Below are 135,790 nucleotides of genomic sequence, written 5' to 3' on the forward strand. Positions count from 1 at the left end.
CTCTCTCTTTCGCCCTCTCTCTATTTCGCCCTCTCTCTCTTTCGCCCTCTCTCTTTCTCTTTTTCGCCCTCTCTCTTTCGCCCTCTCTTTCTTTCGCCCTCTCTCTCTCTTTCGCCCTCTCTCTCTCTTTCGCCCTCTCTCTCTCTTTCGCCCTCTCTCTCTCTTTCGCCCTCTCTCTCTTTCGCCCTCTCTCTCTTTCGCCCTCTCTCTCTTTCGCCCTCTCTCTCTTTCGCCCTCTCTCTCTTTCGTCCTCTCTCTCTTTCGCCCTCTCTCTCTTTCGCCCTCTCTCTTTCTCTTTTTCGCCCTCTCTCTTTCGCCCTCTCTCTCTTTCGCCCTCTCTCTCTCTTTCGCCCTCTTTCTCTCTCTCTTTCGCCCTCTCTCTCTCTCTTTCGCCCTCTCTCTCTTTCGCTTTCTCTCTCTCTTTCGCCCTCTCTCTCTCTTTCACCCTCTCTCTCTCTTTCGCCCTCTCTTTCTCTCTTTCGCCCTCTCTCTCTCTCTTTCGCCCTCTCTCTCTTTCCCCCTCTCTCTCTCTCTTTCGCCCTCTCTCTCTTTCGCCCTCTCTTTCTCTCTTTCGCCCTCTCTCTCTCTTTCGCCCTCTCTCTCTCTTTCGCCCTCTCTCTCTTTCGCCCTCTCTCTCTTTCGCCCTCTCTCTCTTTCGCCCTCTCTCTTTCTCTTTTTCGCCCTCTCTCTTTCGCCCTCTCTCTCTTTCGCCCTCTCTCTCTCTTTCCCCCTCTCTCTCTCTCTTTCGCCCTCTCTCTCTTTCGCCCTCTCTCTCTTTCACCCTCTCTCTCTCTTTCGCCCTCTCTTTCTCTCTTTCGCCCTCTCTCTCTCTTTCGCCCTCTCTCTCTCTTTCGCCCTCTCTCTCTCTTTCGCCCTCTCTCTCTTTCGCCCTCTCTCTCTTTCGCCCTCTCTCTCTTTCGCCCTCTCTCTCTTTCGCCCTCTCTCTCTTTCGCCCTCTCTCTCTCTTTCACCCTCTCTCTCTCTTTCGCCCTCTCTTTCTCTCTTTCGCCCTCTCTCTCTCTTTCGCCCTCTCTCTCTCTTTCGCCCTCTCTCTCTCTTTCGCCCTCTCTCTCTTTCGCCCTCTCTCTCTTTCGCCCTCTCTCTCTTTCGCCCTCTCTCTCTTTCGCCCTCTCTCTCTTTCGCCCTCTCTCTCTTTCGCCCTCTCTCTTTCTCTTTTTCGCCCTCTCTCTTTCGCCCTCTCTCTCTTTCGCCCTCTCTCTCTCTCTTTCGCCCTCTCTCTCTCTTTCGCCCTCTCTCTCTTTCGCTTTCTCTCTCTCTCTTTCGCCCTCTCTCTCTCTTTCACCCTCTTTCTCTCTTTCGCCCTCTCTTTCTCTCTTTCGCCCTCTCTCTCTCTTTCGCCCTCTCTCTCTTTCCCCCTCTCTCTCTCTCTTTCGCCCTCTCTCTCTTTCGCCCTCTCTCTCTCTTTCGCCCTCTCTCTCTCTTTCACCCTCTCTCTCTCTTTCGCCCTCTCTCTCTTTCGCCCTCTCTCTCTTTCGCCCTCTCTCTCTCTCTTTCGCCCTCTCTCTCTTTCGCCCTCTCTCGCTCTCTCTTTCGCCCTCTCCCCATCTTCCTCATGAGCGCTGTGTAGTTTGACACCACCCTTAACATGAGTAGATATCTCAGTCTAAATTTTACAGGTTACTATTTAACTTTTTCTTCTAACATTCGTCTATTCCTATCCCGAGTCACAACGTTTGCTTAACAGACTTAGTAACACCTTAGCACCCAGCTTCTTAAGTTGTTACTTCATCAAAAAACTATCGCCTCGTTTCTACCTAAGCTTTTTTATTAACTTCTGTATAGTACTAAACCTTTGAAATACTTAAAGCCTTTGTTTTGTAGGTGAGACCAGATCCAAACTAGAGGAAGATGGTGTGATATGGCTGACTGAAGAATGCTTCAAATATAGCTCTACTGGTCCTAGTGAATTCATTTTGAACACACCGAAATACTTCCGTAGGTTGCACCTTCTTTAATACTCCAATTCTGGTTTGAAATTGTAGAGTTGTATAAAGTTAGTGTATCTGAGCCTACTTTCTTCCTCATTTCATAGCCGTATTAGTCATGAAACTACCACGTGTTTATAAAAATAGCAAACTGTGTTTAATTCAAACTACGACAAGCGGTTCGGTTTATGTAAACTATGTTCGTTTTTACTTTCATATCTCCTGTTTTTCCATTCACAAACTTGTTTGTCTTACGTCTGTTAATGAAAAAGCAGAGATCACTTGATAGATGACACCTCAGTTTTAAACCTGCTCATGAAAGCACCTAAGGCTATTTATTGATCAACTAGGCTAATGGACCTTCAAGCGGTGACTTCTGAAGTACTTGAGAGCCCAAACACGCATCATCACTTTATCGCTGGAGTAGGTGACGCCAACTGTATCGACCTTATGGTGCTTCGGCAGCGATTTACGGCAGCGTCATTAAGGAGTAGAATGCAATGAACTCATTCATAATGAAGAATATAGAATGATTAGAAATTACTTTATGGAATGAAGGAATTTTGAGATTATTCAAGAAGTTAATCAATATTTATATAATATTTTATAGTCAATAGTCTCACCTCATTACGTGGATAAAACTAGTTAGCTACCTAAGCGACAAGGTAGCATAACTCTAATATTACCAAAGATTTTATGTAGCTGTGTACCGCTGATTGAGAGCACTCTATAAATGGCTTGCGCTAGTACAGAGGTTAGAAACTTACGGCTTAGTGTATAACATAACTTATCATTCAACTATAAGCTGGTTAGTTCTCAAGATTAGTAATGATTTGTAAACTGGTACTTCTTAAAACATATTTCTACAGGGCACTCTATAACTCGGATGTCGCAAACCTGCTTGTTTGTGTCAGCAATATGTCTTATAACGACACTCATCACAGGTGCCATCAGCTTGGCGTTTGGTCAGCTCTTACTCTGCATCGCGATATCAACGCTCTCTATAGCAGCAGGTATGCTTTTTTCAACTATTCCTTTGCCATTAAACCTGTATAGTGCTTAATATAGGCTTACTATAAAATAAATAAAAATTATGAAAGAAAAAGATTAAACAGAAAAACTTTTATGCTATCTTTTTGAGAAAAAAAAACTGAAGTTTTATTATATATATATATTATCAATCTATATAACTTTTGAAATAGTGTTTGGCAGTCATATACGTAGGCAGGTAGTGGTTGAGCTTATATTATAGACCTTAATAACTTTTATTCCTTCTTAGATGTTGCAACCTATTTTACAGGCATAAAAAAGTTTTAAAATTCATAACTGCAGAACCATAAGTATAAAATACCAAGAAAGGTTGGAAAACTATTATATAATTACATAAAAGTCTGAAAAACTCTTACCTCTCCTAAACCTCCTCCAAACGTAATCTGCATCAGCCACAGTTTTTGCTGAGACTTTTGCAAGGAATTTATGGGAAAGCATCATAGCTTGGCATATCTTTGCTAGCTTCTATCGCTGACATAAGATTTTAGTCACATGTTACAGCCTGGTTGCTGCTGACATAAAAGGTCAGGTACATGTTACAGCCTGGCTGCTGACATGAGAATTCAGGCACATGTTACAGCCTGGTTGCTGCTGACATAAGAATTCAGGCACAGGTTACACCCTGATTGCTGCTGACATAAGAATTCAGGCACATGTTACAGCCTGGTTGCTGACATGAGAATTCAGGCACATGTTACAGCCTGGTTGCTGCTGACATAAGAATTCAGGCACAGGTTACACCCTGATTGCTGCTGACATAAGAATTCAGGCACATGTTACAGCCTGGTTGCTGACATGAGAATTCAGGCACATGTTACAGCCTGGTTGCTGCTGATATAAGGCACATGTTACAGAGTGGTTGCTTTCCAGCTCTTGAAAAAGGTTCATTAGAAAAAACCATACACCCCTTTTTTTACTCTAATCATTGTTGACAAATGACAGTAGATTTGTCTTCATAAATGTCATGTACAAGCCATTTATAGTGAACTGTAGAAATTAAAAAACCTTTGTTCAGTAATTTAATGAAGCAGCACCATCTACTTGGTCATTGTGGCTTTTTAAAACCTTTGTATAAAAAATACCAGTGGCATAAGTGTGCTGCAGGTAACTATTTATTAACGGAAATGAAAGCTAAACCTAATAATACAGCCCTGTATAATAGTGAGTGTAGGCAGAGATATACAGCTTAATAAATTTGTTTCTTTATATCCATTTTATATTCCTCTGCCAAAGGTCATGTTGTGAGACATACCTGCAGTTTTGTTTACAGACTATTCTCTTGTATGTGTTTGTAAATTTTTCTCTATTTGCAGCAATATACCAGATGTTTATTGGGGTCACGGTGCTTGTACGAATGGATAATGATTTGGATCCACTAACCCACAGCATCACAGCCACTGAAATGCTGCAAGTTGCTACAACTGCTAAAGCTGGCTTTTCTCTCTGGTTTATATGGATAGCCTGTGCCCTTTCTATACTCACCGGGCTGCTGTGGGTAGCCGTTTACAAGAGACTCAGCAAGCATGCTAATCTCCTTGAAGCTAGCAATAACAATGGCTCTTATGCTAGATATAACTATTGCTGCTCACTTTGAGCCAAGGTCACCTAGTTGAATTGACACTCGACACCCTGTGCTATGTGCTTCTGTTAAGAGTTAACTATGACTGCAAAGCTGGTTTCTCTGTCACATTAGCAACCTATTTTGATTTTCTACCGCACTTTAGAGAACTGTAGTGCTGTAATCTGTAGTATCCCCAGAATATCCAAATGTCATACCCTGGTATAATACCTATGGTAGAAAGAACACAAGTATGGATGTAAAAATAAAAGCAAATGTGCAAGTGAATCTACGTATCATAATACGACTAGTGTGGCAGGTGTATATATGTATCATAATACAATAGGTACGGCAGGTGCAGCAGGTGTATCTATGTATTATAATATGATAGGTACGCCAGGTGCAGCAGATGTATCTATGTATTATAATATGATAGGTACGGCAGGTGCAGCAGGTGTATCTATGTGTTATAATATGATAGGTATGGCAGTAGTATCTATGTATTATAATATAGCAGGTGTGTTTATGTACTATAATACTACTAGTATGGCAAGTGTATGTAATTTCCATGTACATGTATTTTGACATCAAACCATGCTGTTACCCTTGTGTAACAATATAAATTTTTTCCCTTTAGAAGAAGGAATCAGGATTGGCATTATCTCTCATGTGCCCTCGTTAGTATCATGTATAATTTGTAAAAGTTGAATACTTTACATATTGAACAAATGAGAGGAGCTCAGCAATTGTACTTGTTCTATTTTAAATTTACAAACTTCAGTAAATATTCAGATGAGCACTCAAATTAATTTGTTGGTTTCTCAGCTTAAATTGCTTCAAAATTAAAACATGAAAATCAAAAATCTCATTTGATTTTATTGGTAAAGCTTCGTACTACAGTTATTCAAGTTATACAATTCAACTATCTTTGCTCATTTAATGTACAATTCATAAAAAGCAAAATTTGTAGGTTGCACAATTCATAGAATGTACAGCTCATAGAATGTACAATTCATGAAAAGTAGTTTTAACAATGCACCATTCATAAAATGTACAGCTCATAGAATGTACAATGCATAAAATGCATACGTAGTTCAGTACTCCTTAGTTAGTACATGTAATCAGTTAACTCAAAAGTGACAGTAGTAGCATGTATTATAAAAGAGGATAGTTTAGAAAGTACAGGTAGAAGAGCTTAGCTCTTAGTTTTTTTTGTGTGCACTGAGAGAATCAATAAACAATACACTTCCTTCTAACAACTACAATCCAACAGCAACGCTAGTTCGTATTTCCATTATTATTTAAGAAGTTATCTTTTCTTGTGAAACACAACTCCAAATGTGTTCAAATACTCATGAGCAACATGCCTTGTAGATCAGTAATAACTAAACAGCATTGGTGGTTTATTTTGTGAGCTTAACACATGTAAGAGTTCCTTGGTAAAACCAATCATCCAATTTTTTACTTTTCTGTTTTACAAATAAAATGCCATGAACTGTTTAACTGCATAACAAGCTGTCACTTCACAACAAACAGCAATGACTGCATGAATAATAGCTTGACAAGACAATAAGTAAAACATAAAATAAGAAAAACTTTATAATTTATAAAAGATAGAAAAAACCTAAGGATGAAGGTAGAGTAGAATAAGATGAAGAGAATAGTACTGACCGCGACGCCTACTACAAACGTGGCAAATAAAATACTATTAGAACAAACTGTTTAGGCCAATTATTGAAAAGCTCAAGAGAAGGAGCGCTATAAAATATTACCATAGGAATAGGACCAAGATACTGTTCATCATTCTTAACGTGTTCAAGTTTGACAACTGCCTGATACTATGTGTAATCTTTGTCTTGAATGGAGCTTGACATGGTTACATGTTTTATTTAGGAGAGTTTCACAGGATGCCATATCAGATTTTTCATATCGGATTCCCCGAATATCAATCATAAACCAAAAAAAATATTGCTACTTAAATTTAAAACCAAATGAAAAAAGTTCAAACATATTTTCTGAATAAATTTAAAAGACTTACCCTACATGTACATCAAGATTAAAACAGATTTTAAATTAAATCAAGATTAGTCTCATGGCCGTTGCTGTTCTAAGCTATTAAAAGAAGCTAACCTTGTAGCTCAAAAAATGAAATCATATACCTTATTTGTAAACAATTACACACAAGTTTTTAAAAATAGTAGAGTAATCTTCTATTAGAGTGGCACCTACTAGAGTGGTTTCGTGTTCACCGCATCCTGAATCTATTATACACAGAATCCACATGATACTAGAAATAACAGTTGGAACTATATGAGGGCATCTATCAGTGATGTGGAGGTACAGTACTTGCTAGAGGTGTGGTGGAAATACTTGCTAGAAAAGTTGAAATATCTATGGAGGTATTGCGGTACTTACCAGAGGTATGGAGGTACCTACCAGAAGTGTGGAAGCACCTACCAGAAGTGTGAAGGTACCTATCAGAGGTGTAGAAATACTTGCTAGAGGTGTGGTGGAAGTACTTGCTAGGTGTTGAAGTACATACGGAGATGTGGAGGTACCTACCAGAGGTGTTGAGGTACTCTACCACAGGTGTGGAAGTACCTACCAGAGGTGTGGAGGTATCGATCAGAGGTGTAGAGATACTTTCTAGAATGCGGTGAGAGTACTTGCAAAGTGTTGAGGTGCATACGGAGGTTTTGAGGTACATACGGAGGTATTGAGGTACCTACCAGAGGTGTTGAGGTACCTACCAGAGGTGTGGAAGTACCTACCAAAGGTGAGGAGGTACCTACCAGAGGTGTGAAAGTACCTATCAGAAGGGTGGAAGTGCTTTCCAGAGGCGTGGAAGTAGTTGAGGGTGGTTATACTTAGTTTGTTTAATTATATCGTGTAATTTTCAGAGACAATAGCAATTTCTTATACGAGGATCTCCAGGTATGAAATGCCGCTGCACCAGCACCTGTCATGACCTACTGCTTTTTATACACATTCTAAAAATCTTCTCGTGTAACTGTTGGCGAAATTCTTGCTCAACACTTCAATCTCACTTGACTTAGCTGTGTAATCTTTTATTATCTTAATAAATGATACTAGGGGCCAACCATTGACTTTTGTGATAAACCAAACAAAATAAGCTAACCTAACTTGTACAAGCACTGACTTGCTATACACGTTGTACTTGATCAACTGCTATGCTGATTCTGATAACCCAGAACTAGATGAACTGTGACTGCCCATTCTTTTACTTGAGCTGGTGAGAAACTCAGCTAACCGCAGTAGACCGAGCACTAGATATATCGAGTAGATATCCTTGTATGAAACTGTCTACACTTCTTCTATTGAAATCTTTTGTAGCCTGTAAGAGAAGCTGAAAAGATTAGACTATAAGTAGTTCTACTGTTATAATGAAAACTTATTGATTTTCCATAGTTGATGGCATAATGACTGTTCAAATGTTCAAGCACTGAAGCATAGCTAGTGTACAGAGAGACACAAGGCATCAACGGTGTGCCTTACAAAATAAGCACAACACGGCTGCTCTTCAGTGAAGGAGCTGCCTGGCAGTGATTTAGTATTAACGCCCGCCTTAAGCGATTGGTGATCCGCTATAACTAGCCTTGAGAATGGCGATCTTAACCAGCAACCAGACCGGAATACTTTCCTTCTCTTCTACTATGTTGATCTCAGTTCTGCTCATCATATGTTATACACTTGACAGATGGGAGATAGTGCAGTATAACACGTATGTACAGCACCGCTTGCTTGCTGACTAACAGAACATGAACAACTGTGTATAAGCTAGCAAATTCTTTTCAAATCTGAGATCGCTTTGTATCTAAATGAGTGTTAAGCCAGATATGTGAATACGTGTCACTCGTTGTCTGCAATGTTATTGCTGTAACCTTTTTACTTCAGAGGGAGCATGATAGACTAACAAATATGCTTGGTATTTGTTGATGAGAGTTTTGTGATATATTCAGTGAAAGCCTTCAGAGTATTGTCGAGAAAAACGGCCTTGATATCTCTGTCAACACAGATTACTATATCATAACCTTGAACTCAACGATAGTAATCAGCAATGAAACTGTAGCACGGCAGCTTGTGCTAGCAAAGACCATTGAAGCTGGCATGTGGAAAAGTTGCGCTATAACTAATGGTAAGTGTGTTTCTGTTCCACTTGCCACCGTATTTCAGTTGTTGAGTATGAGTGGTGAATATCATGTGCCAAGTGTCATGGTACCAAGTGTCATGGGGCCAAGTGTCATGGTGCCAAGTGTCATGCGTCAAGTGTCATATCCTAAATGTCAGTGGCCAGCTATCATATCTCGAATGTCAAATGCCAGGTATCACCAATTGGAAAAGCTTATTTAGAATGTCCATAAGCCAAATGTTGCTTGGCAAACCAAGTGTCACATGCCAATCATCGAATGCCAAACACTGCGTGTGAAGTGTGACACCTTATACGCAGGGTCCTTTTGGAACCCTACACTGGGGCTACAGTAAGGTACACGATGGATGTGGTGCTCTGATTCCGATTGGATAGCCCTTCTAATAGTAGAAGAGTTACAGTAGTTCATGGAACACATGATTTGGGGTACTGATTGGGATACATGGTCGTACAGGTGACTGAGTTGAGCCTGTCGATAGTGAAAAAGTGCTTGCATGTCAAGGCCTTCTTGAAAGACCATCTTTATAAATAGCTAACGTTTGTAGGCAGAAATAACTGACCGATTATGCTTGCTTTACAGCAAATGCGCTGGTCTATCTAAACATTAGTTTCATTTGCAGGTCATCAATATTATAGAGTAATTATCGCATTGGTTGAACATCGGTGAATACGTAGCCTGTCTTGACAAGCTGTTGTTTTTGCGTAGTTGTCCCCCTCCCCCCCCCCCCCCCCCCCCCGTCGAGCGGCGAGCAACAACAGCTTGTCACAAGACGTACTGCACCTGATGCATCAGCTGCACTTATAAGGAGTTATTCTCTTCCGTCTATGCGGCTTGGTTGCAATGTTATGTCGGTCGCTCCATTGGTAATCATAACGAATTTTGCGCAAAAATTTATGTAGAAAAAATAAGATTATAACGTTTAACCAGCGACCAGTCTCTGCGGTAAACTTTAGTAGAACTTGAGAACTTAGGCAACAACAGCGACTAAACATGTCGTTATTTGTGCGCTTAGTCAGTTTTATTTCTATTTTTGTATCAGTCAGTTTTATTTGTTCTAATGGATTTTATTTTAAGTTTATTTTATTCTTAAGTTCTACTAAAGTTTATCACAAAAACTGGTCTTTAGTTAAACGTTGTAATCTTGTTTTTTTCTACATAAATTTTTGCGTGAAATCCGTTATGATTACCAATGGAGCGACCGACATAACATCGCAACCAAGCCGCGTAGACGGAAGAGAACAACTCCCTATAAGTGCAGCTGATGCATCAGGTGCAGTACGTCTTGTGACAAGCTGTTGTTGCTCGCCGCTCGACGGGGGGACAACTACGCAAAAACAACAGCTTTTCAAGACAGGCTAGTGAATACGGTGCATAAAAGATAACTCCAAGTTTATTGATATGATAAGAATAAATGTATGATTATCATATACCTCTTTCAAGGATAGTCTCTTGATATTTTGTCATGCATAAGCCATTGTGCATTTTAAAGCACCCTCAGCACGGGTTATATAATGATCATTGAATCAAAAATTTGGTATGCTATTCTCGGTCACAGTGATGTTTTTAGTTCTGTAGTCAGTAGAAAAGTGTGTATAAAGAGCACAAGTTAAATTTCAGTAGATTTTATCAGTAAGTATAGATATTTTTTCATCATTTGATTTTTTTGTTCAAGGTGATCCGGCAGCGAGGATGTTTCAGCAATAAAATCGACAAAACTTGATCGCAGTTAAATGCTCGGGAGAAAATGACTTTTCCAAAAATGACATCAGTAGTGGCCTCGTGTGTATAATAGCGACATCAATCATGGCTGCCAGATCACCTAAAACAACAAGCAAAATCTCAAATGATAAAAAACTATCTATACTTTCTGATAAAATCTTAAAATATGACATCAGTAATCCATTAAACTACATTTGTTTATAAGAGTGGTTACGCTGGTGTGACTTATATTTTTATCAAATACTTTTATCAATTCCAGATGGTATGGATAATCTAGTGAACAACACTCCTTCTATTGACTACGCAACAGACAATTGCACTTACTACAGGCCTATGGGTGCCTCGCCGTATCTCTTTGGCAGTGGAAGATACATCCGTAAGTTATGGCTAGTTACATATATACATATATATAGCAGGGTGTTTGATGAATTACTTGAGTTGCTAATTACAGTTGCTAATTGTAGCTTAAATTCCATAGTTCTGCTTTGTAGAATTTCTTTAGGTTACCGTTTGGTACAATAGCTGTGGTAGTGTTTGCAGTGAAACCTTTCAGTTTAATAGTATCTTTTTTAATTTAGCACCTGTTATGGGAGTATTAAATCATATACGTATTTAGAAGTTTTATTTCACATTGGTATATTCTGTCCATTACAAGGCATCTGTTACTGCATGTCAGTAGTCACCCTTCTGCATATACGACTACATGTACTAGATAATGCAATCCACAAAATGTTACCGAAAGCTCCACAGCTGTTCGTACTTCACATCTGATATATGGCTCAAACATGAGAAAAATTATGCAATAAGGTGCATTTGCAAAATATCTGCTCTCTAGCATCCTGACATGTAAGAGAGTGTACGAGACCTTCAGTCAAAACCAGGTGATACGCAATCACTCTACAATGAGTAAGCTCTAGTAATCTACCTATATCAAACCTTTCAATGCTGTTGTTTGGCTAAAGCTGGATAGGAAATTTTGTTTAGAAGATTCATAGCAGACTTTATGAACTGCAACCATTAAGTGAAATACAGCTTATACTGACTGCACGCTCAGGTGTTATGTACTAGTGCTGGGCACGAGTACTTTTGGGCCAATGAGTTTAGACCGCCCTCTTCCGTTCGAGTTTTTCGAGTATCGAGTAGCTAGTAGTGCTGGGCATGAGTACTTCTTGGCCAACGGGTTTTTCGAGTATCGAGTTTGTTTATAAAGGTTTCTTGTCTAAAATTTCCAAACATCGGACATATCTTAAAATTTACAATGCAATTATAATTTTATTCAATTTATTTATTATTTTTTACTATTTTTCATTGATCGGTATTCGTGCTTGCAGTGTTAACAGCGTTAACAGGCGGGTCATTAAACAGTGTCATTTGCGCGGGGCGCAATAGACCGAGTTTTTGTTCACTCTACTCGATGGATTTGTGTACCAAAACCCGAACTCGCAAGTCAAAGCCCAAACCCGCAGAATCGAAATATTCAAAACTTCTTTTACCCGAGCCTTGAAAAAAGATAAACCCGCGAGTTCAACGAGTTTTATTACACGTGCCCAGCACTAGTATATAGTAGTATTATGTACGCATGTGTCTTTCATCAACCCTATACTACTCACAGCTAAATCTGTAACTAGATTTGGCTGTTGCCAAAGCTACATTAATTTTTACTATAATACGAGCCGTGTCCAATTGCCCGTCTCTCCGAAGCCACAGTTGGATGTTGAAAAAAAGATCGCATCGTATGGGATTTGAACTCACAGTCTTCAACTTGCTAACCAACACTCTAACACCTGCGGAATAATTGCTCAGGTAGTTATTAGACATGACGATCTCTCACCGGACTGCTTGGGTTTCTTGTGGTAATAACGAGAAGTTATAAATTTCGCTGTAATAGGAGCGTATTTATCTCTGTCAAGGGTTCAAGGTTGGGATCAAGGATTGCATGATGCGTCACCCAACACATGCACTAACCAGTTACCTTGCGCGGGTTTTAGAATTATTGTCTACATAATTATTACCTGCACTTAATCGGCCTACCTGACGATCTCTCACAGCGCACTAGACTGCCAGGGTACTAGTACATACGATAATTGTGTATTCCATTAATTCATAACCCCTTATAAGTTATACCCTTGATTTCCTGTGTTCGATGAACAAGGAATATTACAGTTGCCTGTAAAAAGTAAGTTTGTAATGGTTGCAGGTCACATGATGACGAGGACAGCGCAGTCCTGTATGATAGTCTCAAGCATATGTGTGCTCGCCACTCTTATTCTCGGCACTGCCAGTTTAGCCATAAAGCACGCCATTCTCAGCATGATAGCATCTACAGTCTGTGCTGCAGCAGGTAGGCGTGACAGGGCCCTGGGTATACCGCGTGCTACTTGTTTACAAAGTAAAGGGCATCATGCAAGGCATGTTAAGTGTGGAGCAAGCAGCCGACATGTAGACATGTACTTGCAGTTATATGGAAACGTGCCAGATGACCTCAGCAGTGATAAAGCTGTCAGTTAATAAAGGAGCTTTATTAAGCGCTAGACACTTACGGACCTGGTGAAAGTGTGTTTTTTGTTTTTCTTCTTACCAACACCTGAAGCACTTTGTAAAATGGTGGGGCTGCTAACATATTTGTTGATATGTAACTTATAAAATCTTGACACATCCAATAGATCCTTTCGAAAATGATGGTTGGAATATTCCCACTTAAAAATCCAGCATTAGAAACAGAAATTTAAGCTTTTAAAATTCTTTTACAAATTTTGTGCAATCTTTAGTTTTGCATATTCACAGTAACAGCCTGTTATGAAGGGAGTTGAGTAATGTATTTGCCTTTTAACCGCGATCACACTTTGTCGATTTTAATCTTGAAATATCTTGGCAGTCAGAACATCAAACATAAAAAACAATGGCCAATGATAAAAAATACAGATACTTACTGATAAAACCTATTAAAATTGTGTGCAAGTTTATCTTTAGGAGATTATTAAATGTGTCAAAAAACCTTAGTTTAATTCCCAAAATATGCAAACCTTCCTTTTTATTTGTGTGTTTGCAAATGATTACTTCATTTCGCAAAACAGATTTATTTTACTTGATAGGACTTTGATCAGCTATTCTGAGTATAAAGCATGTTTATTTCTTTGCAGTCACTTACCAGATGCTCTCCATGGCTTTAATGCTCAGGAGGCAAGGGGAAGCAGCACACCACCTAAAAGTGACTGACATACCCTTTTCTCTAGAAGAATCCGTAGAGGTGAAATTTGGCACATCGACTTATCTGTCCATCATCTGTCAAGTTCTTGGCATCTGCTCAGTGGCCTTATGGGTAGCACACACAAAGATTCTTCGAGGAGCTATAAAAAAATACATTGCCGAGACAAAGTATAATTTATTTTGTCGCACATAAGCACTTTACAAGAGACAAATTACAGTCCAATAAAATTTAGAGTTTATATTTTTTCTACGAATAACATATTTCTTCTACTTTATTATTAAACCCTCTGTATTTACTCAGATTAAATAGCGACTGGTTGGTAACCAACAGCAGATTGTTTAAAACATTTTCAAGTATAATGATTTTAAGCTGAAATATTATTAAAAGTGCTTGCTATGCCATGACCATCCAGTTTACATAAAATGCACATTTCATCCTATTTAAAAAGTATTTTAAAACAACCGTCCAAAAATTATAACTAGGCTTTCTTTTATAATCACTATAAATTGCTTGGCTATGTAAAATTTTAGTACCAGTGTTATTTTCATCAGCATTTTGTTTCTCTTTTGGTGTAGCTCTTTGCAATACGCATAGCCGGTGGTTTAATCAATATAGTCTCACGTGTCAGATATATTGACACTGACCTTTGAACTGTCAACTATGCATTGTAGTTATTATAGTTACATGTGTTGTCACTTCATACTATTAGATTAATAAAAACTGTGATATTTATACATATGTGTAGCTTATTACCGGTAGGAACTATCAAGAAGCACTGTCTACAGACACTAACAACAACCTTCACCAATTCCCCTTATTTCTGACATGTTTATGTGAATTGTTTACATTCATGCGCGTGATAAGCTTACCTGCTCACAGCTTGTCGTTTACTGATAATCTCTCGTACAGTTCAGACTTATGAAATCCAAAGGCTTTTTATTTTGTGCAAAGCGAGCTCACATGGATGATGGACAGCTCTCAATTGCCATCTGCTTTGCTCATTGGCTTGAAATATTTCAGCAATTGCTTCTGTTGAACTCTTGATCTTTGAGCCACCCAAAGAATATACAATATATTACTTCTGTAATTCAATGATCAAGTATTATTAAAATAAGAAAGCCAGGATCAGAGGGTTTTCAGATTTTTATTTAGTTTACTCTCAAGGGATTGGTGATATGAATTAATAGTAATCCGACACTGACCATATATAGACGGCATGGAAGCCTAAGGTTTGGCCATATGGGAACATAAGAGAATGTAAAATAAAAAGGATGCCTGTAGTCTACAGTCACAAATGCTGTCAGACAATTGTAGTCTAGCACAATGGCTATTTAGCTATTTGGCTATATTAGACAAGGTTTTCATAGAAACTAGAGCCACTGATAGTACAAAGTTCTGATATCGTTTCAAATGATGATGAATACTTTCTTATTATCATACTGTATAAACACTGAACACTTATTAGCATACTGTATAAATACTGAACACTTATTATCATACTGTATAAATACTGAACACTTACTATCATACTGTATAAATACTGAACACTTATTAGCATACTGTTTAAATACTGAACACTTATTAGCATACTGTATAAATACTAAACACTTATTATCATACTGTATAAATACTGAACACTTATTAGCATACTGTATAAATACTGAACACTTATTATCATACTGTATAAATACTGAACACTTATTAGCATACTGTATAAATACTGAACACTTATTAGCATACTGTATAAATACTGAACACTTATTATCATACTGTATAAATACTGAACACTTATTAGCATACTGTATAAATACTGAACACTTATTAGCATACTGTATAAATACTGAACACTTATTATCATACTGTATAAATACTGAACACTTATTAGCATACTGTATAAATACTGAACACTTATTACCATACTGTATAAATACTGAACACTTATTAGCATACTGTATAAATACTGAACACTTACTATCATACTGTATAAATACTGAACACTTATTATCATACTGTATAAATACTGAACACTTATTAGCATACTGTATAAATACTGAACACTTATTAGCATACTGTATAAATACTGAACACTTATTAGCATACTGTATAAATACTGAACACTTACTATCATACTGTATAAATACTGAACACTTATTAGCATACTGTATAAATACTGAGCACTTATTACCATACTGTATAAATACTGAACACTTATTAGCATACTGTATAAATACTGAACACTTATTATCATACTGTATAAATACTGAACACTTATTATCATACTGTATAAATACTGAACACTTATTAGCATACTGTTTAAATACTGAACACTTATTAGCATACTGTATAAATACTGAACACTTATTAGCATACTGTTTAAATACTGAACACTTATTAGCATACTGTTTAAATACTGAACACTTATTAGCATACTGTATAAATACTGAACACTTATTAGCATACTGTTTAAATACTGAACACTTATTAGCATACTGTATAAATACTGAACACTTATTATCATACTGTATAAATACTGAACACTTATTAGCATACTGTTTAAATACTGAACACTTATTAGCATACTGTATAAATACTGAACACTTATTAGCATACTGTTTAAATACTGAACACTTATTAGCATACTGTATAAATACTGAACACTTATTATCATACTGTATAAATACTGAACACTTACTATCATACTGTATAAATACTGAACACTTATTATCATACTGTATAAACACTGAACACTTATTAGCATACTGTATAAATACTGAACACTTATTATCATACTGTATAAATACTGAACACTTACTATCATACTGTATAAATACTGAACACTTATTAGCATACTGTTTAAATACTGAACACTTATTAGCATACTGTATAAATACTGAACACTTATTAGCATACTGTTTAAATACTGAACACTTATTAGCATACTGTATAAATACTGAACACTTATTATCATACTGTATAAATACTGAACACTTACTATCATACTGTATAAATACTGAACACTTATTATCATACTGTATAAATACTGAACACTTATTACCATACTGTATAAATACTGAACACTTATTACCATACTGTATAAATACTGAACACTTATTATCATACTGTATAAATACTGAACACTTATTATCATACTGTATAAATACTGAACACTTATTAGCATACTGTATAAATACTGAACACTTATTAGCATACTGTATAAATACTGAACACTTATTAGCATACTGTATAAATACTGAACACTTATTAGCATACTGTATAAATACTGAACACTTACTATCATACTGTATAAATACTGAACACTTATTACCATACTGTATAAATACTGAACACTTATTAGCATACTGTATAAATACTGAACACTTATTATCATACTGTATAAATACTGAACACTTATTATCATACTGTATAAATACTGAACACTTGTGTGTGTGTGTGTGTGTTTTATTTCACCTTTAAAGATTACACAATTGAATTAATACTCGAGACAAAATATAATTAACCAATGCGTGAAAAAATAACAATAAGTAAGAAATGATGATGGGGCCCATTGCGAAATGGCAAAGCCAGTGGTACGCGAGCCCGAGTCAGCAGCACAAAAACCAGACCGTAACACTCACTCTCCAGACTGGAGATGGTGCCTCAATTCCACCTTATATTTACCGAGACATTTTATTGATCTTATTGAATTAGGTAGTCGATTCCACAGCGCAGGTGTTGCAAAGTTTGAGGATCGTTGACCGGCTAAAGTTAGATGATTAGGTACGGGAAGAGAAAGTAATTGATGACGAGTATTATAAAATGGTAGTGCTGGATCACATTTTGAGTAAAATAATTTATGGGCTTGAATAAGCAACTTATATTTATGCAATTTATCAATAGTTAAAATATCAGAGGTTTTAAATAAATCGTTTGTTGGAAACCCAAATGGCTTACGGTTAATGATTCTGACAATTTTCTTTTGAAACTGTATTATTTTGCTAAGATGAATTTTGGATGCATTGCCATAAGTTTCTATTAATTTAAACTTTTAAATTTAATTTCTATTATTTAATTGCCATAGTTTCAGTAATTTAAACTTATTAGCATACTGTTTAAATACTGAACACTTATTATCATACTGTATAAATACTGAACACTTATTATCATACTGTATAAATACTGAACACTTATTAGCATACTGTATAAATACTGAACACTTATTAGCATACTGTTTAAATACTGAACACTTATTAGCATACTGTATAAATACTGAACACTTATTAGCATACTGTATAAATACTGAACACTTAGCATACTGTATAAATACTAAACACTTATTATCATACTGTATAAATACTGAACACTTATTATCATACTGTATAAATACTGAACACTTATTAGCATACTGTTTAAATACTGAACACTTATTAGCATACTGTATAAATACTGAACACTTATTATCATACTGTATAAATACTGAACACTTATTATCATACTGTATAAACACCTAACACCAATGACATGATTATATTGTTGAGTTGTCTATTTGAAACAAATGTCACTAGTTGTGTAATTGTCTCAGGATTTTTTGATACCATTAGTATGCACATACATATAGCGCTAAGCGGATAACACAACTCACAACAGATGCACACGACAGTAGTATAGTGAGAGCAGATCTACACATAATAGGCGGAGCTTAGGGAGCAGGAAGTGACATCACATCAGGATCTGTTTGATTGACAGTTGGGGGGCGGAGCTAGGCGGTGTTGAGTCATGGTGTGAGTCATGGCGATCTGTGTGATTCGTGGTGCGAGTAATGGTGTGAGTTGGTTGGTGACGTCGCGGTAGTGGTGTCGGTGGCCGAGTGGTGAGTCGGGCCGCGAGACGATTCGCGGTTGTATTTGGGATTATCGGATTTCGTTGGCGTCCGGTAGAGGTCGCTCTTCCGTGCCGTTTCGGGGATTGACGGAGAGCTCGGTGGCGACGGGTTGACGGACGGTGGCGGATGGATTTCGAGATCGTCGGAGCTTGTATGTATTTTCTTTTTTCCGATCCCGAATGAGAATGATGTGTCTGCGAACGAATATTCATTTTGATTGTAAACTTCATAAATTCTGAAATTATCTATCGCCTCTAAGTCTTCATCAGGATTAAAACTTTTCAGAATTGACGGAGCATGCAATCTGAAGGAATTCAGAGAGAAATTAAAACAAAGATTATAAACTCTGTATATCAAGACAGTAATGAGTTAAGGAAATGATATTATGATTAAATTTTATATAGTTTATTTGATGATATATCATAGGGATTTAAACTTACTATCAATGGATATGTTATTGAATAAAAGTTTTGTATATAAAAATGCTAAAACATAATATAAAAAAGACTATTGAATTTCATTCAATCCCAATTTTCTTCTTCTTCTTTCATTGTCGAATGAGAATGAACTGTCTACAATCAAAACATACATTATTTTTAGTGAGATATAGTAAAAGTAAGACATACAATCAGATTAGATCATTCATTCAAACTAAAAATCAAATATAATGTAATACTTACTGAAGAAGAAGAAGATCCATCCTTTTTCTGAATGGAATCTTCCTGTTGAGATACGGGAGCCTGCAATTGCAATGATTACAGTCAGGATGGTTTACTATATCCTTGCTGAGATAGTAGACTCTACATTCACAATGGACTCCAACTTAAATTGTAAATTTCAATTGCATTAGTCATCGAATCATAGAATGATATGCAAGATGTAATGCAGACAGAATAGGATATGCAATCAGCTAGAGTAGGACATACAGACAATAAGAAAAACAAATATGTTACATCACATAGTCAGACTAGGACACACAGACAGAGGAGGATATTCAGTTAAAATAATCTGTTTTAATCTGAGTAGGGATATAACATACACTTTGCTAAGATATTGGAGTTTGCAATTGCAATGAATACAATCAGCCTAGAACACATAGTTACTACTCAGAAGAGAAGATTCATTGTATCATTCCTACATAACATCTAGATTGAATTTGTAGTACTTACTGTAAACCGTAATCTTTCGTTGAGATCTTGATAGAACTTTTCACGTAAGAGAAATCGACAAGCTTTTCGCTTCCGAACGCTTATTTCCATTCCATGAGAGCAGTAACCCCATCGCTTCACACATTTATCTACACAATGTAATCGTTCTTGAAATTTCCTTTTTCTGTTGTCTCTGGTACTCATTGTGAAGTTATGAACTGAATTGAAAAGGCATATTCGCTCGAAGGATTTATAACAAGTAGAAGTGTTGTCGTGGTTCAATAATTTTGTGATCTAATGATATATATAAACAGTTTTCGCGAAATTCACTTTCGCGAAATTCAATTTCGCGAAAGTTGACTATATAATATATATGTGTAATTTCGCGAAATCCAATTTCGCGAAAGTTGACTATATAATATATATGTGTAATTTCGCGAAATCCAATTTCGCGAAATCCATATTCGCGAAATTCACTTTCGCGAAAGTTGACTATATAATATATATAATGTGTAATTTCGCGAAATTCAATTTCGCGAAAATCTGTTTACTATTCTCGCTTCATTAATTCCTTTGGACACACCCATCATTCTTCAATTCACTATATAAGCGTTGCATAATCTGATGGAATATTCTGCCTCATTAACCATCTCTTGATACCTACTTATATTTGAGAATTTGGGTCGATCGAGTGTTGATACCATAAGGCTTGTATGCTTCAGCTAGAATTCTGTTAGCCGGCTACTCGCGATTAAGTTCGTTGAGTGTCGCTGTTTTCAGGGGCTGTTGTGTGGACAAGCGCCTTGGCATTCGACTTGATTGTTTTCCTAGGTTTACCTATGGAATTCTCCTGTTTGGTTTGGCTTAACCATTCCATAACAGCCTCTCGACCAGTAAATAGATGAAGATGATGAACTAGTAAAGAAGCAGACATGGATTAATATGTGGATTATTTTGAGGATAACTCCAACTCAGCGTGAGTATATCAATATATAAAACTTATATCAAAAATGTTACGTTATTGAATCATTGGCTTTGCCGTTTCCGGTTAGTGCATGCGCACGCAGTTCTGTTTTTATCCTCGAGGATGCGTTACACGTTTTTCTAATGCTCTTGTATTGTATTCCTTATTCACATGTACTATTGTTCGTTATTCATAATATACGTTCTACAGCATTAACTACACACATATTCAACAAAAAAGGTAAATAACATTCGGTTGTATTTTTTACCAAGTTTATTTCGATATAAAGTATATATGTATATTCAATTGTAAAATATAGAAAAAAATTTTATGTCAGTTCTTCTAGTAATTTAACAATTTGGGAAGTTCCTTGAATATGTACATTGTCAATACCTTCATTTTCTTCGTTATTAAGACTTTTACTAATTTTTCCATTCCAATCATATCTATCTAGTATAGTTTTTCGAACTACATGATCTCGTGTATCTTTTTCAGAAATTTTTAGCATAACTGTTAGAAAATCTTCTATTGAACATCCTCTGCTCCAAAATATTGCAAAGAGAAGACAGTAATCTCCACATGTTGTTGAAAGAAAACCTTGGAGTAGAACATCATTCCATTTAATTAACTTTATTCCAGAAAGTTTTAAGATTTGAGCGACATCTGGATATGTTGAAGGATCTCGTCCTGTTGAATCGAAATAATTAATTTCGGATTTTGTTCGAATAACTCCTATCCAGTGTTCTCCTGGTTGATAAGAATAGTGTGTGTTAAAAATATATATTCCTTCATTCGATAAAAATTGTTCTATAGACTAGTACAATCCTAGCTTTGATTGTATCTTCAGTAGCTTTTATCTTACTCACATTTTATTATTATATATACATTTATAATCATTGCTCACTTGTATATCAGCATGGCCTAGCACAATCCTAGTTTTGCTTATTGTATCTTTAGTAGATTTTATCTTACTCACATTTTATTATTATATATACATTTATAATCACTGCTCACTTGTATATTAACATGGCCTAGCACAATCCTAACTTTGTTTATTGTATCTTCAGTAGCTTTTATCTTACTCACATTTTATTATATATACATTTATAATCATTGCTCACTTGTACATCAACAGGGTCTAGCACAATCCTAGCTTTGTTTATTGTATCTTCAGTATCTTTTATCTTACTCACGTTTTATTATTATATATTCATTTATATTCGCTGCTCACTTGTATATTAACATAGACTAGCACAATCCTAGCTCTGTTTATTGTATCTTCAGTAACTTTTATCTTACTCACATTTTATTATTATATATACATTTATAATCACTGCTCACTTGTATATTAACACGGACTAGCACAATCCTAGCTTTGTTTATTCTATCTTGAGTAGCTTTTATCTTACTCACATTTTATTATTATATATACATTTATAATCACTGCTCACTTGTACATTAACATGGACTAGCACAACCCTAGCTTTTATCTTACTCACATTTTATTATTATATATACATTTATAATCATTGCTCACTTGTATATCAACATGGCCTAGCACAATCCTAGTTTTGCTTATTGTATCTTTAGTAGTTTTTATCTTACTCACATTTTAATATTATATATACATTTATAATCACTGCTCACTTGTATATCAACATGGACTAGCACAATCCTAGCTTTGTTTATTGTATCTTCAGTAGCTTTTATCTCACTCACATTTTATTATTATATATACATTTATAATCATTGCTCACTTGTACATCAACATGGTCTAGCACAATCCTAGCTTTGTTTATTGTATCTTCAGTAGCTTTTATCTTACTCACGTTTTATTATTATATATTCATTTATATTCGCTGCTCACTTGTATATTAACATAGACTAGCTCAATCCTAGCTCTGTTTATTGTGTCTTCAGTAACTTTTATCTTACTCACATTTTATTATTATATATACATTTATAATCATTGCTCACTTGTATATCAGCATGGCCTAGCACAATCCTAGTTTTGCTTATTGTATCTTTAGTAGATTTTATCTTACTCACATTTTATTATTATATATACATTTATAATCACTGCTCACTTGTATATTAACATGGCCTAGCACAATCCTAACTTTGTTTATTGTATCTTCAGTAGCTTTTATCTTACTCACATTTTATTATATATACATTTATAATCATTGCTCACTTGTACATCAACAGGGTCTAGCACAATCCTAGCTTTGTTTATTGTATCTTCAGTATCTTTTATCTTACTCACGTTTTATTATTATATATTCATTTATATTCGCTGCTCACTTGTATATTAACATAGACTAGCACAATCCTAGCTCTGTTTATTGTATCTTCAGTAACTTTTATCTTACTCACATTTTATTATTATATATACATTTATAATCACTGCTCACTTGTATATTAACACGGACTAGCACAATCCTAGCTTTGTTTATTCTATCTTGAGTAGCTTTTATCTTACTCACATTTTATTATTATATATACATTTATAATCACTGTTCACTTGTACATTAACATGGACTAGCACAACCCTAGCTTTTATCTTACTCACATTTTATTAATATATATACATTTATAATCATTGCTCACTTGTATATCAACATGGCCTAGCACAATCCTAGTTTTGCAATTATTATAAATTGCTGTAAGAGATCATCAAGAGTGTTAATAAAGTACTGAGAATAAGTATATGTACAATTATTATAAAGTGCTGTAAGAGATCATCAGGTGTGGTAAAAAAGTACAGATAATAAGTATGTGTACAATTATTATAAAGTGTAGTAAAAGACCATCAAGAGTGTTAATAAAATACAGAGAATAAGTATGTGTACAATTATTATAAAGTGTAGTAAGAGATCATCAAGAGTGTTAATAAAGTACAGAGAATAAGTATGTGTACAATTATTCTAAAGTGCTGTAAAAGATCATCAGGAGTGTTAATAAAGTACTGAGAATAAGTATGTGTACAATTATTATAAAGTGCTGTAGGAGAACATCAGGAGTATTAATAAAGTACAGAGAATAAGTATATGTACAATTATTATAAAGTGCTGTAAGAGATCATCAAGAGTGTTAATAAAGTACAGAGAATAAGTATATGTACAATTATTATAAAGTGTAGTAAGAGATCATCAGGAGTGTTATTAAAGTACAGATAATAAGTATATGTACAATTATTATAAAGTTCTGTAAGAGTTCATCAAGAGTGTTAATAAAGTACAGAGAATAAGTATATGTACAATTATTATAAAGTGCTGTAAGAGATCATCAGGTGTGGTAAAAAAGTACAGATAATAAGTATGTGTACAATTATTATAAAGTGTAGTAAAAGACCATCAAGAGTGTTAATAAAATACAGAGAATAAGTATATGTACAATTATTATAAAGTGTAGTAAGAGATCATCAAGAGTGTTAATAAAGTACAGAGAATAAGTATGTGTACAATTATTCTAAAGTGCTGTAAAAGATCATCAGGAGTGTTAATAAAGTACTGAGAATAAGTATGTGTACAATTATTATAAAGTGTTGTAAGAGAACATCAGGAGTATTAATAAAGTACAGAGAATAAGTATATGTACAATTATTATAAAGTGCTGTAAGAGATCATCAAGAGTGTTAATAAAGTACAGAGAATAAGTATATGTACAATTATTATAAAGTGCTGTCAGAGATCATCAGGATTGTTAATAAAGTACAGAGAATAAGTATATGTACAATTATTATAAAGTTCTGTAAGAGTTCATCAAGAGTGTTAATAAAGTACAGATATTAAGTATATGTACAATTATTATAAAGTGTATTAAGAGATCATCAGGAGTGTTATTAAAGTACAGATAATAAGTATATGTACAATTATTATAAAGTTCTGTAAGAGTTCATCAAGAGTGTTAATAAAGTACAGATATTAAGTATATGTACAATTATTATAAAGTGTATTAAGAGATCATCAAGAGTGTTAATAAAGTACAGAGAATAAGTATATGTACAATTATTATAAAGTTCTGTAAGAGTTCATCAAGAGTGTTAATAAAGTACAGATATTAAGTATATGTACAATTATTATAAAGTGTATTAAGAGATCATCAAGAGTGTTAATAAAGTACAGAGAATAAGTATATGTACAATTATTATAAAGTGCTGTAAGAGATCATCAGGAGTGTTAATAAAGTACAGAGAATAAGTATATGTACAATTATTATAAAGTACTGTAAGAGATCATCAAGAGTGTTAATAAAGTACTGAGAATAAGTATATGTACAATTATTATAAAGTGCTGTAAGAGATCATCAGGAGTGTTAATAAAGTACTGAGAATAAGTATATGTACAATTATTATAAAGTGTAGTAAGAGAGCATCAAGAGTGTTAATAAAGTACAGAGAATAAGTATATGTACAATTATTATAAAGTGTATTAAGAGATCATCAGGAGTGTTAATAAAGTACTGAGAATAAGTATGTGTACAATTATTATAAAGTGCTGTAAGAGATCATCAAGAGTGTTAATAAAGTACAGAGAATAAGTATATGTACAATTATTATAAAGTACTGTAAGAGATCATTAGGAGTGTTAATAAAGTACTGAGAATAAGTATGTGTACAATTATTATAAAGTGCTGTAAGAGATCATCAAGAGTGTTAATAAAGTACTGAGAATAAGTATATGTACAATTATTATAAAGTGCTGTAAGAGATCATCAGGTGTGGTAAAAAAGTACAGAGAATAAGTATGTGTACAATTATTATAAAGTGTAGTAAAAGTCCATCAAGAGTGTTAATAAAATACAGAGAATAAGTATGTGTACAATTATTATAAAGTGTAGTAAGAGATCATCAAGAGTGTTAATAAAGTACAGAGAATAAGTATGTGTACAATTATTCTAAAGTGCTGTAAGAGATCATCAGGTGTGGTAAAAAAGTACAGAGAATAAGTATGTGTACAATTATTATAAAGTGTAGTAAAAGACCATCAAGAGTGTTAATAAAATACAGAGAATAAGTATGTGTACAATTATTATAAAGTGCTGTAAAAGATCATCAAGAGTGTTAATAAAGTACTGAGAATAAGTATGTGTACAATTATTATAAAGTGGTGTAAGAGATCATCAAGAGTGTTAATAAAGTACTGAGAATAAGTATGTGTACAATTATTATAAAGTGCTGTAAGAGATCATCAAGAGTGTTAATAAAGTACAGAGAATAAGTATATGTACAATTATTATAAAGTACTGTAAGAGATCATCAGGAGTGTTAATAAAGTACTGAGAATAAGTATGTGTACAATTATTATAAAGTGCTGTAAGAGATCATCAAGAGTGTTAATAAAGTACTGAGAATAAGTATATGTACAATTATTATAAAGTGCTGTAAGAGATCATCAGGTGTGGTAAAAAAGTACAGAGAATAAGTATGTGTACAATTATTATAAAGTGTAGTAAAAGTCCATCAAGAGTGTTAATAAAATACAGAGAATAAGTATGTGTACAATTATTATAAAGTGTAGTAAGAGATCATCAAGAGTGTTAATAAAGTACAGAGAATAAGTATGTGTACAATTATTCTAAAGTGCTGTAAAAGATCATCAGGAGTGTTAATAAAGTACTGAGAATAAGTATGTGTACAATTATTATAAAGTGCTGTAAGAGATCATCAGGAGTATTAATAAAGTACAGAGAATAAGTATATGTACAATTATTATAAAGTGCTGTAAAAGATCATCAAGAGTGTTAATAAAGTACAGAGAATAAGTATATGTAAAATTATTATAAAGTGCTGTCAGAGATCATCAGGAGTGTTAATAAAGTACAGAGAATAAGTATATGTACAATTATTATAAAGTGTAGTAAGAGATCATCAGGAGTGTTATTAAAGTACAGATAATAAGTATATGTACATCTAATCTGATTGTATGTCTTACTTTTACTATATCTCACTAAAAATAATGTATGTTTTGATTGTAGACAGTTCATTCTCATTCGACAATGAAAGAAGAAGAAAATTGGGATTGAATGAAATTCAATAGTCTTTTTTATATTATGTTTTAGCATTTTTATATACAAAACTTTTATTCAATAACATATCCATTGATAGTAAGTTTAAATCCCTATGATATATCATCAAATAAACTATATAAAATTTAATCATAATATCATTTCCTTAACTCATTACTGTCTTGATATACAGAGTTTATAATCTTTGTTTAATTTCTCTCTGAATTCCTTCAGATTGCATGCTCCGTCAATTCTGAAAAGTTTTAATCCTGATGAAGACTTAGAGTTCATGTAAATCTCACTTCGATCCAATATCATGAGAGCTGGTGTCAACCATTGAAATGATGAGGGAATGTTATACTTTTGAGGTTCGATGATCGAACATAATACCACACGCTCTCCCTTACGTTCAACGAAGAATTGCAACGCAATCTCACAATTGTCATTTTCTTCAGACTTATTTGCTTGTATTACTTCTAACGAAGCTGGAATATCCAAAACTTTTAGATCAATCCATTTCCATGGCTCTTGCATTTCCTCGGTTTTAAAAACTGTTGCAATAGGTGACGTAATTTTCTCATCTCCTTCCATATAATTTTCCTTGGATTCGAATAACCGCTTTACTACCGAACTTTTTCTTGATGATCTTCGTAATGACGTAGTTCTGTTCAATCTAGACTTGGTTGGTCTTCTATACTCTCTTTGTTTCATATTCAATTGGGAAGTTCTTTCAGAAATAATGTCGATATTCATACTATTGGAAGTTGACTCCTCAGAAGCTCCAGTAACAATCAACACTAACTAATAATACTTCATCAATTTATACATTATCTTTAAAAAAGTAGTGGAACCATAACAGCGATGGATAATTTCAGAATTTATGAAGTTTACAATCAAAATGAATATTCGTTCGCAGACACATCATTCTCATTCGGGATCGGAAAAAAGAAAATACATACAAGCTCCGACGATCTCGAAATCCATCCGCCACCGTCCGTCAACCCGTCGCCACCGAGCTCTCCGTCAATCCCCGAAACGGCACGGAAGAGCGACCTCTACCGGACGCCAACGAAATCCGATAATCCCAAATACAACCGCGAATCGTCTCGCGGCCCGACTCACCACTCGGCCACCGACACCACCACCGCGACGTCACCAACCAACTCACACCATTACTCGCACCACGAATCACACAGATCGCCATGACTCACACCATGACTCAACACCGCCTAGCTCCGCCCCCCAACTGTCAATCAAACAGATCCTGATGTGATGTCACTTCCTGCTCCCTAAGCTCCGCCTATTATGTGTAGATCTGCTCTCACTATACTACTCACGACAGATTCACACAAGTGATTAACATTCTTTGTGATAAAAATTCTTTTGGTCACTTCATTTTATCTTGACTATGCAGAGACTGTGTGATTTTAATTGATTACTTATATAGATCGAATGAACTTACTTGAGGGCGCTAGCAGTTGCATGTGCTAATTAATCAATAATGGTTTAAGCATGACTTGAAATTGCTAACTTATAATTAAAAATTTAAAACTAACATTTAGAGATGAAAAATATTTTTGGCATGAGACCTTACATGGACAAACAAAGTTCTAAACTAATAATAATATAGCTCAAAGGTAAAAATAGTCCATTTTAAAATTGCACTCTAACAAATACGGCTATTCATGTTCTCAAGCCAAGTACTCTTAAACATCTGTGAGTTTCAAATGATCAGAAGAGAAAGGGCACCTGAAATCTGTTATTTCTTACAAGTGGTTATGGTAGTCTGGGAAGTGATCAGGTTGTTTTTGTCTGTTGCAGCATGAAATCATGTGAAAGAATACATTCTGTAAATCTGCGTGTTGGGTCCAGAATATGTGTAGATTGTATAGCCTGTTCAGTTACACCTGGATAGTACGGGGGACCTTACTTGATGGAAGCACAACGTGTGAATGTGATTCAACTTCTAATTTTGGTCTGAGGCTCTAAAATCGCGAATATTGGCGGACAAAGTGCTCGTGTTAAAATGTGTTTTTGTGGCATCTGTCTAAGCTTTTTGACTGCTTTCGTTGTTGATATTTAAATAAGCTTATGTGTGAAACAGAAGTCTTCTTGTTTTTAAAAAAAATTATGGCTTGGAAAATAGAACAAGCCCAATAATTGATCGTTTAAAACAGAAATGAAATTACTTTTTATGTACCTTCTATGTATAAATTGCCTAAACAAACAATTTATCTCTGAATACCTCTGAGACGATAGAACGCTCTAAATCACTAAGTACATGTAGAGTGCCTCAGGGTGAAACAGCATGCTACAGCACTATTACATTGTTACAGCGCGGTAGCTGTCTAGTGGTTATGCAGTTTCTGGTAGTACTCTCATATCAAGTATAGTTCTGGGTAAAAGGCTGTTGTGAAGTATAATATTGGGGGTTGCATATATTAGAGTGAGTTCCCCACGGCTAGCTGAGCCCGTGACTACCATTGTTTCAGATCTGTTTTTGATTATTTCATCATAACTGAATGAGAGAATACTGTGTCGATCCTCATCTTGGAGGTTTTTAGTGAGCAAAATTACCCTATGGTTTGCCTTAAGTTTCTAACATACGCTGAAGGATCTTGAAAAAAAAAAGATCTTATGCCTGAAGTTGTTTCCAACATTCGAAACATTTCTAATGTTCAAACTTTAACAAAAAAATATGTTACAGGTGTATAAATAATAACGAATTCACCAGTGTAACTGAAGATGCTGCGGCCTTTACTACTACCTCTGTCTACGCACTGCTCATCTTCTGCACCCCCAATGGTACATATCCATTTCATTGCTTTCTCTGGTAAAATAATAGCAATACCGCTTTAAACAATTATTTTTCTTAATAAATACATGTATATGTTACATATCTGTAAGATAACACTATTGTGTTATTATTATTATATATAACTATCCGTGTTAGTTGACAAAAATTAATGTATCGTCGTAGGTTTAAGGAAGTACAAAAATTACATCTCGATCGATCTCTAACTAGAGAAAGAAGACTACAGGACCTCAGGACATAGACACTCTGAGTTTATCAATAAGCCTTCGTCTATTACACAATCGTTCCTATCCTTGCATAGTCTCATTTAAAAGAGCTTCATATAACTTTCTCATTTCCTCATTAACAGCACCATAGCTCTCCCTGACCATATGTCTATACCAATGTCTAAAGCTCACCAGAGCAAATTTAGGAAAGAAGAGAAGAGAGAGAGTGGCCCCAGCCAACTACAAGTAAAGGATATCTAATTCTCAACAAACAAATGCTACAAACGACAAAGTGAAGGCCCTAACCCAAAATGAGACATGTGCAACCTGTGAAGACACAAAGTGCTATGTCGTTGTAGGAGCAGGTAAAAAGCTACAAAGCTTAGAAACTGGTTTTAATTGGATTGAGAGTGATGTATGTCAGTTATGGTATCACAGTACATGGCAAGCTCTCAAAACTACTGATGTAAACACTATTACTAAACTAGCGATGAAATGTGTCAAATGGTTTTGTAGTGAGTGTACTGAACTGTGATCCCCCAAATGTCTAAGCTGGGTGACATTGAAAAGATGATCATATCAATCGACACGAAATTTGATAACTATTGTAAGTGATTTGTTAACAACTTGCCAAAAACATGAAACTTGCCCTACAAAAATCAACAGCAACAAATGCAATGCTTTCAGCCGAGTTAGAAAAAGCAAACAAAAAAAAGAAAATCAAATGCATTACTGTATGATCTCTCTGAACAACAAACCGCTATGGAAGATGCGGAGGAGATGATGAAAAAAATATCTCTTCAAAAACTTTGACAAGCCAATCTCTGCTTTCAGACTGGGTCAGAAGGAAAGTATGAAAAATTGACCTATTAAACACAAGTTTAGAGATGAAACAAAGAAATGGAATTTCCTGAAAAGAGGTAACACCCTTCACACAAAACAAATATTCTGTAAATTAGATGTAAACAAAGGAACAAGCGACAAAGACTGCAAGCTCAGAGAAAAAATTCGAGTTCTCAATGCTGGCAACAGCTTTACACAGTATCATATAAGAGATTTCAAATACAACAAAAAAACAAATCGGGAAACTGGGAAGCAGGGATGTAATCCCTGCCGGCAAGTTGGGGCGGCTGCAAATGTTAGGCGACTAGTTATGAACACATGGGGGTTTGGGGGTGGTGTAAGCCCCCGAAGCTCTAGACCTTTTAAGCATCAACAACCCTCAAAGTATGCATAAATGTAATCAATTGTAAGCATCAAAATCTAAATAAATATATTGTTTATTGTTCATGGTTGGCAAAACCTTTTCTTTATTCAACGAACGATATAAAACTCATGACACTACTGATTTCTGTAGGAACCTTGACAGAACAAGAGCTATTACTTTTTTATTGCAATAGCTTTTGTTCTGTCAATGTGTCTATGGCAGAATCATTCACAACTGATTCTGTATCTATTTCAATATCTTTATATATGTGTAATGTTAGAAGATTATTTAGACGAGCCTGCCCATAGTGCTCCTCATCAATGTTTTGATTCGGTTATGGTAAGATAAGGAAAATGCAGGTTTGGGGGTCTTCTTCACACCTCCACTATAAGCAATAAAGTTCAGTTTCCAAGTCTTAACAAAGTCTCACAAGATCACTCATTTGGCGAAATCACCATGGTCCACGGAGACGATATAGAACGCTAGTAAATTAGTTATTGAAAATTCTAAGTGAAGGAGCTTAGACTAAAATTCTTAGTACTTAGCCGCTGAAAATCACTAAAAATTTGGGGCGGCTGAGCCGCCCCAGGAAATACTGGCCTGCTGGGAAGACGTGAAAACTGTAACAACATAAACAATAAGCCAGAGAAATCACTAAGCCTCTTTCTTATCAACTGTAGATCTGCTAATGGAAAAGCAACCAAAACCACTGCCTTAACAAATGATTATGACATTACACTCTTGACTGAAACTCATATTGACTCATGTATAGGTAGCAAACATGTAATAGAATCACCTGGTTATGATTTAAATAGAAATGCACATGGCGAAGGAGTACTGATAGCTACAAAAAACTTGGTGCTACAAAACTCAACTTGAACACATGATTTAGAGATGGTTGTAATAATGCTGCCTCCAAATGCTGTATTATGTTGTTTATATCGTACCCACAGGTCGTTTTGAAATGTTGATGATATAAACTGTGTTCTCTCAGAAATCTACAAGAAATTCCCTAATCACAATACTGGAATTATCGGTAGCCTGAACCTCCCTGGCATAAATTACGAGAAAAGCTGTGCGTTAGCACACACTGCTCACAAATTGCTACACGAATAGTTTTTGAACCTGAATAGCAGAACTAAAAACATTCTTATCCACAAATATGCAGATCAAGGTGACATTCTAAAAAATGAATCATGTTCAACAAATGTGGAATAAGTTCTTAACAACTTTTAGTAAAGCTATTGATCTTGCTGTCTCAAAAAAACAATAAAATTAAGTACTGAACATCAACCACTCTGGTTCACTAGACGATAAGCTGCATATAAAGCATAGAAAACTCTACAAAACGTACAAATCAACTAGAAAGGTACTTCTTTCATAAGTGTAAAAAGCAGAGGCATACTAAAAAAAGGTATACAGAACTATGAAAAATAATTTCGTAGTGAACAAGCTGTGCAAACGACTTGAGATGGGTAATAGTGAGCCCTTCTATAAGTACATTAGAAGAAAACAAAAAGATCGACACCCTATACCCAGCTTAAAGCTTAGTGATGGAAGTCTCACCAGTGATAATCTGCAGTGTGCCGAAGGGCTAAATGAATATTTCCCCAGTCAGCTCTGAAATACTGAGAGTATAAGCGATCTGCCACTCCTACCGACCGACAACAACTCTTTAGAGATCAATCCGGACGGTATTATCAAACTCATAAATGACATCCAAAATAATAAATTTCCCGGATCTGACCGTATATGAAGGTATGAACTCCTAAGAGACCCTGCATGAACAGCTGAATGGTTAGCATATATATCCTAAGAATCTATAGACAGAGGAGTGTTACCTCATCAGTGGAAATCTGCCATAGTTACCCCTATACACAAAAAGGAAATAGAAAAGATTCGTGTAACTATAGACCGATCTCGTTAATGAGTATTCCACGCAAAATTCTAGAACATGTTGTTCTCTATTATCTCAACCAAACTGTAGATGCTGTGCCATATAACAGGCAATGCAGCGGTCTTAGTTGTAAAACCTAACTGTGTGCTACTTACCATAGTTTAGCAAAGGGATAAATGACCGCCCAAATGGTGTGTCGTGTAAAGTCAGTCTGCGGATAATACATTTCTTTAATCTGAGGTCAACAATGACAGAAAATCGCAATGCTTTTGAAGTTACATTGATCAACTCTGTGAACAGTCCATCAGAAGGAAAATGCCTTTCAATGTTGATGAATGTGAAGCTATGGTTTTCTGCATGGGACCAATGGATCAGCCAACCTATCCTTTGGGCGAGTTGGCACACCGTGTAGTAACAGAAGCCTGATATCGTGGTATTCGGATGCAATCAAACCTAAGATTTGACAAACACATGAAAAAAAAGATCGGTTTCACCTCCAAGGTTCAAGGCTCTAGCAAATACTCCCTTCACAAATCACCTGAAAAGTACAAACTGTTAGCATACACCAGTCTATGTAGACCTGTTCTCGAGTATGGAGACACTATGGAATCTTGCATACAAAACAACTGTCGATATGCTAGAAACAGTGTAAAACAAAGCTGTTCGCTTTATCCAAAACATTAAAGGCCGTCACGCCAGCTTTGATAGCGATGACTACTCTAGCCTAAATCTTGTACGTTATTCTATAGAACCGTATTTCATTACCCAACTGGGCCAAAAATCATAAAATATGTTTAAGGTGAAAGCACTTGGGCTACCGCTGAAGGGATCCAGTGATTGCGCCTACAAGACGTTACGCCTACAAAAGCTTACATCTACAAGTGATTTTGCCTCCAGGAGATTATGCTTATAAGCTGCGAGATTATGCCTACGATAGGGTATTACGCCTGCTTAACTCTGTGTTATAAAATAAGGAATGACATGATGAATGTATATTTTGCATGTGCGTGTGTGTAGATGTATGGCATAGGTAAAAAATATCTTTTGAGATAAGAATCCTTTCAATGCGAAAAATACATCAAAAAGTAAAGTACAATACAGCTAAAAATTATAGGTATATATAAGTATGTATACTGTATATATATACATGTACATATATAGTATACAACGTATATAGTATATACCGCATATGTATATACAGGCATGCGCACACACACTTTTAAGTAAGAAATAAAACACACAAATAAAAATGCCAAAAAGTATTAAATTGCATTGCTTGCTTATGTAATGATGAGGATGCAGAGCGATGTTCTCATTTTTATGGTCATCAAACAAAATATATAAATCTACCTTGAGTAGATTATTGGGATCATGGTAATTTTAACAGCTGTTCATTTACAACAGAGTAAAAACTGATTTTCATAGTTAAAACCATATTTTTAATGAGTCATAAAGCAAAAATAGGTGAATGGATTTTTGAAGTCGCTAGTCTTATACATACAGACACATGTTGACAGCTGAGAATTTCTATTTACTATAAGCGGCCTATCGCAAAAAAGTGATACTCAATTGTCAGTCAATATATCATGGCAAAACTTTGGAGATGTTTGTCAATCTTCTATTGCCTATCATTATGTCCCACGCTTGCAAAAAGCCTCCTTCACAGCTGGTTGAGATCATCATTCATAAATTTATCACAGCGTTATTACAATATAACTTATCATAACTGAATTGTCTAGCATTTGTTGTCCGTGTTGAGGAGTTGCCAAATAATTATTAAAACAACTCTTGTGGTCAAGTTAATTTAGGCCTATGGCTAGTATGTACGTATATTGTAAGCGGGTGGCAGCAGATAGGAAGCCAAAGGTAGAGAGACCTTTACTCTTTACCAAGTCTCTGCCGGAGTAAGCCCTGGTTCTCAGGCTATGAGTTATGCTGTTTGACAATTAAATTGTTTCTAAAAAGGATGGTTTGCTCAATTATATGCTAGTGTATCTATATATACATTTTTAATATAGAGCCAAATAAATTTAATCGCAATAAATTGTTTGCCCTCTACACTCACATGTAATATAAAAAGGAATTTTGGCAGTCAAATTTTGTAGAATTGTTTCATCAATAGCCAAGACCTGGTAAATTAAATATATAAAAAGCTTTTAACTACAGCTTATACTTCAAATATATCAATTTTATTGCGGTATACTCACTTATGTATATAATATAATATGCTAATTAATATAATAGACAGTTATTTAACAGGATGCTGACAAAAATATTGATAGATTGGAATCCACAAGAAGAGAAAGCGTCATAGCAAAGAAATCTTAATATGGAGATCTCGTAAGCCAACTGTTTTAACATAGACTTTCAATGTACAATTTAGAGGAATTACGCTAATTTTACACTCGCTACAGTTCATATGCTAAATACACATTCTTGTAGTATTTTCACTCACTGAAGTTTTCTCCTCTCATCAATCGAATCAACAAAAATATTAGGAGTTTAAGATTTATTCCGCAAAAAAATACAAACATCCAGTATTGATTTGAATTGTTCAACTTTTTCATTCATCGCATATTAGCACCATCATGTCAGTGGTATATCTTGAAATGGCAGCATTTGCATGTTCAATCACACATCATCATATATCTTTTTACTGACTGTTATTATCCTCACCCAATCGATAGATGTTCTGCAAAGTAGAAGGACATGACAAAGCAATATGTTCTAGAGAATATTGAAAAGTAACATTATGTAATTTACTTTGTCTAGCTTGATATACCAGAGAACATGCATATTGCTATTACTATGATATTGCTATTCTTGTAATATGTATATATTGCAGGAAGGTGACTTCAAAAAGCAAGTGCCGTTGAAAAAACAGCATATTATTGCAAAATTTCAATAAACCGCAGGCTACATGAGAATATATTTAACCTTTCGGTTTTAATAAACAAGGTTGATCTTTTTGCAACATGACAACAAAAACTAATTCATTACTTGTTCAAGTTTATGGAAAGCCACCAAAGCCATATATAATGAACCAACGCATGGATTCCATTTTTTCTGGACCCAAGCTGTATACAGAGCGGTACAGACATTAAGATTTGCTATTCTATTCAAAGCTGACAGTAACATTACAAAGATCGTCAAATTTCTAGCCTTGCCTATTGCTTATTTTCTAGCCTTGCCTTAACACATAGAAGAATGTTGGACCAGGTTGGCGAACAAAGATGACAGACTTGAAGATTTTGCTTAATATATCAGGTCCAAGTGGATCACATCTGATAATTTATTACAACGAATTGGTATGTCATAGCAATTGTATATACAATAGGTATAACGCTGTAGGCCTATACTATCTGGCCACCCACCTCATGGTCTCAGTTCACGTATCCTACAAGAACCCACAACGAGGTGGAAGAGTGGCACCGGCAGTTCAACCACAGAGCATTTAGCCATAAGGCCCAAATCCCTACAAATTAATTACAGAACCATCCAGAAGAGTTAAATTGACAGTAATCAATGCGAAACTCATATCAGCTAAGAAAATCACAAAAAGGACTGAGAAATCATCTAAGACAGTTTAGGGATGGCTGATGAAGCTATGGAGTGAGTATGATGAAGATGATACAACGACTGCCAGCCTAATTAAGACATGTAGGCATCTTGTTTATTATAATTATTTCAATTAATTTAAGTGATGAACTCTGAAAGCCGCTACCTAAGATTTGCAATTTAAATACTAGGCTACATTACATAGGTATTTATGTAAAATAGTAGTGTACAGCTTGCTACAAGGCATTGCTCTTCATACTTTACAGTTTTTAGCTAATTTTCACTGCTCAAAAGATAAATCTTTATTGCAATGTTACTAATGTTTAACACTATTAGACATACCCAACAAAACACAGTTTGAACTCAAGGCTCAATGTTTTGATCAATCAACCACCACAAAATAATAGTAACCATTAATAATATGTATATATCAAAAATATATATTTTTGTTATACTATTTCTACTACTATGTATAAATTCACAAAAAATGAGACAATAAAACACCACAAGTGGCCAGAAGAATGAAATAATTTAGCAATAAAACAAATATTTATTTGTTTATTAATTGCAAATAATTAGATTGTTTTGATTTTTTCATTCACCCACACTCGTTATACTTTTAACTTACTACAGGCAAACAGACCAATCCCAAACATATCGACATCAATACTAATTCACCACGAGTTGCAAATTATTAATAAATTACAAACTATTTATCAATAATAATTCGTAGTACAAAAATGGTAATCTTGCGCTAAGGTCGTGATAATCTTATCAGATGGAGAGCATTTACCAGAGCCTTGGTAATCTGAGCATACATCCAAGCCTTTTTATTCGTTCCGAGGAGCCACCAGTGGTAATATTAGCAGTGGTAGTAAAACAATGAGATAATAAGTTGATGTTTTTTATATTTACACGATTTTCGTTTCGATTGATGTATTACATCTATCAGTAGTATATTTTTCAGCCAATGTACAGTGAAAACACTACTATTGCATTATTTCTTACTATTTTTATTCCATTATCTCTTTATTGATCAATCGGTAGGCAAATCTCCTTGACTGTAGACGTAATCTCTGGGCATTATAGACGTAACCTCCCACAATTCATAGACAAAACCTCTAGTTGCCGAACTTTTTTTATAGGCAAAACCTTTTGTAGCCGAATCGTCTTGTAGGCAAAATCTCTGTAAACCCTTCTGAAGTTCAAGGAAGCTAATATCAGTAATTTTGCTGCCGTTCTAGCTTCAGCGGAGACCACACTTATTTTTTGATATTCTTTAATTTGGTAAATCTTTAGCTATCAAATAGTTTAAGAGAAACAAATGGTACAATTTGTAGTTTACATTTGCTATGTTTCTTATAGCACTATTTAAATTACCGGCATGTTACAAAACAGTTTAGGCCTTATTCGTATTACTGCTTGCATGGAATATCAAGTCTAAATAAAATTTTAATCATTTGTTATGACAGACATATTTCTTTTATTATAAATTGTATAACTGTCTAGAAGTCTTTTCTCTTAGTCATCAGCTTAAACTTCTTAAACATTGTCCTAGTTCATCAGGCTTGAATTTGATTGGTATGCTTACATTAGATATGCCAATGTAGAAATCTTCAATAGTTACTAACTTGCATTTAGTGGCCTTACGGTATGTTTAGGCTTATTATTAGTTATGCTTCTATTTTAATATACCAAAATCATAAAATGTTAGACTGCACTTGAGAATAACATAATTTTGCTTAGCTTAGATATTAAAACAGTTGTTGTGCGTGTGAAGTATGTGCGTTTCCTAGTTGATACGATATTGCAATCCTTCAGCTCTAATTATCATTTTCTGCTCTAGCTCATATACTAAAATATTTTAATCATTACTCGCTAGGAGCACTACCAGAAATTGGTCTGAAGATTTCAGTCATGCTATATAACTGGCACCTTATTTGATATGTCCTTTTAGTTGTTTTTTTGCTGTCAAAGTTTAGTTGTCATTTGGCAATGTACTATTACATAATTAGTTACCCTTTTGAGTATAGTTGCAGTTTTGTCATTGAATGTAATGCTCTGATCTACTCATAGTTCTTAGTGCCATAATATGTTTACAAAAATATTTTTAAATCCTACTCATCAACACTGATAGTTCCAAGATTATTGCAGCATATTGGTCAACTACCAGAAATATCCAGTGCTACTGGGAATTGCATTGATAAATAATGTGTTCTTAGTATAAAAAACTATTAGAAAGACGCAAATTTTTTTGTTGAACACAATTCTTTTTTGTGCACAATATTTTGTTCTGTCTCGAGTAAAAAAAAACAACCTTTTGTAAGTACCAACTCAAGGGTGCATTTATACCTCAATATTAAAATAGCACCTGAGATGTGAGGCTAAAATTATCTTGAGCCTATTTTTCGGGAGCTTTTTTATTTGGCTGGTTAAAAAACATTTTAGTGGCTCAAACAAAAAAAACATAATTTTGAAAACCTTCATGGCTGTTATGAAGAAATGCTGCTGTGTCTTGTTGTCCTCACTAAATGTCCCTCTTTATGGTTTGCTAGTCTCATTTGTGGTATTGTCACCGTCTCATTCCTGATACATTCATATTCTTATGCAACCTTTTGTTCTAAAGGTTCATTGGTTATTTATTGCCTCAAGAAAATTGTAGCGTCGAGAACTTGTCAATCACGCTAGTTTCTTGCCACGACGAGCTCTGGTGTGTGCCTGTGAATTTTTTGCCAATTTGAAAAATTTGACAAGGTATAATCACACCTTTAAACAACCACTGTAAACGTGTACAAGTAAAAATGTTTACTAAAAAACAAAGTTACTCCATGTAGATTCTCTCATTTTCAATGTTTTATCGTTCACATAGGCAAAACTTCAGTTAATTGGAATTGCATTCCCTTGAATTCTCTATGACTTATGGAGATTCTTAGTTATGGAAAACATCTTCCCCTGTGTCTCATCTACCGATTATACATGCAGTTGTTTCTATGAGATGTGACAAGAGCTTTCTTGTCACTAATCTTGTTCTAATGCAAAGCTTTAGTGCGTGTAGGTTTTTAAGTACCAAGATGGGAGCGCTTATGTTTAGTGCCAGTTAGTGTGGAAACTCCTATGGTAGCTTCAAAAAGGTTTAGCAACTCTACTACGTAGTGTACCACATTGTTTTGATCTTGAGCTGTGTACAAATTTAAGCCTGATTCTCATATCGTCTGTGAGATCCCAGCGGCGATCTCGCACAACAAAACACTTGCGGTGCTAAGCTCGGCGGCTTATGTTTGCGTAAAACTACATCACTGATTATTGCGGAAAAATGACCGCTCACCATGCTGTATCGATAGTGCTGACCTTCACTTATACAGTGCATTTTGGAAATATTTTGCTTGCGGCTCTTTGCGAGAGTTGAGCAATGCTGAACTCTTGTGCTGACTCGGCGCATAGCTGCCCATTTCACTGCCGATAGCCCGGCAATCCTTCCACCGGCGTTTGCGGCTTACATAGGAGCCATGCTTTATAAATACTATAGTTCCAGTGCCGGGCAATAGCTGAAGTTGCTCTCATTTGTGCATAGAGACATTGCCTACCATCGTAAGAAGATGTTCCCAAATAAACATTCCCTATGACATTCCTATGCCAATATGTACATGTATTGGTTATATATGTATATGGTGGCTGATTTTTGCAAAATCAAACTAATGTGGAATTTAATAGTTTGTACAACTGAGACAACAACCATCGGCAAAACTCGGCTCATAATTCTTGGCTTGAAATGCTGATTCATTATCAATTAGACTACACAGGTACTATTGCTCAGGTGTATAAATAATTACAACCAGTAGGAGGAGCTAACAAGCATGAAGGTTTAGACAAATAAGTTCATGTAGTATGTAGCTGCACATTAAATCTTTTCTTTTTTCATTTTCATTATCTTGCAAGTCTAATAGGAATTAACGGTTAGATATCCCCTTATGATTTTTGTGTGACGATTCATAAATGCTTACATTATTTCATCATCTCTAAAGGTGTTTGTTTATCCTAGAGCAGATGCTTTTTAAGGTGTTCTGGTTTATTTGGTTTAGGCTAGGAAAATTGTGTTTCAAAGTGGTTTTGTGTGCAACATACAAACTTATCAGCCAGTCATTGTTGTATGTCTAGATGGCTTCAGAGAAGGTTGTTTTTTCAACTTCAAGAGATGACTACGAGTTGGGAGATGTAATTGGCTCTGGGGCAACTTCCGTGGTACTTCAAGCTTTGTACATTCCAAGGAATGAACAGGTTGCCATCAAAAGGATCAACTTGGAGAAATGCAACACTTCTGTGGAGGAACTGCTCAAAGAGATCCAAGCCATGAGCCAATGTCAGCACGAGAATGTCGTTCAGTACTACACGTCTTTTGTTGTCAAGGAGGAATTATGGGTGATCATGCAACTCTGCGATCATGGTTCACTGTTGGACATTATCAAGCATCGCATGAGAACGAGTAACACCAAAGGTGGAGTGCTGGATGAAGGCTCTATAGCTACGGTACTGAAGGAAGTGTTGAAGGGTCTTGAATACTTTCACAGCAATGGACAAATTCACCGGGACATAAAAGCTGGTAATATATTGCTGGCCAAAGATGGTACAGTAAGGATTGCAGACTTTGGAGTGAGTGCTTGGCTCGCTGTCGGCAAAGACATGGCGAGAGACTCAGTAAGACACACTTTCGTTGGTGAGTATTTGTCACTGACATTTCATCATTGTTGTTTTGTTAATCAGTGAGTATTTGTCACAAACATTTCGTTGGTGTTCTTGGTAATCCGTGAGTATTTGTCACGAACATTTCATTGGTGTGTTTTGGTAATTCGTGAGTATTTGTCACTAACATTTCATTGGTGTGTTTTGGGAATCGGTGAGAATTTTTCACTAACATTTCCTTAGTGTGTTTGGTAATCCGTGGGTATTTGTCGCTAACATTTTATTGGTGTTTTTTTGGGATTCAGTGAGTATTTGTCACTAGTATTTCATTAGTGTTTTTGGGAATCAGCGTCGACTTGAGAATAGTCCTCAAGAACAATAACAACTTAACAAGCTTTAGTTTTACAAATAGTGCAAGTCTGAGTACTTGATGTTTTGAGCAATCATATCTCCTTTATCTGCAGCTAGTCTGTTATCTCCATTTCAAAGTTTGATCTTCGGCCTACTTGTGGTAAAATTTCTCGCCGCTCTCAATAATTTATATAGAATGTGATGATTCAGTGTCATCTAAAATTAGTAACATTTTTTGACCTTGTTTACATATATGCATAAATTGCCCGCCAGGCACTCCTTGTTGGATGGCCCCTGAAGTGATGGAACAGGAGACAGGATATGACTACAAGGCAGATATATGGTCATTTGGTATCACCACCATTGAGCTTGCCACAGGTGTGTAAATGAGACAGCAGGTTTAGAAGAGATTAATCACTTATAGCTGTAGGGCTTCTGTCAGATATGGGTATGCAACAAACACCCTGTACCCATTTAGCATTCACCTTTTTCTTTTAGATGTATGAGAGACAAGTTATAGTTTTGTAGATGTATGAGAGACAATTTATAGTTGTGTAAATGCATGAGAGACAAGTTATAGTTTTGTAGATGCATGAGAGACAAGCTATAGTTGTGTAGATGCATGAGAGACAAGTTATAGTTGTGTAGATGCATGAGAGACAAGTTATAGTTGTGTAGATGCATGAGAGACAAGTTATAGTTGTGTAGATGCATGAGAGACAAGTTATAGTTGTGTAGATGCATGAGAGACAAGTTATAGTTGTGTAGATGCATGAGAGACAAGTTATAGTTGTGTAGATGCATGAGAGACAAGTTATAGTTGTGTAGATGCATGAGAGACAAGTTATTATAGATTCTCTAGAAGTTTCAAATAAATAAAAGTAACGACACTCTCATGAAAATGATTTGAAAAGCACATAAAAATATTGATTTGAAAGGTTGTTTGATCAATGCAATACATATACTACATCCTTCCGCAAATAACTAATTGGTTTACTAGGTGTCTTACACATATGAATAGCCATAATTTCAATTAGTTCCAAAGAAGCTTTACAATTTGTTATACTCGCATGACTAGCATGGACTAGTGGGAGGCTTGCCGGCTATTGCCGTAACATTTTGTATTTGACACAAACAAAGCTTGCCAAGCGAACAAAAGATACGATTAGATGACTAAATAGCAGTTTCTAGTTTTGACAGCAGAAAATTTGAAAACTTTTCCAGCTTTTAATTTTCAAAAATCTTTGTAAATAATGTAGAAGTTATGCCATTTGTAATTAAAAAAGTCTCGACAGTTTTTGGTTGCTACAATTTTAAACTTATGATTTGGAGACAAAATACAAACAAATTCCAAGTATTTATAGTTTGAATAGACTATTTGACCAATACTATGCTATGACAATGAATGACTGGCAGTTTGAATAGACTATTTGACCAATACTATGCTATGACAATGAAGGGATGGCAGTTTGGATACACTATTTGACCAATACTATGCTATGACGATGAAGGAATGGCAGTTTGAATACACTATTTGACCAATACTATGCTATGACAATGAAGGGATGGCAGTTTGGATACACTATTTGACCAATACTATGCTATGACAATGAAGGAATGGCAGTTTGGATAGACTATTTGACCAATACTATGCTATGACAATGAAGGGATGGCAGTTTGGATACACTATTTGACCAATACTATGCTATGACAATGAATGACTGGCAGTTTGGATAGACTATTTGACCAATACTATGCTATGACAATGAAGGGATGGCAGTTTGAATACACTATTTGACCAATACTATGCTATGACAATGAATGACTGGCAGTTTGGATAGACTATTTGACCAATACTATGCTATGACAATGAAGGGATGGCAGTTTGAATACACTATTTGACCAATACTATGCTATGACAATGAAGGAATGGCAGTTTGGATAGACTATTTGACCAATACTATGCTATGACAATGAAGGGATGGCAGTTTGGATACACTATTTGACCAATACTATGCTATGACAATGAATGACTGGCAGTTTGGATAGACTATTTGACCAATACTATGCTATGACAATGAAGGGATGGCAGTTTGAATACACTATTTGACCAATACTATGCTATGACAATGAAGGAATGGCAGGTGTAGTCATAATGAAAAGGCTGTATGCCGAGGATAGTGAAGATGACCTGGCCTTCCAATTATATTAAGTTTCATACTAAGAAACATCATTCATGCTGGTTCGTGATGCATTGTGCTCGTTGTAAAACGTATATAGAAATATCAATAAACGAAATCACATACTAAAACTTAAAAATTTTGCTTCCAAAACCAACTTTTCCTACATCGTCTGCAATTTATTAGTTATTATTTTTAACTGTTCTTCGAGCCAACTAGTTTGATCAGCATTATGATACGAGTATATATATGCGGTTAGCTTACTCACGAGAACACTTTGACATCTTCGACCAGCTGAACTTAACGTGGAGGGTAGCTACCAAAGTTGTACAGACTTTAACCCCCACACTAAGTTCAGCTGGTCGCAGATCTCAAGATGTTATGAACCGGAAATGAACCAATGTCATTCTCGTTAAGTAACTTAATGTGCAAGTCTTTGCAATATGATACAACTAACTCTAGCTGTAGTTATCTGACAATAGTAGACTCTGGTAGCTAGATATCGTTATTACATAGACCACATTGAGCATGTCAGGTTGGAGCGTGCCGTATATTGTGTTTTCTCTCAAGCAGCTATAGTGTGTATATTATGTATTATCTCACTAACAGATGTGTTTGCTAGGTTGAAGATGTTATTTTAGTGTAATGACAAACTTCGCATGGCTGTCAATTTCAGGTTGGCTAACCATTTTCATTTTTTAAATACAAAAAGTGAATTAAAATTTTTGTGTGCTTTCAACATACATGTATTCTTATTGTCTTGTTGGTGCTGTTAGGCACTGCCCCCTACCACAAGTATCCACCTATGAAGGTGCTAATGCTTACTCTGCAAAATGACCCTCCGGGGCTGGACACGGGAGCTGAAGATGAGCATCAGTACAAAAACTATGGGAAGACCCTGCGAAAGATGATCAGCCAGTGTCTGCGCAAGGAACCAACGGAGCGGCCAACTGCCAGAGAACTGCTCAAGCATGATTTCTTCACGAAAAAGGCTAAAGACAAGGTTTATCATCTATTTTACTATTACCTCAAACAGAATATTATGTTATACTTCTAATTACATTTGTCAAACGCAATCAGTTGGTGAAGTTCCTAAATTTACCATCTAGCTGTTAGATTTAAGAATTAGGGTATGTATTTATGGCAACCTAGTAAGTCTATCCGATTGATTGGCTGTCAAGGAGTGACAGGTTACCCATTGCAAATGGTTGTAGGCATACCTCCTCAAAACACTTGTGGCGGACAATGGCTCAGCTGTCAACTCGCAGAAGGTGCGTAGAGTTCCAGGTTCAAGTGGAAGGCTACACAAAACGGAGGATGGCACCTGGGAGTGGTCTGACGATGATATGGATGCCGAGAGCCCCGAAGGTAAGCTCCAAAGGCAACATCGTCTGCTGGAATGCTCGGGAACTTGCATCAGCCAATAGCAATGTACAAGCAAATTATTTCATTACCCGCTCTTGGTTCAAAGAAAAATCTAGTCTTATGTGATTTGTGCAATAGATACCTTATGTCCTGTACACAGAGAAAAAGTTAACGCAACCCATTGAAATGACCAGAACAACAAGAGTGTAACAATTTATTATCCCAATGTACTACCATCTTATCATTCAAGGCGCCCTACCTGGGGAAACGTTTTGTGCACTCAATAGGCATGAATAATTGATAATGTTCATTCAACTTATAATTATTTTTATGATACTGGAAAGTTATCGTTTACATGCTTTAGTATATTTAGGGATGAAGCTTATGCTTGTTTCTAATGCTAAACCTAAAGACTGACGATAACTTCCTAAAGGAATGATGACTAATCTAGCACCTGTGTTTTTACGTAATCCATGTGAGCTGCTACTGTGTGTATCTACGCTAGGTCAAGCAGCAAGAAATCAACGAACTCCCAGAGTTGAAGAGAGGGATGCCTTATCTAAGGCTTTAAAAAAACAGTTGTCATTAGGGACAGTCTCATCATCCACCCCTGTAAAGGCTTCTACACCTGCTCCTCAAGTCCCTCAGACAGTCGCTGAATCTGTTCCGCCAAGTAAGGCCATATCTCGTGGATTGGGTTGTTTGTTAACTACTCTTGTGGGTGGTTTCATAACTATTCCTGTGGGTGGCTTGATAATTATCCTTGTGGGTTGTTTGGTAACTATTCCTGTGGGGGGTTTGATAACTATCCATGTGGGTTGTTTGGTAACTATTCATCTGGGTGGTTTGATCACTAACCATGCAGGTCATCTGATGACTATCCCTGCAGTTTGATAATTTTCTCTGTATGTTGTTCGATAACTGTCTCTGTAGATATTTCACGTTTATCTTAAAAGTGTGAGTGAAATACTTTTTCGGGAGCGTCCTATAATTTTACTTTCTATTAAATTATACAGAAATAATCTGGAGATATATTTATAATGCTCAAGTAAGCACATCTATTTCTACTGCTCAATATGTTATAGAATATACAATGTAAGTCAGCGCTTCAACTATACCCCTCATTTACGAAGTTATGAGGATGTTGATACAGGATTGAAATGTTTCAAGTGTCACAAGAGAAGCTCAGTTTCATTTCTTTACCTTTTACAACTTCTAGAGTACCAGATAATCACTTTCTGAGAGATAATGTTACTTTATGAAAAAGCGTAAAATGATCACATATCGTAGTAAATGCCTGGTATCAAAGGTTAACAGGTCCATTTGCAAAAGAATCAGATATTATTGTTGAGACCTTCTGGGGTGTAGCGCTGCTTTTTTTAGAGCTTTGCCTCCAGCTCAAACATTGGCAGCCGCGATGACTTATAGATATACATCCATATCTCTCTCGCCTTTTGAATGCTTCTGATCTTGACCAACTAAGATTTTGACTGTAAAGGTCGAGATTTTTACACCTCAGACCTTGGCCAACAATTCAGCTTTCGATCAAACCAATGGAATATGTTGTTACAAATTTTAAAAATAGAAGGCAATAAATGTTTCATGTTATGCTTTTTTATTTTACACGATCTATGCTAAGATACGTTGCTGTACCTTTTATTAGATTTCTTTCAGATCTGTAGCCTCAGTGTAGGCTAGCCTTCACTACTCATCTGTTGATGTTGAAATGTTAAAAATAAATCATATGAAATGTTTGTTTTTTGTACTGGCTTCAAATAGGACATCTTTTATTAAAATATAATGCAGTCTATTTCTACACTTTTTATTTATTATGTACAGTACGCAAGACTGAGTAACTATAGCTGGGGTAAGAGTTGCTACAGATATCATAGTACAGTACGCAAGACTGAGTAACTATAGCTGGGGTAAGAGTTGCTACAGATATCATAGTACAGTACGCAAGACTGAGTAACTATAGCTGGGGTAAGAGTTGCTACAGATATCATAGTACAGTACACAAGACTGAGTAACTATAGCTGGGGTAAAAGTTGCTACAGATATCATGTACAGTACACAAGACTGAGTAACTATAGCTGGGGTAAGAGTTGCTACAGATATCATAGTACAGTACATAAGACTGAGTAACGATAGCTGGGGTAAGAGTTGCTACAGATATCATAGTACAGTACACAAGACTGAGTAACGATAGCTGGGGTAAGAGTTGCTACAGATATCATAGTACAGTACACAAGATGAGTAACGATAGCTGGGGTAAGAGTTGCTACATATATCATAGTACAGTACACAAGACTGAGTAACTATAGCTGGGGTAAGAGTTGCTACAGATATCATAGTACAGTACACAAGATGAGTAACGATAGCTGGGGTAAGAGTTGCTACAGATATCATAGTACAGTACACAAGACTGAGTAACTATAGCTGGGGTAAGAGTTGCCACAGATATCATAGTACAGTACATTTTCTCACCTAGTTTATTAATAGGTTTTTATGAGACAACCACTGTATTTTACATGTTACCTGCTCTCTTATTACATGTGTATATAGTTTATGGTACAAAATAGCAACAAATGCTCCGAAAAGTTGTTTTCTAGCCTTGGAACGCATTACAATTACTTTTTTATTAAATTATAATTAAAAAATTGAACAAGTCATTTTTCAAACAGCGTTCTTGAGTGACTTTTGGTTGAAAACCAATGTTTGACTACATATAAGAGGGTATTTAATATTAAAATATTAAATGCTTTAAAATAGTTATATTGATTTACAGTAGTTGTGTTGTAACTCTACTTGATGGTGCAACTATACTTAATTCTTTGTTCCTGTTTAGTTGACTTCATTGCGAACTATTTTTTTACTTGTAGCAGATGATGACCAGCAGGATGAAGGCGTTGGATTAACTATAAACTCTGATCAGAGCGGAGACAGCTCTCACGGGGCTGACACTGAAGAACTACATCTGGTGCTAAGGCTACGAAATGAGCAACGAGAATTACATGACATTCAGTTTGACTTTACGACTGGCAAGGACACATCCGAGTCAGTGTCGAGAGAGTTAGTGGAGGCTGGACTCGTTGATGGACAGGATTTGATAATCATGGCCGCCAACCTAGATAGAGTGATAGGGATGAGAGAAAAACAGCGAATATTCAGATTAAACTCTGGCGTTGGCCCGAATGAGGCTGCCTGTGATCGGTCACTTCTAGGGTTTGCTCAGTTGACTCTTGTAGAATAAGATTGAAGTAATCATCATTGAATGATATGTCATACGTCTCTAAGACTTTACGGATGTATGAAATCATATTGGCCTATGCCCATTTTACATTGTTGCCATTTTATGGGTTGCATGCTACCTTTTATCTCTATTGCTCCTTGGTATGGATTGTCCTTAACATTGATTTTAATTCTGACAACATTATCTTTAGCTCGATTTTAGTCTTGCTAAAGCTGTATTTGTGCTCACACTATTTAGTATTACGTTACACACGAGCTTGTCTAACTTCTGTCTACTGTCTCCTGTACTTTTTAGGATATTTGTAATACAGCGCAGTAGATTACTTGCTGACACCTACCGACAACTCCTTAACTTAATTGTTTTTGTGGTTTGACTTTGATCACACTTGACACAGGGTAATGTGACTCCATGTACATGTAAATGTGTAACCATGAAACCATAAAATATTGTTTGATACGCTTTTAGAATAATGTGGAGATATTTAATGTCTATGGGCTCAGGTGTGTTTATTGCAAAACTACCTAATTCTGAAAGAAAGTCAGAATGTCTTATTAGATGCACTAATGAGCTCTAATAGGTATGTTCCAAATGTTTGTTGATTTATTTTCCAGATGTGAATATGATGATTATGCATGCAAAGTCGACTTGAAAATTGGTAAAATAAAATTTTAAGTTTTCTGTTATTGTACATCAGATTTGTTCGACGAAGAGAAGAAGCCTTAATGTAAGTTATTAAGGTTCACTTGATGCAAGCAACATAAGACTAACATTCTATGAGGGACAACCTCCGTGATCAAGGCAAACAAATCCAACAGAATCATTAAAAAGCCTTTAATAACCTTAATACTGATGAAAAAGTAGAGCTAAACAAATACAATAATTGTAATTAATTCATACACTAAATTGATCGAGTTAACTAAAAAAATTGATGACATTTTGCAATTGATTTGATTACAAGTATAAATTTGCTCCCCTTATATTAGCCTTAAAGCCAAACTAGCCTAAAGGCTCCAGCTGTGACGCAGTTGCGTCTCAAAGCTGACGTCGTCTTGAATGCACCAGCTCACAGCGGTATAGTACCTTACAAATTCCTGCAAAGTGACGACACCGTCTTGGCTATCTGCATTCTCAAAAGCCGCAAGAAGTCGTTCTACGAATTCCGTCTCAGTCCAATCTCCCCGCAGACATTTTGGGTGAGCTCTTGCTCTTGACAGCATGAGCTCTGTAATTTAGATTAAGGGTTAGGCTGACACAAATTCAAAATAAACCGAATGCTGTATTCATTACTGTGGTGAACCAAAGTGATTTAGGAAATCTTAGACACCAGATGTTTGAACAGAAACTAATTAAATTAATCTATATATATAGTCTCAAAGTTTGTGTGTGTGATTTGGTTTGTCTAGCTATAGCTATTAAAATCTTCGAATGCAGAATTCGTATCGCAGAAGATTAGATCTCAGAAGCTCCTACTCTCCAGGCAATATGCTAAACTATTGAGTTGCATGCTATGTGGGTGAAAATACACATACCGCTCTCCGTTATGACACAACGTCATTTTATGCTTGCTCTCATGGCTCTTATTATTAAGTTTACTAGCTTACTCAAATTAGCCATTGGCAATGTGCCAAGCTAACGGCAAGTGGCAATTAACTACATCACCTATCACTGTTTATAAGCTGATGTATGATACCCATGCAACGCAGGGAATTCCGCTCGTCAAAGTACATTTTTGAAACAAATCAAGCTATTGTAATAGATGGGATAAGCCAATCTTGTTGTGACCACAAAAAAGGCGTGATTAGCGAATTTTCTCTCTCGCATTTAGACAAAACTTGTACTCCTGCTGCTGCAATCCAACCTATAGAAATGATGTTGACATAGTAGCAAACCCTGCTTAGATTAAATAAAAGAAATTTTTGGCTGCAGGTACACAAACTGGTTTGACTCATCTACTGAACAGTAAGAAATAAGTGTAATTAGAATAAAAAAGTATTTTGCATGAAGGTACTATAACATCTTTGGAATATCTATAGATAATCTATGGAACATCTATAGATAATCTATGGACCATATACGGCTGGACCAATTATGGACCATCTTAAAGCTCATCTATCGATATAAATCTCAGTGTTTGTTTGTTGGTCTGTTGTCCATATGTCCAGTTATAGCGATAAAGTTACAGGAACAAAAAAATTCGCTTTGCACTGAAATTGAACTCGGAACATCCAGTTCTGCAGAGAAGAGTGCTATATATTACACTACCCATCCACCTGGCCATACTATGGAATAATTGTGCAAATCATACTTATTACACTTGCCCATCTTTAAGGCCGATTCATTAAAATAGCACGCTTCAGCAAGAATGTTTGAAGACCATGATTGCGTGAGAGATTATGACAATCTTTTTTCCCAATGCTGGCCCAAGTTATAATAACGTCTCTTATTATAGTAAAGGTTTAGACTAGCTTAAGTTACTCAAATTCATTGGGTAAAGAAATTTAGCCAATCGCAACTACATATTTTACCTGCCACTGCTTATAAGTTGTTTTCCGTGTTGAACAAATGCGTAACAAAAAAAGTAAGAAATGTTTTTCTACAATCTGTTTTAGCTATGTCTAGAGCTTTCAAATATTTATGCATTAACTTTACAATATTATGCATTGGTAAAAACACACAGAAATAGACAAACATATTCATTTAAAAGTTAGAATAGTAAAGTATGTTGATTAATTATAAAGTCTCTGTTTAAAAACCTTTGTATTACCCATGCAATGTCAGACATTCAGCTCTAGTCTATATATATATAAATGTGAGTGTCTCTCAGTTTGTCCAGTTGTAGCGATTAAAATCTAGCCATGACAACTTCACTTCACACCGGATTTGAACTCAGAACCTCCAGTTCTGCAGCATGCTTGCCGCTCATTCCACTTCATGGCCAACTGGCTACACTGGTATGATTACTCCTAACAATCAAAAAGAGTTTAGCTTCCAGTCCGCGCATATGAATAAACGGGTTCGATTCCAGTTTCTTTTCCCAATGCTCTTAGCTCTGGACCGCTCGCATGCCACAGTCATTGATGATGTACCTCGAACAAACCTTCGCCGCTTTTTTTAATTTACAGTTTTTACGTTATTTCTTTATTTATTTTAAGTAAATGAATTTTCTTTATAACTAACTAAACGTTTGTTTTTCTTTTGAAAGTTTCAATTCACACGCCTTCAATTTTTGGTTTGATTTTCGCTCAAACATTTGAATTCAACAAATCTTAAGATCATTCACTAAAAACTAAAAGTTAAAAACTTTTCACATGAACAGTTGTATGTGGCATTATTTCGAATAAGAATGGCATCTACATTCATTCTCGGCTCGGTCAGACAAGGAACAATGGTAAATGTTTTGTATGTTAAATTTTTATTATCCGAACTACGCCTAGCATTTAACTAGTAGTTATAAAAATGAAATTATTTGATCTACTCTAGCATTAACGTCATACATACTAATTGTTCACATTTCTGTTCCAGCTAATGCAGTTGTATGTCATAGCATGCAAGTAATCCTGCGTTATCTCAACTAGACAAAAAAACTTTTTATCTAATCATGGTTTAGTTTTTAAATTGTTACCCGATTATTGAGATCCAATTAAACATAGTTAGCAGCAAAAAGAAACCAGCGCATTGACTATAACAGTTTCCTTGCTCACCTTCAATATCTGATGTTTGCAGAAGACCATCACCATTGCTGTCAAGTTGCTGAAATACATCATTTACCACTTCCAGTCGTTTCCCTTCTAAAGGAGGAACCAACTGCTGGCAGAACTCATGAAAATCTATCAGACCTGAACTGTAAACACATTTGTTTTTATTTATTAATTTCCCAAATTAGTTTCTACCTAGTAACAGGGATGTAGTAAAAAGAGCCAAGTGCAGAAAACAATACTCCTTTCTGCACTATTGCACTGCATATAATGCTGTTGAAATGATGTACCGGTAAACGCTTCAAGGCATTTTCAAACAAGCATGGTATTAGTCTAAGTGATTCACAACAGGGTTTAAGCATCTTTAAGAGCAAATGCAATTACAAATGCTTGAAAACATCAAATGAATGAGTAGGGATGATAAGTACCTGTGCTAATTTTGACCGATACAATTAACATGGTTACAGATTGGCATTGACTAGACACTCACCCATCTTTATCAAATTTCCGAAATAAGGCCAATTCTTCTTCTTCTGTTATAGATATTCCGTATCGTTGAAACCCTTTTTGAAACTCAGACAATCCTATCTGGCGGCTATAGTCTTTATCAAACTGACGAAAAACTGTACCAAAACTCTTGAGGTTTGACAATCCACGACTTATGCATTTTGATCTTAAATGGTCAACAATTGCTTGAGATTTTTCATGCGTGACGCACTCCGTTTTAGCTTTTCCTTCACTCATTTCTGATTGCTAATGCCTGCATGTATCGAAGTACGCCTGCAAGTAAAGACAGCTTAAATAATAAAATCGCATTTAATAACTACCAAAACCCACATGTTAATATTACAAAAATGGGTAAACCTTTAAATGTGACTGACACATGCAATACTTATTCAAGAATTTATTCAAATATTGGCAGAATTACAATATCACTTTAGACATACCTTCATGTACCTCGCTGCAACCCTGAAGGAACTGGTGTCACTAATAATCTACCTCTCGTACCAGCATCAGGAAAGAAAATCAATAGTCTGAATAACATCTCATGCTAACCACACTGCTAATTTTAAATTTAAATCAATAAACGCTGCAAGGCATCATCATAACTTTACATAAAACTTTTCTATCTCACTTACAATTATCAAGAGTCTCAAGTGCCTCCATAGCTTGCAATCAACAGAAGTTTTGAATAAACTATTGATTAATACTTAAGTCAAGTGCGCTGTATTATTTTATGTTGCGCACCCAGGCTATTATGTTTAGCACACAAACTGTTTCCTGTTACAAACACTGCTATACAAGATGCTACTTGCTAGTAGCCTAAAATAAATCCATTAGTACTACAAATTGAAAACTTGTAACAGTGTTTTCTAGTTCTTCAGTAAGTAGCAGACAAAATATTTTTACTAAAACAACAGATTATTTTACGAACAGGGACAAACCCGGAAAAAATAACTATTGGGCTGATTGATGACGCTGATTCTATTGATATAGCAAACCTATTTGTGTAGCAAAAAATATATATAAACAGTATTTCAACTGTTAAAATTGACCGGATTGATATTGCACAATAAAAAAATTAACAGAAAACAAATACAAAATTAAAAAACACATGAATGTTTTCTGCCAACAGCCGACTCCGATGAACCAATTCCAACAATCAAATTGCTTAGGAGCTAATTAAAACAAGCCTTAAACCGTTGCACATCGTCTGTAAATGCAGTGATTGTCACTATGTCAACCATGTTGATTTAACTCGTCTGTTTGCATTCATCTAACACCCCTGTTTTATCATCCCCATCACTAGCAATAGCGACACAACAACTCGTAGAATTTCGTTCTGAGAGTGAAGTTTGATCCTGGTTGGATGAGATTGGTACGGTAGCACCACTTTCAGCAACCGGATAAATGCAGCCATCTCTGGTTGGCTCCAGCTCCAGACTAGAGTTTGGGCTAGGCTCAGTCACTTCATCTCCGAGTCCAGATGTGTCAATTGATACATTGGCTGATATGTTGTCCATAGTTGGTCCAGGGAGGGGAGGTTGGTGTTTTGGTATACTAGTACAGCTTTCAACATCTTCTGTCTCTTCATTTACATTGTCAGATGCCGGATGGACTTGATTAACAATATTTACATTGGATGTCAATTTATGTTTTCTTACAATAATAACCACAATTATCAAAATTAAGACTACTGCTAGTACAACAAGTCCAATGATAACAGATACTAGTTGATTTGAGTTGTTCGATCCTTGATTCGGTGTTGTCGTTGTTGTTAGCAATGGGGGAAGGTGTAGCGGGTTTAGAGTAAGTTCTTTAGACGAGAATCTGTTACTAAGAGTGACGGTACAGTGTGCACTCCTCAGTTTCTCTATGTCAGGTACTAAGAGGCTATCTACAAAGGTAATGAAGGGTTTTAAGAACTGTACCTCCGTAACATTCCCTCGTAAACTCAGTCGATGTTAGAATAAATAATAGCAACTACAGAAATGATCGTAACTATGAGAGTAATGTCTCCGGTTCTTTTTCATCTACGACAAAAAACTGACCTTCCTTATTATCTCTGGCCACACACAATATTAATATTTGAGAAGCGAGTTTTGCAGACACTCTGTCTGATACCAAAAGTATTCACAAGAAATAAAATCTTTTTATTGGACCACCATTTCATCCTATCTTGTTAATCTAGTTTCATGGTGACAGTCTAATCCCATTGCAACCTCTTAATAAAAAATTACAGAATCTCCCATACGTTTTGAGATTTTACACACTTTACACATTTTGCCAGGTATTCTTCAAATGTGAAGATGTTCATGATTGCGTCACGTCGTGCGTTTCACAGCACACAAAGACGTAACAAAGTGGCATAGGGTGCTGCTGAACGTCTGAGTAGTTATTTGTAATTCGCATGTTGAAGTTGGCCAATGCATTGGCGAATGTGAACTTGGTTTTTATTGGACTATCGTGTCCTAATGTGCAGCTACAACTGGCTATGTTACACCAAAACCAAGCTAAAAAGGCAAATATCACTTGGCATTTATTAATATTCATGTGCAGAACATACTTAGCTTTTGACTGATGAGCATATTGTCATAATTCATCTAATAAATACTTAACTATGAATTAAAAATAAACAACATGTTTATTTTATACGGTCCCATAATTACGATCACAACCAGTGTATATGTTTAAAAGCAGAAGATGGATTAAGTGATATTTTTAGTAATTTACATGCAGTGCAACAGTAACAATGAAACAATACCAATGTAACAGTAACTTTATAATGACAATGAAATGAACGAAATGTAACAATAACAATGTAATGATCACAACATAACTATAATGATGTAAGAGTAACAATGTAATGGAACTGTGCAATGATGAAAGACAAGCCATTATTCCTTATTTTTTACAAAATTACAAATGCAGTTTACCTGTAAAACTCCTGATTATCATCCAAGTAAATACTGTATGGTGAAACTATAGACAAGGATAAGAAATACATTGCAGCTCTTTCTATTGGACATATTGCTTCTTATAGAACATACTTAAAGGTTGACTTGCAACAAAATTCACATTACAGTTACATGTATTTGGTATCAAAAGATTCACCATGTCTTACTCTGCTGTGTTATAGGTGCAAAATATGTGGAAATGTGATTACAAGCTCTTAAAAGCTCAAAAACGAACAGTTAACCGCAGCCACACGAGACCGGCGTAGTTTGGACTCTCTTTTCAAAACGGCTCAAATGTGACGTAGTTGTAGGAGGTGGTTTCTGTTTACACTTTCATGCAACCTTATTCATCGAAATATTTTCACAAATATACTTCACGCATTCAATAAAACCATGTCTATTGTTCTTACGCGTCTATTTTATCGTCATTGTAATGCTGTCAATTTTAGCAGTGATATCCTATAACTTTCCATAAAAAATCAGTTAATTTTTTAACCTTACCTCGAAAGAATACATATCATTGTCTGATAATCAAGACGAGCCTGTTGGTCACCTGTGATAATCGAAAAGTGCTGCAAAAATTATTTGCGAAGTATTGGGTCACATGATCAGATTACGACTTGACGATTAGATCAAGCCGAAACAAAACTGTAAAGTAGCGAGCATCTATATTTGATACGGGGTCTTCGGTAAAACCCGAAGTGTTTGTCATAAACTAGTGCTACGATAAGTTTTATATTGAGCTTCTTATTGGCCTTTCAATTCACGTGAAAACATCACGTGACAAGACAATAACCAAACTGTCATGACTACGTCAGAGAACTAAACGGATTCCAATCTACGGCGGCTTTTCGTTTTTGAGCTTTTAAGAGCTTGTAATCACATTCCCACATATTTGGCACCTACAACACAACAGAGTAAGACATGGTGAATCTTTTCATACCAAATAACTGTAATGTGAATTTTGTTGCAAGTCAACCTTTAATCAATTTTATTTTCAAGTTAACAGAGCAGCCTGTGACAACGCTATGTATAAACTGAGGAATACAATGGTAGGATAAAAGAAACAACGCAAAATTGCCAACTTTGATGAAAAATTCTATACATATATAAATTAATGTTTTAATTGCACAGACATTGATGCTAATACAAAGTACGTGTAGCTAAACAAATGGAAACTTTACACATAAGACCACGCAAGTGTTTCCAAATAAATTACTTGATTGAAAATAATTTTATGAGCATTTTTCCTTGTATGCCTTAAATGTACAGTGGTACCTCTACTTACGAAATTAATTCGTTCTGCAAGCCTTTTCACAAGTAGAAAATTTCATAAGTAACAGCGAATTTTACCATATAAATGCCCAAATCCATTCCAGGCCTCCACAAAACTCAGACATGGTATTATATTTGTATAAATCATAAACACATGTAATTGTTAAAACCTGTAAAACCTGTAACAAAAGCATGTTAGAATTATATTACTACATAATAAATAGAAAAGGTACACGTGGAAAAAAAAAAGAACAGAGAAATAATGAATAAAAATTAAAAACGGTATGGTTGTTTGTTTAGTGTTGGCTGTCTAAATGAGGCTAAGCGAGGACTGAGGGGTGTGAGAACGATGGTCAGAGCAGGCAGATGTTGCATTGTTGTCTTGGTTTTTTATTGCACAAAATTAATGTTTTTAAGAACATTAATGGAAAGATTTTTTTTACATTGGGGCGAACTGAAAAGATATGTATGCTACCATACAGAAAACACAAAACTTGAATTGTGTTAAATGAAAGTTGTCCTACTCTGTATGCGACATACGATAACCCCAAATTATATAACAAACAAAACCGAAACACTTGCCGTTTTGCTGACTTTTGACAGCAAACGAAACAGAGAAGACACCTTGTACCTTATGCCCACACAAAAAATGTGAACAAGTTTAAAATAAACGAATGGGCCAAAATACTATAGGCCTTTTTTATCTAGAAACATTTTTCCTAAGTTGAAGTCAAATTTCTACAAAAAGATATTTCATTGACTTGCAACAAAATTCACATTACAGTTATTTGATATGAAAAGATTCACCATGTCTAACTCTGTTGTGTTGTAGGTGAAAAATATGTGGAAAGGTGATTACAAGCTCTTAAAAGCTCAAAAACGAACAGAAAATCGCAGCCACACGAGACCGCCGTAGTTTGGACTCTCTTTCCAAAACGGCTCAAATGTGACGTAGTTGTGAGAGATGGTTTCTGTTTACACTTTCATGCAACCTGATTCGTCGAAATATTTTCACAAATATACTTCACGCATTCAATAAAAACATGTCAATTGTTCTTACGCGTCTGTTTTATCGTCATCGTAATACTGTCACTTTTAGCAGTGATATCCTATAACTTACCGTAAAAACTCGTTTAATTTTTTAGCCTTGGCTTCATGGAGTACATATTATTGTCTGATAATCATGACGAGCCTGTTGGTCACTTGTGATAATCGAAAAGTGCTGCAGGAATTATTTTCGAAGTATTGGGTCACATGATCAGATTACGACTTGCCGATTAGACCAAACCGAAACAAAAATGTAAAGTAGCGAGCATCTATATTTGATACGGAGTCTTCGGTAAAACCCAAAGTGTTTGTCATAAACTAGGGCTACGATAAGTTTTATATTGAGCTTTTTATTGGCCTTCCAATTCACGTGAGAACATCACGTGACAAGACAATAACCAAATTTCATGGCTACGTCATCAAAATAAAGAGATTCCAATCTACGGTGGCTTTTCGTTTTTGAGCTTTTAAGAGCTTGTAATCACATTTCCACATATTTGGCACCTACAACACAACAGAGTAAGACATGGTGAATCTTTTGATACCAAATAACTGTAAAGTAAATTTTATTGCAAGTCAACCTTTAAAGAATCTATAAGCAAAGGTCCCACTGTATGTGTATTATTACCTGTAGCTCTACTCCTGAATGACTGTTACAAATGAACTTCACTAAAAAAAATTCACACTCTGAAATAATTTAATATCGCCGGTACTGAAATTTGCTGAAAATTACTAGCATTGTCAGCAATAGATTGCCATAAAAACTATTTACCACTAGCTAATGTTTTAGTATTGTGTAAAATTTTAGATATCTAAACAAGCTTTAGTGAACACTTACAGTAATAGACCATACCACTCAGCTTGACTTTACCAAGTCACTAGAATTGCACTGACCATCCTATGAGACTAATCATTTTAGTTTTCTTTGCCCGCTGTATAGCCAGTTGTGTTTACTTCTCTGTCATTACACTCACCTGCTGTAGAGCCAGTTGTAGTTGTGTTTACTTCTTTGTCATTACATTTGAGATGGGTGATAAAAGGCCTAGGATAGCCACTAGTAACATTTGCTTTCACTTCATATATACTGTCACTAAGACGCTTCCAAGATGCTGTTGCCTCGATATCATGACTTTCTGAAATATCAGCCAGCATATCTCTCACAAGCTCTCATCACAAATGAACCACCAAAACTGAATACATGAAAGTACTGAAAAGATCATTGGTGAGAAAGCGTGTTATAATGCAGAGTAAATATCACCAGCATAAATGTGGCAAGTCATTCTACAAAACTATCAATAATCAGAAATAGTCAATTGCTCCATGATGAGCTATTGATCACAACACTCAACAAGAGACAGGCTCATAGAGCCTTTCTCTTGTTGAGAAAAAGAAAATAGGCTCATAGAGCCTTTCTCTTCTCGGGCTCATAGAGTATATCGTGTGCAGTAGCTTTTTAGTTCTCAGTCTAGCCCAAATACCTCTTAGCCTCTTGTACCACAGGCTAGAGGAAAGATAAGGCCTAAAAATTACAGCCCGACCTCCTCCAGGCAAACGAGTATTAAAGCCTGACTCAGCTAGATCCACTAAACTTGATTTTCAGGCCCAAGCTAGAAAAAGCTAAAAGTTTATGTGGCATGTTTTCTTAATGTTAAAAGAATCTACATGCTTTTATAAATATTATAAATCCATTTACACAGTGGAATAGAGATGAAGAAGTTTTTTACTCATAAACAAAGCAGTTAAATTCCTGTTTACACGATATTATGCTGTTCAGAATTCACAGCATAACATCGCGGTCTCCATATGTTTTGATTCATGGCTTAGGATGAATAATAAGCAGACCGCGACCTAAAAGTATTTTTGCGGTGTACGCTAGCAAAAATCTTTATCATCGAGTCTCACACATTTCCGATAACTACATTTCTATATTAAAAAATGAGGTCTGAATTTTGGTAAAAGCGTTTTTCTTTTATAGCCAGTTTTATGAAACTACAAAAATAGTAAACATTGTTTCTGTATTTCAAATGCCTTGATTGCTGTTCAGCATCTACTGATTTCAACAAACTATTTAAATAGAAACTCTGGAACAGAAACTCTTGCTTTCACAGCAAAAATAGTGAGAACCAGCAAAAAGATTCCGTAGTGAAAGAGCTAACTAGCAATTGCCATACAGTGGCCTCTTCATTTTATTCAAATTATTTATTTTATAACGTATATTACTTTAGCTTTTTCCATAAATCGTTTTATTATACAATATACACGAATACAGATATGTAATTATTATGAAAAATTAGCGAAAAAGAAAATAGACCTAAACCAAAATTAATAATTGAGATTTTGGGCCAGACCTGAAATTCGGGCTGAGCTTGGGCTTCAGATCTTACCTTTACAAGAGCAAAAAGCTGGCTGAGTGAAGAGACAAAGAAAAAGCAGAGGATTGGTTTTTAAACTTTTGCGGTATTAATTAACTAGAAGTAATTTCTTGTTTTCTTGAACTTCTATTTTCAGTTTTTCGTAAGGTTCAATTGCTATATTTGCGGTCATTTACCGCAAATTTGCGGTATTATTGACAATTGTATTATCTCCATAAGAAGAGCCTCTACATTCTCTCTCCATTTGGTCAAACAAAGACAGTACGATATCTCATTTTTACATTTGTACCAGTATCGAGAGGTACCAGTATCGTCGTATTCGAAGTTTTGATAGATAGCTTTTAGTGGAACAGTAACCCTTTTTATACACACACACCTCTATGCAAGAATTGTTATTATTAATTCAACGTACTCGTGATTTTTAATTTGCTTTATCAGTTCATATTAATTGTATCATTACCGAATCATCTCTCATGGTAATCGTAGTGAAACAGACTTAAATTAGCTATTACTTACCAATTATTTTACATTTACATTTAAACCTTTTTAAAGGTGTTTAATTTATTTTTAGTTTATTTGACCTGCACAAAACATTTTCCTCGTGATATGAAGCTTAAAAATTACAGTTGTTTGACAAAGCTTGAAAACCTTTACAGTTGTTTTTATTTTCTCTCTTACTTTATTTCAATTACACAAAATGCTTCTCTCATGATATGTAGTTCGAAAGTTAGAATGGCAATAGTATAGTTATATAGGCAACATTCGGTTCACCCGTAAAAGGACTAAATTTAGCTTCCTAAAATTTTGACAAACCACTGGTGAAATATACCGCCAGTCTCTTTTTGAATGCCATTATATAATTACTATAGGTTCATACGAGCCCAACACCAGAATAAATTAATGCTGGATGGTGGAGGGGTGGGGGTCCCCTGTACATGTATATGGTAAGAATGATCAAGCAGTAAATGAGATGGCATGCAGACGTTATTCATCGTAATGAAATCAATGGTCGAGCAAATTGCAATAAGGTAAAGATTGTTGTGGTTCAACTAACTTTTAAAAGCTAAATGATATGGCAATATGATAGAAGCATTTGCAAACCTTTATAGCGAGTAAGCAACTCCCAGCTGACAGTGCCGCAGTCATGTTGCCTTGTAAATTAACTATTTAATATTGAGATTCTATGCAAAGTGTACAGTAATAACTCATTAATGCCATATTTTAGCTCTCTTATGCTTTAGGCCTACTCTAAATTTTGAGAAAACATGAAGTATAAAAAAAAAAATTTCCAATGGAATATTTGAAAAAAGACGCAACGAAGTGGAGTTGTTATGCAGTAATGCGACACTCACCTTGCGCAATTTCAAGTGACAGAAAGCAAACATATGAGTATTTGCTGAATAACTGTATCTGCCCGATTCTTGTATCCAGTATATCATCTTCATTTTCTGGGATGCTCAGCGAGTAGTTATAGCTTACGTCGCATGTCCTACCGGCACTGATATTACATGTTCGTCTTTCATTTGTTAAATTAGGATTAAGGAAAAGAAATGTTTGTTCTCCATTTGAGCTCTACAAACAGGTTAGACAGGATGCTAAATATATAAAGAACAGCCAAGACTGCCATAAATTTCTGATAAGTAACGCAGATGTTTGATCTTAGTCACCGAATGAACAATACAGAGTTGCTACAGTACAGTTTCAGTGTTTATTTTGGAGTTGTGATCTTTTTCAACAGAATACACATCCAATGCTTTTAGGGCTGTGCCCACAATGGCAAAATGAATCATTACAGTGGTCAATGCAATCAGGTACATCTAAGCCAGATCCTCTAGCCAAAAGATTCTCTTTGCATATATGTCTGCATCTGATATTCATCTGTAACCAGCTGTGGCTGCAACCTCTTCGTTGACCCGATAACCTGGCGCTACACACACACGCGCGCACACATGCCAACTAAATGCAAAACTGACGTGTAGTGCAGTTTGTTTGCTGTGGCCAGAAACTAAGTAGAATAAGGTCTTTGTATCGGCACAGTTCCATCACTACCACACTGGAAACTAGTTACTAAGTAAAATAAGCAAGCTGCGTCTTTGAAAAGAATATGTGGCGAAAGCAACTGCGTCCCTAAAAGTCATGTACATTGTATAGTCAATGTTATCGAGTCATTATTGGTATCAAGTTGTAGAAAAAAATTCACTGGTCACATTTGATTAGTTGATTCAAGTACTAAAGGAATAGTCGAGCTATGCAAGAGTACCTGTCGACGCAGCTCTGATTACGCTTCATAAATCCATCTATCAGACAAGATTTCAGCACAGATGTCAACAGGGCTATGATGTATTCAATGTTCTGCAAATCATGTTTTGCATCATTTTCAACAATATTATTTTATCATATAATTTTTTCAAGCAAAAAATTTTCATCTTGGCGTAAAGCTTTTATTAAAAATATTCATCCAAGCCGTGGCCACTCACATAGTTTCAGCTCAGACAATAGGACAAATTCATCTACTGCAGCAAACTCAAACAAAACATTATGGTTTTTGCAGCACACATTCAAGTCTCTCTTTCTCATTTATTGCAGTTTCCACACTGAAAAAGTCGCTTCGCTGGAGGGATCACATAAACATCCTGTAATAAATAAAACAAATGCAATAAATATATGTCATTCACAGATACGTCATTCTAACGCGTATCTACTGAAAGCTTTCAACTTGGGAGTTAGATAGATTGCGAGTGTAATTTTAAAAATAAATAAATGAAGACCCCAATGGAAAAACCAGTGATGTCACACTTTTGCAGTTTTGAGAAAATCAATTTTCAAGTTTTGAGACTGGATCATGCAATGAAAACACAGTTTATGACAAATATATGAATGTTTATTGACAGATACGTCGTTTGGTGCTTATAAAATAACATTTTTAACTCTGAATATTGGTTTTTTGTAATTCAGTGGTCAAAAATGAACATGCATTTTGGGCGCGGACATCACCTGTTTTTTCATTTGAATGCACTAAAAAGGTTTTGCTCAATAAAAAATTATATTTTTTTCACTTTAAACTATATTTAACCATAATATAATATATAACCATTAATTTATTATATTAGCTCTAACCTTATAGGTTGACTTGCAACAAAATTCACATTACAGTTATTTGGTATCAAAAGATTCCCCATGTCTTACTCTGTTGTGTTGTAGGTGCCAAATATGTGGAAATGTGATTACAAGCTCTTAAAAGCTCAAAAACGAAAAGCCGCCGTAGATTGGAATCCGTTTATTTCTCTGACGTAGTCATGACAGTTTGGTTATTGTCTTGTCACGTGATGTTTTCACGTGAATTGAAAGGCCAATAAGAAGCTCAATATAAACTTATCGTAGCACTAGTTTATGACAAACACTTCGAGTTTTACCGAAGACCCCGTACCAAATATAGATGCTCGCTACTTTACAGTTTTGTTTCGGCTTGATCTAATCGTCAAGTCGTAATCTGATCATGTGACCCAATACTTCGAAAATAATTTCTGCAGTACTTTTCGATTATCACAGGTGACCAACAGGCTCGTCATGATTATCAGACAATAATATGTACTCCTTCGAGGTAAGGTTAAAAAATTAAATGAATTTTTACGGCAAGTTATAAGATATCACTGCTAAAGGCGACGGCATTACAATGACGATAAAACAGACCCGTAAGAACAATAGACATGATTTTATTGAATGCGTTGAAGTATTTTGTGAAAATATTTCGACGAATACGGTTGCATGAAAGTGTAAACAGAAACCATCTACCACAACTACGTCACATTTGAGCCGTTTTGAAAAGAGAATCCAAACTACGGCGGTTTCGTGTGGCTGCGATTAACTGTTCGTTTTTTAGCTTTTATAAGCTTGTAATCACATTCCCACATATTTTGCGCCTACAACACAACAGAGTAAGACATTGTGAATCTTTTGATATCAAATAACCGTAATGTGAATTTTGTTGCAAGTCAACCTTTAACAAAAGCATAAGTACGCCAAGCCAACGATTCGAAGCTTTGGTTCTGGAAGTTAAAGATGTGCATTGATCAATCGATTTTCCTCACTTTCTACAAGTGAGAAGTGAACATCTCAAGTCTAATCATAAACTAATTTACTAGCTAAAACTGCCTAAGAAAATTTGAAGCAAATATAGCTAGGTGAAACGATAAAAAATTATAAAATGGTATAACAGTATAATATTGGTGATAGCAAAAAGTTATAATTCTATTAATTAGTGAATGTATTCATGAGTACTAAAATTATTACCTTTAGTATATTCATCAATCTAAGCCATTGTATTGCTAGATGCTATGAATTAAAAAGAAGCCGTCAACAACTCACTGTGTATTCTTATCGCGCACAGGAAATTACATAATAGCTTCAAACAGGGAAAGATAATCTGAATGTAAACACAACAGTATATCTATAGGAGACTCCAAGTAAAAGATAGATTTACCTCCATTCTCCTATCTTCCTCTGTAGCATACTGCTGCTGACGCCTGTCAGCTCTAACTATAAGCTGTCTGTCCCAAACTTTAATCACCTGATGCTCAGAAAACTCAGAGTCACCTTGGCAGTAACTGGAAGCATTTTTACAATTCTGTTGTTCATCAATAAAACGTGTCGATCGAGTAATTCATTAAAGTAACGATGTTAAATAATTTAGTAGATATCGATGTCGATGCGATTTAATAATAGAGTAAAATCCCTAACTTTGAGATCACAGACAACGCATTCTATGAGTGATAACATTTATTACGACCTATATAAAAATTTCGTGCTGATGATTGGCTAATGAAGCGATCGTATATTTATCGCTCGTGGACTCTTTTCAGATGTATCACTCCGTTACGTCACAAATGAAGAACCCGCTGGAATCTGAGCTTTTTAAAAAATGGCTTCATTCAAACGCATATATCTCTGGACAGGATTAGTCTACAAAGACAAAAATGACATCAAATTGCAGTTGATGTTTTAGCCTTTTATTGGTCTTAATTTCATAAAATCGACCTTTTTGACGCAACCACATCTTTAATGAAAGGCAGCCAAAATTGATATTAAGCTCAGCTGACAGTTAGAAGATATCAGCAACTAAGATCAGCAACTAAGAAAAAAGTGTTTATCAATGACTTCGCAAAAACATTCTTATGCGAGGCCTGCATGATACACTTCATTGAAACAGGAATTTCATCAAGCTAATGTTTTCTCTACGGATCATAAATTTCTACCAAATCCACGAAGAGCTTTTCTACATTCCACTAAGAACTCTTGCCAAAACTTCAAAAATATTCATCACTCTTTGCTCTATTTGTTCCATGACAAATGTTAAACACTTGAATACCTTTATAATAATCCTCCTATGGATCAGAGTTTCTCTGAGCCAAAGTTGGTCAAACATTTATATCTGTTACACGGTTAATGAAGCTGCCAGTAATTTTGTCAAGCTCAAATGTTCAGTCTGATGTTCGCACAAAGGTCTATTAGCTGGTGCATAACATTATTTAGAGATGCAAATGTGATATGGATTATTTAGGCAATAGGATATGGGTTATTTAGGCCATAAGATATAGGTTATTTAGGCAATAGGATATGGGTTATTTAGGCCATATGATATGGGTTATTTAGGCCATAGGATATGGGTTATTTAGGCCATAAGATATAGGTTATTTAGGCCATAGGATATGAGTTATTTAGGCCATAGGATATAGGTTATTTAGGCCATAGGATATGGGTTATTTAGGCCATAAGATATAGGTTATTTAGGTTATAGGATATGGGTTATTTAGGCCATATGATATGGGTTATTTAGGCCATATGATATGGGTTATTTAGGCCATAGGATATGGGTTATTTAGGCCATATGATATGGGTTATTTAGGCCATAGGATATGGGTTATTTAGGCCATAAGATATAGGTTATTTAGGCCATAGGATATGAGTTATTTAGGCCATAGGATATAGGTTATTTAGGCCATAGGATATGGGTTATTTAGGCCATAAGATATAGGTTATTTAGGTTATAGGATATGGGTTATTTAGGCCATAGGATATAGGTTATTTAGGTCATAGGATATGGGTTATTTAGGCCATAGGATCTAGGTTATTTAGGTTATAGGATATGGGTTATTTAGGTCATAGGATATGGGTTATTTAGGCCATAGGATATAGGTTATTTAGGTCATAGGATATAAGTTATTTAGGCCGCCATAAGCATATTGTTAAATCAAAATATATACACAAATGGTTTTTAATGTTGCCATTTAGTGCATCCCTTATGAGAATAATTATGTTGGTGGCGCTCCACGAGTGAGCTGTTAGATTTAAAATGCCCTCCCATCAGATAACCCCATAAGTGAGACACCCTAGGTGAGGAAAAAAGTGGAGCGCCCTAACTAACTATAGTTTATAAGAAAGTCTTTGATTTGAACCCGCAGTTGAACGTCCCCTCTTTCCGATGGCCTACTTAACTCAGCTACAAATACAAGTTGTTCGCAACACTAAACACCTAACGTAAGGACCATTGGTGGTAAAAGAAAAGGCATCCAACCACAATCGTTCTGCTACTTCAGTCCAAAGTATGTGAACCCTGCTCAAAATAAAGCGATGGAGGTAGTTTCTTACAGAGTATCGGACAATAAGCAGTCCCAGAGTTGCATTTTTTAATACTTTATCAACTTTCAGACAGAATTTCACTGTCGGACTACACACGAAACGTAAAAACTTTTAGTGAATCTGAGTGTCTGTGATTAGGCAGTGGGTCACAAACAGTAAAAATAGCAAAACTATCCAACACAATTATACAGTGTACCCCATCGTACAACATTAATCTGTTCTGGTGTTGGTATCATGAGCAAAATTGTAGTTTAGAGTAGAATAGGAACACATAGTAATTATCTAATGATTAAACCCTCCCCCTGGTAAAAGAAACATCAAAATTTATATATGTACTGTACAAATTAGAAATTAGTAACATAATACAGTGCACCCTCAGGATACGATGTTGATCCGATTCAGGGCTGGCATCATATGGTGAAAAAATCATATGTAGTGGTATAGAAACCATAGTAATTATATAATGCAAACATCCCCTGGTAAAAATCGTCAACATTTTATATAAGTTCTGAACATATTGAAAATTAGTAACAAAATAGTATGTTAACCTTAGTAACTATAGTTACCTACAGTAACTTTATTACATTCAGTGAATTTATTGGTTATGATCTGCATTAAAAAGTAACGTTGCAATGTCTATGAGCAGTGCTACATACCATAGAAAGTTCTTACCTTCAAGACAGACGTACATACAACAAAAACTTTGAATTCATGTTGAATAAGTTAACTTTACTAAACACACACACACTTAAAGCTAAGTTTTAGTATGTATTTTTAACTACCCATTTTACTGAATTTCAACTTTGTATCACTAAAAGTCCTTTTTATCACTTATAAGCTGTGGTCTTAGGTTTCTCTATAACTTTTAGCAGACCTGTTTAAAACATTTTTTAACCTATTTCAGCAAGAAAACCCAACCAAGCTATTTTAGTAATGAAGTGAATTTTTGTTAGCAGGTTAAGAGAAGTTGTCTGACTACTAAGCCTTCTCTATGAAGGAATCGCAACTCCAACTTTGCTATTGGTTTTGAAGGGAAAATATTACCGTTTTACACACGAGAATGGCTTAACTGAGAGAAATCGGTGATCGTGTCTCTTTCAGGCGTTGTGAAAATATCTTCGGCGAACAGCATCTCAGTGTCTTTGTTATTTTGACCACATAATAAGCACACCAACTGCCCAATTTGAACTCTCGCGCAAAATGTTTGTTGAATTCGTATGGTGGAAAAAGATTTGTATGGTGAGGTGAAAAATCAACATGTTCCACTTCGTAAGGTAAAAAAATCATTTATCAGGGTAATCATATCCTGAGGGTAGACTGTAGTTGTATATAATGAATTAAAGTTTATAGTAAATATTATATTAATCATTAAAATGTACTATAAATTTGATATCGCTTCACTCGCACAAGATCAAGCCTTTATGAGACACGAAGAATGCTGAACAGAGAAAGAGCATCGTATCTCTTTCAGGCTTTGTGGAAAGGATTTTGATGAACAGCATATCGGCATCTTCTCGATTCCGACGTATGCAGCACACCAATTGCCAAAATTTTAATTTTGAGAAACATTTTTGTTGATGTCATATGGCAAGGGAAATGCCGTAACAAAGGACTGTAAAATCTTTGTGCTCTACATCATAAAGCGAAAAACCCGTAAGACAGAGACGCCATACCCAGGGGTCCACTGTATTTGATATAAGTTTCAGTCTTACCAATATCCAACATACGATGTTTACGATATATTGTAGTTTTATTATTAATTGTATGGACAACTCCTGTGATTCGTGTGGGTGCCCCAAGAAAAGATTTGCTAGTTTTGCAAATCCCTCAACATCAGGTGTTTGTGGTGCCCAGGAAGCTCTAAGTAAAAATGATAAAACTCAGACTTTAGATGAAAAGTTGTTATCAAGGAAATGACATGTGAATCAGCAAAAAAACTGACTGAACAGTTTTTTTCAAGTCAGAAAAAAGGTACTTTGATTGCGAGAGTTTGGACATCAGGAAAGATGACTCATTTTTAGGTTTCTAATCTATACAATAGTGGAAAATATTAGTTTGACTTAGCTACAATATAAACTAAACTAGCTTCATCAATCAGCACAGATGAACAAAGGTGATACACATAATTCGCAGCACTCGAGAGAGCATGCTTGTAGTGCAAATTCGATTAGCTGCTTTTGCAATGCGACCTCATAAAACATTCTAGAAAACGTCAATTGCACAACAGGAAATAGGCCTTCACCCAGGCAACACTCAATAGTAGTAGCTGAAAAAGTTAAGCACTTACAGGCAATGGATCTACAGGGACCCTGAACATCACTTCAGCATGTGGGCTGACACCTCGGCCATCTAACACCACTTCATAGAAGTATTCGTAGCTAGATCGAGCAAGAGCTCTTTCTCCATCAACAAATGCCTCACATGATTGGTATCGTTGACTGCCAGCAACTGCAACATTCAACATGCAGCAGTTGAACCTATCATCCTTTATTCAACAATACGTAGAGCATCTCGGCACCAGTTCTAATAGTCGATGAACAAACAAAAGCCTGTCTTACTGCTGCTATGGTGAAATCCAATAATCAATAAGTCTATTGATTGATGCGGCACAGGCACGAGAGACAAGCCTTGGTAACAACACAGTTTGATCAACTTCAGTAACTATCTTCTGGTCAATTGCTTTGTTTAGTTAGTGACTACACAGCAAAAAGGTCACCCACAGGTTACACAATATTGATTGCTTTCACAGGCAGCGCTGTGATAATTGATGATAGTCAAAAAGAGATAGCATCAGGAAGAGTGAACAACAGCTTTGAGAAACAACACAACACACGACTATAATAGTACTGCACATAGAACCAGAGAGATGGCTAGATAAGCTATGATGGCAGACAAAAGCAAGGGTGAAAAACTGCTAAACAGTTGTTACCACATCAACACTCCACTGAACACGATTAGTGTTACCACAGACCTATAAACTTACTCGACCAAAGGGCCCAATGACCCTACAACTTCTACAATAATTTACGAGATGAATTGATGAAGGATGAGTAACAAAGCTTGAGATCTATACTAGCACTAACCTTCAGCGGTATATACCAGAATCATCAAGTGTAAATCCTAATACACAAACTTCTATCAACCAAGATGACCACTTCAAGCTTCTGACAACTTGATGACTAGCAATAATATAGCACAACTAATGCAAAAAAAGATATTGCAAGATAACCATGCAGCTACCGATAGTTTCCTTTTAGCTCCTATCTTATAGCCACATATTTCACGCAAACTTGTTATGCGCAGTCTATGTTGAGTAGAATGCTCCAACTTATGCATTCTATTTTTGAAGTACATGCACTTAACTTAAGGATTCTCGCAATAGTCATGCAAGCAGAATATGATAAAGACACTCTTCAGTCTGTCCATATGATAATGAATCTGTAGTTTTGGATCATAAGAGGGATGATAAGGAAATATCATGAGCACCCACCTGTAGCAAATAAGCTGAGGAAGCAGAATGATAAGAGATTAATATGCCTCAACATTCTATCATAGCGTGAGACTGGCCAAAATCTACAAGCAATTAACAAGAGAGTTTAATGGTTGACTTACAACAAAATTTACATTACAGTTATTTGGTATCAAAAGGTTCACCATGTCTTACTCTGTTGTGTTGTAGGTGTCAAATATGTAGAAATGTGATTACAAGCTCTTAAAAGCTCAAAAATGAAAAGTAAATCGCAGCCATCACGAAAACGCCGTAGATTGGAATCCCTTTATAAAACGGCTCAAATTGGACGTGGTTGAGCACGATGGCTTCTGTGTACACTTTCATGCAACCTCATTTGTCGAAATCTTCTCACAAATATACTTCACGCATTCAATAAAAGCATGTCTATTGTCCTTGCGCTTCTATTTCATCATTATTGTAATGCTGTATTTTTGAGCATTTATTTATTTATTTATTTTCATACCTCAAAACCTGAAGTGCAAATTCGTTTAATTTTTTAACCTTAGCTCGAAGGAGTGCATATCATCTTCTAATAAACATGACGAGCCTGTTGGTCACCGGTGATAGTCGAAAAATGCTGTAGAAATTGTTCGCGCCATTTGGCAGGAAGTATGGATCACATGATCAGATTACGACTGGATGATCAGACCAGGCTGAAATGAAACTGTAAAGTAGCGAGCATCTATATTTCATACGGGCTTTCCGGTAGAACCTGAAGTGTTTGTCATAAAGTAGTGCTACAAGACATTTTATATTGAGCCTTTTATTGGCCTTAAATTTCACGTGATAACATCACGTGTCAAAACAATAACTACAATGTTTGAGTACGTCGTCGAAATAAAGAGATTCCAAACTACAGCGTTTTCGTGATGGCTGCGATTAACTGTTTGTTTTGAGCTTTTAAGAGCTTGTAATCACATTTCCACATATTTTGCACCTACAACACAACAGAGTAAGACATGGTGAATCTCTTGATACCAAATAACTATAATGTGAATCTTGTTGCAAGAAAACAACCTTTAAGCTATATATATATATAAGGACAAAACTGTCTGATTTTCACAGAAATTATTCACATTATATTGCTGTTGATGACATGAGGAAGTTATGTTCACATATACGGCAGCACTGCAGGTCCTGCAAAAATGGCTTAAAGAATAGAGAAAGCATAATACTATTATGCTTTATTAGTTATCTTGAGGTGTTGACTGATGTTCTAAAAAAAGAATCAAGGAGATTGACCCACTAGAAGCTGAGATATAGCCAGCCAAACACAGGTCTACCTAATAAAGAATCAGAGGAAAACCCTTCGAAAATCCCGAAAACTGTGACGTATAAAATCGACTTAATGGTCATCTGCCGGAGTTGCGCACCCTTACCGCCGTTATGTATAATGATTGTTTTGGCTACGAGATGTGAAACGCTTCTCGCGATAGTAAATAATTTACAGACTAGCTCTGGTTTCTCAGAAAAATCAACCAAACATTGTGTGGTAAAGGCATTTGCCCACAACCCCTCGCCATGATTTTTCAAAGCAGAAGAGCGTATTTTGACTATTGGGCTTCAAATTTTAACTCGATCTCCACGGATATGCTCCGAAGATCATCTTTTCAACGAATGGCGCGTGTATAGTCTATATGCGATATCCGCGAGTTGCAGTTTGTTTAGAATAAGAAATAGGAATGGGACTTTTTGTTCCTTCATCATTTTTCTACTGTGTATCTACTGCAGCATTCTTCTACTGCAGCATTCAGTTGATTTTCATGATTATCGTCACTATTAACAGACTGGAAGTTCACTACAGCCATAATCTTAAAAAGACTAACTTGACCGTGCTGCTCTTGCTATAAGAAAAGAAAACGATAACTTTTGCTTTGATTTTTCTATTGATCTATTATCTTATCTATGATTATTTTTTATGATTTATATAATATTCATAATGCATATTATACAAAATAATAATATAACTGCGCATAGAATAAATGATGTAACTAATATAATTTGTAGAAAATTCCAAATGATAACCGAGATTGATGATTGATTTAATTGATTCCATTTATTAGCTATAGTTGAAAAAATCTGAACAACGCTAAAGATGAGTCTGAATAGGGAAACTAAGTAGGAGAACAACAAAACTGGGCTGAACTAGCAAGATAGCGAAATGTTGCGAAATAATAGATGCGTGCAATTATTTTATGCTAAAACTCATCTACACGTCAGAGGGACTGGTTCGGAATTCTAGGAGCGATGATTGTTAGGCCCAATTTGATTGTTCTATACTTCCAGGGATTAAACCAATTAAAACGCCGTGATTGTTATAGGAGAGCGCATTAGTTGGCTTAATTGACCAATGGCACACAAGTCGATTTCATACGTCATATATTGATGATTACCAAAACACTTATGTTTTTTGGTAGACCTGTGTTTGGCTGGCTATATCTCAGCTTCTGGTCGGTCAATCTCCTTGATTTTTTTTTTAGAACATCAGTCAACACCTCAAGATGAATAATAAAGCATAATAATATTATGCTTTCTCTATTCTTTAAACGTTGACTTGCAACAAAATTCACATTACAGTTATTTGGTATCGAAAGATTCACCATGTCTTAATGTCACCATGTCTGCTGTGTTGTAGGTGCAAGATATGTGCAAATGTGATTACAAGCTCTTAAAAGCTCAAGAATGAACAGTTAATCGTCGCCATCATGAAAACGCCATAATCAATTTATTTCTCTGACGTACTCAAGCAATTTGGTTATTGTTTTGACACGTGATAACATCACGTGAAATTAAAGGCCAATAAAAGGCTCAATATAAAATGTCTCGTAGCACTAGTTTGTGACAAACACTTCGGGTTTGACCGAAAAGCCTGTATCGAATATAGATGCTCGCTACTTTACAGTTTTGTTTCAGCTTGGTCTAATCGTCTAGTTGTAACCTGGTCATGTGACCCATACTTTCTGCCAAACAGCGCGAATAATTTCTGCAGCATTTTTCGACTATCCCAGGTGACCAACGGGCTTGTCATGTTTATCAGAGGATGATATGCACTCCTTTGAGCTAAGGTTAAAAAATTAAACAAATTTTTACGGTTGGTTTTGAAATATCAGTGCTTAAAATGACAGCATTACGATGATGATGAAACAGACGCGTAAGGACAATACACATTGGTTTTATTGAATGCGAGAACTACATTTGTGACACTATTTCGACGAATGAGGTTGCATGAAAGTGTAAACAGAAGCCATTTTGTTCATCTACGTCCCAATTGAGACGTTTTGGAAAGGGATTCTAATCTACAACGTTTTCGTGTTGGCTGCGATTAACTGTTCATTTTTGAGCTTTTAAGAGCTTGTAATCACATTTCCACATATTTTGCAACTACAACACAGCAGAGTAAGACATGGTGAATCTTTCTGATACCCAAATAAGTGTGATGTGAATTTTGTTGCAAGTCAACCTTTAAACCATAACTGTCACGAACAACTTTTATTGTATTTACTAGGTAAATCAGACACGCTGATTCCGATTTTGTACTCAAAATAAAGATTAGTCCACTAACCTTCAAAGTCATTTAGGCTTTTTTAAAGCGTTTCAATATCCGTTTCGAAAACAACACAATAGGCATTACAAGCTCCGCCCATAAATATGTGACGAAACCTAGCTTTTTCAGAAATGGAAGTTAGGAAAGTTTAGTCCGATTTAGAATAATAGAGATGGGTGTCTTAAAACCCATTATTATCTAAATCCAGCCTGTAAAATAATTTCAGTCTTTTATGAAAGGGATATAAACTATTTAAAATTGCTCGCAGCTTGTTACATGACGTTTAAATGGGCTGGACGCCGAGAAAAATGAGCTCAAAAAGCGCGGTTTTATCACGAGCTAGCGTTGTTATCCCGCTTTTTAAATATGCAATGCTAAATAGCTTATCTACCTTTCAGAAAAGACTGATATTATTTTTAAAGCTGGATTTAGATATTAATAGATTTTAAAACACCCATCTCTATTATTCTAAATCGGTCTAAACATCTCTACGTAACTTCTGTTCCTAAAAAGCTAGGTTACGTCAAGTATTTAGGGGCGGAGCTTGTTATGCCGATCGATCGTGTTGTTTTCGAGACCGATATTAAAACGCTATAAAAAATCCTTTATTACTCTGAAAGTTGGTGGCCTAATCTTTATTTTGATTACAAAATCGGAATCAGCATGTCTGATTTACCTAGTAAATACGATAAAAGTTGTTCGTGGCAGTTATGGTTTAAACCTGTTTTCCACATACGCTGCAAACACCAATGGCAGTATCGCAAGGCTATAGGCTGTGAAATGGAAACCTATTCCTCCAGTACCGTTGGTAGTTGCCGGCGGTCAATGCAAGAGTTTAGCGTTGTTTAACTTTTGCAACGAGGCGCATGCAATACCTTCCCAAAATGCATTGTACAAGTGAAGGTCAGCTCTTTCGAAATGGCATGATGAGCTACCATTTTTATGCATCGCATATCAATGTTCACCAGGATCAAATTTATGATCACCAGCAACACAGCTTTATGTCAACATACACTGCTGAGCACCTCAAGTGTGATGCAAGTGTAATCCCAGCAAGATTACGGCAAAGGTTTTGCAGCTGATATGGGTACTACGCTTTAGTCTAGAGCAGGGGTTGACAGCCTTTTCTATTCAAAGAGCTTTTTAGAACCACCTTCCAATAAAACGAAAGCACCCATTTTGACATATATATACATTATATGTGTGTATATACCTATAACCTGTATGCTATGTACAAAAAATTATGCTACAATACATTTATGAAATCAATGAACTGCTGCAAAAAATTCATTTTTCACTTGGCTATTGGCAGTTACACTAATCGATCCTTGTGTTTAAGAAAGAAAGACCCAACCTTACACAACCCGTGCTGACTGAAAAATGCAAAATGACAGGTAACAGGTTAGCATCATGTCCTCTTATTTAGGAGATAAAAATGCAAAACATATCTAAATATTAATGATTGGCATATCTAAAGATTAATGATGAACGCACAATACAAACCATAAAATGCAAAGTGTGCTTTCATCAGCAAAAGCAAAATTTAATTTTAACAAAATACTCACCATTTATTTTCCAAAGTCGCAAGGCGCCGAAACAGAAGAAAAAAAGTGTCACAAATTGTCGACCTTTGCCCTAGAACTAATATAGATTCCACCTATAACAAAAGGTTTAGTATAAAAATTACATGTATATGGGTCACCACGGAAGATTATTTTTCTAAATTGTCAACTGGAGCTTTGGATTTATAATACTTGGCATAGTGGGTACAACCATGCTTGATAGAATGCAAGAGAACAGATAAGTGTATAGGGCTATAGGCAGTACTATTCAATATATTCAACGATGAGACTTGACCATATGAGTTCATTTTTAGAATTTATCAGAACTCATGAATAGCACTAGACATTTACACTGCTTGTATGCTCGATGAGTTTGAGATTTTACAACTGCAATGGCGTTGTTGACTTCTTATCACATTTGGCAATAGTTTTAGAGATATGTGATGCTAGAATAATTGCTATCACCAAACAGCTATGGGCTACTGCTTCAGTCAGCTCAATACTAAGTTAGGCAGTAGGAGCAACTCTCACACTGGATAAATGGCTGGCACTTGAGCGGAGAGAATATGTCACTGAAAAATGTGAAAAGCAAACAATTACTACCTTCACTAAATACATCTTTTACTATAACTGCAGTTATTCTCACAATTGATCAGTGTTACGGTCAACCAAACCTGGATGAGAGTGAGCGTTTGTTTCAACAGCCTACGTACACTATTATAAACAGCTCGTGCAATAAACAAACAAACAATTTTACCTCTCTAAACCTCTGCTTTCAAGATCACCAAATGGTTACTGAACCCTATTTTTAATATTGAGGTGAAGCAACAAGTACCTATAGTTTTTGTATTTTAATTAAGGTTGGAGAGATTGCATTTTTACCCTTATTATTGAGGTTAAAATGTGAAAGAGGGTCTTCTGCTGCTACATACTATTTGGCACACAATCTTTGAATCTACTATTTAATACAATCACCAGCAAAAAAAGGCTTGCGTCAAAAGAAGTTCACTACATGGAACAATCCAAAGCATAATGCGACCGGTACGCTGTGAAATCAACGTGAAATCAATGTGAAAATCATAGTGAGAAACTTTGTGTTTCACCAACCCTAAAAGGGTTTAGCAAAATGTATTTGTATTAATGTAACTTTGGCTTAGAAACATAAAGATATCATATGGCAAAAATGTTATAACTCTAAGTTGTTGTTCTTGAACCAAACAAGTAAGCCAGACCCCAACCAAATTTGGCCGTGATCTCTGCATTTATCAACCAGTCGTCAATTGCAAGTAAATCTAAGTACTACACAGCGAAACATGTAAAATTAATGCTGAATATAGGCAGTTCTTATATGCAAAAAACTTGTCAAAGCATAAGTAGTTAAAAGAATAAAAAATGGGTGAAAGTGAATTAGTAAATTTTGCTAAATGTATTTACAACCAATAGAAAAGTACGAGAAAGTAATTGACTAAATCAAGTTTATTACCAACTATGGGCAAATAATTCCTATATAATAGGCCTACAATCTCATTGATGAACTTTTAAAAAATCTAAGTCAAGAAGTTGAAAACTTGAGTGCAAGTCACAAGTAGTGTCAGTAACTACGATGATCACAGCAAACTGCATTTCTGCCTTGATTCTCTTTTAATTAACTTTTTAAGTTAATTAAAAGAGAATCAAGAAACTTCTCTTTTAGTTAACTTTTTAAGGTAATCACTTCTTGTGTTTGTGAGTGGGTGCATTATGTTCTCTTTAGTAAAGTAGCTATCAAAAGTCTACGTTTTTGGGATTTCACCAGGAAGCACCACCCTAAGTACAGCACCTATTTGATACATTTGTACAGCACCCATTACACAACTAACTACAACAGCACTATAACTTGTTTAATAACAAACCCTCAAAGATTGCAACAGTAACTTTTCCTGTTAGTAATTATCGCCCTAGAATCATAAAAAGAAATAAACAATAACTTTAAGCAGTAAATTCACAAAACTGCATCAGCCTTTGTCGATGTTCGAACCAACCTTTGTCTAGATTCGGACCAACCTCTGTCGAGATTGGGACTTGTCTAGGTTCGGACTTGTCGATGTGGTAAAAGCTAGTTCCCATCAGAAAAGTCGTGCGCTCTAGGCCTGCGGTATATACGGTAGTTTTTCTTTCCCATCAGAAAAGTCTCTTTTCCGCTTTAACTCGCTACAACCCGCGAACATATTCCTTTCTCATCCCCACGCCACCAGTACTCGGTTGAGAAAATAATGAAAAACGATTGTTTATTGAAAATTCATAGTGCATCATTTTCATTAATGGGTTAATTTTCTATCCGAGATGAAGCCACATGTACTGGAATATCTTAAACCAAGTTCAAGGATGCCCTTCCTGACAAATCTAATAGAATATATTGGCCTACAGATCGTGACATTGCCAATCACAAGCTCTTCCATGATGTTAGTATTGAATTTAAGTAGTATTCATTCCACAGCTGAGATTATCATTGGATGTTTGCATGAAGTTTTCTTGACAATGTCTAAAACCCGCATGATTGATCATTTTCTTTCTGAATGTGTTCATGACCAAATTAATTTGTGCTGATAACTAGGCGTAATATATGTACGGTGTATGTAGATTTTTACCAGTTACCATCGTCCTTATAGGGGTAGCAGCAGTGACCAAGATAACTGCGCCACAATTTTACTTCAGACTATGTAAGAGGCTCACATCGCTTTCTGCTTGTGCACCACACCAGACCAACGTCATCTACTGAAGCGCTATGGTGATGAGCTATGTTGTTTGGATGCGACATATGAGACAACTGTAAGAGTTTGCTGTACTGTATATCTCTTCTTCGTTGCGGTGTAAACCAATGCTGGCTACTAGGTAATACAGCCATATAAGTCAGTCTTCTAACTAGGACCGGTAAATATTGAAGTGGGTTGATCATGTGGGTAACTGATCGTATTAAAGTCTTGTTTCTTCTGATGGTTCACATTGTCTAAAGCCAAATTTCCACCTTTAGTGCAGCATCTCGATGAGGCCACTCTATTTTGTGATGAAATGTACTTGTGTCAAAATTGATATCTCACTACATGCACACTAGTTGTACATCTTCAACAATGAAGAAAGCTTTTCAATTTTACGCAGGTTGCTGCTACATTGGCAACAATGGATGAGACTCGAGGAGCTATTCAGGAGGCTTTGAGTATCGGGAAGAAATGGAATCCAGTATGATCGCCAAGGTCCTGGTTCATAGATTATGCTCAGGCAGTGATGTCTGCTCTTGAACACCTCCCTCCAGGTAATAACCTTTTTTAATGCATTTTTAAACTATAATGACTCAGCTAAAAGGAAAAAGCTTAGTGATAGGTGTATGTGTAGATGTAGGTATGCAGATTGTCAAGATATGCATGTACTGTATATGTACTTTTAGAAGAATGTCAAGTTGCGCTGATTTTTAGAAAAATGATACGTCGGGCTGTCAGTGTTGTGACATATACTATTGTAGGTCTGAGACTCACTAATGTGGCATCACACTTCATAAACCAATATCAAAAAATGATCAAATAAATAATAAAATGACCTAAATGAATACATTTCAAGCTTCCGATTTATGCTCTTGAACTTTTTTAGAAAGCAAAGTTCTACTGTGTGCATTCCATCGTGAGCAGGCCTGGGACAGACAGTTGAAAAGAAGAGAAAATGAAATCGGAGAAGAAGAACGACAGATCATACTCGCATCACCAAGGAAAATTGCAGTCTAGGTTTGTCTCCTCATGTCCTATGTACACAATAAATCTATCTAATAAAGTAATAGCAGTGTATGAAGTTCGGGCTCATGTCCCATGCACTCTTTTCTTAAAAGAATACAAGAGTTGATTCTAGTGCATCTAGTTGTTTTTTTCATATTTCAGAACGGAGCAGTATGTCTCATCAAAGGCAGCTTTAGAGGGGTCTGACTGGTGGGCAAATTCCAAATCTCTCAAGATACAAGAGTACTTCCTAAACCAGTGGATGAGTGAGAATATACCCAAGGTAGAATTATAGAAAAAAACTGAAAATTCACATCAGCTTTTTGTATCAGTAATTGGCATAATTAATGTTTCTGTATTTTAATTAACAGTATAATTGACATGTTTCAAAAAGTTTTGAGCATGCACCGCTTCTTATTGAATTTTCTGTCCACATACAATATAACATAATCCGTTGAGGTCCTTTGGGTCTAAGACAATGTTGAGGAATAGCCTCCATACAGACAAGCTCAATGAATTATTTTGATCAAGATCAAGTTTATATCAGTTCATTTATGTATTATTGTAGAAGCGGATGGAGTGTTATAGGCGTGATAGATCTCTGTTTAGTGTACGCACCAACAACGGCATCGAACACATCAACAACCCTTTCAAGCAAAACTTTTCACACTACAAGACCAACAACGGTCTCACCAGGGTGCTCCACATAATCGTGACTCACTTCACACACTTTCTCTTCCAACAGGTACTATGCTCAAATTGAATGTGATTGGTGTTACATTAAAATTTCTATCATCGGCTTTTCTATCATTCTGTTAGCAAGCCAACCTATGTTTATTTTAGATATTCTGCGCATGTCAAAGGCCCCATGACAACATCGATTTGGGCTTGCCTGCGGAGAGAATATTGTGTGGCAGTTGCAATGAGTGGTTTCATTGCCGGTGCATAATTATGAAACATACAGATTTTGACCATTTCACTGTTGCTCTAGATCATGAATGGCGATGTAGAAGGTGTGATCCTTTAGGTTAGGTTTTTTATTTACATACATGATGTATGATTTACGTTATGGCATACAGTAGGTATAAAGATGTATCAACTTGTTGTATATAGTCATGATGAAGTTTTAATTCTGCTTGTGTCAACAGGTATTGTTTGTTTATATTTTGTAACATCTCATTTGTGTGATAAGGGAGGTGATTTTTTCCTCTTTCCATCACGGCTGATAAGCACCAGAAACCATCAGCGTGGTATGTCTAATACTTTTTATGTTTTTCTAGTGTACATATGTTGATAGATATACCAATACTTGTTTATAGATTTATTCATATTTCAATTTCAAGCTTTTCTATGAGTGAGGTAGTGAATGAGCCCCTCCTCTTCATATCTAAGACAATGTAAATATAACACAGATCTTGTGTCAGTTACGCTGGCCTAACATGCATATTCAATTTAAAGTAATTGATTTCGCATATATGCAAACAAAAAAAATTTGTAGATACTGTCCAGTAAGAAGATGTAGTTGTTGATAACGATATCATAGGTCCCTGGTGCTCACTCAACCTCTTGTTCGACTCATGAGCCACAATATCTCATCTGCAACACAGTTAAAAATATATATTCTATATGACACAACGAAGCATGAGTTTACTGAGTTAAGCAGATGCCAAGATTACGCCGAAAAAACAAAAAGTAGGAATTCATATCCTATATTAACAAAATATATATAATTTTGGCAAGAATAACAGACCAGTCTGATACATGTAGAAAATTAGCATTGCTATAATTGATATCTATCGTGAGTGCAGTACGCCATCCCCTTATGCACGAAGATATGTCACTCACTTGAACTTTGTATGGCTATTTCTTCCTTATGTTGATATCTTGGCCATGTTTGCATAACATTATCTTCAAAACAACAATCGTACTTAGGATCTTTCCAATGGAACGCCTTGACCTCTTTGCAAAACCCTGCACTGAAAAGGTTGATCAAACAAAAAATTAGAGCACCGCAAACAAGCAAAGTTTGTTTATATATAAACCTTTATATATATAAATACATACTTTGTGTCATCTTTCAAGGGTCCAATGATTCATTTGCTATTAGTATCTAAACTAAAAAACCTAGTGTAATATCACTAAATAAAAACAGAAAGCTGATCAATCACACTTGCTAGATATGCTACAAAATATGTAACTCAAGACTCAATGCTAGCCTGCGTAGGCCTGATTGACCATTATATATATATATATATGTATATACATTTAAACTTGTTTAAATGTATATACACATATAAATGTAACATGTTTTAACTTGTAATTAACCACAGTCTCAGAGCATACCGGCATTGAGTAGGACAGTAAAGCTCTTGTCTGGCTGCTTGACCACATATTTCACCTTGTGTCTCAGCTCATATTCTTTTATGTATTTTTGGAGATCACCTGAATTGCCGAATGCACATACAGTATACACCGTAATGGAGTAGCCACCGTCTTTAAGCTGTAAATAAACAGAATGAGTAATGTAACAGAACTTTAGGAAGTAATACCGGTAATTGGTTTCGACTGCTACTAAGAAAGGTCTAGGTCTACTGCATATCTACTGACCCATGCCATCTTGTTTTAAAGGGTGATGCCGACAGGAAAAAAGGCACAAAGTACAGTTGCAGTTGTTTCAAGTAAATTAGTAATGTTATGCACGGTATAAATATGATACACTGTACTCACTTGTAGCTAGTAATAATATTATTCCTTGTTTTGGCTAGACCTGTGATAATTATGATTGACTGAGATTTAAGCCAACCTTCCGTCTTAATAAATTTAGACAGTCACAATGTACAATTTTCCATCACACTCAACTTCTCACACAACAAATGACAACACTAACAAAGAGATAAAGGGTTGGGAGTTTGGGATATTAACGCAAATATTTCGTAATAAAATAATTCTTGTGGTAAATAGGCCTAATAAACAAGAACACACAGAAAAACCAGCACACCACGAAAGGAGAACACAAAGTTCAATACCAATGATGCCGAACTTTGTGTTCTTTTTCTGGGATGTACTAGCCTGTACACAAGCCAAACAGGGGTTTATATACATGCTAGTGATGCACAGGTTGTTGTGGTTGTTTCATCAATTTACAACAAGACTCCACTCAGCAACTACTCACCTCAGGTTGAGCTAGCAGCAAAATGAAGATGATGCACTATTCCAAACAGATCATGGTTATTTATTTTCTCAAACAACTACACGCAAGAAAGGAGTGAGAAAATAAAGCGGGTTGTTGCGAGTGTTTTATAAGCACTCACCACGTCTTCACTAGCTTGAAGCAGGAAAAAGAATGCTATTCAATTCACCCTTGTATATACATGTATATACTTAGGTGCCTCAATAAGCTAAAAAAGTTACAATAAGCTGAGAAAGCTACATAATCCTGCAAGCCTGTCCGATAGACTTTTTCTTCTAAAGCCTAGCTGGCTTCCTTAACCTAAGTTCCTGTAACATAGTCAGGTACCCGAGATACGCGTGCATAAACACAAGCGAGACTTTTCTGATGGGATATTTCTACCGTATATACCGCATGCCTAGGGCGCACGACTTTTCTGATGGGAACTAGCTTTTACCTGTCGATGTTGGGACTGTTTCCTCTTCCAAATGAGCGATAATGCACAAATAGACGAAATACTGAACCGTTATCGAACCGTAATCACCGTATTACTCACGGGCCGCGAGTGGCAAAAGTGGTGTCAAAAAACTCTCGTGGCAGGAGGCACAAAAGCGCGATTGTCCGATATCCCGATATCAAAGGCCAGGTTTGTAGTAGTACAGCTAAGCCCATCGCTAGATTGGCATGCGCTACGACGGTAGGCTTTGGTTGGTTCTCAAATCATGGTGATGATGATGGTTATGAACTCTTTATTGACAAAATAAAATATGATATAGAACAATGAAACAGAAACCTCCAGGAACGTTGTGTCCAATGGGACAAGGGTGACATTGGAAAGACTTTTCCAAGATGGACATTGTCCAATTTCGGCACTGGAACATCTAAAATTGTCCCACGTAATTTGACGTCATAGAAACCAGTGTCGTATAGTTTCACATGAAGCTAATACGGCTATGATCACAACAAGGAAGTACAGTATGCACAGCACATGTAGCTAGCTTTGTTTGTACTATTTATTGGTATTATCAAGGATGTAAATGCCTCGGTATTATTGTTTATATTATGGCATTGCACACTCTAATTTCGAGCAATATTACAATGCTGGCTAAAATGACTGCTAACTCCAAAGATTATCTTGTCAAGCTCATGGTAATCTAACCTAAGAATAAGAAATTTTACTCATTGTGTGAACTTATGAAATACTTGGAGAAGAAAGCTATGAAATTCTCCCTCTATTGTCTTATGGAGGATTTAAAGTGGTTAAAATCATGGCCCAAGAGGTGTGACTCTCCAAAATATGGGCACATGTTGGGAGTTGGGTTAGGGGTATTACAGGCGGTGTTCAACTTGAAACATGTCACAGTTAACTTACACCTCTTCATCTCATTGAACTTATGACTTTTCATTCAGTGTATACCAAGTTATGCCGATTGTCATAGTAACAATTTAATACCGATAGTTAATTGATAAGTTAGTCAGATGTTATAGATGGAGCAAGAACAAGAGTTTTTTAAGTCTACTTAATTCACGATTGTATGAACGTGAGAAACACCAATTAGTGTGAGCCAGTGGGTTCAGGTCATTGGCTGGTCCCAAGAAGGAAGCAACATTCGTGAAAGTTATAATATTAATAAGAAACACAATCATAGCCACTCCTGCATAATCTTTCTAAAGATAATTGTTTGAAGTCAGTTGCTTTCTTGTACAAGCAACTAATGCTGACATCAAACCAGCTATCATGCCCTCATTCAGCTATGATGTCTGTTCTATTATGTCACTGATCGGGAGAGCAGTATGTGAGAGAGAGTTGATTTGAAAATATTTATACCCAGGAAGTTCACTGTATTCTTTTCAAACACGTAAAAATAAAACATATAAAGCAAAAATTATTTACAAGCAAGGAGATTAGATATTGTCATCAGAGATAAATAAATAAATCATACAAGAATTATAGGCATCAGAACCGAAGAGAAGAAAAAGTAAAAAATGATAGTAACAACTGAAACTGTAATACCTGTAGGAAGGTAGCGGTAGGAGCATTATAGGCTATTACAACACCTAAAACATAAAACGAAGAAACTTAGACATGAGTTTCTAATGTTAACTGGTGGTAATGAGGTGTAAACTAAAACAGACAACAGACCAATAAGATTGATTGATTAAGCATTTGAGGCAATTGGTTCATGGAAGCTTTATGGAAAATTTATAGTATTTACACATGTATTAGTTCAGACATGCGTGTCAAGCGTGTGTAACGTGTATTAAAAGCAAAAGACAAAATCATGGCTTATTATACATTATTAGACTTACTGATATTATTTCTTTGAGTGATTTTTTCCAAGAGAGATCTTTCTTTCCAGACAAAAAGACAGGTTGTGCGGGGCGGGTTGTCTCTTCTTATTTTCCTTTTGATACTGGTGATCAGCAGCAGTCTTTCTTCTGGTTCCTCCGTGCTGGCTTGTAGATGTGCCCAAGGGTTTTTTTCTTCTTGCCACTGCTGCTGGCTGCACACCGATTTTGGCCCTGGAATTATTATGACATTTGTTCTTTTTCATGAGAAATTAGTCTGGGAACTCGGTCTTCAAACAGATGGATTTGCTGGGGCCCACTATCAAGTGTTGGATAGTGAGTGCCAGCAACTCCACCCGTTTGATGTCAGTCCTTAGACTAATGTGAAATATGATTTCGTGATGTCATACAAATATAAATATAAAAATATTATTATGAAGTAGCTGACAGTTAACAATATGTGACGTATATACATTGTGACAAACTGTTGTTTTGCTCGCTTCGCTCGATGGGAGACAACTCCGCAAAAACAGCAGTTGGTCAAGACAGGCTAGGACCAGCTAAGGATCGCTTAATTTTTTTTATGGGAATCAACTGGAATTTTAATTTTTTTCTGTACTGAATCCGGGACAAGGACTGGAAACTTATTATCCACAAAGGAATTCTGGACTAAGACTGGGAACAACTCTGAAATTCACCTCTTTTGTGTAAAGCTGTATCTTTCTCCTGAAGCCAACGGCATATTAAGGAGTGTTATTCTCTGACTGGCAGTTCGGGTCTTCTACCTTCCGAAAAAGGTTTCAAAAGCCGGGCCATACATGGCAGCTTCATAGCTGGTTTGCAGCTTCTCTGACATCTCCTTGTGGAAAGCATCAATAGCTGCTTGCCTTGGAAAAAATCACTAATATGACGTACATGTTATGCATATTTTAAACAGTAACATCACCCAGTGTTGAGAAATTTTGTCTTTGAACTATTGCATCATCATTGTTCGCACGCAGTATATACTATGCAGTAGCAATCGCCTGATTGGAACAATCAATGAGCTACTCAACATTATACAATATTATTTACTCACCATATTGCATATTAAACCAGTTTGCTTGGGCATAAGTTGTGAATGTGCGATTTTTGGAAGAACATAACTCAAAAAATTGAGGGCTTAACTGACCAGAAGAGTGGACACACTACTTTGATAACAGGACATAATTTTATTAATACTAGGTTGTGCATGTCAAGTTCAATAGTTCTGTTTTGTGGTTGTTTCACCATGGCATGGTTTGGTATATTTATTTCTTAATAAAATTTATGCTAGTCGGATATTGAATTGCTGAGGCTAAAATACATGTATGCTTTTGCGTTTCCACTCTGTTTACAAAGGACGAATTCGGTCATTAGAAATATGCAGTGAATGCGCTACACGTGTTCTAAGTAAACCTACCATCTTTCACTCTCATGTGGAGTAATCTTGGGAATAACTTTGAGATCTGAGAAGCACATCTCCCTGCTTTATAAAGAATAGTTTAGAGCATACAGTCTATAAATGTAGTAAGTAGAGTGTGTGCATACATTTTGTCCATCATATCAATTAATCCGGCCGCATTACATTGAATTATTTAATGTAGCTACATGTATGTATAATACTTAAATTCATAAACAAGTACTTACCTAGTAGCACCTGTATCACTCTCATTCTCAACCATTTCCTCACCAACAATAGCTGCATGTATAATTTCATTATCTATACAGGGGTGAAGTGGCTCCAACCATCCTTTCTTAGCTTTCTGACCTTTCAAAATAATTTTATCTGCTAAACGATATATTATCATACTCATAAGTTAGTTTAACTTAAGTTAGTTTAACATTAAATTAGTTTAACTTATGAAAACTCATATTACTAAATGCTCCAAAGAGCTTCATTCTGAACTTTTTCTTCTGTATGCAGATGTTTACCTGTTGCCAACCAGAACAACTGTTCTTGTTGTTTTGTTCTGGGCTTGTAATGGTGAACACCCGAACCAAAATCTTTGCTGTCCATCACAGCCCAGATGTGCTTGCAAAGGTTGCCACATCTTCCATAGAAGCATGAGCACAGCCCAAGATCTGCCTGTACGAGACGTTTGGTCTTGCCAATACCAACTTCATACTGTTCACCGTGTTTCTATAAAAAAAGAGAATCATCTGTGCCGGTCATGAGTTTTATGATTGTTTTAGACCTGGATTGGGAGGCATAACTTGAGTATACACTTTAGCATGAGCACGATTTGTGAGTAATATCCACTCTAAGTTAGCAGAAATAGGGTGGGCGATAAGCCTCCATATAAATCCCTTGCACTACTGATTGTGACACATTGTGAGTTCTATTATGGCTATGTATGTATAATACAAACAATTCCTAAATGTGTAAGTGTGTAACATCCAGCATTGTGTAGCCTTCGTTTTCAGACAGAATGCGGGTGGAGTGGCTGGCACTCACAATAGGGGTGCCAGGAAGGATAGTTGGCGACTCTCCCAGTTTCTGCCTGAGAGCTTAGGCTTACCTTAGGACAACAAGTTTGGCTTCTTCAAGATATTCGATAATATCCACACATTAGTCTTTCAATCATTTAATTTTAATGCATCACCCTTGAGCCTGACCTATTTTGGCCTTTGAGGTCAAACCAGCTCAGACGAGCCTATGTTCTTTTATTATATATAGAAATGTCTTTTCTTTATATTATAGAAATGTTGCCAGGGTATGAGAGAGTAACAGCAAGTCTGTTCAGTCAATTTTAGAATGATAAGATATATGACTTACATGTGTAACTATTGCTTTCATCCTGGTTGGCTCCTTTCGTCTTAACTTAAGCTCTTGTCTTCCATGAGCTATATCTAGGAGTCGGTTAGATATAACGGTCTCAAACTTCGTGATTAAAAAATCAGCCAAATGACATACATTAAATGCCCTCGCCCTGCCCAGAACTGCGTCCTTCAACAAGCGAAATGCAGCTTCAACAAAGTTGTTTGTATTGTTGCCTACAAGTAAATACATGGAATGCTATTCATTGTATAAACAGAACCAACAGCCTGGATTCAAACAACATGTGTATGAATCTCATGACGGTAGACCAGGTTAGCCTATAAACACATACTGGCCTTTTCATGACAATGATTTTTAAGGCAGCATAAAACTCGGCTCAGTGTGAAAAGGCTTGGTAAAGATATGTGGTTATGAATTGAGACATGGTCTAGAGACCAGGAATTATTGTCTTATTGCCCCAAATAGCTTTCAAGTGGGAAGGAGAGTATTTTCACATATGTCACACAGGCTTCTATTAAATTAACCCTCAATTAAATGCAGACCTTTTTCCAGAATATCTGATGAGGAGTGTATCACACAGCTTCAAATTGTGATATGATACAGAGTAAGGCTTGTACCTTGATGTATACTACTTTAAATATTACCTTCACTATGATATTTCTACCCCCTAGCAAATGACAAAGCTTTACTTTCATTGAATAGAAACCATGTAAGACATAGACAAAACAATAAAAATGTGGATGTGCGGGTTTCTATGCTATTTGGGGTACGCCTTTATAAAATAAATTTTGTAATGAAACAAACCTCTCGTCATCGTATCCTGCCGATAACACAAAGCCCAAAGTTGACGGCGGTTATGTAATGAAGCCAGATATGCAGCATAATTGGAATATTTCGAGAAACAGCTGTGATCAGTCTCATAGCTTCAAATAAACATATAGATTGTTAAAAAACGAAACTTTTTAAATTCTAAAAATTGAAATGATGATGGCAAGGTAGCCGTAAGGTCCAAACCTCTCGACTGAAAATTCTCTGTGCTTAATGAGCAGCTGCTGGCCCCAAAGGAACAGTGTCACCCCTGATAAAAGAAAAAACATTCCATTGGAGCTGGATAATGGACGCTAGCACAATCTCTTAACCCCAAATGTTTATGATATTATAATACCTATTAACAAGTATGATTATCGTTTGATGCCTTTGCAAAGAAACAGAAAGCTTACATTTCAAGATAATCTCCTTCGGTTTCACTGTATAGTAGGCGACGAAACAAATCCATACACCCATTCCTATCTCTCAATAGAACTTTGTTATCCCCTTTCCAAATCCATCGCCATACAGCTTGTTGCACATGAAAGCTACACAGCAGTATTGTTGCATCAGGGTATGTAGACATTATGGCTGCATGCTCAGCTCGGGCATCATCTACCATAAAGACCATCGGCCCTTTAATACCTGCAAAGACACATCATTCATGCTGTTGGTTGATCTAGGGTGTGGATATGTTATGCTATTCAGGTGAAAAATCTGTGTGGATGATCAATCAATGATGTGGCGGTATGAAACAAATTTGGAATTGAACAAAAGCCTGGCAATATATAGCTCCATCACTTACTGAACTTATATACAAACCTCTGCAATTGAATCCTGTCTCACCCGCTAGCTGCTTCAGTTGAGCTAATCCTATAGTCACGGCCTCCTCTGATTCACTTGTTGTAAGAAAAGCACCTGAAACAATTGAATTGAACTAGAGTGAGTTGGAAGGAGGCTGAATGCAAAAAATACCCAAGGCAGTTGTGCATCTTCAGATTGATCACTAATAAAACTAAACTTATAAAACTTAAATCTGGCAGCGGAAGGGTATCTTTTTAAAATAACAACATACAGCACCAAAATGAAATTTTGAGGCTTGATTCTTTGACAAGCATCAAAAAGGGGGTTTCATTGCGTATCAAAGGAGTGTGACTGACCTAGAGGAACCCCTCCACCGGGACAATGTGTGAGTAATAGAAATAGTCGAGTCAGGTGCCCATCCATCCCACCACTTGCATCTAAAAATACCATCTCGCCAGCCTCTCTACAACAAACAAATAATATATTAGATCTACATTTTGGCATTAAACAATTTGCTAAACAAAAGCTAAATATTACCAACACAAGACACTGTCACTGCATTGATGCAAGAATACATGCTGGCGGCTGTGGTTGGTAAATCTAGGCATGGGCTAGATACTAAAAACGCAAAGGCTATATCATGGAAACAACTTAGAGATACATACAGTGTCATAGGGGTCTTGACATATTAGACAACAACCTCAGACAACAAGTACCTCAGACTATGAGCTCGCTTCATTAATGGTGAGATTATTGAGACAACCATCTGACCATCAGATGTCATGCCGGTTGAGTGGTCAACTCCATCTTGCTGCAGCTTATCTTGTAGTGCTTCCCGCATCTCTTCTGTGGTCTTTTGAAAATTACCATACTTGGATATTTTCAACTGGTTATATAATCTAGTCATGGGAAAAGAGGAAGTTTCATGACATTAGCAAATAACTTCGACCAATCATTGTAAATATGTGGTATCAAGCCAATTTGTCTTGTTAGCTTAGCATTATTTTTCATAAGCTTCGGATCCTGCAAACTTATAATCAATCACAAAGGGTCCAGGATGGTGTGACTCTGAAGAATATCAGTGCTGTGGATGGCAAAGGGTGCAAGGAAGATTAAAGCTTACTATCTAAACACCTTGGAAAAACGTGTCAAGAACCATTACCAAATTTAGAAAAGTAATGCAGCAGCATGACAGCAATTACCTAGTGACAAGTGACTAAAATAAAACACACCTTGTAGGTAATGGTTAGACCAAGCTGGACACCTTGATTAGATCAGATTAGATCAAGACAAGTTATTAGTTGTTAAAGAATAAGACATCTGACTTACCCACTCTTGTTAAATCTGAGACAACATAAAAATAAACTTACATGTCTCACATTTGAACACAACGATAGCTGAGTAAAAGTTTCGACTTTTTGCTTTTAAAAGTGCATATTAATAACTGACTTTAACTGACAAGCAGTGTATCTCAAAACATTGTTTGGATAGTGGATGATTGTGAAAAACTGAACATCATATTTGGAGAAACTGGGCACTTGAGATTTTCTGACATATATATATATATATATAGCACTATACCTAGTACAATATTTTCGTGAGGGTATTATGGATCTGTCAGCCAGCTTGATGATATTTTCTTCAGCCTCCAATTTTAGATGTTCCAGTGCCGACATTGGACAATGTCCATCTTGGAAAAGTCTTTCCAGTGTCACCCTTGTCTCATTGGACACAGCGTTCTTGGAGTAAGCTGCAGCTGAGGCTGTCTGATGGTTGTGCCCAGGTTTGAGTTTCACATCTGCCACCGTTTCATTGTCCCTGAGAATTCAAGTTAAATTGATTTCATTTTAATAAAAAGAAATTCTCTATGCGTTAAAATGAGATTGAACTTGGTGTGTATCTGACACTATGACATTAATGGCGGCATAGTTCAAGTACTCAGACTTCAAACGTAGGGAGCTGCTGATGCCAGTAACTCCATCTGTTTAAGTACCAATCTTTTAGAAAACTCACAAGAATTCACTCTTCCTTAAATTGATATTAATATAGGCAGGGCAGTTGGTGTCTTTTACATTTCTGTATGTTCTTTTAGCTCCTGTTCTTCGTTTGTACCCAGTGTGATGTTGGCAGACAGTTCTTAGCTAAAACATGTAATCAAAATAGCTCAGAACAGATACCCATGTGTCCAAAACTCTATTGCTTTGCCATACACTTTTAGGTGAACCCCGGAGAGCTTTCGTTTGGGAAGAAAAGCATTTTCGCAATTGAGACACAGGACAATAATTGCAAAACCTGTTCCGCATTGTATAATAAGGAGTGTATCGCACAGCTTACTATTTGGTATATTTATCCAATGCAATGATTTAACCTCAATGTATTTGGGGTGCGCTCTTGAAAGAAAAAACCTCTCATAATAGCCAAGGATAGAAAATCATTGACATAGTACAAAATAAGGTTTTATGTAAGGCGTAAAATATACAACACACTTAGTGTTTTGATTTGATGGGTAATAATACTTACACGAAATATCAGTTTCTTAGTTGCGGGTCTTTTGCAACGAGTCCTCCAACGAAAATTGCTTTTGAATCTTGTAAGCCAGCTTTCTATACTGGCTTGGCTATTGAGCTCTTTGACGTAGAAATTGAACTCATTTTCTTTCCACTTTAACTCAGTCCTTTGTTCATATGTATAGCCATCTGGTAGTACATTCTGAAAATATTAGAAAAAGTTACAGCACACAACCCCTCTGCGATAAAATGCGCGCACACAAACCCAAAAAGAATACGATATTGTGTGAGTTAATGTGTGGGACAGGGTGATTACCATATTCATGTACACCCATTAAAAGACATCTGTGCATCAAAACATAACAGATAAATTTCCAGGTTATGTGATGCACTCGAACTCTTGTTGACTGTTGATGTTGAAAACATGATGTCAAAATTGTTAAAAAGCTCATGCAGATTAATATACTGGGTCAAGCTCCGAAGGGCGTCACAAACAATAACATTGATTGTACTTATCCTCTCGTTTCCCTTTCTTTCAACCAATACATTACAATTACAAACAATAGATTTATTTAATATTGATAAATCTAAAGTTATGCTAAAGCAAGAATTTACATTACATTATTGCAAAAAATTGCGTATAATCTTGGTTAGAGCAAGTATAGTATTAACCATTATTATACCAATTACTTCCCCTCAGAGGGGAAGTGATTGATTATACATCCTTGGTTAAAGTTACAATATAATTATAATAATATAATAGATGAATAAAATGATGAATAAAAACATATTATTAATTTAACTACTATACTGAGTTCAAATTACTAATTTAATTATGAGTTATTTTTAATTATATGTAGGCCTTTCTATATATAAAATAAATAATACAAATAATTTAAATTTTCCTTATCTATTCAAGATTTCAGAACCAACCTACCGTTGATAACGCATGCCAATCCAGCGTAGCTGTACTACTACTTGGCCTTTGAGATATTATGCGTGAATAGTTGTGATCATTCATGATATAAGCAACGTAGGTGGTAAATATAAACTGTACAATAAAGCGGAGCCAACTTTGCGCGTAAATTTATCAAAGTCGCTTCATATTACGCGGGACAAATGTGCTTTTGTGCCTCCTGTCACGAAAGGTTTTTAACACTGTAGCTGTACTACTACAAACTTTGCCTTTGAGATCGGGATATCGGATAATTGCGCTTTTGCGCCTCCTGTCACGCGAGTCTTTTGACACCACTTTTGCCACTCGCTCACGGGCCATACTCATGGCCTAGATTTGGGTCTACATATATCATTGGCTAATTTGGCAAAATGTTCACGGCGTAAGAAGAAATCACGGGTACTCCGAGCGTTGCGATAGGCGACGGTGAGAAAAAATTTACTTTATTTATAAAATAATTTTTTATTGTAATTATAGCTAAACGGATTATATTTAGCCATTACTTGCTAATTATTTCACATTTACGTTTAAACACATTTGCAGTTTCATTTTTCTTCCTAATTTATTTTAACAAAAAACTTCTTTCATGATATGAAATTTAAAAGTTGTAGTTGTTTGAAAAAGCTTGAAAACCTTTACAGTGGTTTTCTTTTTCCTCTTAATTCATTTTGAACTGCTTAAAAATATTTTCTCATGATATGAAGTTTAAAATTTAGAATAATATTTCCATATTATTTCCATTTCCATACCATTTCTATAATTAATCTCCATATTATTTCCATTTCCATAGCATTTCCATAATTTATTTCCATATTATTTCCATTTCAATAACATTTCCCTATTTTATTTTCATATTTTTTCCATTTCCATAACATTTCCATAATTCTAAAATAAAATTTCTATATCCATTTCCCTAAAATTATGGAAATATTTATGTTTATGGAAATGGATATGGAAAAGTAAACATTTCCATAATATGTTTAGCGATCCCTGGTAGATATTGAATTGCTTTAAATAATAAGCATATGTTAGAGTAATAAACTATAATCATCATTTCTTTAATATGAGCATTATTTACTATTTTAACTGGAAACTCATGATCCTTGTTTAACCATCCTCATGGCTGATGTTATTGATCTAGTCAATCACTACGATTGACTAGCACAAAAAAGGGGTGTGGCCTAAACGCTCCTTGTTGGCACCGGAAACGCTCGTGTTGTTATCACTCTAGGGGGAGATAACTCTATGGTTGGTAGATGCTTCTGATAAAGTAAGAGTTTTATTAAGCGTGATACGATCCATGCGATAAGTGACAGGAAGTTGTTTATTGACAGGAAAACACAAAGTGGGAAGATAACTCTAATGTACGTAATACAACATCTCTCTTTCTTCGACAAATATGAACATTGAAAGTGTAACATGTACATAAAAACTTATTGATCGGTAAGTGATTGTCACATTAATATCAGCAACAGTACGCCGACCTACAGAAGTTATAGAACTTTGAGTGCTGGAATTTGAACCAGGGGCTGACACTACGCTGTTGGTTTCTCAAGTCGAGCTTCACAGGCTGCCTAACCGTGCGACCAGACCTCGATATATAGGGCCCCTTAAGACTGTTCAGTGGCAGTTTAACATCATCAGCTATATCTTCGATTGGTCGTATGTCGATTCGGTTACGACAAATTAAAGTTCCATCTTCGGAGTTTCGGAGAATATAGGATCGAGGAGCATTTGGGGCAGCTACTGCTACTTCAGCTTCACGGTTTAAATCTGGAACAAAAACCTGTTGTCTAGGGTCAAGCGGTGACAGTTCTCTGGCGCGGTGTCGGTTGTCACAGGAGGTCCTGCTTCTCTTTTTCCAATCCTCCTCCCAACACGAATGCTTTAGAAGTTAGGCTTAGAGGCCAAAGTACCGTGATGGTAAGTGCTGGTACAGTCATTTGGAGTTATTGACCCATAAGCAGCTCGGCAGGAGATAATCCATTCTCAAGGAGTGATGTACAATACGCTAGCAATGCAAGATAAGGGTCGGTCTCTTTTTTCAGCATGAACTTTATTGCTTGATTGCGAGTTCGATTGCGAGTGCTTTGGCGAACTAGGGATGTTTTTAAAGCCATAGCAGGTGACAAATCTTTGAAACTCTATCGAAGAGTACTGCAGCCCATTATCTGAAACCAGTAGCTCAGGAATACCTTGGTGTGCAAAGATGCTTTTCATGTGATCAATGATCTCCAGGCTATTTCTCCAGCTCTTTCAGCGTGGCGACCTCGACGTAGCGAGAATAATAATAAACTAGCCATAGATACCAACAGTCCTTATAAAGGTTGACTGGCAACAAAATTCACATTACAGTTACATGTATTTGGTATTAAAAGATTCACCGTGTCTTACTCCGCTGTGTTGTAGGTGCAAAATATGTGGAAATGTGATTACAAGCTCTTGAAAGCTAAAAAACGAACAGTTAATCGCAGCCATCACGAAACTGTCGTAGATTGATATTTATCAATTTATCAAGAATCAATTTATTTCTCTGACGTAGTCGATCCATTTCGTTATTGTTTTGACACGTGGTGTTCTTACGTGAATTGAAAGGCCAATAAAAGGCTCAAGATAAAACTTCTCGTAGCACTAGTTTATGACAAACACTTCCGGTTTTACCAATGAGCTCGTATCAAATATACAGTAGATGCTCGCAACGTTACAGTTTTGTTTCGGCTTGGTCTAATCGTCTAGTCATAATCTGATCATGTGACCCATACTTTCTGCCAAACAGTGTGAATAATTTTTGCAGCATTTTTCGACTATCACAAGTAACCAACAGGCTCGTCATGTTTATCAGAGAATGATATGCACTCCTTCGAGCTAAGGTTAAAAAATTAAACAAATTTTTACGGTAGGTTTTAAGATATCAGTGCTCAAAGTGACAGCATTACAATGATGATGAAACAGGCGCGTAAAGACAATAGACATGGTTATATTGAATGCGTGAAGTATATTTGTGACAATATTTCGACGAATGGGGTTGAAAGTGTAAACAGAAGCCATCTTGTTCAATTACATCCCATTTAAGCCGTTTTGGAAAGAAATTCTAATCTATGGCAGTTTCGTGATGGCGGCGACTAACTGTTCATTTTTGAGCTTTTAAGAGCTTGTAATCACAATTCAACATATTTTGCACCTACAACGCAGCAGGGTAAGACATGGTGAACCTTTTGATACAAAATAACTGTAATGTGAATTTTGTTGCAAGTCAACCTTTAAAATAAAATAGATCACTACCAACACACTCCCATGGGCAAGATGGGAGCTCTGATCTTACCAGTGGCTCTGAAGGAACTCGGGCTAATTTTCGACACAATTCACATAAGCGTACCATTTTCGCAATTTGTTGCTACATACCAGGCCACCAAATTGACTTCCTTGCTTGCTCTCTGCACTTAGTAATGCCTAGATGGCTTTGGTGAACTTTCTGTAGCACTGTGAGAGGGTCAGCAAGCGGAATGATTATTCGATCGTCGAAAATGAGTACTCCATCAATTATGCTTATCCTAGAGGGATTTTCAAGAAAGGGACCACCAATGAGTCATTGGAAGTCATATACGCAAGCCACTTCGTATTAACAAAGTGGGGAATTTTTGGCAACACCTTGTCGTTCTTCTGTGATTCTGTGAGTTTGCTGAGTCTCTCATTGGAGACAGAGTACTGCGAGCATGATTTTCTACTTCTTCCACAAATGCTATGTCCTCCACAGTAGGAACAGCCTTTGATTGGGAAAATGCATCAGCCACAATATTTTGCTTCCCAAGAACGCGCTCCATCCGGTACAAGAAGTGTAACATGCAAATGCCAAATCGTTGAATGCGAGCAGACATTTTGCTGAGTTCTGTGTCACTAAATAAAGAGACGAGTGGTTTGTGGTCGGTTTGAATACTAACAGTCATGCCTATAATGTAATTTCTGAACTTTTCACATGCCCATACAATGGTGAGGGCTTCTTGTTCAATTGTGGCATATCGTTGCTCTGTGTCGGTGAGTGCTCCCAATGCGGCGTAGGCTAACCGAAGTGTGCCATCAAGTTGTACTTGTAGTAATGCAGCACTGATGCCATTCCTACATGCCTCTGACTGGATGATAGTTTTGCAAGTTAGGTTGTGTACCTCCAGCTCTGCAGATTGGGACAACTCGTCTTTGATGTTAGTGAAGGCTTTAGCTTGCCGGTCTCCCCGATACCACGGACAGTTTTTGCAGAGCAAGTCCCTGAGAGGTGTACTGAAATCACCTAGACGTATAGTGAACTTACTAAGTTGGTTGGCCATGCCAAGAAAACTCCGCACATCACTCACATCTTTTGGTGTCGCAAAATCTCGGTTGCCCTGGATGGCATCAGGGTTAGGTTTAACGCCACTGGAGCTTATTACAAGGCCTAAAAATTTGATGCTGTAACAAGCAAACTGACTTTGGGATTCATTTAGTGTCATACCGGCTCATACCATTTGATCTAACACAGCCCGGACCTCTGTTATCCTGTTCTTGTTGGTCATTTCCCAATATACACATGGCAAATTACATCTCTTACGCATCCACATGGCAAATTACTCCTTCAAGGCCATCCAGTACAGTTGATATAATCATCGAGTAAATCTCAGGGCTGGATGACAACCCAAACGGTAACCGGTTAAAAGCAAAATGGCCAAATGAAGTGAGGAATGTTGTGAGCATTCTGGCTTCAGGGGTTAACGGAATCTGGTAAAATCCTGAGTTTGCATCTAGCTTGGTAAACAGTTACCAGTGCCTAGCTTTGCCAGGCTCGACTCAACATGGGCCATTGAATAGACTTCTCTCTTGACTTCTCTGTTTAATTTAGTATAGTCAGCACAAATACGGACACAAAAGTTTGGCTTTAGCACAACCACCATCAAAGAGCACCAGTCACTGGGTTTATCAACAGGAAAGATTATATTGTCCTTAACCATCGTTTCGAGTTCTGACTTGACATGATTGAGCAACGGATAAGGTATGGTTCTTGGCGTGTTTACGACATACGGTTGACAACCTGCTCGCAGTGTGATATTAGTTTCCAGCTTCATACAGCCCAGACCCTGAAACAGCTTAGGAAATTCACATTTAAATTGGTTAGCAGTATGAACATGGTCAACATTACAACTGACTTTTACCAGACCTAAATGTAACTCAATGCATGCATTTCTACTTAGCAACGCTTTTGTCTGATTGACTACATATAAACATTCATAGTGCTCAGCATTATTTACACACAACCTAGCTGAAAAATAGCCTAGCATGAGTACTCTATTATTTCCAGGCTCTACTAAAATCTTATCATTCCGTTCTAAACTTTGACCAGCACACAAGCTACTTGATATGACAGAAACGTCAGCACCAGTGTCAAGTTTAAACTTCACGGACACAGGTTTGGACTCTGGTTCACCCATGTGCACATCGATGCTTTTATCAACGGATTACTTTAATTTTGGTTATCCTGGACTTCACCTAGGAAGACCCTCTCTATCTCTGCCTCTACCTCATTGATTGACGTACGGCTCTTTGAATCTGGCTTAGGCTTACCAGCTGACATTAAGCATACTTTCGAAAAATGTCCTACTTTGAACATTTCAGGCAAACATCGCGCAGAGCAAGACAACTTCCTCTCGAATGCTGGTAGTACCCACAGTTTCTGCATGGTTGATGTTGCTCTTGGCTGATAGCCAAAGGGTGAGGGCAGGCGATAGCTATTGCAACTCGGCTCACGTCTCTGATGATTATTGCCATGGATAGCGTCGACAGAGGTGTTATCCTCACTGCGACTTAACAACTTCATCTGACGCTCAACTTGCTCAGTTTGCCTCGCCATGGCAACTGCCTTCTCCTCAGTAAGCTGGTCCAGCTCCATTTTTTGCATCTCTCCGCTAACATCCTTGTCCGCAAGGCCCACTACGATACGATCTCTAATCTGTTCTGATCTACGATCTCCAAAGTCACATCTATCTGTCATTTGGTTTATTGCACGAATAAATTTCTCAACAGACTCACCAGGAAGCTGGTCACGTCTGAAGAATGTCGCTCTCTCAAATATAACATATTTCCTTGGGGAAAAGTATTTGTCAAACCTCTCTTTTTCTTTTTTTATAATTTTGTTTGACTTCTGTAGGCAGTCCCAAGCAATTGAAGAATGTTTCGCTTTTAGATCCCATCGTATATAGCAAACTATCTATCTGCAGCTGATCTTCTTACTTATTTAACTGTGGCAGGCTATGAAATCTACACCATCTGGTGGACCTCCCAGCCCACTTCTTCGGTACAAAGTCAAATTCTGCCGATAGATTAAACTTTGCCATATTTAGCGAACATTAAAAGCGAAAAGATTAACACAAAAGTTCTTACGATGTAATATTAGTACTGGCTACCGTGTGATATTGTTGGTGGATGCTTCTGATAAAGTACGAGTTTAGTAAGCGTGATATGATCCATGCGATAGGTGACAGGAAACTGTTTATTGACAGGAAAACACAAAATAGGAAGATAACTCTAAAGTACATTATACAGCATACTCTGTCTTATTATTGCAACTATTAATTAGTAGCCAATAAGTTTCCGTGTGTCTAAAATATTTTGCTATTTGTCTGTATTCAAAAAACACATGCTACAAATAAAAGTCGCTGCCGAGTTGGAGAATCCATATATTTTCTAATTTTTCAATGACACCTATCACGTTAACGCAGTTAGAACATCCGATAAAAGCCGAAAAAGGCGAAATCGATAAAAAAGAGTGAAGTTATCGATTTAATTGCGGAAATTATAATTCACACCCCAAAATTTTCATTTCCTGATGTTGTGCTCGATTCGCCGCAATGCAATGAATTCAACCGGAAAGCAGGCGTTTATTTATTGCGAAATGTTGTATTTTTGTTTTACTATCTATTATTGTTATTATTATTATTTACAATAATGTTTACTTTTTATTCAATTTATGGTGCGTTGGTAAGGTAAATTCTCTCAGCCCTAAGGACACTGGAGGAAGGTTGTAAACATGATTACTTTGCATAACAAAGTTGTTAGGGTTAGTTACGTAACATTAGTTATACTTATATGGAGGAAGAATAATTATTTATTGAATGATACCCATTTCTTTATATTTTAGTTAGAATATAAGTACATGTGTATAGAGGGCTAGTAACTAGTCAGTAATCAGTCAGTCACCAGAGGCTTAATTTCGGGACTCTAGTTATTACTCTCTGGTCTGTTTATCCGGTCTGCTACCTTCTTCAGCTTCACAGTCACAGATTTACCAGACTTAGGAGCTTTGCCATCAACTAAATATGCTTGGTATTAACACTATTGCGTTTCTCCTCTGTTAATGTCTTGCAAACTAAATAAGTATTGTAAAATCGTTTAGGATTCTAGCTGATCTTCAAAGGCTGGCCATGGATCTCTATTCGACAGGAAAAAATGAGGTAGAGCTTCTGATTATTTCTGCCTATTGCAGTCATTTCGCGGTGGCTGAAAAGGTCATCCAGGCTTCAGCAGCAAACCTATGCAGAACAGTTAACAGAATTTTTATGCTGTTATATCGTTTCACATAGTATTGTTTCTGATAATGGACCACAGTTTATCCCAGAGCAGTTTGACAGACTGATGAAAGAATGGGATGTTGCACACAATGAGCTTTCCTGGAAACCCTCAAGTCAATGGTCATACTGAAAGGCATGTCCAAACCGTTAAAAAATTAGCAGCAAAGACTGTAGACATCGATTAAGTTGTGATGGTTTATAATGTTAGCTTATTAAAATGGGTACACTTTAGCCTAATTCTTCAAGGGCAGGAGTATAAGCTCAATGGGTTTTGAAATCGACAGTCCTGCGGATGTTAAGAGGTTGCACATCTTTGAATTTGAATACAGGGACAAACTGGTCCATACCTACAACTCAAAACACAAAGCTTTGGAGAGAGATGTATTACTTGTGGGAATTCATGTGGTGCTGACTGACCCCAATAGAAAACCATGGAGTGCTATCGTCATTGCATTATCTGGCAAGGAATTCGCGTCGCAGACAAAGACAGGTGCAACACTGCAACATAACCAAAGGTTTGTCCAAGTAGACAACAGATGTTATCGAAACACCGTACTATTGCGTTAGTCGGGGTGAGCTTTCAGGACCTTATGCTCTCAACGCCTTGAGAGAAAATCGAAAGTGATTCTCATTGGTAACATTAGTCAACGAACAAGCATGAGAATTTGTTTCCTGTTTGTTTGTTTGATGCCATTGACTGTAATCGACTGGAACCTAGATTTAATCAGCACAGTTTGAGGCCTTTGTAATATTGTAATTTTGATGTGCATGCAATATTGTGCAACTTATTTTGATTGGTGTGCATTTCAGCATTGTTTTCTTAACACATCATTGTACAATCTGTGTTTTTCCAGCATCTGACCATCTATATCCTCAAACTGATGTAAAGTAAATTTTTCTACATCTTGCAAGCAGAGATACGTGCATTATTTTAAACTTTGGATTCTAAAAATATTTACAATAATGTGCTGATAGGTCCATGTGCAATCACTAACTTCACATTCAATATCTTTTAGTGTCATGATAACAAACTTGAAGATCGACAAAATACTGAATAATAATACTTCATCATCAAGCAGCACCACAGCTATTATGATGTTAATCTGCTATCACTTAGAGTAAAGCAAAGTGATGCCATTCAGCGACAATCAAATTGATTAATAAGTAATGTATATTCATGGAAAGTGTCTGCTTTTTAGCAAACAAACAAAAATGCTGTGGTATTTTATCGTCATAATGCTATATAGCAAAATGCGTTAAGGTATACACTAAACATTTAAGTTGTCATCAATCCAACTTCATTTCTTTTAGTTTTTAAGCTATTATTTCAAACACAAATGTGAAAATACTTTCAATAAACAAACAACCGCTAGTCACAACTCTAATTCTTTGCAAATGCTAAAAGATCACCATTCAGAGCGATCTCTTGCGTTGCTTGGCCTGCATAAATCATTAGCTTGTATTACAATTTTGCAAGATGGTTCATACATATAGTGGTATGTAACACTGCCCCAATAAAATAAATTTTGATTTTAATTTAATATAATTCTTAATAATAACAGTGTTAATGAATTTGAACGTCGTGTTAAAAATTTCCAAATGGGAGCTCTAATAAAATATCTGCAAAAAAACTTTACATAAACTTGGCATAATATGTTTGTTTATAACTTGTTTAGTTCAATAACTTATGATGGCTTTAAACTGGATTGCAGTTCTCTCTGACAGAAATCTATCATTAATAGTTAATAGTAATAAAGAACATAGAAATACCGTAAAACCTCTATTTGAAAGCCACCTTTATTTGAAATCTATTTTTATTTGACTACCACTATAGAAGAAGGATTGAAAAATAGAGCGACATCATTTAATTTATCGCCACCTCCATTTTACCATCACTTTGACATTCTTTGATCTTCAAGAACCCATAATAGAAAGTGATCAGTAGAAAAGTGTCCACAAAATCGTACCAACAGTAACTTGGTTACATCAATAACAATTCTGTCGTTGTTTCTGCTCGTATGGAAGTCCGTTTTCCATTTCCCAAGATTTTTGGTTTTTGCGTTAAAACTTTGAAAGCAACACACTGAAAATGATTAATAGCCGTATCAGTCTAATAGTAGTTTTTTATTTAATGCGGTCTTGATACTTCCACATATCTGAAAAACTGTTAACATTTACGATGGTACATGACCGACTAGTTTTCGACTAAAAGTTTTGCTCTGCTAAAAATTGTTCCGTGCTAATGTTGACTAGTTCAGCAGTGCAAAAAAAGTTAACATCAAAAACATTGTGGAGGGTATTGGACAGCCAGGAGATGTTCGTTCCATCGAAAACAATCAAAGCGCAACTGGCTAAGCAAACAATGCAAATATTTTTGTTTCAATGTTCATTTTTGTTTCTGCATGTATTATAAGTATAGTTCGTTTATATCATTGGTTCATGAATATATACTTGTAGCATTTGATAAATTATTATTATATAACTTATAAATTTTCAGATTTATAGCTGTCTATACCCCATTATCGTTTGATAGCTTCCTATCATTATCATAACTTGGCTTACAATGGATCGACGCTCATAACACTTTTTCTATTGCATTTAAAAGCCCAGTTTTTGATGCAAACTGTAGCAAACATATCAGTGAATGCAATAAGCTTTTATGCAGCGTTTTTAAATATAGTTATAAAATAAAAATACGCCTTCACAATTGGAATAAAATAAAAAATTGAGAGCTCCAACAAATTGCCCAGCAGGACACAGGCTATACTCTCATTGCCGGTTACCTAATTGCAAGCAATAGATATCAAATGGTAGAGATATTGCTCGGCTTCTCAATGCATATTTATAACGAGATTGTGGACAAGTTAGACGTAAGAGATCAGATTTATTGCATCAAAAAAGGTCAATGTCACTCCACCAGAAGAAGACAAAATATAGGTGACATTCGCTTGCCCGTAAAAGGATTAAATTGATCTTCCCAAAAAATTTATGACGAGCCATTCAAAAAATACAATGCCAGCCTCCATTTAAACGCCACCTCCATTTGGCCGCCACTATAAGAGAAGGGTTGAAAAATAGAGCTCCATGGCGTTCAAATAGAGGTTTTACGGTAAATAGAGGCAGTTTAATAGTTAAACAGGCTATGTATAATACAACTAGTATGCACTGCAATGTATGAATAGCGTGATAATGCACCGATACATACCCAAGTTGATCTACTTGTACTTTGCTTCGGACTTGAATTTTGATTTACTAGAGTTCATTAATCTGTGTTTTGGTAAATTACTGATTCAACTTGATCCAAAGCCTAAGCTTTTTTTCAAGCGGAGGCAACTAATCTTGGTCCTTTTTTACCAACTACATTGTGTAACGTTTTGTGATGAAGGTATTACATTGTCATAATTGATTCAGTAATCATGACTGTTGAATAACTTTAAATTATGGGGCAGTAAAGGCAGTTCTAACATGTTTAAATTTCACTGAGAGAAATGATAGAATGATACAACCTGATAGTTTCAGCGATTACATTTGTTTGCATGAAGTAAATTTCTACAAATTCTCAGCTATGAATGTAAAAAATAAAACCAGATAGCTTGTCTGCATTTTTGGCATGCGAGTTACACATATCATGAACTATATACTAATGACGACAAAATTTACCAATCTGTCAAAAAGCTTATAGATATTTTTCAAACATCTAATACAGTAGGCCTACTTATGTAACTGTATATTTATTAAACAGGGACCATAATCTTCATAGCAATCTGGTGAATCTGTAATGGTCAAACTAGCAGCAATGCGACTTGCTCTTCTCCCAAGCAAAACTTAACAATCCATCAGTAAATCTCGATTAAAAATACATTACTGATAGTTGATCTAACGCTTCAAGGATTATAAGCAACATTTGTATAATAGTAATAATATGAGATACACATTGACAAATATTAAAAACATGTTTATCAGTTGGTTTAAACTGGAAATGCAAAAAGAGCCTACATAGTATATACCAATACCTTCGGTAAACCTTGACGAAAATTGACACAAATGTACAATAGCATCAGTGTTCAGCATAACTATAGTAATAAAATATGATACAACTGGCATCAAAAATGTAGATTTATCAAAAATTCCCAAGGAGTAGAAAACTCCAGCACAGCTGGTCATACAATTGCACTCCCATCAGAACCGACATGTGCAAGTTCATCAAGTTGGCCAGGCTTACTAACCCCTTGGGACTCTTCTACTGGATAGACAAGAATAGAGCAAGATTCCTGAGGAGTGTCGCCGTTTCCTGTTTGTGTCTCGCTATGTAGTGGAAACATGGCAATAGCAGCTACCGCAGATGTGCTAATGGAAATTGACGAGCTGGTAGATTGAGTCCGCTTCCTGCGTTGAGAGGGTCCGTCAGTTTCCAGCTCGGAGTCTTCGGTTAAGCTACTAACGTAGTCCTCATCTACCGAAGGACTATGCCGCTGTATTACATCCGGAGGTTTCTCCGCTGACTCTGTGACCACATGGTTATTTAAAGTGACATTCTGTTGGCAGCACATATTTTTACGCAAAAAAATGATGGCAGCTATGAAAGCAATCATAAGAATAACAATAATACATGCAGCTGCCACCGTGCTATCTCTCCAAGGTTTTACAAAATGACTTGTTGATTGTGTGCTGGAGGGGTAGAAGTATTGATTGGTGAAGTATGGCCTGCTGGGCACAGGAATTTCTTTCTTTAATGAGTTTACCTCGAAACGGCTGCTCACTGTCACGGAACATTTTTTAATTCCAGTTACGTCAAGGTCATTCGTTAGGATTAGAACGGCACCTGCAATGGCAGCAAACTGTTTTTCTATAAAAAGAAGCATTCGATTGAAGGCATACGTTTTGCATTTTAGAAGAAAGAACAATATAATGATTTCCCTTAAACTATGGTACCCTTCATCGACTATGAGTTATATGCTTCACAAGAGGTTCGCAGTTAATTTAATAACGCAAACTATGTTTCATAACTATATTAAGCCTGGCTCTATGAAACTTAAAACCAGCCAATACCTTTCACTAAACTATTCAGATCTCGATAGTTATCGCCTCATTCCTAGCAATTTATCCTAGCTATCCAGTAGACAGTAACTTTTGCATCTCTCAACCACCAATAGCAAAAGCTCAACTGCATTCTGAGAGAGAATTGTTCAGGCTGACAGATGATTGAAACATATAGCATTTTCTCACACCGAAACATGGCTAAAGGTAATCCTGCTGCGTTTGAATAAGTTGTTATTTTTGCGGCAGTTATAAATGATCTCACGAGAAAGCAAGCAGCAGTTACACAATGAATACAAACCATTGGAGAGATTTGTGACGGGTGTGTTTTCGCAAGATGTGAAGTAGTTAAAAGGCCCAGGAAATCCTTTTTTCAAGGCTATATCCATTTCATATGCGGATGATCTATTTACCCAAGAAAGATCAAAGTCTATGTTTTCTTTTTCTATAAAAGAATACATGAGAGAAATATAGAGCTATCACCATCCTGAGAGCCAAATCTTCACTAATAATGCTATCTAACTGGCACTTGCAATCACTTTAGATCGCGATTAAATTTTTTTATAGTGATGACTACTAGAATATTTAGATTTGTCTGCCCTACATCATGTACAAATCAACTGTAATTAAAAATAACATTATTCATATGTTAAAATTGCTAACATTCACAACATTACTAACATTGGTAACATTAAAAATAATCCTGTTCAGTTTATTTATAGGACATAAAAGGACAAAGTGAAATCTGACCATCTACCATGCACAAGACCCATTATTAACTCTTTCGATCCAAAGCCCGTAAAACAAACAATGACTCAGCATACGGATCCCGAAATAATTCAGTCTCCGATAGACCTTTTTTTAAATATTTTATTTATTAATAAAAAAGTAATAAAATTAAAATTAGTTATTTCATCAATTTCGGTAGGTTTTATACTAATGTTTTGAGGCGATAAATGATCCCTAATATGCATGTGCAAGAAGAACACATTGCAAATAATTGCGCATCCTTTTTGGATTTGCTATTCAACATGAACGAACGTGATTGTTCGAGCTCAGCCAAAAAAGTACGTTTAGATGAAGACATCGACTGGTTTGGAAGTGAAGAAGAGAATATCAGGCCAGAAGAATGTGAGGAAGACGATGAAAGTGAAATAGAAGATCAACAGGGTGAATCTGATAGCGAAAGTGAGAGTGAAACGGCCGGCGATGAAAGAGGGAGTATTTACGGATTTCAAAGAAGCGCCGACTTAGAACCCAAAGAATTGCATTTTGATGAGAGCTTGGCAGGTATAAAAAGACGAATTCCTGGACAGATAAGTATTTTTGGTTATTCAAGACTTCATTACATCAGCCATCATTTATGTAATAGTTAACAAAACAAATAGATATGGCCTTCAAAAACATTGCGATGCCTGGGAGCCTGTCTATGACAAAGATATTTGGCGAATTTTTGGTTTAGTCTTGCTCATGGGTATCGTCAAAAAGCCTACTCTAAACTCTTACTGGTCGATCAATCCCCGGTTATCTACGCCAACGTTTAGAAAAGGGATTTCAAGAGACATGTTTCTAATGATTTTAAACAGTTTACATTTCACTGACAATTCTGAAAACCCTGCTGGCAATAAATTGTTCAAGCTAGGCAATGTTTTACCCATGATATGTGAGCGGTTATCTTCTGTTTTACTGCCTGGTAAATTTATATCTATAGATGAAAGCTTGCTGGCTTGGAAAGGACAGCTCAGCTTCATTCAGTATATTCCATCTAAAAAGTCTAGATTTGGAATAAAATTATTTGCTGTCTCCGATGCAGTCTCTGGCTATGTGCACAAGTTGTCTGTGTACAACGGTGATGAGCGAGAGCAAGCTGAAGGGACTAGCAGAGGAGTCACCCACAATATAGTAATGAAATTAATGAATGGTTTGCTGAATACAGGTCGTTGTTTATATATGGATCATTATTATAATTCGCCAGAGTTAGCTGCTGAACTTATAAAAAACAACACTCATGTTTGCGGAACTTTGCGTGCAAACAGAAAAGGTGTTCCTAAAGATTTAAAATTGTGTAATGGAAAAACTATTAAAAAGTGAGACAAGTTTTTCTAATGGTGAAAGTATGGTTGGCTGTTAGAGAGATAAAAAATTTATTTCCGTAATTTCAACTATGCATAAAAACTTGGAAGTCGTAGATACAGACAAAGTAAATTATAAAGGGGAAAAAGTTTGCAAACCAGCTGCTATTTTGGATTACAACAAATACATGGGGGGAGTTGACAAATCTGATCAAAACTTGCATTATTATAACGCTGCACGTAAAACCATGAAATGGTACAAAAAACTATTCTTTCATTTATTAGATATTTGTGTGTACAATGCAGTCATAGTTTATAGAGTCCATAGCGGCTGTAAAATAACTGACCTAGAGTTTCGAAAAAAATTAATTGATCAGATATTTGAATACACTGGATCTTGCCGCAAAAACATTCCATGCGCTTCAACTTCTTCCCCTCTATGATTAGTGCTAAATAGTCAAGGAAAAAATAAACAAGCAAAATATAGAACTTGTAAGCGCTACCCAAGGCGAAATGATGACGGCACCCATAAGCGAAGCGAAACTAAATTTGAATGCCTAGCATGTGGAGTATCTTTGTGCAGTCATGTTTTAATCCTTACCATGCTAAATAAATTCATTTACAATTTATATTTTATTTAGTTTCTGCAAATGCTTCATTGCGTTGTATTTTTAGCTTTTGTACATACATTTGCTGAAATGTCATCTAGTCTATTGTATTTGTTCTGCATTACATTGATGTTGTATTTGTTGCCCACTGCCCTTTTCAGGGCAACCACCTAATCAAAGAGTTCAGTTCACATGTTCTGCAATCTAGCAGATTGATTTCTCCATGATTTGCTGTTTCTGCTCATAATAAATGTTGCTTCCTGCCTTATGCTGCTTCACCAAATGTGTGAATACAGGCTCACCACTCAATTCTTCTTGTACACAAACAGTTAATCTTTGCTGTAGCACATATGAGTCTGTGCGATGAGTTGGTATGCAAAATTGATACATAAATCTATAGTTTCAAGAAATACATAATAATCTGACAGCACAAATTCATAACAGCAAATATATAGATCTCAAATTGCAAAGTCTTCGCAAGCTGTCTGAAGGAAAAAATCTCAGCTTTCAGATGCATATTCAATTGCAGCTTTATGCCAAATTGCACGAGAGTTATAGCAGAGTTTGAGCAGCCTTGTCGGGTAGCTGCTGCACTGTTTATCGACATGGCGTCATGAGCATTTCGAAAGTCTGCGCCCGTAGTACACCGAAGCTCCTAACTCTACTTATGATGCACTTAGACAACCAATTTTTTGCAAACTCTTGCAAACATATGACACTGTCCAGATGCTTATTATAAACCATTTTCACAGAGTTATTGCTTCTAAAAATGTATTTTTCATCAATATTTCATGGTAAAAAGGTGAAAACTTCGACAAATCAGAAATTTGATTAAAATATTCACAGACTATTTGAAGGAAATCAATGGCTGCCTGTTGAGAAATTTCTAAGCTTTCCAATGCATATTCATCTATAGCTCCATGCCAATTTGCATGTAAGTTATAGCGAAGTGTAGACGACCATGTCAGGCCTCCATTTTTCGCTGGTCTTTTGGTTAACGCACTGAAAATTTCGAGTGGCGCTCTTGTAATGTATCGGAGCTCATAACTCTACTTTCAATGCTCTTAGACGACCAATTTTTTGCAAACTGTTGTGAACCTATGAATCCTTGCAAGTACTATTAATACAACATTGTCAATTACCCTTATCAATTAGAAATAAACAATGAAAAATGGCGCATGAAAATAAAATAAACCATTGCTTCAACAAATTGACACTTTTGCTGGAAAGCATTTGCAAGCTATTTGCATAAAAAAATATCAGCTTGTAGAGAAATTTCTTCGCTTTCTTATGCATGCCAATTTATGCAACTAACGCAATTGTGATGTAAGTTACTGTAGTTTTAATGCAGTCATGTCGAAGGGGCAAATCTCCCTAGTAATTGCCTCCGTACGCTCGTACTTTCCCAGCCGTAAGCGCGCCGTAGCCAAAGGGTTAAAACTAGCTTCTAAGGAAATTGTGAAATCAGTTTGTAAAAGAATAAATTCTGTGCTCCAGTAAAACTGTCAGGTTTCACAAATGAATCTCTTCAATCCCATGAATAACTTGAATAAGGCAAATGCACTACTTCATAGGCTAGTTTACCGAGGTAGACGAACATCAAGGGTTATATTAGGTCTTTGAGATGAATATTTGAATATTTAAAAATATAGTATCTAGGCTAAAGTAGGATACTTTATATTGAAGACAAATCCAAGAACTGACTAATGCGATCATATGAGAAAACAACCCATGCTGAACACTGGCTAAAATTAGCAGTCACGATTGAACAATATTTCCTGACCCATGAACCAGGTCATTTGAAAAACCATGTTTTATAGTACATTGTATATATCATTTACATGATATTATGGTTCATAAAGTAGTCAAAATGTTTTTGTTATTAATTTAAAATTAAATAAATATTTACTTCAAAAAAGCCACTAATACAGTTAATTTTAATTTTTTTAATATATTTTTTCTCTCCAACAAACACCTTGGTTGCAAAAACCTCACATTTTATTGAATCACCAAAACAAATAAAACTTGATAAGCCACGGCTAAAACAGCTTTCTATCTTGCTCCATGTACTACTTGATGTGCCATTGCTAAAACTGCTTTCTATCTTGCTCCATGTACTACTTGATGTGCCATTGCTAAAACAGCTTTCTATCTTGCTCCATGTACTACTTGATGTGCCATTGCTAAAACAGCTTTCTATCTTGCTCCATGTATTACTTGATATGCCATTGCTAAAACAGCTTTCTATCTTGCTCCATGTATTACTTGATATGCCATTGCTAAAACAGCTTTCTATCTTGCTCCATGTACTACTTGATATGCCATTGCTAAAACAGCTTTCTATCTTGCTCCATGTATTACTTGATATGCCATTGCTAAAACAGCTTTCTATCTTGCTCCATGTATTACTTGATGTGCCATTGCTAAAACAGCTTTCTATCTTGCTCCATGTATTACTTGATAAGCCATTGCTAAAACTGCTTTCTATCTTGCTCCATGTACTACTTGATATGCCATTGCTAAAACTGCTTTCTATCTTGCTCCATGTATTACTTGATAAGCCATTGCTAAAACTGCTTTCTATCTTGCTCCATGTACTACTTGATATGCCATTGCTAAAACAGCTTTTTATCTTGCTCCATGTATTACTTGATATGCCATTGCTAAAACAGCTTTCTATCTTGCTCCATGTATTACTTGATATGCCATTGCTAAAACAGCTTTCTATCTTGCTCCATGTATTACTTGATATGCCATTGCTAAAACAGCTTTCTATCTTGCTCCATGTACTACTTGATATGCCATTGCTAAAACAGCTTTCTATCTTGCTCCATGTATTACTTGATAAGCCATTGCTAAAACTGCTTTCTATCTTGCTCCATGTACTACTTGATATGCCATTGCTAAAACAGCTTTCTATCTTGCTCCATGTACTACTTGATAAGCCATTGCTAAAACTGCTTTCTATCTTGCTCCATGTATTACTTGATATGCCATTGCTAAAACAGCTTTCTATCTTGCTCCATGTACTACTTGATAAGCCATTGCTAAAACAGCTTTCTATCTTGCTCCATGTATTACTTGATATGCCATTGCTAAAACAGCTTTCTATCTTGCTCCATGTATTACTTGATATGCCATTGCTAAAACAGCTTTCTATCTTGCTCCATGTACTACTTGATAAGCCATTGCTAAAACTCCTTTCTATCTTGCTCCATGTACTACTTGATATGCCATTGCTAAAACAGCTTTCTATCTTGCTCCATGTATTACTTGATATGCCATTGCTAAAACAGCTTTCTATCTTGCTCCATGTACTACTTGATAAGCCATTGCTAAAACTCCTTTCTATCTTGCTCCATGTATTACTTGATATGCCATTGCTAAAACAGCTTTCTATCTTGCTCCATGTACTACTTGATAAGCCATTGCTAAAACAGCTTTCTCTCTTGCTCCATGTATTACTTGATAAGCCATTGCTAAAACTGCTTTCTATCTTGCTCCATGTACTACTTGATATGCCATTGCTAAAACAGCTTTCTATCTTGCTCCATGTATTACTTGATATGCCATTGCTAAAACAGCTTTCTATCTTGCTCCATGTATTACTTGATATGCCATTGCTAAAACAGCTTTCTATCTTGCTCCATGTACTACTTGATAAGCCATTGCTAAAACTGCTTTCTATCTTGCTCCATGTATTACTTGATGTGCCATTGCTAAAACAGCTTTCTATCTTGCTCCATGTATTACTTGATAAGCCATTGCTAAAGCAGCTTTCTATCTTGCTCCATGTACTACTTGATAAGCCATTGCTAAAACTGCTTTCTATCTTGCTCCATGTATTACTTGATGTGCCATTGCTAAAACAGCTTTCTATCTTGCTCCATGTATTACTTGATAAGCCATTGCTAAAGCAGCTTTCTATCTTGCTCCATGTACTACTTGATATGCCATTGCTAAAACAGCTTTCTATCTTGCTCCATGTATTACTTAATATGCCATTGCTAAAACAGCTTTCTATCTTGCTCCATGTATTTGGATAAACAGTTGTGCTTAACATTTGTCAAAATTTAATTGTCATCATATTAACTGATATATAGAACTGCACAAGCATAAATAAAAAAAATGAAGACACGCAGTAAATAATTCTCGTTCCGCCAACTTTTGCTCCGATAATAATTATTACACTCGGGGCAAGCAGTTTAATTTTGAAGTTAAACTTATCATTATTCTTAATCTTTATTGTAGGGCATCGTGAAAACTGCTAAATCTTTAGACCGTAATAACTCGTACCTAATTAATATATAATTAAACATCATAAAAAATTTTTGAAATCTAATGACTACAGTAATACTTCAACTTACGAGTGCTCCAACGTACGAGAAACTTGAGATACGAGCCAGCTTTTAAGCAAGTTTTAGCACTAACATACGAGCCATGTTTGAGATACGAGCACGTGAGTCAGTTGCCAAGTATGCCGGAGGTGTTTTATGAGAACAGCATCACTCTGTATTTTTCAACTGCTCAGGTTATACTTTTGTACCGTGTTTTTTGTGCGCGATTTTCCGTGCAGAATTACGTGAATTAAAAGTACTGCGCGTAGACCGAAAGTTTGCCAGTAAAATGAAAGATGAAATGCAAAGAAAAAGCAAATGATACCAATTATTAAACGGAAAATTATTGAAAAATGTGCGAAGTGTGTATGCGTGATTGAGCTAGCTCAGCAATATGACAGAAATACATTCACAATTATCAAACAGAGGATTATATTCAGGGCATTTATTTAGTTCACAAAAGGACTAACCATAGTTTCTAAACGGTGCAGCGATCTTCACGACCGCTGATGGAGAGACTGCTCAGGCATTGGATGAAAGATCAACAATTGGCCGGTGACAGCGTAACTGAACGATGCTATGTGAAAAGGCCGGTGCTATCTATCAAAACTATAAACATTCGGACAAGTTGGCTAGTGGTCGTACATTAACCGTTTGTGACGACACCTGCGTTCGTCCTAATCGCAACATGTTGAAAGGGCAACAAAGGCAAACGTACTTAAATAGGTTTATCTTAGAACGGCCGGCTAGTCATGAAAGCGAAACAAAGGAAAAATTAGCTAACTAGCGAGAAACTTCAAACTATGAACGCTGAAGAAATTTTAATTAGGTTAAGTTAAAAATGAAAGTTTGCTTTTAGGTTTGCTTCTAAGACTTTGATAAAATCCAAATTTATCAAAGTCAACTGTTGTAATGAAGGATAACTCTCTATAACTCCCTCTCTGGCGAATGCTAGCGTTAGCTGCTATTGTATGTATTTAATTTTACATTTTAATTAATCACATTTTCTTGCATTATTTTTTATTTGTCGCTTTTTAAAAGCTTATGGTAAGTTAGGACAATAACCAACATGTTCTTTCTGTTACAATATCTTGTTTTGAGTGTTTTATTTGCATTTTTTTAGAGTATGGAAACCAATCAATATATATTTAATTGTTCTATATATAAATAAATTGCAACAACATGCGAGTAAATTGACATACGAGCTCAGTCTCGGAACGCATTAAGCTCGTAAGTCGAAGTATGACTGTACTAACTAAAACAACAGAAAACCTTAACATCAGAGTTGTCTTCCCTTAAAGATCATAAGACAGTTGCACTCATCACCTACTGCTGCCAATGATGAGGTTCAGTCGGCAGATCTCTCGAGCCTCACTGACTACAATTAGGCATTCCCAGTGACTTGTGAAGCGGTTGAGCATGAAGAGTGAAGAAGGCTCAGTGTAGTTGTAGGTTATTGTACAGGACTCATTTTTACGGCATGATTTCATAACGGCAGAATTGTTTTGGAGCTGAAACTTTTGTGGAGATTCTTCTTTCTACAAAGAAACTATTTTTATACAATACAATACTACTAAAATTATGAAAACTGCACCAACTAATGACTACTTAAAATCTTTCATAGCATTATTAGTGTTGTCCAAGGGAGAATAAGCTCGCACACAAATAAATTGTGTTTAATTGACCACCAAGTGCATCCATGCAGATACAAAGTATATAGCAAAAATAAGCACACTAGAACAGCAATAGCCCAAATCAAACACCACATATAAAAGGTAAAAAGAATGCCCTTCTCTAGCCCAACTAATGTAAAGAAAGCATTACACGGAATTGCCTGCCCGTGGTGAGTGATGCTAGAAATGAGTCCGGTGCACAATGTTGGCGTTATGGAAACAATAGCCCCTTTAGCGTTCACTTGGTGGAGACCAAGTGACCAAATTATACCAGTAGTTTAGGTAATTGGGATGAACTATCATTACTAAAAATTAATTAGTCTCACTGTCATAGAGGCAATTATATCCTGTAAGGTAATCAGGTAAACAAGGTTAGATCATAAACAGGCAAAGGCAGTCTACTTCAGCAACAAAATAAATTGTCTGATATAAGTTTTAACAGTCTATCCTATAACTTTGATAAAAAGCCTATGACACGTTAATTAGTACAGACTAAACAAAGAACAAATAATGATTTTTGTGACTGTTATTAGACAGATCCGAATAAATTGCTGGTCTAATTGGTTTCGTCAAAAAGAAATGTGTGTTGCAGTTTTTATGGTATTTATCAGGCATTTATTAGTAGTATCAGCGTAGTTCACCTTTTCCACATTGCTACAGTTGCCGTGAAAAATGATCTCAAAACATGTTTAAATTGGAAGATACAGCGTACAATGATACAGCGTACAATGATACAGCGTACGATGATAAAGCGTACAATGATACAGTGTACAATGATAAAGTGTACAATGATACAGTGTACAATGATAAAGTGTACAATGAATGACTCTAGCCGATAACTTCCCAACCGACAGGAATTACCTTTTTTGTTTTGCGCTGACAGACAAATCTGCAAGGAATACAGTAGTCCCTCCTACTTTGCATAGGTTACTTTCTAGATCAACCCATGAAATAGAGATTTTTGCGAAATAGAAACTAGATATTTTTAAATATAAGCCATAATTTTAACATTTCTAAACCATTAACTGTTTCTAAACTTTAACAAATACTATGCACGTACACGTCCTTCTACATGTCAGTGCACATGTATACAAATAAAGGCCAACAAAACCTGCGATAGGTGAAGTCGTGAAGTAGGAAGGATCACTGTAATGTATTAAAATTATACCTATAACGTTGTGTTTTCTCTTGAAGTTTTGATAAATCTAAATACAACTGTTTGCTAAAAACAAATGAATATACGGAGTATTAGTAACATTAGTACATTATTACTATTATCTGCTTTAAATGAAGTTCTAATAAAACTGAAAAGTTAGAAAGTTTTTTACAGATCGCTAGTGTGCGTACATGTGAATCCCATACAAACTTAGCAATTTTCCGAGGTATTTCACTGTACAAGCGTATATGAACATGAAAGATCCATCCATGGAAATACTGACTTTATGTTGTAAATGAACTGCAATCAAGAATTTTAAACGCAATGAATAAAAGAAGAATACGCTAAATTTTTATTATTGAAGCCTTTTTGGCAAAGGTGTCCAGCATTTGCTAAAGGATATCATAGAATATTTACTGGACTTATCATATAGTGCTAAATGTTCTACCAAGAAGTCAATTCCATACTACAAAAAAACGTCATTTTAGCCTAAACTAGAATTTTCAGAACGGATCAGCCTTAAAAACTCTAAAAGCTTTTTCACCGTATATATATTTAGAAACCCCCTTCTCTTTGCTAGATTTCCATTCGAGTCATGAATTGGCGGGCTCAGGATTCAGCGAACAACTGGAAAACTGACAGACCGCAAGACCAAATTGTCTCTTACACGGTTATATATTTTGAATTATACATGCAGGCCATCTACTGACTTGACAACTCTCTAGCTGTGTACTGGCACCGCTATATTCTCCAACTAAAAACATCAAAGAACTAATAATTCAAAATGACCTTTTATTACTTCACGCATGGTAAGCTGAAAAATGGGCTGAGAGTTCGCTGAGCCACGCCGATCGATCCAAGCTTGATAACTACTGACTACTGCTTGCACACACTTAGTCAACTATTACTTATGTTCAAATGACAGATCTTGATCCAATAGTAACCTTTTGCTATATTTTTCGGCAGATCTTTCAACTCAATGGCTACTTCTATTTTATAGGACAAACCCAGTGAGTATGATCATACAACAATGCGAGGTCCCAATTTAATGGAACATGCTATAGCAATTCTTTCTTCCTGTCTGCTGACTGTTCACCTATCTAAAATATTTGACACTAACCTCACAAGGGCAAGATAATTTGACACTAACCTCACAAGCACAAGATAATTTGACACTAACCTTACAAGCACAAGATAATGCTATTATTCAACTATGGGCTAGTGCTGGGCATGGGTAATAATACTAGTTGAACTCGCGGGTTTATCTTCTCTCGAGTCTCGGGTAATAGAATCGTCGAGTAATTCGATCTTGCGGGTACGGGTTTTGACTTTCGAGTTCGGGTTTTGGTACTCGGATCCGCCGAGCAGTGTGAACAAAAACTCTGTCTATTGCATTCTGCGCTCTTGACTGTTCAACAACCCGCCTGTTAACGCTGTGAGCACAAATGTCAGTGGATAAAAACAGTGAAAAATAATATATAAATTGAATAGAAATATGATTGCTTTGTAAATTTTAAGATATGTCTAATTTTTAGAAAATTTAAACATAAAATCCGTATCAACAAACCCGATACTCGAAAAACCCATCGGCCAGAAAAAAGGCCCAGCACTACTATGGGCAGTCTGTCATCTTTTCAGCTGTGATTTATAATAACCAGCTGACATGGTAACATTTCACTCGCCAAGTTAGACTTGGCAAGCAAATGGCTTTGATGCAATATTTTGCAGTTTAGGTATTTTTGCAAAAACTGAATCGTGAATTTGACGCAATCCTTCCAGTTACAGGCTTTGTGTCATATCTACTACTTGTCAACCTAATTACACTTTTCAAAACAAAATTACAACCAAATTTACTTTTTGGTATGCCAAATTAAATCAAACTCCAACTAAAAACTCCAAAGTCAACTCCAAGTTGAACAATCTAAAACGGGCACAAAATTGATAAAGTTGCTAATTATTCAATTATGAAAATGTAAGCAAATACTACTAGGCCAGCAAAGGGAGCACTTAACCTTGCAAATATCTATCTTCAGCAAAAGATTCCATAAAAACTAAATCAACAGGAAAGACATAACAAAAGACTATTTTCATGAATATGACTTTATTTGCAAAACCAATGCACTGCACTATTAATTGTTGTGGTCCGCAGTATTCACTGATTGGTTCTCTATAACTTGAGTCAATCAGTACAGCGTTCACTGATTGGTTCTTTATAACTTGAGTCATTCAGTACAGTTGTTGATATATCAATAATAGTCTTTACTGCTAACATAATTTCCTCCTATCCTAATTTTGCATTTCAAGCTTCTTTTATCTATAAATATGTTCTACACGGTGTTAGATTAATTGTAAAATGGTATTTTCATAGAAATATACTTAATATAAAAAAACACAAATGTTGTCAGTTTTATCCCTGTGAATTTTAAATTTCTCATAGATTTCAGATATTTGTACAACGAATCACCATTCAAATTTACTTGGTTATTAGACCATCTCTGGTATTTGTGTTCTTCATAGCACACAAAGTCATTTCTCTCCCTCATCTGACGAAGTATTATGTCCTCTTATTCACAAACATAACATTATGCTGACTTTTGTAACCTACTATATAGAATCCTATGGTCTTAGAAAGTGACCAATAGATACATTCTTCAAGAGATTACATGCAAATTATTGAAATGTTAATTTGAATTATTTGTGGCTAAAAGCTTTTAAGCTCACTTAAGCTCATCTACTGATAAATGAACATTGCCAGGCTTACAAGTAATTTAGCTTGAGGTGCGTGCACTGAAGCATTTCATGGATAGCTTGAGGTGCGTGCACTGAAGCATTTCATGAATAGCTTGAGGTGCGTGCACTGACGCATTTCATGGAATAGCAAGAAACCATCACCATAGATTTTACTGTCCGTGACATTTCATTAACATTGCAAAACCAAACTTTCCCTACTCAAACTAGCTTCAACTATTCAAAAGTGAGAAATTATTTGTAAAGTTAGTATATAAAGCTAACAGGTTCACTTTATGCCAACTACAAAACAAAGGTCTTCATTTAGCTTCACCAAAACTTGTAAACCTTAAACATTGGCAACCTTACTTATTTTTTCTGGTTTTATAAATAGGTAAGAATACACTGCTGTTCTTATAGCAATGAATATATACTTCTCTCGAGACATACATATACAATCCATTTGACAAATACCTAATAACACAAATCTAATAATCTGATGGAATATCAGGCAACTGGATGAATATGTGCGATGTTATGCTTTGCTACAACTAGTTGGAAAAGCAAGCTATGCGCTACAGCTATTATACTAGAGGCGAACAAATATTATTAGGTTAACACACAAATATCAACGCTAAAACACAGTTGATTATATTAATAATATCTATGTTAACACACAGATGTACATGTATATAAATATATATAGGTATATACTGTAATCACCCGAGTGTAATACTCCCTCAAACATTTAAATCGGAAAACTGGTCTTTTTTGACATAGCCAAGTATAACGCTCCATAAAGTTTTCAGCTTTGATGTGGTACTCGGGGTGAGTTATGCCACTATTTGTCCATGAACCGTGGATGCCTGAGTCAATGTATCAGTCTCTTGTGTCTTAAAGCTTTTACTGAACAGGCGATTATAGCGACGAGACCGACTTCGATAATGACAAGGGTGACAACAATGACTTAACTCAGACACTAAAGATCAAGTTTGAATGACAAAGAATGAACTAAAAAATAAAGTGAGTTTTATTTGCATGAGTGTTATAAGTTATATTAAGTTATATACTACATTATAAGTTATATTTTCGTGTTATAAGAAGGGTACGAATATGTTAGCAAAAAAAGAGTGCAGCCAATGATATATTTTGGGTTCCAACTGAGCAATGGTTTTATATAATTATTTGTCTTAGCTTACAACTGAACATCATTGAGAGTTATATCAGTTGAATAAACCTTGACTTATTCAACACAACTTTTGTTCACTTATGATCTAAGACCTTTTGGTCTCATGTGCCATACACGTGAACAATGACCACGGTTGACATGTACAGTGGTGTGAAAAAGAAACGGATCACCCTATAAAACTTAGTCATCGCTACTGTTCAGCACTCGAGGTCATTAAACTCTTGTTGTTGAGTAGAACCCAAAGTGTAGATTAAAAAGTGTAGATTAAAAAAATCTTAACATGAGTAGAACTTAATAAAATTAATTTTAGCTTGAAACAAATTGCTAGATGAGTTTTGGAGAATCAAAACTAGCAATTATTTTTAACATTTTCACTCGAGTTAAACCGGTATTTTATTTGCATTGAAACTTAAAGCAGTGATGTTAGTCAGATCAAAGACATTGTTTAAAGCAATCCTCATGTCATTATGTTTGCTGAATAGAAAACTTTGTCTTTGAAGCTGCTAAAAATTAAAATTACTGATTTTCAATTTTTGTGCTAGCAAGCAGCACAAGTCTGCATTTTAAGTGGTAAACCACTGCAAATGTGTCTTTAATAATATATCTGAATGGAGGAGACTCATTCAGATATATTATTCAGATAAAGAGCTTTATTTTGATATATAATAAGTAGGCTACAACTTCAAAAAATTGGTTAGCAACTATGACACCATATTAATTGGAATTGGTTACAATTCTAGGGCGGTCCGTTATCACACCACCGTATATTAAATGATGCTGCGTTTATTCGGTAATTCTTGCAACCTAAGACGTACCGAATAAGCTCAGAAGTATAGCCTGGGCACCATACTTCTTACATCCTAGGAAGTATGGTACGCAGGCAGATTTTTTGACTCGTGCAACTTCCCTTCTTGTATTATATTGATTGATAAAATACCTGACAAGTACCAATAAAATTTATTACATAATTTGGTTTCCCCTTACAAAAAGATGATTTTGAAAACTGGGATTTTTCATGTGCTCACGTATAATGCTACGCAAATTTTTAAGTTAAAATTTGGATGAAAAAGGCAGCATTATACGTACTTGGGTTATTACAGAATATAAATATATATATTATCCTTACAAACACTAGTTTTATAAAGAATAATAAAAAAGCACTCAATACACCAAGCATAGAGTGAATTATACTATAATAGAAAATATAAAGAGCACTTACCTGTTAGTCAATGATTGACTAACAGGTAAGTGCTCTTTATATTTTATATATAAATATATACATACTAACAAATAGATGTCTTTAAGAGAAAAGAAAGAGACAAACTAGATGTGAAGGACTCTAAACTGATCTACAATGGGTGAAAGTTAGGATAGACAGTGCAAGGGAATAGTTACATGTAAAGGCTGGAGAGCTCGTAGAACTGCAAAAGAAAAAGATATATTTATCAAACTTTTATGTTCGCAGCATCAATGATCATCCATAAAACAAGAATAAAGCAGATCATGGAAAAATGCTGTATTGCATTTGCCTAAATGTCATGGTTTAAAAAACGCTTCATTCATTTATGAACGTACTATAAAATAGTACTAAATTGGAGTAAATCCTTTCACATTGAGAAGGGCGTACTAGTGATTAAACTGTCCTTTCTGAACAACTCAACATAAGGTGGCACAGAATGCTGAACCAAGGAACATTGTCGGCAGAATGAAATGTGAAAACTGTTTTACCAACTACTGAATAGGTCAAGCAATCTTACTGAAAATCATTGCTAACCCGTTGTATGATCAATCCACTTGGTACCTAATTGATGTTCGGGTCATTCGTGTAGAAACTTGTCATTGAAAATTGAGTTTGGCAATTGCATTCACTAACTGGCATCAAATCGTGTAATTGAATTCAAAGTTTGTCGACACCTGTCTGAACATCATAGAGCATGACTGAAACCATTCAATTTTAGTCTTTTCAGCTTCGGCCATTTTTGCTGAGCGCCCAATCAAAATCTTATGACATCACAAAGGTCAGCTTGGTAGGGTGGCCACCCGCTAGTGTCCATCGGCAAAGACAACAAGTATCCTTAGGATAGTCAGACTCTAGGAATGACACATTTTTAGCACACTAATCTTTTAATAAATATATTGCAATTGGTTCCATGTAACCGTTGACATTGGAACGGTTAAAATCTGACACTAAGACAGTTTAAGCCGCTTTAATGCTTCACTATTAGCTAACCTCAAGTGCCAATTGAATCATTCAACACTGTCGCCTAGTTGTCCACACGCAACAAACTATGTAGAGTCTGTTGACTGTGACTAAAATGATAAAAATATATGATAAACCCCTATTTATAACAGTCAATATACAACGTAAAATTCGAGCAATAATTTGACTCTCAGCCGAAAATAATTTGCGATATTTCACAGTACAGTACAATCCCTGACTATGATTACGTTTAAGGTGACAAGTAAAACGGTAATGTATTAACTAAAATAGAAAAACTACATTAAGTTTCGCTTCCCTTCAGTAAGTTATGCGGCGTATCTTTGATATTATATCTGCCTCCGCACCGATGTAACTGCATGGATATGTCTCCAATTCCATTCACCCATCTCTTAGGTAAGTAACAACAAACATCTTTATTACTGAATATTACTGTACTAGTTTCTTTTTTATGTTTCTTATTACGTGTAATTATCTTTGGTAACATCTATTATGAAATTATTGTAGGTTTTTGGTGCCATGAAATGAAAGAAAACAAATAACAGTGAACTTTTATAGAAATAATTAATCCGACATACAGTAATTTTACGACACAGAGCTGGCCGCAGAACGACTTGAATTTATCATAAAAGCAAGTTTGACAGTACAGTAGATAATTCTACCATGTAAATAATCCATTACAGGAGTGTTTACGTTTGAGGAATTTTACTACAAACAAACAGTAAAATACATCTAAACTGTCTAATCCGTTCCAAGATTGTCGCGAACTCTCCCTTTGGCAAATAGGAAAAAACTTGACTTTGTAATTTAATGACTTTTTTGAATAACTACTATTGGTTTTTATCAACAAATTTTCTTTTTTATCTTATCATTTTCACTTGGTTGAGGGTTCACATTCAATTTTACATTAAGTTCAGGAGAGCGAACACTCTCATTGTCCATTTACATCAACTTTTCAATATTTTTTAGACAGCTAGGTCTATGCTGCATAAAAAATTAACGTGTCTAAAATAAAGTAAAACAAAAATATAAATTTGCTATAGTGAAAATAGTATTTGTTTGCCTGTTTGTACGAACCCAAGATTATAGGTTAATATAAAGGATCACTTTCAACGAGACTCCGGATCATGACATTCAGATTGATAAACTGACACTAAACATCAGGACCAATTGACCAACTTTAGGCATTCCTAAATGATTGTACAGATGCTTATTCTCTGCGCTTTTTCGGCACACATGACAATCTCTCACGGCAGACTATACGACCAGGGTAATACTATATATAATAAAGATACACTTGTATGTCGTATTCTCACCCAAGTGTGGCAAGAGAGAAAATGATATTTTTGATGCTAACTACACCACTCTCGATATTCAAATCGAATATGAGAACTTACACTGACCTTACCGGTTATATGAAATTTATTACGTAATGCGAAGCAAAAACTTTACATGAGTTCTTTATTCAAAGTTACGTTATAGAAGGTTTATGTTATAGTAGCCTCAACTGTACTAATCAATACATATAGTGAGTGTACTTGAATATACATTAATAAGACGCTAAGTATAAAAAGCTGTACGACTGTACATAGCCTATTTACAAAGCAAATTATAAGATTCACAAAATTAAAAATGCTTCTGTGATTTTGTCTATCTAGATACCTATTAGAAGGTCTAATTAAAAAAAAGACAACTCTGGTTATAGCTGGCATAATCGCGGTACAGTGCATCGTGTAGACACATATGATGTCAACGTTGATGATTCCAATTTTTTACCCGAAGCCTCTTTAAACTACACTTCAAGTGAAATAGTAATGTCCAACCGACCGCCAAAAAGGATGCCACGCTTCCATGTTCTACATTTGGTCATGTTTAATTTTTAGAGAATCTTTTATACAGTTTCTTATTCACAGCAAAAATTTATCATTATGTCATACATTTAGTACAATTTATCACTAACATTTTCTGCCGTTAGAAGAAAAAATATAACAATAAAATAATTACAAATCCACGATGCAAAACAATGATAGTCAAAGAATTAGTCATCGGAACTTCCCCTTCACGAGTGGGTATGACATTAGGCAATTAAAAGTAAACAACTTTTCTAGTTAAACACAAATATTAAACTAATATTTTTATACTTTCAATAAAAATTGTTTCAATAAAAATATCAAGTTAAGTCCATAACACACAATTTAACAGAATGCGAAGAAAAATTTTAAGGACGGGATTTTTGTAGCGCAACTTAAGCAAATAACAAACTGACGTAAAAGTTTTGCTGACATTACACAAGGTCACGACCTTGTGTAATGTCAGTAAATGTACACAAGGTCACAACCTTGGGTAATGAAAGGTCACAACCTTGTGTAATGTAAGCATATGTACACAAGGTCACAACCTTGTGTAATATAAGAATATGTACACAAGGTCACAACCTTGTGTAATGTAAGCATATGTACACAAGATCACAACCTTGTGTAATGTAAGCATATGTACACAAGATTACAACCTTGTGTAATGTGAGCATATGTACACAAGGTCACAATCGCAACCTTGTGTAATGTAAGCATATGTACACAAGGTCACAACCTTGTGTAATGTGAGCATATGTACACAAGGTCACAATCGCAACCTTGTGTAATGTAAGCATATGTACACAAGGTCACAACCTTGTGTAATGTAAGCATATGTACACAAGGTCACAACCTTGTGTAATGTAAGCATATGTACACAAGGTCACAACCTTGTGTACGTATGGAAAGTGTTGATCAAAACCGTAAAATACCTGAAGATCTTAACCATAGCAACAAAACTGAAAAGCCTGTAAGAGAGTGTTAAACCTTTCTACCAGTTATAACTCACCCAAGAATCAAATTTATTAATGAAGTTTATATCCAATACTTTGTTGAACTCGTAGACCGTCTGAAATAAGTAGATACTGCCATCAGGGACACCAAAATGCTTCTCAGGGGTAGCTGGTATTCCATTCACAGTTACAGAGCAGGCAGCATCAGCTACATATACCAAAACATACTCGATATTTTATTGTATCTGTAATTAGCTTGACAGATCAACAAATAATTCTACTAAAAAATGATAAAAATGAATTCGATAAACACCTACAGTTTAAAAAAATGGCTGATTCTAATTTTGGTGCTGAAGCTATGCTATCAAACGATAGGAAAATTGTAGAAATATAAAAACTATAATAAACAATATAAATATAATAAAAATATGAATGTGTAAAACATTAGGTTTGGGTGTGTGTTTACTTATGTTAAAGGAAGTACCGGAAAAGGTACGCTCAGGTTGTTTTACTAGACATCCTCAATATTGTGCCGGCCATGTGAAACCCTGGTCGAGCCTCAGGTTAGAATCTTACAAGCCAATAACAAAATTTAAATGAGCTGTGCTAAGGACAATGTTAAGGGCTGGTGGTCATTAAGCAGCTGTTCGTTTTCTGTAATGAAAATACCGAATTCTTACTATTATGACTGAGAATGGTATGTGGTCAGAAAAGGAGAGAGTACAAGCACTATAACATTGCTTGGATGTTTCTCATTAGCATTAATTGTAAAAATTGTTTTTACGATTGAGTAACCCAAACTCTTCAAACTATCAGCAAGTGTGGAGACAAGTGGGGTGTAGGGTCAAAAGGGTGGAGGGTTTGGTCAAATGTAGTTGGCTTTGTGAGTATGCAGGTTCTAGCTTCTACATATATCCCTTTCTGATGCCTTTACCCACTCAACAAGGTACACGCAATTGCCCGGAAGGCATTCATATACATGTATTCTAGCATACAGGTATATTCAGATTGTCATATGAATCCCATTATAATGTAGCATAGCTGTATACCAGCACAAATTGCATCACCACAAAGTATTCCTTGTGAATTCTAGATACTAGGCCTAACAGACTTGTGAACTAATTCTACAGCGTATCATGAGTTTTAACGAATCAATGTAATCGATCAAAGTAATCAATTAAAGAATAGTACTATTTGTATATTTTTGTAAATACGTAGTAGAAGTTTATTTATAAATGTAGCAAAGGTTGTGCATGACTAATGATATCTTAGTCCCTTGACCGCACGAGACTAACATAGATCATTTCAGTCAAACATTGACATACACATCGATTACATACATCGTTATTAAGCTCAAAGAACAACGGTAAATACTCGCATATGACATGAAAACAAATGCATAACACACAGCTAATTAAAAAACTAAATGAAAAGTTCAAATTATAAGTAAAAACCAAATTAATAAAGTAAACAGAGGTTTTATTATTTCTTGGTCTTTGAGACAGCAGAATAAATGTTTAGGCTAGGCAGTGTGAGGATAAATGACATATAAGGTACTCATGGTACACGGAAACCCGAGTATATGTACAACACTCATTACTACTAACTATTACTACTACTAACGCAAGTACTACTACTCAGGTACAACTCATGTACCCAAGGTATAATCTATGTTAACTTAGAAAACAAGATAAGGAGTATTGACCTTCAACACCTAATCTTTAAAAACAGAATAGCTCTATGTTCTTCACATGATTCAGTCTCAATTTATTTGTGGCTGCTCAGATCTTTCTAATCAGCGACTCAGCCAGGGTTCAGCTCGTTGAGCCGGCCCGAGCAAGCCATATAAAATCACAAATAAATACTGGTGTCAGTCAAAAACGAGTTCTGTGATTCATCCAACTAGCCATTGTTGAACAAGCGACACCACAAAGAAGTTGAAAGAACACTCACATTAGTTGCTTGAGGAATAGAGATTACCTTGTAGTGCGACAATAGAGAGCACAGCTGATGTGAAACACATATTCAAGGATGAAATCAACATGGTTGATATCTAAAGTCATTTGATTTAAAACTGCAGCCATTGCATCTTCAAGAACTCCAGACCAGACTGTAAAAGCAATATCAAGATGTGACATATCAGAGTAATTATAACAAACAAAAAGACTGAACCACAGCAGACAAGTTTTTAGTGTAACGTTGTTACGCGCGAAAGTCTTGTCTGGTACCCAGATGTGACAGATTGAACTGGGCATATTTCAACGTAAGCGAGAGCACTAATGGATCGGATAATTGGCTTATCATAGAAACTCATTGGCAAACTCTTCAAATTTGCAGTTCAACCAGCCAAATGTATCGGTTTATAGTCCGAACCTCGACTGGTTTGAAACTCGACGAGTTTGTATATCGACAACGGTTGGCCCAATCTCGACAGCAGTTTTACTATTTTACCATCTACTATTTTTATAGTAAATGAGCGATTTATATGTAAAAGATTTATTTACGCAAAAATATCTTGTGATCCATTTGATGCAGCACTCCCCAGCTTATGTAGGCCTAACAATATTTTGCCCAACCTAAATATAGAACGAATGCTAAAACAAGTAACAATCATAAATATGGTTGACTGTTATGCTAGCAAAATGTTTTATTTGAAATCTAAACTTCAGTGAGTAGCTTTGATTTTGTATTTTTTGAAGTGAGGATAGAACTGCAAAAAGACATTTATCATTTGTTGAAGATTAAATTATCGTAAAACTGCATCAGCCTTTGTCGATGTTCGGACCAATCTTTGTCGAGATTCGGACCGACCTCTGTCGAGATTGGGACTTGTCTAGGTTCGGACTTGTCGATGTTGGGACTGTTTCCCAATGTATCTTTCGGTCTAATGCCGTTCTGGTTCAATGATCACCTCAATCCATATGTGAAACGATACAGATGTCTGTTTTGTAGCTTTTATATTAACACCATGGTGGTTGTTGTATCTAAGAAAAGTCCTAGGAAAGGTCGATGGAAGTAGCGAAAGGAATATCCAATCTTACATTGTACTCTCTACCAGCGAAATTAAGTTGGGGCTGTATTTGAGTTGATCAGCTACCAAACACAGGCACTCGCTCTCAGGCTATTGGCATTACATTTCTCTCTAATGCACAAAGACAGAGCTTTAAAGAGAGCAGCAATTGGCCAATGCAAATACCAAACATTTTAAATTTATCTTTTAAACGCTGTTGGACATAACAGCCGTTTGCCTAAATTAAACATCGTTTTGAAAGGTTATGTTCACACTTTGAGTGAGAGTCATGCTCTAGCAAATCCACTGACATCAGTATAATAAAATCAAATATACGCAAGGCGCAACACAATCAAACACATCAATCCATTTTTTTAAAACAAGATTGTGAGGCAGCCATTTCACTAACATGATTTAAAACAAAAAATACTCCATAAAAATGGGTTTCACTTTAGAAATAAAAACAATGTTGTACCATCACCCACAATAATTGCCTAAAATAAATAAATAAGACCATGTCATCAATAATTGTTTTCATTGCTGTACGTAAGCTTGATTTTTTATTACTGCATTCTTTTAGGTTTCAGGCGCCGTTAAAAAGATACAGGCCCAAGCGTAACCATTCTAGACTTTGTTATACTTATCATATGTAATCCACAAAAACGCTATTTATCAAAAGTAAGTATTTTGTTTCTCATATATACATGTATATATGTCAATAAATAAATATATAATAAAGAATTAAAAAAAAATAAATAAATAAATAAAAGTAAAAAATAAACAAAAAAGTTCTTGAAACTGGGTTTTCACGTCTTTTTGCCTTCAGAGGCTCTCAGTGAGAACACAATCTGATCTGATAGTTGGGCCTAACTGAAGATTATGAATTAGCCTACTCTACAAAGCAAACAAATCAAAGGCTCATCTCAACTTGTTATATTTTCAAAGCACACATACTTTCATATTAAACTTTTTTTTATGTAATTCTATTACATTTACAACCAAAATCAATGCTGGGATCTTTGTTGTTATAGATCTCCATAAATAACCTACCATCGATAATTTGCAAATGAAACTTTGTGATATAATATTCATGATAAGCAATTTCCTACAAAACGACCTTACCAATATAGGCATTTGAGAAAAGAATTGGTAACATATTTTAGTATTAAAAAATTCTCAGCTCACTGTGTGGGAGAACCAAGCTCAAAGAAGATATATTTTTTATGTAATAAACCGATGTAAAATTCATTCCCCGTTCGGGTGTGGAGTTGCGACGTAAGCACAGAAATGTTAACACTGTTGTTTTAAAAGTACCAGATTTCTTGATACAATTACACGTCTTAAAAAAACTGCAGATAGCAAAACGAGAAAAGTGGCTTATAACATTATCGCACGTCCAATATTTGAGGATAGATGACAATTCAAGATACTTGCCACAACAAATGAGAAATAAGCACAGTTGGACTAAATCACAAACAAACGCAAGCATTATCTCTTTTTGAAGGCAGTGCTATTGTAGACCTAGATTCACCCAACTGATTTATAAGGTATTCGTATCACATTCGTTTTCCTAATGAGTGGTACACCGAAAGTCAAAGTAAAACACTACTATATTGATTGAAAGTTTCTGCAGTTCTGCTAAAGCAACAGTCAAAATCGATCAAAACAAGAGGTCGATAACTAATATATTCCATGCTAATACGGTAATACCTTCTAGATCCTACGAGTGCTTTGGTAGAGAAAATCATGAGCAACTAAGTTATTATTTTTGGCAAAACAATTATTTTTTAACATAAATAATGCACAATTTAGAAGGAAAGGTTTAAACTTACTAAGTCGACGAATTTAAAATGTACGCATAGAACTTTAATGAATGTGGTCCACTTGTAATCCGAAAAAAGTTAGACGTTGATGCAGCCTCGTAGGAAAATCATATCTTTGCGTATCTCGGATTGCACTCTTATCGTAGCCTTAGTTATTTGCTTTCGAGGCCGAATTAGTACAGAAAGCGCATATTACGTGCTGACATGCATGTCACAAAGTTTTTAATCACAAGCGTTCGAAAGCGCAGCGCGTTATTTGAAGTTTTATTACGCGCTCAAGCTAAGAATTTTTGGTTAGAAAATAAAATGTTTCTGTTGTACTCGCTACAATAGCATTAGTCAACTACGCGCTTGTTTTGTCTGCTTGCAAAGTCCCTCCAAAGCGTTAAGATTTCTGGTCCAAGTTGTTCAGCGCGGGTGAAGATGATGATATATTTTGTAGTGGCTGCAATCGTAGCAAAACACGCGCTTTTGGACATTCTGATTACCATGTTTGCTATGGATGTATAGTTATGACGATAACGTCTGCTGTTTTTGTTTAATTTCGTCTCGACTTGGTCAATTTTTATAGCTTGAAAGACCGCGAACAAAACTCATTTGTAGAAAGAGTAGCAAGTTTCATTCTCTTGTGACACATTTTAAAACCTCTGCATAACAAGCAATATAGGGTTGCAAAGTGTTATAGTATAGTAGTTAATTGACAGAGATAACTGTTGATATTGTAGATGCACTGGTTGTTTTGCTATTACTCTGCTGTCAGAAACTATGAGAACGCCTCACATTTTAGGAGATCAGTAGCTGGTGGCAAATATTTACTGTTTTAGTCGTGCTAGAAACCACCAAAAACTTTGTATTATTAAATGTAGAATTTTTTTAGCAATCCATATGAAAAAAACTTCATACTTAACACTTTTTAATGGGTAAGAGTTCCTAGGGGGCTCTCTTACCTCAGACGAGGTAGAACCTCCTGGCGATTTAATTTAAATCTAAAGGGAAGCCTCTATTTATTGGGTTTGTTTTGAGTCAGGGTATGATTTGGAGAGCAGCACACTGCTGCTTAGGATTATTTTTAGGCCTGTTTTAGGATCAACGTTATTTATCCTATGCATAAATGACATAATTAATATGATTAAACATTCAAAAAGCAGGTTTCATGCTGATAATGTCTTGCTTTACTGTGATATTATATCAAAACAGGACTGTATAGAATTTCAGGTTGACCTTAATAGACTTAATACATGGGTGACACTGTAAAAAGCCATTAATTGTTGCCATCAATATTTAGTTGGCCAGCTTTTGTTCGTGATGCTGGCTTGACAGTATCTTGGCATACTGCTGACCAGATGTTTCAGTTCTTCTATGGCCACAATGTAGTGTCTATTGTTTTAATCAGTGTTTTTATGATGGGCTTTTTTGCAATAATGCGCTCATTCTCTGGAACAACTGTTCTTATGTGTTTAGGGCTGGAGATGGAAGTGGCCATATTCAGTCTACTCCATCTATCTTTTCAATAATCTTGCACAATGGCAAGGTCTTGTCATCTTGAAACACCCGGTCAAAGAGTTAAGGCATCCAAACCATAACACTGGGCAGGCTTTTCATAGAGGGCAATATTCACTCTGTAGGGGTTTTGCTAACATAATTATTACCTACACAGTTCTAAACTGTAAACGTATTTTTGTCCCAGGTTTTGACCTTTGCCCACTGCTTCTCGATTCATGTCACATGCTCTTTTGCCCAGTTCAATCGTGCCTTCTGTTTCTCAATAACTTTTGGTTTTCTTGCCTTGTATTCTCTCTGCCCATTTCCGAGCAACTTTTTTCTGACTGTTGAAAGTGTCACATTTACCATCAGCTGACTTTTTTCATTCTCTGCAACAGTTTCTATGGGAAAGATGTACCAGAGTATGGTCTTGGCATACAGGAGTGTATAATTTTTTCTCTTTTACATCTCTCATCCAGTTCATCAGCTTCCATCCATAATTTAATGGTTAAGTGAAAACCTTTTTTTAAAAATCTAACATCTGCTACAATCTTTCACTGAAAACTTTAATCCATGTGAGGATGGATAAGCTGATGTCCCTCTCCGTTGTGAGGTGTTACAACATTTGGATTCATATGACACTGAAGAGATAACTTGATAACATGAATTCTATTGCTTCTGTTGTGAAAAGAGAATGAAAGCGCATGCTTTAATTTGTTTAAATAAAAAACAATTTCTTAATTTGATAAGTCTCAACATGTGTCAATTCCGTGTCGATTTTGAAGCGTGCAATTATTTCTTAGATCATTGGTATTTGATGTTTTAGTTAATAATATAAAATGAAATTATATATGGCGTTGCAGATGATACCTCTCTTTTCTGATCGTGCCATTTTCACTGCCAATGAAGTCTATCTAGTCCATTTCACATCTTACAAAATAGCGCGAAATCTCATCTGGTACATTCAATAATCCTCCTAGCATAATTATGGTTCCCTAATCTTTCTGACCACCTAAATACCAGTTCAATTTTAATCAGTCTAAACGTTTCATAGGCCTGCATTATCTGCCCATTCTGATGTTGATCTTTGTTTCTAAGGCCTGGCTCTTGGCTTCTCTTTGTCTGGTCCCTACCTTAGTCATTCTTGTCTGTACCTTGACTTTTTCTAAGCGTGTGTTGCAGTGACTGCTTGAGGTTTTCTATTGCTTTCGGTTCCAGCATCATCCCAGCATTTCTGTCTAGTTTACTTTGCTTTGTATGTTGTATGACCATTGTTATATAATGTTTAACCTCATTGTAACTGCCATGGGTTGGTTTATGGGTTGACAGGATAATAAACTTTATTTGTCAGATTACAATTTACAAATTCAAACACGCTGTAAAACTACTATAAAAAGATAAATACAAAACATTTATATATGTACGATTATAAAAAGTTTGTTTCAAATTGTCACAATAAGATGATAGAAGATTTGGATTCAAGTGCGCTTACCCCCTTTGGCTCCATCCAAACTCAGACAGTTAGAAAAACAGGTCTTGACACTATAAGACAAGCGCGCCAACTAACCTAAATGCTATGCCGACACAAACCTACCAGTTTATGAGTTAATCTCCAAACATGTATAATAGAGCAATCCAACAAGTTGATGGCTAACACTGGAGCACTGCAGCAGTCTAAACTTCAAGCAGATAATCACACCCAGCTACAGGCACACTCATACACTTGATAATGATGTGTTTGTACAACAGTTTAAGGTCCCACATGTTTAACATACAACTTCGCACCTTTTTACTTGTAAAAGCATTTCAGCCATTCGTGAACTTCAAGTAGAAACTGGCTCGGTCTCTGCTCCTTCTTTTGAAAGCACATTCAGCTTTGTACGTAGTTATGCTCTAGCCTGCTGCATTCGCACTTGGAGGTGTTCCACATGCATATTCTGATGTGGAGTATGTTGACTGGTTGGTGGGGTACATAGGTTTGGGCGATAGACAATTGTCTCTGCCCATGATCAGATAGCTTGAGGCTTCTATGGAAAAATGAAAATGCTTCCATATCCTTATCTGTGGAAGCAGCTCATCCCAGTCTCTGCTTTTTGGCACACTAACACTACTCGAAGTGAATTTTTAACTATTTGGTTAAGTCAGATGGTACAGCATAGATTTACTTGCATTCCTAGAGTGCAAAGCATGCCTGGAAGAATATATTAGAATTGTGTTCTTTAGTCTGAGTGAAGCATGCTGGGTACAGGTAAAAATTTAGATATGAGTTTAATTTTTGCCATAATTGAGCTTGCATACCAGTGAACTCGGTATGTCAATTGAATCAATCTCGTTTAAAATAACTAAAATCGAGTTAGTATTTTCCAGACATGAAAAACACTATATAAATACTTTACATACTTTGCCAATTTTTAATAAAAGCAAAAAAGTTATTATAAAAGGGAAGGATATTGGTTAGCATTTTATCTTAGTGACAGACGAATATGGCAACCGGAGGTAAAAGTGGAAGAGTAATCCTAAAGGCCATTTTTTATGACAAAAAACAACTATAGCGGCAAATGTTTTATGAACGTAAAACATTTGCTGCTATAGCATGAACGAACAAAAAAAAGTACGATTATTTACAAAAACCAAATGACAGTTTTAACTTGAACTTAACATTTATTTCATTTAGCCAGCATCTGGTATAAATTGTAGAAGCATATGTGTTCTGGTTTTACCGCCTGCAAGATCAATAACTCATCATTCACCACATTCATATTTTTCGATTATCTATTGCTTTATTTTTATTTTTTCACCACTATGCTTTGTACTGTATGCATTTTTTATGCATGCTAAAAATTATTTAAATGCCCTCTTATGGTTAATAACAAAGACAGCACTTGATATAGAATAAACACACGGAATGCGTCAGAGTTTGTTTGCGTGCACTCCATATACATGTATGTAGTAACAACAGCAAAACAATTGGCCTCGAATATAAAAAGTCCGGATTAGGCTGCTCACAAGTAGTAGCAGATGAAACTTTGCTTTAATGGTTGCATCATTGTCGTCACCAATCATATTGCTCTAGTCTATTTCACACATCACTAACTAGCCTGTCAGGGTGGCCTAGTGGTAGGCCACCTACCATGAGGTTGGTGGTTCGAGTCCTGCTTAATGCTGATCTGACAAAAAGCTCTCAGCAAGCTTTCAACCCAAGTTGCTGGGTCTTTCAGATCTAGACCATAACTTGGAGGCCTCTTATACCGCACTGACGTCAGGGGCACGTTAAAGATCCACCTCTGTCGTTCACGCATTGGGCACGTGAAATGACTACCTGGCTCTGTCAGACTGGGTGTGTTGTGAAATGCATCCCTTCTGGTTAATCTGACAGTTCCAGAAGTGGTAGATACTGAGAACAGGGCCACCTCTACTCTAGCATACTGGTTGACCCAAGCAAGCATCGCTAAGGTGCAATTCATTGTAGATTTTTACAGATAGCCAGAAAAAAACTAGCCTAGTAGTAGTACATCTTGAATTTTTCCCACTGACCATCAGATCACTATATATACTGTTTATATTACGTTTTAGACATTGGACCATAAGGTGGGGAGGGGAGCTTCAATACATATGAGGTAGTAATTTACCGCCGCAAACAACAATGTCTTCAAACTAAAAGTCCCCGGTGACCATCTATGGTAACTTAGGTAAAACACCAATCTACTGGGTAGTGTTTTACTAATGCACTCACCATAAATTTATCAAACTTTCTTACAATTGTCTTTAACTCAACTCTTTTGTAGGCTACTACGCTAGCTGTTTCACTGTCTGCACAATTTCTGGTTTTGATCGTAGAGGTGGTGTTAGTAAGCATAGCTTAGAACCATGCAGCTGTATATTATATATTTATATACCGTAAAAATTCTAATTGAACGCCACCTCTATTTGAACACCACCTCCAATTGACCGCCACCCTGAGAGAAGGGTTGAAAAATAGACCGCCACTCTCCAATTGAACCCTACCTCCATTTGACCGCCACTGACATTATTTGATCTGTTCCTGTCCATAATATCAACTTATCAGTAGAACAGTGTCTAAAAAATCGTATTAGTAGTGAATCGTTTATATTAATACCATTTAACTCTCTCGTTGTCCAATTCCAAAGCTTTTCATTTTTTCGTTTTAACTTTGAAAGCAACACCGTAGTGATAATCAATAATGGTCTCAGGCAAGTCGTAGCTCTCTGTTTAACGCGGTCTATCTACTTCGAAGTAGCCTACATTTATAAATAATAAAATTTCAAAGCAACGCTATAGAAATAATTACTGTCTCAGGCTAATGGTGGTTCCTTGTTTAACGCAGTCCTGGTACCTCAAAGCACATGTACATATACATGTATAAACACGGTTCAAATTTTGTGATGGTAGATGGAACTTTAAAAGCAACGCCATAAAAATAACTACTGTCTCAGGCTAATAGTAGTTCTTTGTTTAACGCAGTCCTAATACTTCGAAGGACATGCATATAAAAGTCGGTTCGCAAGTTTTGGACCAAAGCGTTACGCAAGCAAACTTTTAAGCGTTGCATTAGTGCTAAATGCAGCGCGTGAAAGTTTTGCTTTGCCACAAAAATTGTTTGGACTCTAATATCGGCTAGTTCAGCAGTGCAGAAGAAGAGTTGAGGCCAGAAGATATTGTGGAAGGTATTGGACAACTAGAAGATGTTCGTTCCATCAAAAGCAACAATCAGAACGCAACTATCCGAGCAAATGAAGGAAATATTTTTGTCTTAAAAACGTAAATTTTTGTTTCTGCATGTAATATAAGTATGGTTCGTTTATCTCACTTGTTCATGAATATATATTTGTACCATTTGATAGATTGTCGTATAACTTATAAATATGCAGATTTATAGCATGTTTATCAATAGTATGCTTGCAGCCATCTTAACACAGCTTACAATGGATCGATGCTCATAACTCCATTTCTATTGCACATAAAAAGCTAGTTTTGGCTGCAAACTGTAGCAAACATATCAGTGAGTGCAATGAACTTTTATTCAACAATGTTAAATATAGATATAAAATAAAAATATGTCTTCAAATTTAGAATGAAATGGAATTTAATAATTCCAACAAATTGCAAAGAAGCACACAGACTATAATATCATCGCAGGTCAATTGCAAGCAATAGATATATACTGGTAGAAATATTTCTCAGTTTCTCGATGCACATTTATTGAGAGATCTTTGACAAGTTAGAGGTAAGTTAGCAAATTTATTGCATTCAAAATTTTAAAATCGGTCCACCAAAAAAGAGGGCAAAATATAGGTGACATCCGCTTCGCCTATAATAGGATTATTTTGATCTTCCGAAAATTCTGACAAGCCATTTAAAAAATAGACCGCCAGCCTCTATTTGAACGCCGCCTCCAATTGACCACCACCATAGAGGAGAGGTTGAAAAATAGAGCGCCTTGGCGTTCAATTAGAAGTTTTACAGTATAATGTATATCTGTGTATATGTGTGCGTGTGCCTATACTAGTTGTACTCTGCTTAAATCAAGCTGCTGGTATCATTCAGAGCCTCCTTATGGTCAACTAATTGACTTGGTTGACTTCAATTGACTTTTACCGATTTTATCAAAACAAGTTGTTTACAATAATTAAAGGTAAATCACCACCATACAGAAGTTATTCATTCAGAGTAATGCATTGGTGAGATTAACTGCTCCGGCTTATCTCCTATTCA

The 135,790-nt window shown here is 35.8% G+C and overlaps 7 protein-coding genes and 2 long non-coding RNA genes across 9 annotated transcripts; 4 read left to right on the plus strand and 5 right to left on the minus strand.

Annotated features, from left to right (window-relative positions):
• Window positions 1–8,065: 8,065 nt before the first annotated feature.
• On the plus strand, window positions 8,066–14,384 carry LOC137394776 (uncharacterized). Its single transcript, XM_068081543.1, has 5 exons — window positions 8,066–8,296; window positions 8,535–8,710; window positions 10,702–10,818; window positions 12,640–12,783; window positions 13,583–14,384. Exons 1-5 carry the CDS (start codon window positions 8,178–8,180, stop codon window positions 13,840–13,842), a joined length of 816 nt encoding a protein of 271 aa, XP_067937644.1. The 5' UTR covers window positions 8,066–8,177; the 3' UTR covers window positions 13,843–14,384.
• A 6,372-nt stretch (window positions 14,385–20,756) lies between these two features.
• LOC137392821 (uncharacterized) lies at window positions 20,757–26,798 on the plus strand. The gene is made up of 2 exons (XR_010978252.1): window positions 20,757–20,881; window positions 26,621–26,798. It is a non-coding gene; the product is annotated as an uncharacterized lncRNA (long non-coding RNA).
• A 10,705-nt stretch (window positions 26,799–37,503) lies between these two features.
• On the plus strand, window positions 37,504–48,510 carry LOC137395029 (serine/threonine-protein kinase OSR1-like). Its single transcript, XM_068081816.1, has 7 exons — window positions 37,504–37,620; window positions 40,489–41,044; window positions 41,635–41,739; window positions 44,318–44,544; window positions 44,756–44,909; window positions 45,412–45,579; window positions 47,789–48,510. The coding sequence occupies exons 2-7, from the start codon at window positions 40,489–40,491 to the stop codon at window positions 48,157–48,159; spliced, it is 1,581 nt and encodes a 526-aa protein (XP_067937917.1). The 5' UTR covers window positions 37,504–37,620; the 3' UTR covers window positions 48,160–48,510.
• A 405-nt stretch (window positions 48,511–48,915) lies between these two features.
• LOC137394917 (calcyphosin-like protein) lies at window positions 48,916–53,006 on the minus strand. Its single transcript, XM_068081697.1, has 4 exons — window positions 52,802–53,006; window positions 52,345–52,634; window positions 51,861–52,000; window positions 48,916–49,381 (listed from the first exon to the last, which is right to left on the minus strand). Exons 2-4 carry the CDS (start codon window positions 52,596–52,598, stop codon window positions 49,161–49,163), a joined length of 615 nt encoding a protein of 204 aa, XP_067937798.1. The 5' UTR covers window positions 52,599–52,634; window positions 52,802–53,006; the 3' UTR covers window positions 48,916–49,160.
• Window positions 53,007–53,321: 315 nt separating this feature from the next.
• Window positions 53,322–77,297, minus strand: LOC137395030 (uncharacterized). Its single transcript, XM_068081817.1, has 6 exons — window positions 77,281–77,297; window positions 70,133–70,215; window positions 68,930–69,090; window positions 61,359–61,578; window positions 58,609–58,767; window positions 53,322–54,252 (listed from the first exon to the last, which is right to left on the minus strand). The coding sequence occupies exons 2-6, from the start codon at window positions 70,185–70,187 to the stop codon at window positions 53,609–53,611; spliced, it is 1,239 nt and encodes a 412-aa protein (XP_067937918.1). The 5' UTR covers window positions 70,188–70,215; window positions 77,281–77,297; the 3' UTR covers window positions 53,322–53,608.
• Window positions 77,298–77,569: 272 nt separating this feature from the next.
• Window positions 77,570–80,031, plus strand: LOC137393939 (uncharacterized). Its single transcript, XM_068080652.1, has 7 exons — window positions 77,570–77,700; window positions 77,908–78,067; window positions 78,395–78,548; window positions 78,881–79,011; window positions 79,162–79,282; window positions 79,568–79,744; window positions 79,843–80,031. Exons 4-7 carry the CDS (start codon window positions 78,950–78,952, stop codon window positions 80,029–80,031), a joined length of 549 nt encoding a protein of 182 aa, XP_067936753.1. The 5' UTR covers window positions 77,570–77,700; window positions 77,908–78,067; window positions 78,395–78,548; window positions 78,881–78,949.
• Window positions 80,032–80,302: 271 nt separating this feature from the next.
• Window positions 80,303–81,551, minus strand: LOC137394846 (uncharacterized). The gene is made up of 3 exons (XR_010978391.1): window positions 81,343–81,551; window positions 80,845–80,975; window positions 80,303–80,595 (listed from the first exon to the last, which is right to left on the minus strand). It is a non-coding gene; the product is annotated as an uncharacterized lncRNA (long non-coding RNA).
• Window positions 81,552–84,483: 2,932 nt separating this feature from the next.
• On the minus strand, window positions 84,484–90,583 carry LOC137393940 (uncharacterized). Its single transcript, XM_068080653.1, has 12 exons — window positions 90,457–90,583; window positions 89,585–89,721; window positions 89,225–89,331; window positions 88,887–88,982; window positions 88,478–88,709; window positions 88,062–88,180; window positions 87,255–87,472; window positions 86,411–86,618; window positions 86,126–86,177; window positions 85,899–85,961; window positions 85,243–85,344; window positions 84,484–84,691 (listed from the first exon to the last, which is right to left on the minus strand). The coding sequence occupies exons 2-12, from the start codon at window positions 89,707–89,709 to the stop codon at window positions 84,484–84,486; spliced, it is 1,530 nt and encodes a 509-aa protein (XP_067936754.1). The 5' UTR covers window positions 89,710–89,721; window positions 90,457–90,583.
• Window positions 90,584–103,639: 13,056 nt separating this feature from the next.
• On the minus strand, window positions 103,640–128,715 carry LOC137395031 (uncharacterized). Its single transcript, XM_068081818.1, has 6 exons — window positions 128,585–128,715; window positions 125,723–125,852; window positions 123,799–123,950; window positions 113,304–113,511; window positions 105,258–105,401; window positions 103,640–104,741 (listed from the first exon to the last, which is right to left on the minus strand). The coding sequence occupies exons 2-6, from the start codon at window positions 125,784–125,786 to the stop codon at window positions 104,080–104,082; spliced, it is 1,230 nt and encodes a 409-aa protein (XP_067937919.1). The 5' UTR covers window positions 125,787–125,852; window positions 128,585–128,715; the 3' UTR covers window positions 103,640–104,079.
• Window positions 128,716–135,790: the final 7,075 nt, after the last annotated feature.

The sequence above is a fragment of the Watersipora subatra genome, chromosome 4 (assembly GCF_963576615.1).
Source record: "Watersipora subatra chromosome 4, tzWatSuba1.1, whole genome shotgun sequence".
In the NCBI taxonomy this organism is placed as follows: domain Eukaryota; kingdom Metazoa; phylum Bryozoa; class Gymnolaemata; order Cheilostomatida; family Watersiporidae; genus Watersipora; species Watersipora subatra.

What these genes read in the sequence shown, in the direction of transcription:
- LOC137394776 (XM_068081543.1), top strand. Translation starts at nt 8,178, where the DNA reads ATGGCGATCTTAACCAGCAACCAGACCGGAATACTTTCCTTCTCTTCT. An exon ending in GAGATAGTGCAGTATAACAC is followed by an intron (nt 8,297 to 8,534) that starts GTATGTACAGCA and finishes TGATATATTCAG; the next exon opens with TGAAAGCCTTCAGAGTATTG. An exon ending in TACAGTCTGTGCTGCAGCAG is followed by an intron (nt 12,784 to 13,582) that starts GTAGGCGTGACA and finishes ATTTCTTTGCAG; the next exon opens with TCACTTACCAGATGCTCTCC.
- LOC137395029 (XM_068081816.1), top strand. Translation starts at nt 40,489, where the DNA reads ATGGCTTCAGAGAAGGTTGTTTTTTCAACTTCAAGAGATGACTACGAG. An exon ending in GGATGCCGAGAGCCCCGAAG is followed by an intron (nt 44,910 to 45,411) that starts GTAAGCTCCAAA and finishes TATCTACGCTAG; the next exon opens with GTCAAGCAGCAAGAAATCAA. An exon ending in CGCTGAATCTGTTCCGCCAA is followed by an intron (nt 45,580 to 47,788) that starts GTAAGGCCATAT and finishes TTTTACTTGTAG; the next exon opens with CAGATGATGACCAGCAGGAT.
- LOC137394917 (XM_068081697.1), bottom strand. Translation starts at nt 52,598, where the DNA reads ATGAGTGAAGGAAAAGCTAAAACGGAGTGCGTCACGCATGAAAAATCT. An exon ending in CGGAAATTTGATAAAGATGG is followed by an intron (nt 52,001 to 52,344) that starts GTGAGTGTCTAG and finishes ATGTGTTTACAG; the next exon opens with TTCAGGTCTGATAGATTTTC. An exon ending in GCAAACATCAGATATTGAAG is followed by an intron (nt 49,382 to 51,860) that starts GTGAGCAAGGAA and finishes TCTAAATTACAG; the next exon opens with AGCTCATGCTGTCAAGAGCA.
- LOC137395030 (XM_068081817.1), bottom strand. Translation starts at nt 70,187, where the DNA reads ATGTTGAGGCATATTAATCTCTTATCATTCTGCTTCCTCAGCTTATTT. An exon ending in GTCACTTGAAATTGCGCAAG is followed by an intron (nt 58,768 to 61,358) that starts GTGAGTGTCGCA and finishes CTGATATTTCAG; the next exon opens with AAAGTCATGATATCGAGGCA. An exon ending in TACAACTGGCTCTACAGCAG is followed by an intron (nt 54,253 to 58,608) that starts GTGAGTGTAATG and finishes TTACCTTTGTAG; the next exon opens with ATAGCCTCTTAGTACCTGAC.
- LOC137393939 (XM_068080652.1), top strand. Translation starts at nt 78,950, where the DNA reads ATGAAATCGGAGAAGAAGAACGACAGATCATACTCGCATCACCAAGGA. An exon ending in CAAGGAAAATTGCAGTCTAG is followed by an intron (nt 79,012 to 79,161) that starts GTTTGTCTCCTC and finishes TTCATATTTCAG; the next exon opens with AACGGAGCAGTATGTCTCAT. An exon ending in CACACTTTCTCTTCCAACAG is followed by an intron (nt 79,745 to 79,842) that starts GTACTATGCTCA and finishes TGTTTATTTTAG; the next exon opens with ATATTCTGCGCATGTCAAAG.
- LOC137393940 (XM_068080653.1), bottom strand. Translation starts at nt 89,709, where the DNA reads ATGCGGGAAGCACTACAAGATAAGCTGCAGCAAGATGGAGTTGACCAC. An exon ending in GCAGGATACGATGACGAGAG is followed by an intron (nt 87,473 to 88,061) that starts GTTTGTTTCATT and finishes ATTTACTTGTAG; the next exon opens with GCAACAATACAAACAACTTT. An exon ending in AGTGATACAGGTGCTACTAG is followed by an intron (nt 85,962 to 86,125) that starts GTAAGTACTTGT and finishes TTTATAAAGCAG; the next exon opens with GGAGATGTGCTTCTCAGATC.
- LOC137395031 (XM_068081818.1), bottom strand. Translation starts at nt 125,786, where the DNA reads ATGTTGATTTCATCCTTGAATATGTGTTTCACATCAGCTGTGCTCTCT. An exon ending in TTAATAAATTTGATTCTTGG is followed by an intron (nt 113,512 to 123,798) that starts GTGAGTTATAAC and finishes GTTTCTTTGTAG; the next exon opens with AAAGAAGAATCTCCACAAAA. An exon ending in GAACCTCATCATTGGCAGCA is followed by an intron (nt 105,402 to 113,303) that starts GTAGGTGATGAG and finishes ATTCTTTTATAG; the next exon opens with AAAAAGAAAACATAGACTTT.